The following is a 142,621-nucleotide window of genomic DNA, read 5'->3' as shown; positions in this document are numbered from 1 at the left end:
CGTGTCAGGTCCTCTGGGGCTCCCTGCAGCTAGAGCATCACAGGCTTCTGTCCAGAGGGTCAGCTGCCTATCTCTTCTCTTCTGACACGCCCTCCTCCCTGGTCTCCACACAGTGTTCCCTTGGAGCCCAACTCTCTGATCTCCCACCTCCAAAACCCCTCCCCCCATTGACCCTCCCCCGTGAATCTCTAGGTCACTGGACACGTCCTCCCGCCTTCCACCAATGGAGCTTGCATTTCTCTCTAGAACGTGAGGGTCCTGGTCATGCTTTGTCCTCAACTCTGGGGTTTCATCCAAATTCTGAGACAGTAGGGAAAAAGCATCTTTTGTCATTATAAATCACATCTCAATGATATCAGGAAAAAAAGAGATAGGAAATTTATTTTAATGACTGACAAATAATGATGGTATGTTCTGCTAAGCTAAAAACAATGGTCCGTGTTGTCACAGAGGCCCAGTGCCTGTGGTTCCTACAGACAGGAGGATGGGAGCATCCCCACAGGAGCGATGCTGTGAGTGGTCTCATAAGCAGAGGTGGCCCACGTTTGCCGTTTATAAGAACTATTTGGGTAACAATGGCCTAAAAGGTAGAATTGCACTGTGAGCATGCATGGGTGTGTACTTATCTATTTAATGTGCTAAAGAATTTTTCAGCACCAGTGGGCTGCATTGCAGTTAAAATGCCTAAACTCTAAAAATATTAGTAATTCAGAAAATGCCAGGTGCTGGGCCACAAAGAAGGGAGTCACAATCCTGCCTGAGCCGGGCAGGTAGGAAGGCGATGGGACTTCTAGAGTCAGCAAGAGTTCTTTGAGGGGAGACGGAAGAGCATGCAGGCCCCAAAGCAGCTTGAATCAAGGAAGAGAAAGATAGGAGCACCTGGTGGATGGGGGCATATTTCAAAGTCCCGGGAGATGGGAAAGAGACAGGAACAGCATGTTGTCTGAGCCCTCGCTCCATCGAGACCGGGGCTTCTGACATCTTTCCCCATCTGGTCCTTACCGCGGCCCCAGGAGGGTATTAACGTCTCTTTTTATTTTTATTTATTTATTTATTTTTTCAGATGAGGAATATGGTTCAGAGAGGCTGATTGACTTATAATGAAAGCCAAGCTGGGAACTGAATCCAGGTTTGGCGGACAGTAAGGCATGTGTGTTTCCTACAGGCAGGGAGGAAAGGCGGTGGAAACTCAGCCGGGCCTCAGGACGACCTGACCTTCCACACAGCGCCAACCTTGCTCGCCAGAGAACAAAACTGCCAACCCCCACTGCAGGGAAAGCACAACAGGTGTCAGAGTGGCCTCGCTGGAGAGTGGCCAAGGCTGGCCCTGCGTCCAGACGGGGAGAAACGTGGGTCCCCCAGCTCGGGAACAGGACGGGTGTGTGAGAGGCTCCTTCCTGATAGGATGTCGGGGATCTGAGCCCCACTCCAGGTGTTCCTGTCACCACGAATCACCATCAGATGCTTTGACCCCCAGAAAACTTCAGCAACTTCACAAAATCATCCCCGCGGCCCTGCATCTCCAACCCCGCAGTCATCCTCCCTCTGCTCTGAGAGTGGCCTGCAGCTGAGGGCTTTCTCTCAGGAAAAATCCCTGCTGATTATTGCTGGGACCTGCCTGCCCTTCCAGCCAGGTCAAAGTCAAGGTGAGAGCAGGGCTAGCAGGAAGGGGAGGGCGCCGGGCCCAGAAACTTCAGGTGTCTGCTAGGCCTCCATTCTGTGCCAACCCCACCCTGGGCAGTCACGGTGCAAGGAGAATGAGATCCACCTCCTACTCTGGAGAGCCCACTGTCAAGGAGGAGAGACGGACTTTCAAATAAGGAATGGGTCCCCTTGACTGCCCTGTAGGAGAAGGTTCACTCAGCCATTCAGTAATTCTAAGCAGCTCATGAAAAACAAACACACAGGGCTTCCCTGGTGGCGCAGTGGTTGAGAGTCCACCTGCCGATGCAAGGGACACGGGTTCGTGTCCCGGTCCGGGAAGATCCCACATGCCGCGGAGCGGCTGGGCCCGTGAGCCGTGGCCGCTGAGCCTGCGCGTCCGGAGCCTGTGCTCCGCAACGGGAGGGGCCACAGCAGTGAGAGGCCCGCGTACCGCAAACAAAACAAAACAAAACAAAACAAAAAAGCCAAACACACACACACTCTTTTCTACTCTCCCACCTCCCAGAATATGTCTAACAACCCACTGTGACTAATCTACCCAAAGGACTCATCAACTCTGGCTTCTCTAGCCTCAGAGAAGTGGGAAAAAGGACCTCCCTGGCGGTCCAGTGGTTAAGACTTCATGCTTCCACTGCAGGGGGCACAGGTTCGATCCCCGGTCAGGGAGCTAAGATCCCACATGCAACACGGTGTGGCCAAAAAAGTGGGAAAAATAAAAATAACAACAGTCAAGACAATGGCGACTCCCAAGTGAGATGTTACTCTCAGCCACACGTTGCCTCAAGACGCATGGTTTTAACACCATCGTTCCTTGATGACTCCCCAAGCTTCACTGAAGAGAATTCTGATCTCTATCCTGAACACAGACATCTCCACTGGACTGTCCGACAGGCCTCTCAGACTGGGCCCAAATTCCTGATTTCCAGCCCCTCTCCCAGCTGTTTCCTCCCACAGTTGCCCCCATATCAGTTAGTGGTCATTTGATTCTTTTGGGACCTCAGCCCAGAGTCCTGACATCACCCTCCACGTCAAATGGATCAGCCGATGTTGCCTCTATCTACTCCTCCAAATCTACCCCGAAGCTGGTCACTTCTCACCAACCTCCAACACTCACACACTGCCCACTGCATTATTTCAATAGCCACCAAGCTGGTCTCCCTGCTTCTGGCCTGTGCCCCTTCAGTACAGCAGCCAGAGAGACCCTTTTGAAATATAAATCAGATGGTGTTACACTTTAAAGCCTCCCCATAACTCCCTATTGGAGTTAAAGCCAAAGTCCTAACAGTCACTAACAGGAGCATCAATGATGTGCTCCTCCCAACGGTACCTGTCTGTCTTTAGCTTTCCTCCTCCCCCTGCACTCCATCTGGTCCCCACAGATGTCAAGACCATGTCTATTTTCCTCACCTGCAGAGAACCTAGCATCGTGCCTGACACCGCAGAGACCTTCAGTAAACACTGGCCAACTAAAGCGCTCTCTCTCGCTCTCTCTCTCTCTCTCTCTCTCTCTCATCTTTCTTTCCCACCAGACCGGGCACAACTCCAGAGCACAAGCTTTGCCTCGTTCCCCTTTGCAGCCTTGTTCACTACCCAGCAAGAGCACGTGGCACATCATAGGAGAGGCTGTAATTACAGGATTCTTCCTGCCTTGGCTTGAGTGATGTCCCTGGACCACACGGGGTACGGAACCAGACACCAACAGAAGGGTGGGAAAGGCCCACACACAGACACGCGGAACTTAAAAGAGGGATGGAGAAAAGCCTGTCCTACACTCTTTGAATTCCTCAGTTGGAAGGTCAAGGTCAGAAAGAAGATAAAAGATCGGTGAAGAAACTTCTTTGGCAAAAGAGCGATGTGAATCCATGAGAATCCATGTCCTTCTGACCTAGGCTGGATGCTACCTACCTCCCACCCACAGCTCCAGAGAGAGGGGCTTCCAGGGGATTGAGAGGACGTGCTCCATGCTACCTGCAGTGGGCGCAGGATGCAAGAGGTCTGATTTCTGCCTAAGCCATTAAAGAAGATGCCCAACTGCTCTGGCTGGAGGCCAGGAGTGTGCTGTTCCATTGGAATAGGTCTGCTCGTGTAGCGCTAGAGGGCACATTCATGCATCTTTGGCAGTGACTCTGCTAAAAATGAGCTGGAGTGGGCATCTTAGAACAGCTGTAATCCTTCTCAGTGGAGGGTGGGGAGGACTAGGTCAGTGGGGTACAGGAGAGGGCCAGGGAGAAAGAGTCAGTTTAAAGCGACAGTCGAACCAGAAGGAACAAAGCCACCTTATGACCACGACAGCTCTTGAGACTTCTATTTTCTATGACACACCAGAAACTGGCCATGGAAGTAGAAAGAAGAAAAGCCAGGCAGAGAAACGGAACAGAGGCCATCCACACTTCCATCTGCCGCTGCAGGCTTCACCCTGGAACCCACCCAAGGTATGAGAAGGGAGGAGATTTGACACTAAGGCAGTTGAGAGTTTTAATAATTAGGTGGGACTGAGACCACCTGGGGATTTCTAAATCAAGACGCAAAGTGAGGCAAATGTCTGCTTTTCTGTGAACAGAAAACTTATGAGCCCAGCAGAGCTTGTAACCTGGGTCAGAAGACAACAACTTCAACTGCTTAATGTTTGAAAGTTGCATCTTGACCATCATTCACACACTTTGCTTATTCCATGTGTAGAAACACACACACACACACACACACACACACACACACACACACACACACACACCCTGAACTCAGCTAGGGATACAGAAATAAATAAGACCTGAACTCTACTCACTTTTTGGAGGTATCAATCACATCCTTAAACTACCTTGTGCTAATTGCCAAGATAAACCTATGTGCAAGGTGCCGTGGGAGCCCAGGGCAGAGAGAGGCGGGGGTCAATACAGCTCCCACTGCAGAGAGTCTGTCTCATAAAATGTCCTGAAAAACTCTGAAGCCAAATATTTCTATCTCCATGTCATGAGTGCAGAAAGATCCTGCATCTTAGAGAACATGAGATCCTCATCCACAGGCTTCTCAAGCCTCAGCAGCTGCAAAGGAAGAGGAAACGCAGGATCCTGGACTAGCCGGCTTGCCTCCCACCGCCCCCAGGATACCCAGGAACAAACTCGGGAAACCTAGAAGCTTCAGTTTGGAATTTTTCCAAGCTCCTGAGGCTGCCTACCAGCTCTGGACGGTTCTGACGGTGGAATGTTCTCCCTGAGCTTAAGCTGAAGACGTGTCTCTCTGTGGTTTCCTGTCCTTTGTCCTGGTTTTCCCAGGTAGCCTCACAAAGTTTCACAAAGCAACTTTGCTCTTTTCCCACATGACGGCCACTAAGAAGCTTGACGACTCCAATTGCAATCCCGTCCCATCACCCCCAGCTGCCTGTGCCTGGATTAAACGGCCCTTGCCCTTCAACTGTTATTTTAAACCATCATTTTGAAGGTCCTGTCACCCTGTCCCCTCTTGTGAACACATTCAGCTGGCCTCTCTAGTGAAGTAAGCTTTCAAATGAGACCTGAAAGAACTGAGTGGCGAAGCGTCCAGGAGGACGGGGAGGCAGGTCCTGAGGCAGCAGAAGCTCATGAGTTCACAGGTCACTGCAGAAGCATGGACCAAGCAGAGTGTAGTAAGAAAGGTGGGACGGGTAGTCAGAGGCTACTCTAAGTAGGTCTTATTGGTAGATGAGGACTTGGGATAAAATTACAAGTAATGGGAGTGATGTCATTAGACTTCATTTTTAAAGCCATCACAATGGCTGCAGGATGAGAATGGATTATAGAAGGAGCGAGAGATGACACAGGAGACCCCGAGGAGGTGACCACTGAGGCCTGGGAGCTTTGATCAGCGTGCCCTGGTGGGTAGCTGTAGGTTACAGTCTTTACAGGAAGTTTAATCAGAAGTGAAATCACAGAGGTGGGAAAATCCTAACACCAAGGGCTAACACTTCTTTTCGTGCTTACTATGTGCCAGGCACCCTTCTGAGTGTTTTACAGGTTTTTAACTATTTAGTTCTCAGGACCAGCCTATGAGATAAGGTTGTTGTAGGGATTAATTTCCCATTTTACAGCTAAGGAAACTGAGCTACAGAGAAGTAATCATAAACTCCAGGGGAAAAAACTGGGGTGTTGCTGGGAGATGTTTGGTTTCCCATCTGCCAACCCCATACTCTTGTGAAGTCCTCCATCTCTGTGCACAAAGCTTCCAGGACGTCCATTTCCATCTGAGGTTAGTGCGGTAGGGTGGGAGGTCAGTGATACTTCCTGGACTGTGACAGTGTCCACCACATATGGCGCCTCAGTGGTCCCAGAACTAACCCCATCAGGTCCGAGTTGAACGTGGGAAAGCCCACTGGACAGAGTCACTTTGTGGAGGGCTTGGGCTGGACCTGCCAGACCACAGGGAGCCGCTGGCAATTCCACGGTCCCCTCTGGCCACTGGCAAGGCACTAATAATGCAGATGAAGAGATCTCCGGGACAGAGTTCATCACCGAGTTCCAAATGAGCACACAGCCCCTTGGAGAACTTGTGGGGCTAATTAGTATTAGGAATGGGTTTGGAGGACAAGCTTATGGGCACGTGTTCTTGAAAAATTCCCATTGGACACATCCTTGCTTCTGAGTGTTAATTCGAGCTTCTGCACCGCAGCTTGGAATTTAGTGGGAAATAAGTTGACATAGGTTAATTCGGTGGATAAAAGAAACTGTCCCTCCTTGAAGTCTCATCTGCTTCCAGGATTGGGCAGCTGGACAAGTTCCAGGGGCAGCACCTGGAGATCTCAGAGTGCATTCTCCAGACTGGGTAATATCCCCGAGGTGTCTTTCCAATTAGCGGTGTTAGAGTTTCCCTCCCAGGTTAATTGAAGGACAGAGTGGTGAGATGAAGTTTGAAGGTCAGTTCTGGAAGAGCTGTTCTGGCCTTGAGTCGCTCTGAGACCTCAGGGAAGTTACGCGGTCTCTCTGAGCCTCAGGGTCTCCATGTGGGAAATAGGGATGGGAGGAGCAAGATGCCTCGTAGAGTTGGTGCGAGGATCGAAGGGCCAAGGACCCAGGAGGAGATGGGCCCTCGGGAGGGTCTTGTCTCAATGCGCAAAGTGTGGCTCCGTCACTGCCTTCTGGACACACCTGCTTTGGAGATATGCTCCCTCCTGGTTCAAATCTATAGCAGAGTGAGCAGGTGTGTCTCCAGTGACCTGGGGCTGGGTCTCTGTGCTGCAGGGAAACGAGGTCTTCCATCTCTCTGCCAGGGGAGCCACTCCAAGAAGGAAGAACCAGACATCAAGGGGAGAGCCCGTAGGATGCTGGCTAGACTCTGCTCTTTGATTTGGTGCAGCAAAGGCACAGATGACAAATAAAGCCCACCGGTAAGCTGTGCCAGGATATTTTTACAGATCATCACATATTGGGATTCTGTAGCAGTCACTGTCAGGGCTCTGCCCACATCCCCCAGGAAAACGTAACCATCTCAAGGCCCCTGGCTCCTAGCATGTTTCCACTCCCAACAGCACCTGCGTCCCTCCATCACTCCCTTGGAGGGCTGCCCCGAGGCAGCTGGAGCCCACTTTGCTGGTCTGCGTAGAGAGCAAAGTGCCTGAGAAGAGTTTGAAGGTGATGGGTGCTGGAGTATCAATACTGCAGCTCCCTGGCCCCTGGGCTGGACAGCTCTAAAGGATGACCTGCACTGTCCCCAGAGTTCTCCTGCAGAGCTGAACCGAAGTCATGCTCTGTGGGACTTTGCTTGGCATCACAGCTTTGCCTGACCTCCTCCCTCCACAGATCCACTTCCCCACAACCATACCAATGTTTTTATGCAAACACTTCCTAATACACCACTTTCACGTGACTTATTCCAAGGTCCGCTTCTGGGGAACACAAACTAAGACAGCATCAAATTCAGATCCTGAGTATTTAGCACTTATTCTGTGCTAGGCACTGACTTAGGAAGGTTTGGGGTTTTGTTTTGTTTTGGGATACATTATCTCATTTAATTGTCACAATTAACTTTGGGGATATTAGAGGTAAAGAAACTGGGACTCAGAGATTTTAAGCCACTTACTCCCAGTTGCACACCTGGCAAATGATGAGCTTCTGCACCTGGGAGTCCAGTGCTCTTACATCTGCCTCTTTTACATGATGGTGGGGGCTGGGAACGGGGAGGTAGGAAGGATAAGAAGGTCACCAGGTCTACTGAAACCACATGGCAAAACTTTCATCCGTTCTAGATATTGAAGGGTCCATAGAATATTTTATTTTCAATGAAGATTCTGTCTAAAAAGAGCAACTTGAAAACCATTGCCTTATATCTTCTCTGTGGGATAATTATAAAGATTAAATGAAATAACGTATGTAAAGGGCTTAGCACAGAGCTTGGCACACGGCATATAGCCGACAAATGCCAGCAGACAGGATTACCTATTTATTACCTGCACTCCCAATTTATGTGTGCTTGTTCTATATAAATATGCCACCTATAATTTAAGAAAACAAATAACATACCTTTTCAGTGGCTGCAAATAGTACTCTCAATGTCTAGTTAGTAGCAATAAATTATAGAAACATACATATATGCATTATTTCTATGTACACATTTAGAGTGCACGGATACAAATGATTTAACGCCAAGCTGTAGGCGTATGGTTTCTGGGATACATCTCCTAAGAAAAGTATGAAAAAGAATGGCTATATGTATACGTATAAATGAATCACTTCTGCTGTACACCTGAAACTAACACAACATTGTAAATCAACTATACTCCAGTATAAAAAAAATTAAATGTAAAAAATTTAAAACAATTAAAATCTTAGCACAGCAAAAAAAAAAATTAGTTTGATACTCCCACCCCATCCTTACCTCAACCCTACCCCCAATTCCACCCCCATTGTCTGCTGTCTATGTATTTGTCAGGAAGTGAAGGGAATTCGGCTCTCCGTGATCAGCTCATCCCAGCCCTTTGCTGCTGGGCATCAGCAGAGAGGACCCACGGACAACTATCGCTTCCCACGCAGAAGCCAGGTGCAGGCGACCCATGCACCAATCCCATAGCTGCCCTTCCCATTCATTCACTGCAGAGCAAATACTTGGGAAGACCTGCTCTACGTGCCAGGTTCTGTGATAAGCTCTGGGACAGACACAGTGGAGAAACAAAAACAATGATTAAACAGGCCTGACCCCTGTCCCCATAGTGAGGTAGAGCCACACTAGTGTATAAGTATATACTTCTTTGTATATTTCTACACGATTATACAAGTAAGTGTATATGGCCAACTGTGACAACGCCACTAAGGCTGTATAGAAAACTGCATCAGGAATCTGAAAAGACAGAGAAGGTTTCTCTACCAAAGGGAGATGTGAGATGAAATCGACAGGTGTTAGTCAACTAAGTGAGAGAATAGTCAGGTGGGAAAAGTTCCCAAAGCTAAGACTCTAAGATGAACAGAGCACATAGACTTTTCTGGGCAGTGAAAATATTACAAGAGTGGATCCATGACATTATGCATGTTTCAAACTCATAGAATGTACAACACCAAGAGTGAACTCTGGGATAAACTATGGACTTTGGGTAATTCTGATGTGTCGATGTAAGTTCATCCTCGGTAAAAACCTCATCATTCTGAGTGAGTGATGTTGATCATGGTGGAGGCCATGCATGTGTTGGGCAGGGGGTATATGGGAAATCTCTGTACCCTCCTCTCAATTTTATTGTAAACCTAAAACAGCTTTAAAAAATAAGGTCTATATATTTAGAAAAGTCAGTTATCTCTTGTAACTGGATTACTTATTAAGAGAAACCATTCCCTTTGATTGCCAGGGCTGCTCTGCGTGGTCTTAAAGAACTTCATATTGAAGGGCCCAGAATTTGAGTGTCCTCGCCTGGCTAACAAGAGCTGGGGTGCTGAGATCATTAGCCAGACCTCTGCCCACAGGAGCCCATAGTCTAGTGATGGGGATGGATCGTGTTCAACCAGATATTTGCCCACTGGGTATGCTGGGCACTCTGGCGCCCCCACTGCCCTTGATGATTTCCGACACCATAGCTCTGGCCATACTGCACTCTAACTGTCCTTATTTATTGCTCTTGGAGTGAGAACAGTCGTTCTTGACTATATCTCTATCTCAGTGTCAAGCTCTTTTCAATAAATATTTGTCAGGGAGATTAGGGGCCGTTTGGAGATGGGTAGAGGTTCAAAGGTGAGAGAGAGGATAGACAGATGGAGATGAGCACAGTGCAAGTTGAATATATTCAGTGTGCCTGGAGAGGTCAGAAAACACATCCTAGAGAAGGGGATATTTGAAAGGGCTCTTACAGATTGAGTAAGAGTTTGCTGACCAGAGAAGGAGAGAAATGGTGATCCAAGCCGAGAGACCAGCGTGTGTAACTGCAGAAGCCTGAATAACAATGACTTCTCTGGGCAAGGGATGTGGGGAATGGCTAGAAATGAAGCTAGGTGGGATGCAGGCCACGGCCAGCTAGGGAAGACATCGGTAACATAAGTATGAAAGCTGGGACTCCAGCCTCCAGCAGCAGGGGCCAAGAAGGATTTACAGGAGGACGCTGATGGATGCCAGCAAGCTAATTAGGTTAGCAGGTCCAGGAGTTAATAGGGGTAAGTCAGGCCATAATCCCTGAGGCTGAGGACAAACCCAGGCCAGTGGACACTGCCTTTACAGTTGAACAGCTCACAGGTGCTCCCGGAGACGGGCTGGACCAGCCAGCTCCTCTTGCTGTAGGTTTAACAGTTCTCTCTCCCTGCTGCCAACAGACTAATCCCTAATGTTTATGTGAATCAATTACAATAGAGAGAAATCCCATGGGCGGAGAGGGGTCTTAGAAGTCACCTTCCAGGGCAGTGTTCTACCCGACCGGAGTCTAGAGGCTCATGATTTTGCCAAAAACACACAAAGCAGGTGGCAGAGCAGAGGTTGAAACCCTGTCTCCAGATCTCTACTGCAAGGGTCCTAGAGCTCTTGCACCATTCCCTGTCCCAGCCATCTGTGCTGGGGTTCTTAGAAACAGCTCTTTGGACTTCCTAGGTACAGGGCAGGTGAGGGTGAAGGGCTGGGGCTGCCCCCTCCCCACGAGACAAGGGACAGCTGAGGGTGTTTTCTGCCTCTTTCCCCCAGAGGAATCATTCTGCAAGGAGTAGAGGATGCCCTCACTCTGAGACCTGCTAAGTCTTGAATTAATTTCAAGTTCCTCTGGAGGCTGTTGCTATCCTTGTGCCCCTGCTGGACTAGGCTGGGAACGGGAATGCCCGGGACTGAAAATGAGGCCATGTGCCCATCGAGCCATGGGAAGATGGGAAGGATTCCAAGCCAGGAGCTGCCCATTGCTCTGTTGCTCAAAACAAGACAGCCTCCCCCATCACTTTCTCATTGATCTACGATTTAGGAGACTGAAGCAGCCCCTGAAGCATTAAACAATACCCACTCCCTGGCCTCCCCCTCCCGTCCAAATATAATTCACTGATGGACACTTAGGCCATGTGGACAAGTATTAATAAATTACTCCCCCACTCCCAATTCTCCTTTCATTATGCTTTGAAAAATCAAATCAAATCCAGAATGTGAAACAGCTTATTAAAAACAGAACTCACTCTTTGACTCTGTGTGTTTGAAATAAAAGGTATTTTTTAATCCAAAGGAATTTCTAATTCACTGCAGGGCTCCGTTCGCTGAACTTAACGTTTGAAATGCCACTTCTCTGAACAATGTGGGCTGGAGTCTGGTAGCGAATAAAGCAGCCGTCTCAGCCTGTTCCGCATCGGCTTTTCAAGAAGTCATACACACTTGAAAGACATCAGGCTTTGGAGAAGTCTGCTGAGGCCCCCCAAAAATATCTGAGTTACATATGTTTAAAAATAGAAGACTATCTAAAGGAAACTTACCCAGGGGAATGAAATGGGCTAATTTCATTCATTCAACTATTCATGCAACACATACTTATTGGGCACCAGCTATGTACCTAACTTTGTTTTAGGTATGGGATGTCTAAATGTGCCTGACTTTGTTTTAGCTATGGAATGTCTAAAAATGACTCATATGTGGCCCTACCCTCAAGGAATGCCCCAACCGGTGAGGATTGGACAGGCCGATAATACAGGGCAACACAGCGATCAGGGCCACCAAGGAGAAATATGCAACGTGCAGAGCAAGAGAGGAGAAAGAATGAACACCTCGTCTTCCAGAAGGATCCAGAGAGCATTTTAACTGAAACTAGTCACAACTCTTTCTGCTGCAAGGGGCTTAACTCAACTTGGCTTAAACAAAAGAGAGATTTCATTGGCCCGAGTGAACACGTAGAGATTCAGGTAGAGGTAAAGATTCAGGTATGGATGAATCCAGGAGAGTTAACAGAAAGAAGAGCTTCTGCAAAGGGCCTGAGGCAGGTTTCTCTCCATCTCTCATCTTTGCTTTGCTCACAAGCTTTCTCCTTGGGCCCGTTTCCCTAAGTAACAGGAAAATGGCCTCCTTTAGCTGGGAGCTCACATGTTGTCAGTTTAGCACCTCCACAGAAGAAAAGAGCCTCTTTCCCTGTAGCCCCTGGGCTGACTCTTACTGGCGTGACCAGGGCCTCGTGCCTCCCTGGGCTTATCCCTGCTTCCAGAGGATAGAAGATGCTGCCTGGGTACGCAGGCTTGGGTTACCTGCCCATCCCTGGAGTCAGAGGGCTGCATCAGGGGTTTCCAAACTACATTCATTCCAGAACATTCATTAAGGAACACTGTGAGCTAAGCACTGCTCTGACAGATGAGGATGCATCAGGACAAACAAAAAAAAAGAGAACTCCCTGCCCTCAGTGAGCTTTCAAATAAGAACACATCCGGGCAGATGCATAAGTGCAAATGCTGGAGAGCAAAATAAGCCAAGGAATGGGGGTGCGGTGCCTGCAGGAGGGGCAGCGGTTGCTACATTAAAAAGGTTGTCTGGGCTTCCCTGGTGGCGCAGTGGTTGAGAGTCCGCCTGCCGACGCAGGGGACACGGGTTCGTGTCCCGGTCCAGGAAGATCCCACACGCCGCGGAGCAGCTGGACCCGTGAGCCATGGCCGCTGAGCCTGCGCGTCTGGAGCCTGTGCTCCGCAACGGGAGAGACCGCAACAGTGAGAGGCCCGCATACCACACACACAAAAAAAAAAGGTTGTCTGGGGAGATCCCCCCAAGAAAGAGACAACGTTGTACAGAAGCCGAAGTTGCTGAGGACTCAGGTCAGAGGCATTGCAGAGGTGGGAAGAACCTCCCCGAGGCCCTGGGCAGGGATGGACTTGACAGCTCTGAGGGACAGCACACGTCCCCCGGCTTGACCCTGTTGAGTGATGGGAAGGAGAGCCCGTCAGAGGAGGGCGGGACGTGAGAGCTGGCGGGGCCTGAGAAACCTCGGTTAGGACCTTGGCTTCTGTGTCGAGGGCAGCAGGAGCGGCAGGGGTAGAGCACGCGCACCAGGTGGTGCCAAAAAGGAAGATCGGGACCCCATTGATCAGAGAGCGGAGGAGGGATCCCAGGCGAAGAGGACCAGAGACGCCCTACTCAGAGTCCAGGATGGGGTGTGCGTGAACCCGGGGGATGGACCAACCCTGAGAGGCAGAATGGCACGGAGCAAGGACAGACATAAAAGGCACCAGCCGCTGTGTAGGCTAGAATATTCAGAGAAAGAGACTACGTCTGGGTCAGAGCCACCATAAAGAAGGCCCAGGAGAGGGACCTAGGGTGGTCCAGGCTGTGCGCCAGGCCCCAAACTGAACGGTGTGGGTGTTCGAGAGTATCTCTATGGAGACAGTAGAAGCCTCACGGAATCAATCACTCCTCCTAATCTTCCTCCCGGGAAACCTGCAGATATTAAAATGACCACTCAAGGGGAACGGGATTTGATATCAGGTTTAATTGAAGGGCATTGTGCAAATGCGGAGACTGAGAGAGGGAAAAAAAAATGTTTCCTGGAGATGGTTTAATTTCCATTTCTTCTTAAAAATACAGCAGACTGCCTATTAAAAATGTTAGATAAAGGATATTGCAAACAACCATTTCTTTTTTTTTTTTTTTTGCGGTACGCGGGCCTCTCATTGTTGTGGCCTCTCCCGTTGCGGAGCACAGGCTCCGGACGCGCAGGCTCAGCGGCCATGGCTCACGGACAGGCCCAGCCCCTCCGCGGCATGTGGGATCCTCCCGGACCGGGACACGAACCCGTGTCCCCTGCGTCGGCAGGCGGACGCTCAACCACTGTGCCACCAGGGAAGCCCCAACCATTTCTTTTCCTTCCCGGGAAAGGAGAGATGACATTTGGGATGCCCTTAGCAGACGATAATATTAGCGAACACGGGTGAAGCTCGAAAATTGGCAAAGCACTGTCTACATGTGCACGTCATGAGCACAGCAGCTGCAGCGAAAACGTAATGGAGTTTCACTCCACATCGAGTGTGGAGGCCTAGAGTCCTAGGAAATTAGTCCCACCTGGAAGACACTTACGCAACTCAGCAAGCACACAGGGAACCCCACCAATGTGCCACATGCTGAACCAAGCTTGGGGGTGACCTGGCTTCTCTTGTATGCCAGGATGGTCTTAGAGGCCAGAAGACACGGACCCAGACAACCATGGCGATGAGTACAATCTCACGTAATAATCTTTCTTGCACTCACAGCACCGCTGTGCAGCAGGCATTAAGCCAGATCTATATGACTTGGGTGTTCTGGTGGCTAGGACTTAGTTCTTGTCTTAAAATTTTGGACCACCCCATAAAGTACCTCCTTCTACCGGCTTTCTCAGCTGCTTCTACTCTTGGGCTAAGAGCTGTGTTTTGCATACACTTAATTCTCAGCATAGCCTACGAAGTAAGTCCTGTTACTATCCCTATGTTCAGATTAGGACACTGAGACTTAGGTTAAGTGAAGTGCTTCAAGGTCACTGCCTAGAATGGACCCCAGGCAGCCTGGCTCAGGAAGCCACACTTAAGCACCCAGCTCTGTGCCAGGCACCTGAGGTCAAGGGTCGAGTGTGAATATGGTGTTACAGTAGAAGATTATCTTTAATCCTCAGTGCAATCCCTGAAAGCTTTTGTCATAGCCCTATTCTCAGATGTGGAGATGGAGACTTGGAGACGCCCAGCCAACCCTGATGTCTGGGCTTCCTCTTAGGAGGTGCCAGAAGTGGGATCTGAACCCAGCTCGGCCCCAGTCAATCCGCTGAACCTGGGTGCCTCCACAGGACTTGTCTCCTGCTAAAGGTTCATCACAGTACCTCCCGATTCAGCCTGACTTTTCTTCTCTTCCCCTCCGAGAAAACCCAACGGGTACATCCCTGAAGGTTCCAGTGGGGCGGTGCAGGGGGAATTCCGGCCCCCAACTTCCACTGCTGCTCCTTGACTCCCACCAGGACCCCCAGAACCTAAAAGATCCTGGGAGAAATGAGGTCATCAGGATTTCTGCACCTGTACACGCACAACCAGTCTGACCACAGTGCAGCTAAATGGGTCCAGTGGTTAACCAAGGAAATGACAGCTGAAGGGCTGTGTGAACAGCCAAGTTAGGGTAAAATCAACAATGGTTTGAACAACCAGTCCATTCTGTCAGGGCGGGGAACTTTACTGGGGTGAAAAGGGCACTGGACACAGAGCCGGGGCCTCTGGCTCCCACCCTGGCCATGATACTTGTTTGCCCAAGTAACTGGACCCCTGCTTCCCCAGCTGTAACATGGCCATCACCCACCCAGACGGAGGTCATGAGGCCTCAGTGAGGACAAATAGGGGAAAATGCCTAGCGTTCCATTTGCTCGTAGTGTAGGTTCACTAAACACTCGTTAAATATACTGGTTGTGTCTGGATGTAACGTTAGCTCATGAGGGAACATGTATCAAAGTGGCCGTTATCACTGGATAGATAAGAGAAGCAGTTAAATGTATTTTTTTCTGTCCTTGATCATCCACGTTTTCGGAGGGACCTCGTAAAACCAAACTTTGCAGTGGCCTCAGCAGCCTCTGGGGCAAGGGAACGTGTATGCCGTTGGCTTGTATGTCCTGCTTTGAAATCCACAAAGAAGCTCCGTGGCAGTAATCCCAGAAGCCACCAGAGGATTCTCCACTTCCCAGTGCACTGCTGCTAGGAAGGAGACCCAAAGGCGCCCCAGGCTGAGTGTTGGGAGCTCGGGACCAGGGGAGACAGAAAACTCCCTCTTTCAGTAAGTGGCTGTTTGGCTTTCAAAAGCCACTTTCTCTCCCCTTTGGGTTTCCTCAGTGAGTGGAAGACAGAGGTTAGAAATGTCTCCGCCACAGTAATTAATAAGAAGGGGAAATACTTGCTGGGCTCACGGGAGCCTATCGTGGTCTTAAACATGTAGCATTCACCATCTCCTCTGACCTTTACGACCACCCTACAGATTTCGGGAGCTGCCCCATTGTACAGACAAAGAAACCAGCAGGGAGATGAAATAGCAAGCCCACCATCACAGGGAATGAAGTGGCGGAGACCACCCAGGCGGGCTGATCCGACGGGGTCCAATGTCTGAACACTTAAACACCTTCTGGTTCTTTGATTAGGACCATCTCTGAGCGTCAACTCGGACGATATTAGCTGGTGTTTCTCAGGCAAGCTTGAATCAGTCTCTGCGACGCTGAACACAAATTTCTTCTACCTTCCAAGACAAGCATCAAGCTAACCTTCTGGGAGTATAATTTCAGTGTTTCCATCCAAGTCAAGAGGAGTCTGGGAGGTCAGGGAGGACACGTCGCCACGCCCCTGCTCCCACCTTCTCTCCCTCTCAGAGCACGGCCCCCCATCCTCCACCTACCCAATCAGAGACCCAAGGTCTGCCGCACACCTCCCTCATTCCCCCCAGATCCAATGAGCCCCCCAGTCTTTCCCACTGCCCCTGGGAGGACCCAGCTCCCCACCTCCACTCTCACGGGCTCTTACTGGTGTTCCCTCAGCAACTGCCCTGCCCCTGGTTTGCCCCTATAAACACATGCTCCCCCCTGCCCCGTCTCCAAGTCTCCAAGGTGTTCATTCAGAAACCCGCATTGGATATTACTGTGCCCCCGCGGAAGCCCTCCGCCTGCTCCCCAAAGCCGCAGACTAGGGGGCCAGTTCCCAGGATCCGCCATGATCCGCTGCCCCCTCCATCTCCAGCCTCATCCCACCACCCACCCCACACAGGGCGATGCTGGGCTGCCCCTCTCTGCAGGCCCTGGGGCTTCCTGCTGCCACCCCTTTTCCTCCTCTTCCCAGAACTCTCTCTCCACCCTGGTCACATGCTCACACTTCTTCATCTGTCAGCTCCTCCCTGACCTTCAGACTCAGCTTGGCATCACCCTCCCCAGGGAGCCTTCTCTGAGCCCTGGGTTGGGAGGCACCTCTGCTGTAGGTGGTGAGGACCTGAGGACCGCAGGTAACACACCTACCCCATGGTGATGCCCTGTATCTGCCTGGCTCGCCCACCCGCAGTGACTTTGAATTCAGCATTGCCACTAAGGCTTCTGGCGTGGAGCCCCGGAGTCTGTGCTTTTAGCGAGTGATCCTTGTGGCCTCTGGAAAGCATTGTTCTAAGCTTGCTTTGCCTTTCCTGGTTCAGACCAGGGTTTGGCTGCAAGTTGGCTCTCAGCGATGAGTTGTGAAAAGGACTGGATCAAAGTGTTAAATCAGAGTCTGTTGGGGCCCCTACTACTCGGCCCTTCTGCTGTACCAGTTCTTTGCCATTAAAAAAGAAGACTGTGTGTCATTCCTCAGGCCCAGTTTTTTCTTTCCAGTACACAGTTCCTGTTGAAGGGGCAGAGAGTGTGTTGGGACACTTTCTGCTGTTCGTTCCTGGTCTTTCTTGTTATTCTTGTTGTTCCAGGAGGTTCCAATGCCCACAAACCCTCCCCTCATAGAATCAAGGACAGCAGCCATAGGGCCTTTGGGTAGCTTTAAAAGGGTGACTCTTTTTAGCGCGTTGATGATTTGAGGAAGGAGAATGCTGCTCTGTGGCCATAGAGATGCCTGTGACTAATTGTCTTTTGACAAGTCTGAAACGGCAAGGTCAAGTGGAAAATATCTCTAGCCAAACTTTTGGTGCCATGAGGAAAAAGAAACAAGCATTTGTCAAGGACCCACTCTGTGCTGGCCGTGGGCTCTGTGCTTGACACACACTGTTTCATTGAATCCTCTCAAATGCTCCCATTTCAGGCATGAGGAAACTGAGTCTCAGAGAGGAAAACACGTTGCCCAAGATGGTATGGTTGTTACCTAACAGCAGCAGGGTTCAAGGTTGGTGGCTTAAGGCCTCACGCCTGTGAGCTTTCCACCGATCACATCTGAGCTGGGATGGGGGTCAGGGAACAAGGGTCTAGAGCAGGGTGCAGCCTCCTAACTGTGGAGCCCCCGGGCCACCTCTCTGGACCACAGTTTCTTCCCTTGCCAATTGTGAGGCTGGATTTCCCGGGTGCTTTCAGGAAAAGAGCCTTGTTCTGGGAACAGGAGCTTGGGGTTTTCTGCTCAGTTTATGGCAGGTCACTTGCCCTCCCTTTCCACCTTCCAGGTGAAGTTTTCTGACGATGTTCCTAGGAAGTCCTGAAGCACCATGGAGGCTGTACTAGGGCTCAAGGTAGTTGAGGGGGTGGGGTCCTGACCAAGAGGTGAGGTCCTGACGCCACTTTGATGGTTTACAGTTGGTGATTACGTGTAAGAGCTCTTATGAAGAAAGATCCACGGCTACATATGAATGAGCGTAGAAGTGAGTAAAGGAATTAATACACACAAAGCCCGACGATTACAAAGTCTCTGCGGCCCCACATCTCTCTCAAGTTCAACAGCGGGTGTTTTATTGACCAGTGGCAAGCTCTACACATGACTGTGGTGTCAAGAGTGGTAATGTCTCCACCCAAAGCCAACACCTCCCACGGATCTGTAGAGCCCAAATGTACCAACATGCAAATTACTATTACTCTGCTTAGTCATCTCATGGGTCATCCACAGGGTGCTTCCCAGTCTGTAAAGCACACTCATCTGCATGGTCGTATTGTGATGTGTTGTCAGTTTTACCAAGATTGTGGTTTCAGGGTTTGGGAAGCTCCATTTTACTGGGCCCACCTTCTCACTGACACCCTCACACCAGCCCCTCTGAGGCTCTGGAAACTTCCATTTGCCCTTAAAGTCCAGCTGGAGTGCCACCATCTCTGGGAAGCCTCACCCTGTCCCTTTGCTGTTTGGCCCTTCTTCCTCTGGGGCCCATCTGACTCTGGCCCTGGTGAAGTATGTTCCAAGTTTTGTTGCTATCTAGCTGTTACTCATCTCCCCTCCGATCACAAAAGCAAATGGTTCAGTTAACACCTAAAAGGATAAAGAATGAAGGATGCATGAATGCATGAACGAATGAATGGACCAATGACTAAATGCATGAGAACCCGGTTTCTTATATTAGTCAACTTCCTCTACCTCCCTGATTCCCTAAGTAAAGTCAGTCCCACCCTCATGCTCACCATACAGCAGGTTTATGAGGGCCTGCTATGTGCCTGGGACCACACCAGGTACAAGGGACACAGCGGTGAACAGGAAAGTCAAGGGTCTCTGCCCTCATGGAGTTTCTCCTTTTCAGGTACACAGTCAGAGCACTTCTCAGAGGGAATGGTCTGCCCCGTATTGATGTGTGTCTCTCCAAATCTCCGTGGAGATCAGGACTATGTCTTGTTAATCTTCATACCCCCGGCACCCAGCTCAACACCTAGTGAAGGTTAGGTGCTCAGTAAATGTTTGATGGATGAATGTTGAGACCCATCACAAGCCAGGTTCTTTGCTCGATCCTATTTCTGGGTCATATCCAGGACCTAGGACTAAACTGGAAACACATTTCCTAACATTCCAGGAATCTCAAGCAGCACCCTGAGCAATGAATATTTTCATTTTTCAATACTTACACTGTTTACCCTCAAGACAGGGGCATTAATAAATCCCATTCAGTGTTCCTGCACGAGTGTCTGTGTGTGTGTGAAGCTATAGTTTCTGTCACCTGGGACCATCGTGAAGCCCTTGTGTCATGACATGTGTGATGTGTCTGGTGTGTGGTAGGGGCTCAGAAAATGCCAGCATCCTCCCCTTGGCCATTCTCAGTTATAACAGCAGCAAAGAGCAACCCCTCAGTATCAGCCTCCTGGCTTAGGGCTTAGGGAGTAAGAGGTGATTTGGAGAAACTTAAAGCCAAGCTGGAACAACCTTATGGATTAAAATCACCACCCATGCGCTGGAACTGATATTGCTTCTACAAGGCAGAGCAGAAGATGAGAAAAAAAAAAAAAACACGAAAGAAGATAGTCAAGAATATTAGAACCTCAATGTTCACAGCAGCACTATTGACAATAGCCAAGACATGGAAGCAACCTAAGTGTCCGCTGACAGAGGAATGGATAAAGAAGATGTGGTACGTGTATACAGTGCAATATTACTCAGCCATGAAAAACAATGAAATAACATGACTTACAGCGACACGGATGGACCTAGAGATTATCGTCATACTAAGTGAAGTAAGTCAGACAGAGAAAGACAAATATCATGTGATATCACTTATATGTGTAATCCAAAAGAAAATGTTACAAGTAAACTTATTTACAAAACAGAAAGAGACTCACAGACACAGAAAACAAATTTAAGGTTATCAAAGAGGAAAGTGGGGGAGGGATAAATTAGGAGTTGATTAACAGATACACGCTACTATATATGAAATAGATAACCAACAAGGTCCTACTGTACAGCACAGGGAACTCTATTCAATATCTTATAATAGCCTACAATGGAAAAGATTCTGAAAAAGAATTTATATATATATATAAAATTCACATTTTATATATATTATATAATTTATATTTATATATAATATATATATATATATATCTGAGTCACTTTGCTGTACACCTGAAACTAACACATTATAAATCAACTATACCTCAATAAACTATAGTTTTTATTTTCTTCTTGCTTTGGCAGGATCGAGTCTGAATTTCCAGCCGCTGCATAACCAACTCCACTTCTTCAGTTTAAAGTGCTGATCTGATTCTGGAAAAGAGTCTCTGCCATTCATCCTTTCATCCCTATTCCTTTATTTAAGTGAGTGTTGGTTAAACATTTACTATGTACTTGGGTAGGGTTGGCAAACTATTTCCACCAAGGGCCGGACAGTAAATATTTTAGGTTTTGTGGTTTACAGGGTCACTGTCACAATTACTCAACTCTGCCACTGCAGCAGGGAAGGAGCTACACAATCTGTAAGTGAGGCTGCTGTGTGCAATGAAACTTTACATATAAAAACAGGTGGAGGGCCAGATTTGGCCCACGGGTCACCCCTGCACTGGGACCACTAGGTACTGGGGAAGCAGAGGTGATCAGTTCCCCTGGAGAAGTTCACAGAGAATGAAATAGGCAAATGCAGTGCCCTGTGCTCAGGCTTCTAACACAGAAGGTCCTTTGAATAAGACAAAGGAAGCGAGGTAGGCACAGAAGCAGAGAAGGATTGACAGAGGAGAGGACTTTGACTGGGTCTTGAGAGGTAAGTAGGAGTTCACCAGGCAAAGGGCAAAGAATATTACAGGTGGAAGGAACAGCATATGCAGAAGCGTGGCGTCTGGACAGAGTGCTGCGAACTTGGCTCGAGGCCACCATCTCAGCATCCTGTTCCTGCCCTGCCTGCCATCTGCTGTATTCTCTGTACTTTTGGTGTATTCGCTGATCATTTTATTTACCTCACTTGCTTATGGGTGGCCCTACCTCTGGAGTGTGAGTTCTATGAGGGCAAGAATGACCTGCACCATGGGGTGAAGTGTCACCTTTATGTTTTCCCAGCGCCCATGGCTGCTCCCACCACGGCAGTCATCATGTTGGGGACAGTCGTCTGTTCATGGGTCTGCCTCTTCCCTTGCCGTGAGCCACTCAGGGCAAGACCCAGGTCTTCTTAATCCATGTGTGTCTCCCCTGCACCTCGGTCCATGGCTGGGGCTCAGCACATACATGCTGTGGGGAGAATCAATGCAAGTGACTCAGCGTGGTGAAAATGAGGCAGGAGAGGACGCTGGAGGGGGTCAGGACTCAGGTCATGGTGGCCGTGTGTGTCACAGGCAGGGGCTGGGATGTTGACCCGGATGTGCCGAGACACAGGTTACTCCCTTTGCAGAAGGAGTACACGCTCATAAACTGACAGTGTTAATGCAGGTGGCGGAGGCGAGGGCAGGAGGAGCACCAAGGGCAGGGCTACTACACCACCAAGGAGGAAGCTGGGCTGTTTGGGAGCAGTGGGGCGGGGCAGGTAGCCAGAGCGTTGCTGCAACGCCTGAGGGCCTGGAAGAAACTCGTTACTGAAGAACGAGGCTTCAGGAAAACACAAAAGGGACACTTCGTCCCATGTTGTAGGTCATTCTTGTCCCCAGAGCACTCACCTCCGTGTCGCCCTAAACTATGGAGGCAGGCCTGCCCCTTGGGGACCGAGGACTTACAAGCTGTGACGTGCAGCAAGTCACACCACTACTCAGCCCCCGTTTCTCATCTGAAAAACAGAAATACCCATAACACCCCTGTCCTGGCTTGGGCTCCCTGGGAAGCAAACTCTGAGGAAGAGATTTAGGCGCCAGCGGGGCGTTAGGGAGTGGCCCCATCCATCCCGCGGGGAGGAAGAAAGTGGGAGGGGCCGCCAGAGGAGCCGGACTGTGATGCGGTCACGGTGAAGGCTTCCGGGCTCAGGGCTGCATGGTCCTGAGGGGATGAGGACCTCATGGGAGTGGGGCCATTTCTCAAATAGTGAAATGACTCTCTCTGGCTCCACCTTGGGAAAAAAAAAATTAAGATCTCCAAGAAAAACCAGGGAAGCTTGAAGATCTCAGTCTTCAATAACGAGTCTGTCACAGGCACTCGTGGCATTACAGCAACCGGAGGACCAATCTAGCCCTCCCATTGAACAGATGGGAAAACTGAGGCCCAGGGAGAAAAATGGCAGAGCTGGGTCAAGGGTACAAGTCTCTCGACTGTCAAATGGGTGTCTTTTCGTGTCAGCCTGCCATGTCAACATGCCTTCTTTTTCTGCCAAGTTTCACTCAAAGGTGGAAACAAGTCAAACTCAATCCAGCAAGGCATCTAAAAGTCCTCAGGATGTGGTCTAGGGACTGAGCTCTCTGGTGTGAATTGGAGTAAATCTGCACACAGATTCCAGCTCTATCACTCATGTTGTGTGATCTTGGAGAAGCCACTCACCTTCTGCACCTGTCCTTTCATCTGTAAAATGGGCATGGTGATATCAACCTACCTCAGAGAATTGTTGCAAGAATTTAATAAATACTGTGCAGATGAAGTGCTTGGCCTAGAACCCTGCTCACTGGAAGCACCCCAAAATAACAGCTGCTACCATTATTATATGTTTTTGGTGCTGGCCCGGCACTGAGAAGCTTGGGGCAGGTGAATGATCTCTCCCTTCGTGGGACTTATGATAAAGAGCTAAGATTTAGAGTTGGGGATGAATAGTTAAAGGCAAAGGTCAGGGAGGGTGTAATTAAGTGACTTTGTATGAGGCAGTGAGTAACACAGAGCTTATAAGAGAGGAGGAAATGCATAGGGTTGACTTCAGACTGACATGAAATGTACACTTGACATCATTTTATTTCTTATTAGAAATATCTCTTGTAATCATTTGATATTAGATGCATTTTCATCAAAATGTCAAAGCAGTTCAGCAAAGGCAGGCAATCATTCCCCTTTTACAGAATAGAGGACATGGGCCCCGAGAAACCAAGCGACTTGCCCAAAGTCACGCAGTTAGACATACTCAGGACTGTTTTTAATGAAAAAAGAACGTTTATTGGTATTCTTTAGTTCTTCTGATACTTTTTTTCCATTGAGGTGAAATTAACCACTTTATTTAAAGAGTACAATTCCGTGGCATTTGCTACATTCACTGTGTTGTACAAATTCCATGTCTAGGTAGTTCCAAAGCATCTTCATCACCTCAAAATAAAACCTCTTACCTATGAAGCATTTATTCCCTATTTCTTCCTCACCTAGTCCCTGGCAACCACCATTCTGTGTTCTATTGGTCTGATTTACCAATTCGAGATATCTTATATAAATGTAATCATACAATATTTGTCCTTCTGTGACTGGCTCGTTTCAGTTCGCTAACGTTGCCCAGTTTCATCCAACTTGTAGCATGTATCAGAACTTCATTCCTCCTTATGACTGAATAATAGATCTCATTGCATGTATAGACCACAATTGGTTGATCTACTCATCCACTGATGGACATTTGGGTTGTTTCCACCTTTTGACTATTGTGAATAATATTGCTATAAACATTTGTGTGCAAGAATTTGTTCGATTCTTTGGGGTATGTATCTAGGAGTAGAATTTCTGGGTGACATGCTAATTCCATGTTTAACTTTTTGAGGAACCCCCAAACTGTTTTCCACAGTGGCAGAACCACTTTACATTCTCATCAGCATATATATCAGCAGGTTCCAATTTTTCCATATTCACGACGACTCTTGCTATTTTCCTTTTTTACAATTTTTGCATTCATCCTGGCAGGTGTAAAGTGGTAGCTCGTTGTGGTTTTGATTTGCATTTCCCTAATGCCTAACGACATGGAGCATCTTCTCCTGTGCTTGCTTGCCATGTGTCTACCTTCTTTGGAGAAATATCTATTCCAATCCCTTGCCCATTTTCTAGTTGAGTTGTTTGTCTTTGTGTGTGTGTGTGTGTGTGTGTGTGTGTGTGTGTGTGTGTGTGTGTGTTACATCATAAAAGTCCTTTCTATATTTTGGATACTAGACCCTTATCAGATATATGCTTTGCAAATATTTCCCCCCATTCTGGAGGTTGTACTTTCTCTTGATAATGTCCTTCGATGCACAAAAGTTTTTCATTGTGATGAAGTCCACATTCTCTGTTTTCTTCCGTTGCTCATGCTTGTGGTGTCATCAGGGCTGATATTTAAACCTGGGTCCTCGTGCAGAAAATTGAGGTCCCTTCTGTACACCACAGCAGCCTTTGGAGGGGCGGTGAGAGGAACTTACATTGGACGTGAAATGAGCCTGGTCCTGAGGGAGTAGGGGGCTGCCAGTGGGAAAAGCTGTGTGAACAGAAAGACTGAGGGGAGGGGAGGGCTCCCTGAGCAGCTTCTGCCCTCTGTGTTGGGCTGGGGGGGGGCGGGTCCCAGTTCCAGATGCTGGAGGGAGCTGTGCAGCAGGAGGGCCTTGGAAGGGCCCTGCCCAGACAGGAGGGCAAATCTCTAAACAGAACCTTGGGGGCAGGGAACTAGGGGCAGCCATGAGACCACGCGGGGAGGCGGAGACAGCAGAGGAGAGGGGAGAAAGGACAGGAGAGACGGAGAAGAAGGGGAACATCTGGGCTGGGCAAGGGACAAGAACAAGTGTGGGAAAAGAAAGTGCTTTGCCAAACTCTCAAGCACCAGGTCCGCATTCCACCTGGGAAAATTAGCGAAACAGGGGGACCCCGGGCTCCAGCCTGTGGCCGCCAGGGGTGCCCCGAGGGGGCTTGGAGTGAGGGCTTGCCTTTGAGAATAATTTCAGACCCAGATACATGTACAAACGTGTCGTGTCTTTACACACGTTAGCTCATTGAATCTTCCCGCTAGCTCTATGGAGTAAGTATTTATTTTCTCTACTTTACAAGTAAGGAATCGAAGATGCTGAGAGCCAAAATAACTTGCCAAACGTCACATTACCGACAAGGGGCAGACCAAAATTTGGACTCTGATATCCTGATCCCTAGCCTCGGGCTGTTTCTGCTATAACGCAGCTACAGTCAAATCCACAGTGATGCTAAGTAAATCCTAGAGGCCTTTCCGATGCAGAGTGCTGTACACACAGGTGTGGGATGGAGATGCTCGCTACTCAAAGTGTGGTCCGCGGACCACCAGCGTCTGTATCCCCTGAGAGCTGGTTAGAAATGCAGAATCTCAGAACTGCTGAATCCGAATCTGCATTTTTTTAACGAGAGCCCTGAGGGGTTTGTATAACAGTTTGGGAAACATTTGTCAATGCCATATCATTTCAGATTTTCAAGAAGAATTTTTACCCTTAGAAATAAAGATAATAATAAAAGTAATCATCATACTTAAGCTTAGCCTCCTGAGTCAACCGCTGACCTCCCAAACTTGGAAATATCATTTAACCGGAAAAGATTACAATCTGGTTTGCTTATCAGCCAACAGCTGACCTCAAAGCCTTTGGCAAGACAAGATGTTCTGCTCTCCCAATGAGATCAGTAGTACGCTTCTGGTGGTGTATTTATCTAGCTAGCATTTCTGACATATGTTATGTAAAACTGCCCCTCTTCTTTCAGCTGTCTCTGCTTTATCTGAATTTCTGACTTAGCTTGACCCTAGAGCACACTGACGCTTACGCAACAGCACAGTGTTTCTCTTTGGAAGTCCCCTGTGTTCCCACAGCGGCCTTGCCTCCTGCCCTTGCCCTGCAGATAAGACAGCTGTGTCCCACCTGCAATTCTCTGGGCAAACTGGGATCCAACGTTGGCTGAGTCCTTACTGCCTTCAATTCTTTGAGAATTTTCTGGACTTGTCATCGAGGGACAGAGCTCACCAATGTCACGCATCTTCCAATTCTTAAAACACACACACATAGCGAGACATGTTTTCCTGCGCAAAATTCAATGAAGAATAACTGAAAAAATTAAAAGTGATATGACTTCTTCAGATATTTAATACCATAGTGGCCCACAGGCCAAATCCACCCATGGCATATATTTTTTGTGGTCCACAAACAAAAATAAATTTTATATTTTTAAAGAAAATTTCGCTGGTCCTTGATTAGAGAATAGTCCTAAGAACAGCCTCCTGTATCGAGTGCACACCACGTGCACAGTTACCTTCCCGGATAGCCCTGGTCAGTCTTCCCAAGAAACCAGCAAGACACCCATCGTTGTCTCATTTTGCCGATGAGAAAACCAAGGCTTAGAAAGCATAAATGATTTGACCAGAGCCACAAAGCTAATGAGTGGCCAAGCCTGGATGGAGTGTCACTGCTCTAAACAAATTACTTTATCGTGGACCTTCTGAATCGATTTGATAAAGCGTCTAAACCAAGAAAGGGAAATCCACGAATGCCCAGAGTCCACTCATCAGCCTGAAGGAGAGGACACGGCTAGTGGGGAGACTCACATCCAAGGCCCCATCCGGGAGTCTACGTCAGCTGAGTCAGGAGTGAAAAAGGTCTGGGTCCTCACAGGAGCAAAGAGCAGGGGAGATTCCTGGGAGGCTGTCTCACACCTGGGCTGGGCAGGGGGAGTTGGGAGGTTAGGAGAAGACAGTGGGGCATGTGGAGTGGGCTTTGGGGAGTATTTCCTCAACTTGATGTACCTCCACTCAATCATCAGCACCCCACCCAGGTGCTAGGCACATGCCAGGTGCCTTGAGAATGCAAACGTGAGGAAGGCCTGCTTCCTGCCTTGAAGTCACGCTAGTGGGTAGAGGAGAACAGACTGCAGACATGAGGTCTGTGTCAACGAGCTGCAGTTCAGGTGCGATGGAGGAAGCGTAGGTGAAGCCCTACTGGGTGAATCAGGAGGAGAGGGACCCACGGACCTGCTCATTGGCATCTGCTTCCCTTCTCTTCCCTTCCTTCCTCCCTCACTAATATTTTCTGAGCCCAGTGCAGTGATGGATGCCGAGGAAAACACAAAGAAGCAGCAGACCCGTTCTCTGCCCTCACAAGCTCCTGAAATCCTGAGGGGAAAACATGGAGCAGGACTCCAGAGCAGCGTGGTGGAGGCGTGTGCAGGCGCCGGGCAAGTGGGAGGAGCCTCCGGGTGGAGTGGTTTCTAAAAGCATGTCAGGCACAGTTGAAAAGACTTTACTAACAAGATGCCATTTAATCTGCATCTCCAAGTAACACAGTCAGAGCAAGGACTCCAAAAAAATGCAAATGCACCGAGGCAACAGCAGACTCTGCAGGGCCGCCGCGTACAGTTCCGCAGATCGTGCACTGCGTGAAGGGGATGAGTGAGAGCTGAAATCCAGCCCTCCTTCTTCTGGCCAATTTGTGTGCTCTGGTGCAAGCCTACCCCTGCCCAAAGCAACTGGGGCGTTTCTTCTCACGAAGGGGCCACCCAGCCCCCACGCTGTGGGGCTGCACCCACCTACCAGGGGCCTCTTTTTCAAATCACGTCGAGACTCCGTGTAAGTTAGCGATGTCCCAGCTCTGAGGATTTAGAATGAGCCAGGCCTGGGTGGGCTTGGAGACGGAGACATTTTCACCTTTAAAGCACAGAGAAAGACAAGACAAATATCGATCCTGAGGCTTTACAGATGGCGTGTCCCAGGCCCCAGGAGGAAGCCCGACTTGCCCAGGGGCCACACGATTTGTCAGCGGCACAGTTCAGAGTAAAACTGACCCCTGTGTTTGGCAGGCTTCCCTCTACGCCCCGCAGCCTCTGAGACTGTCTCTCAAAATGCAGGAAAGAGGACAAGGAAAGCAGGGGGTCGGGGGCCTTTCCCAGCTTCACAAACTGTGACTGGGCTGCAGGACGGCGCCATGGCTTTATGACTTCTTGGAAAAACTCAAAGTCCCTGTAGTCAGGAGTCGCTCAAAGTCTTCATAAATGGCATCATCTCATTGATAACTATATTGAGCACATGCCCAGTGATAATAATGATAGCAGCAAGAGCAGCAATAAATTGGGGTCGTTTTCTAGTCAACTTCTGTTTTTCGAATATAGTGCTGCATTTCAAAGGTCTTTTGTGTAGAAGCCAGGGGTAACGCACATTGGGTGAAGAGGCATCAGAAGAGAGGTATTTCCATCCAGGATCCCTAGAATGGAGTGCGCTGGGATGCTGGGAATGTCACATAGTCTGATGGAGGTGGCGTTTCTGTACACAGGTGCATACAGATGTAAAATGCATTGAGCTTTGCACTGAAGAGTCACAAGCTCTATATAAAGTGTATTTCCACCATAGGCAGTTGACATGTCTTGTCTGATTTCATCCTCCGTAGGCACAGCTGCATAGAATTGTCGACGGGTTTACAGGGGAGGAAGCTCAACTCTGCCGCTCACCAATGCAAGCTCAGACAGTCTCCCGGAAATGCTGCTTCTTTACCTGAAAGTGGTTCCTGCTAAATTAGATTATATGGGGTTGTCTGTAAACCCTTGGTCACCACTCCAGCCCTGCTTTGTCTGCACATCACCCTAATCGAGGTGGATGCCACTGTGCGCTGATGCACTGAACCACAGTAGGCTGTTGGGACATTAGGGTGGATCCCATCTGGACAGCACTCGTGTCCTGCAGTTAGCAAGTCAAAGCTCGTACTGCTTGCCCCACGAGAGACCAGGCATTAGGGCGAGGAATGGCGACTTTATTCGGAAGGCCAGCAGACAGAGAAGATGGTGTCCCAAAGAACCATCCTACCCGAGCTAGAATGCAGGCTTCTTTCACACTGAAAGAGGAGGGGTTGTGGTTGGTTGTTGCAAACTTCTTTGGGCCGGATCCTTTGTTCTTGGGGCTGTCCACCTAGGTCAGGTCACAATGTTCCTATAAACCTCCAACGGGACCAATGTTATTCTCTGTTCTGCAACTTTTTATCTCTATATGAATGGAAAAGTGGTATCCCTTTAAAGGTCAGAGCCTTGAGAATGGGTGATCCTGTATATTTCAGGCTGTAGGCAACATTCTTAACTTGTAGCCAAGGCAAGAGAATACAAAGGTTAAAGGAAAAGAAACAGATCCCATATGGAGTCGGATTTGTTCTTCCCTATTCCACTGTCTTCTCCCTGTGCAGCTGCCTTTTCTTGAAAGCAACTTGAGCACTTAGAAGGGTGCGCAGGGCATGTCCCTCCTGATTGTGTGAAGTGTTCCGTGGCAAACCTCGATTAAGCAGTCATAAAACTATTTAAAAACCCCAGCTGGAAGGATAGGGCAGACCCACTATTTCCATGCTACTTGAAATGAGATTGCTTCCTCTTAATCCTGGAAAATATAGCGTGTATGTAAGTGAGTGTGTGTGAGGGAGAGAGGACAAGAACATGGTAGGCAAGCACCCCAAATTCCCTTTTATCTTGGAGCCTGTGCGCTTCCTTTTTCTGCTGAGCTGTTAGTCTGGGCAAAGGACATGGACAAACGTGTACTCATTAAAAATGCTTCTCACGTGGCTAATCTGTGCCGGGGTTTGGAAGAGCTGGCATGATGAGCCCAGAAATTAGGACAAGGCTGTGCGTTCTCCAAGAGCATCGGGCTCTGCCTCTTCCCACTTCAGGCTCTCGGTGGATGTAAATGAAACGTTCGTTGAATTGAATTGAGCAGAGAGAAGCTGATAAATAATCCTTCTCGACTATGTTCCCCTGGAGATCAATCCAGTTATGCACAGGTACAACCAAGTCAAATCTCAAGCCACCGAGTCATTATTACTCTCCTATGATGAACCAGAAGCGGCTGTATTCAGTTATTCATTTGTTTATTCAACAGACCTTTATCTGTTGAGCTCCTGCATTTGTCAGAAACTGTGCTGGGCGCTGGGGTAGTTACAAAGAGGTAAACCCTTCACCCTCAAATAACTCAGGAAGAGGACACGTTCCCTGATAAATGTAACACAGTGTGCTCACTCCCAAGGCTCCTGAAACCTGCAGGAGGGGCATTTTAGCTGGGGGCACGTGGAAGGCATGCAGATAAGTTGCAAACTAATCTCTGTTAAGTTCAGAAGAGCAAAGGGAAGAAAATGGGCATTGGTTAAATTCCATCGTGTTCCTGGCTTTGAACTAGGGGTTTTTACATAGCTTGTCTGGTTGCACTTCATAAGACTCTTGCAAAGGAAAGGGTTTTCCCCTCATTTTGCAGCTACGGACACAGAGTTTTAGAGAGGTGAAGATGATGTGTTCAAGGTCAGAGAACTAGAATGTAGCCGATCAGGGTCTGAAGGGTAATTTTCCTGGCACCACTGAGGGGCATAGAATGGAAAGGGTTGGTGGGTTGGGAGGCTGGCTGGGTAGCCCATCCCGCAAAGAGTTTGCACTTCATCCTACAGACAGCTTTGCTGCTTGGCGGCTCAGGGGCTAGATCTGGGTTGTGGTAAGTGTCAAAAAGCAGCGAGTGGAAGTGTAGAGCATGAAGTCTAGAGCTAGGTGTCTGGCGGGTAATGTCAATTCCACCTCACACCAGCTGTGCCATGTGGGGCAGGTGACTCAGCTACTCTGAGCCTCATTTTCCTCATCTGCAAAATAGAGATGGTCACACCACTTCCTCTTTCCCAGGGCTGCTGAGAGGAGTGAATGAGTGGCACATTATCCTGTGAGAAGCAGTGCCCAGAGCAGAGAAGTGCATAATGTGTGTTAAAAATTCTGATGAATGCACAGCACCTAGCACAGTCTCTGGTACCTAAGTGGTATTTAATAGATGATCATTCTTCTTATCTTGTGTTTTACCAAAATTATCAAATATCTACAATGCTTAATTGATCTGTAGCACAATAAAGAAGGAAGTATTGGTCAGCTACTGATGCCATCTGGAGACAGGGGCACCGTTTATTCATTGAGAATAAACCTTTTCGGACAACTCAGAAGTTAGGGACCTAGGAGAACGCACTTTCTTGACTCGAGATGAGCTTCTGTGTCCCGCTGTGTGGCCCTGATGTGAGGGGCTGCACAGCCATTCACAGATCGCTCATGTATGTAACAGGGGGGGTCTTTTCCGCGGCTGGCTGGCTTGGAGCTGGTTAAAAGTTTCTTATTCTAGAGTGCTGCTTGAGAAGTACCCCAATTTTACTGCAAAATCTAGATACTTTTCCTTTGGCTCTACCACCAACCCACTGTGTCATCCTGGAGGTGTCCCTTTCCTGTTCATTTGCTTATTTGATCTTCATAATATCTCATTTAGCAAATGGGAAAGTGAGAGGAATGAAGAGACCTGCCTCAAATTACAGAGACAATTAGACTAAGGATGAAATAGGAATGAGAACCAGAAACTGGGCACTCCTGGCTAGATTTGGATGTCGGGAGAATCCAACAGCTCCTCGAGGCAGGGGTATCAGACGCCTTCCACCCCCAGGACGCAGACCAGCTCCCCATAGACCCCTCTGTGCACCCTGGGCCAATTTCCCACCCCAACTCTGCAGGGCTGCAGCCCCTCCCCTCATGACAAGCTTCTCCAGGGGTCTCTGCTGCTGCAGAGGTGAGAGATACCTGGAGCCTGGCCAAGACCGCAGCAGTAGCCCAGGAATGTAGGAGAGTGAATGCCCCAGGGAGCAAACCTTTAACCTATGTAAAGTGGGAGCCAATGGACGCGTTCTTCCCCCACCCTCTCCCCTCCCCAACTGTCTGTTTCCTGGTACTTCACAGGCCTCTTAGAGACAGTCCCTCATGAATAAACAATACCACATGGAGACCAGCTCAGTCATGCACCTTGGGATGCGTCCCCCTCCTTCCCTGCCCCCCACCTCCCCCTTTCTCTCTCTCCAGCTTCTTTGGAATTATCTATAGTCAAGGAGTAACACATAGGCTTTTGCTCAGCCTCCGCTCAGTGGGATTCTCAGAGAAAGTAATTTCACTCTCTTTATTATTAATTAGGATAGATAAAAGGCTGGAGGGAAGGAGGGGGAGAGAGGAGGGGGGAGAGATGGAGAGAAGAGGTGGCATTGACTGTAGATGAATACTGAAGAAGCATGATGAGTATTACAGGAGCTGAGACCAGTACAGTGGTTCAGGTTCAGTGCACAGACTCTACAGCCAGCTGCCTGGATTACATCCTTCTTTCGTTAATTACAAGCCTGTAATTGGGCGAGTTACTGACCCTTCCATTTCCTCATTTGTAAAGTGTAGATGATAATAATTTCTGCCTCATAGGGTTTCTGTAAATATTAAATGTTCTGATAGTTGTAAAACACCTAGAATAGTGTCCGATACAGTATAAGCATTATGTGTTCATTAAACACGCAAATCAACAAATGCCTCTCCCTTGAACTGGTATGCAGGACTCTAAGGAAGTTAGTGAGTTTCTCTGGGCCACAGTTTCTTTAGCAATAAAATAAAAGGCTTGAGTTACAGTCAAGTATCTGACCAGTTCTGATCCCGGATATTTTAAGGAGAGCCCAGGTACTAATGCAAATCCAGCAGGGACGGTCTTCATGATCTTGTATAAATGGTCTTAAGTTTTATGTAAATTTTGCCATAATTAATCCTCACAAGAGGTCTATGAGGTTGCAGTGAGTTCTCTGCATTTTACAGATGAGCAAGAGAAGGCTCAGAGAGGTTAAGTAACTTGTGTGTGGTTACACAGTGAACTGTGGGGGGAGAATGCACGCTTGGATCTGGTTGACCCAGAAGCCCTACCAAGTGATAATCCTGTTCGAGGGCTGACCAACTATGACCGTAGAGATCTAAGTTCTGGGGTTAAAGATGTGAAGAGTGGGCTGGTGGCATCCTGGCAATTTGTAGATTACTGACTGGGTGTCCTTCTGCATACTTGATGGCTTATGAGAAAAAGGGGGACAATTGCCCAAAGGTCTGGGGTTGGAGTGTGAGACGAGATGGATTGATCTGTGGGCTGGAGTATAAGGGTCCAGATAAGGAAGGAAGCACACATTTTGAAGGGAAAATACCATTTGGGTGAGAATTCACTTATTTCTCTGTCTGCCAGACACCATGTTGAATCTGGCCCATGGTGGATGCCCAGCACAAGTTTCTGTGGGACTACTTCAAGCTTTCCCAACAAATCTGGTTAGATGAATGCTTGGTTTGGGTTTCTTAAAGTTTTTTTTGTTTTTTTTTTTGGCAAGATGTCTCTATGTTACTATGAAACACTTCATATTTTATTAAAGGAACGATTGCATAAAATAAATAAGACGTGGTTTCTTTTGTCACATTCTTAGAAGAATGGCAGTGGCAGAAATTCAGAGCCCCAGACTTTCTCTGTAGATTTGAAGGGGGACAAGGCTGAGGGGTCATTGGAGGATGGAGGGGTCGGGGGAGTGAGGAAGAGAGACGTGCACCAGTAATAGCATCTCCCTGCTTTGGGTCTCATTTTTGCAGAAGCCCAAACACTTCCCTTCAGTCCAAGCTAATGGCATTTGCTGTGAGTTTATTTTGATATTGTCACAACTGTCCCCAGAGAGTGACATTGACAGGCTTTCTTTTCTTTTTGCCTTGGTAGCACAGCACCAGATTCATTGCTCACGGGTATCAGAATCATTTCATCTTGACACCAAACCCTGGCATCTACAGATTCCAAGAAACATGCCTCTGCTTCTCGAGGAAGCTCAGACAGGTCCTTGCGTTGGGGCGACCGGGACATGACAGACCATCTGTCTGGCAGAGATTACTTTATTTAAGTGCAGGGTGGGCTTGGACTCAGATATGCAGAATGAGCAGTGGATGGGTTTATTACTCTATCTAATGCATGATTATTTGAGTACCTTTTTAAGCACTGGAGACCCAGCAGGGGAAAAGGATGATAGTCTCTATTTTCAGAGAGCCTCGTTTAAAAGGAGATTCAGAAACTGAACCGACTGCTTCCCCCAACAACCGATTTCCAGCAGGGGTGATGCCCTAGCAGCCAAGCGCAAGGAAGGGAAGCGTATCAGAGAAGGACAGTGTGGTCTGGGGAAGACCCTGTTCAGTAAATATTCAGGACCACCAGCTCTGGGTCAGGGACTAGGCTGCAGTGGGTACAACATGATGGAGAGACACACACACCCTGCCACAAGGAGGTCACATCTGATGAGTGCCAAATGGGGTTACATGTAAGGTGCATAGAGCAGTAGGGACAGAGATTCAGCGGCATGCCTGGGGAAGTCAGGGGCTGTTTCAGGGAGGACAGAGTGTGATCTGAGGCTTGAAGATGAGTGGTCTGTGCCAGTGGGACAGGACAGCAAGGAAGGAAGGAAACACACACACGTGGAGGCATGAGAGAGCGGGGAGTAAATAAGATGTAGCGGGAGTCTGGTACTTATGAAACACAAAAGATGACTGGAAGAGAAGAGAAGAAGCAGAACTGGGAGTGGACAGGTAGCCAAAGGCCGCCCTGGGCCGTCTGCATGCCATGCTGCGGAGCTGTCACCTTTATCCCGTAGATGAGGGGGGCTCCAGGGGGGCTCACAGAAGAACACACCGAATGGTACGGTGGAACATCCAAGTAGTCCTGAGACAGTGGTGGTGGTTTTCTGCTTCCCCTTCTCCATCTCATTCTTATTTTCCTCCTCCTCTCCTTCTAAAGTTGACCCTTGTTGAATACATTGTACAATTACGAGTTTATTCCTCTGTCTTAACCAGACTCTTGTCATCATAGACCCTCCTTGGATATTCGTCCAGAAGTTGAGGTCACTATTCAGTACACGATCCTTATGGCCAGGGTGACAGGTGGGACTGGCGAAGGGAATCAGAGCACACAAACCAAGGAGGAGCCCTTAACACGACTGGGTCCAGTCGGTTTCAGTCAATGTCGCATGGACAGGGCCCCTGTACCTGCAACTGTAGCAGGTACAGGGGCCCAACGGGTCATCCAGGATATCTATTTTGACACTGGAGTTTTTCCAGCCAGAAAATATTTGCTTACAAGGAACATACATAGTCCATAGTTAAAAAGTAAGGAGGACAAAAGGAATCCAATGGAAAACTGTGGGTTCATTCATATAATTGAAAGGAAAGCTCCGCACCTAGGTAATAATAATAATAAACATACATTGAGCACCTACTATATGTCAGCTGCCATTCAAGAGCTGTACATGTATTAATTCACTTAATCTTTACAACAATACTAAATACTAAAGAGGACATTAGTATGGTGCTAATTTTATACATTAGGAGACTGAGACTCGGAGAGGTTAAGTAATGCACCCAAAGTCACACAGTGAGGCAGCATCAGAGCCATGATTTGAACACACAAAATCTGGTTTCTGAATCAGGGCTTTTCACGCCTGTGCTAAAAAAACAGGAAGTAGGAAGGTAAAATTGAGTGTTCTAGGTAAAAGGAAATAAAGAATGGTTGATGTCTTCGGAGAAGTGTCACATGTGACGGGCCTAGCGTGGGATGCCTGCCATCTTGTAACTGAGGAAGGAGAGGGTCCCTTATCCGAAAGGCTCCCCAGACTACTTGGAATAAGGGAGAGTCATTTCTCAAAACAAGCCCAACTCTGGATTCCACATAAGATTTAATTTGAAGCAACAAACAAAGAAACAAACACAAAAGAACTCCACTACTAAAAGAAAAAAGAAATTATCACCAGAGACCTCTTATTTGTATGTGAATAAATAAAAAGTTTTAAAAGTTGAAGCTGTCAGTGTTTATTATTATTATAATTATTATTATCATTATTAGGCAGCTTTTGCATATAGAAAAATATTTAAGGTTGATTTTTTAAATGTATTAATATGAAAAAAATTTAGAAATCCATTTTTTGCCTTAGGACTTTGAATTCAACTTATAATTCTCTTTTAACATAGACTATATTTTAACAGTACTATCAGGGAGTTGCTTATTCAATGTTTAAAGAAACCTAGATAACTTTAAACAATGGACCCAGATAAAACAACTCAATTCATTAAATCTCCTCCAATACTTATACCGATATGATAAGCAAAAGCCTTCCTTAAGTATTTAGGGACCTCCCTGGTGGCACAGTGGTTAAGAATCCACCTGCCAATGCAGGGGACACGGGTTCGAGCCCTGGTCCGGGAAGATCCCACATGTTGCAGAGCAACTAAGCCCGCGCACCACAACTACTGAGCCTGCGCTCTAGAGCCTGCGAACCACTACTACTGAGCCCATGTGCCACAACTACTGAAGCCCGCGTGCCTAGAGCCCGTGCTCCACAACAAGGGAAGCCACCGCAATGGGAAGCCCGCGCACCACAACGAAGAGTAGCCCCTGCTCGCCGCATCTAAAGAAAGCCCACGCACAGCAACGAAGACCCAACACAGCCAAAAATAATTAATTAATTAATTAATTAATTAATTTACAAAAAGCCTTCCTTAAGTATTCAAAACATCTTAGTGAAGCAATAAACTTAAAACCAAGTTTAAAGACTCTTAGATTCTTCTAAACAATCAAACATGGCAAATTTTCTTTCTTTAAATTTTCCAATAAAAATTGACAAGTCTAAATTAAACTGCTGCTTGGTTACATTTTAAAGTAGCGTCATCAATCTAATCTGTCTCTAATATGTCAAAAATATTTTTTATTACACCACATACTTCAAATACCAAACGTGCTGATTTTCCCACAAGTATTATTTCTGTGATTTACTTTCCCATCACTCGGTGTATTTCTATGCTTTCCCAGGGTGAAAGCACCAGGAGAATAAACAAGTTGCACCAGGAGAATAAACAAGTTAGCACCAGGAGAATAAACAAGTTGTTTTAACAACATAAGTAAGTACCATCCTAAACTTAGGAGCTTATCAGCCAGAATTTTCGGGCCAGAACCCAGGATCTGAGACGCAAGGACAATTTTTTTCTTCATAGCAACTGGCATGTTCAGTCTTTTCTGGTTACTATGGCAACAAGCAACTCCAAGTCCATGCTTTGCACATGGGATTAGGTTCTGCACTTGGGCCCTGGTCAAAATTAAGTGATCTAACCCCTTTTAACCCTGCAGCACAGACTGCTAATTGTCCCCACATAGCCACGTCTTTCAGCATACATTCCCAGGATAAAGACTACATTACCAGCATCCCTTGTAGCTAGGCAGCAGGGAGTGGCCTGGGGGATGAGATGCAAGCAGATATTGGTGTGGGCAATCTGTTGGAGATGGCCTGAAAGGTAAAGGACATGCTCTTATCTCTTTCTAAATGCCTGGAATAAAGATTTGATGGCTGGAGCTGCAGCAGCCAATTTGAAGTAGGAAGTAAGCTTATGGACGGATGGTAGGTGCTCTTGAGGAACAAGATAGATGAAGCCTGCGTCCCTGAAACAATAGAATGCCATATAAGCCTTCCTATCAGGACTTGTAAAAGAGAATTAACTTCTATCTGATTCAGCTACTGTTATTTCAGGTTTTCTGCAGCCCACCCTCATCCTAACTGCTACAGATACTATCATCTGATTTGCATAGATGAGATTCTGAATCTTTCCTCCATCAACAAGATTTTTCACCAGTCAGCTATTTTACCGCCTGATGGAATTCCACCCTCTCCCATGACTGGCTATGGACCACAGTCCTAAGGCACCCTAATGACTTAAATAATTTTACCAAATGGGCAGCCCAAATTAGTAGCAGATGTCATGTCTCTTAAAACTGATGCCACAGCTCCCAACACAATCTTAAGGTAGATATAGCTGCCTCCAGAATCATTAAATGCAGATTATTAAGTGCAAGAAGCTAATATTAATTTATATTTTATGAGTTTGCAGTTCAAAATATATGTCAACATCAAAATACTTAGTACATTGATACACATCAAAATAGCAATAGCTAAACTTACTATACACTTTCTATGTGCATGGTGTATTTAATAATTATCTTCTTTAACCTTCCCAACAATCCCAGAGGGTTGATCCTATCGTTATCCTTATTTTAGACACAAGCAAGGTGAAGCTAAATGTTTTGCCCAAGTTCATACATGCAGCTCCACCCCATAAACCACTGAGTTATAGAGGTACTCCAGCCCTTGTGCATTCTCTGATTTGTTTTAATTACCAGAAGAGGGAGGGGAAAAAAAGATGTTTGCAGATTTAGTCTCAAGGAAAGTTAACCTATTAAACTGTCAAAAATACAGAGAAATAATTTCAGGGCCTCTTTTTATATTTCTCAATAACATATATTGATGCCATCTTCATTCTTTGAAAACATGGAACACTTATATCCCAGATTTGAATATTTAGGCTTGGTTTCAACTGGGAAAAATAACTCACTCTCCTTTGGGGGAAAAAATAGGCAAACTCAAATTTTGAAGGCCACCGCTGTGGGCATGTATTTTAAAAAAGGAAGAAGTACAAGGCTTTCTTCCCTCAGAGAGATGCTGCTGGCTTGGCAGAGTCCGGATCCTGGGCAACTCTTAAACTGTGTGACTTTCTATTCTCATTTATAAAACATCTGCAGGAACATTGGCAAGTGTATGCATTAGAAAGATACTTAAATTAATGATGGTCATCATTTATTGAATACTTAGTAAGTATCTGGCAGTGAAACAGTAAATTTTTATATATAATATTTCTCCTTAAAAGGTCTCTGAGAGGCAAGTACACATGCCCATTCTGCAGATGGAAACTAGAAGGCTCAGAAAGTGTGAATCATCTGACAAGCAGCTTCAGCACACGTATCAGAGTCCAGAGCCCCGCCCTGCACCTCTATGCTCAGCTGCTTCCTTTAGCAAGCAGGGCTACATCTCACCCTTCTCGGTCTGTTCTTTCACTCAATTTCCCAGGGTAAGCACTGGTTTTTAAATGTCATAAAACCATGATATAGAACCTTTTTGATCCCTAAAGAGCCCCACAATTTCTTTTCAAGAATGACGTGTTAACCTTGGGGTCTTGGACAGCCTTCAAATCCAGGAATTGCCTTCTGCCTGTTTTGATTTTACTCCAAAGTAAAATCATTGAAAAGTATCCTAGAACAAAGGTTTATGGTTGCATGGACTCTTAGAGATCGCCTAAGCCAGTGGTTTCAATCCTGGGAAGGGTTTGCCCAAACGGCAACCCAATGGGAAGCACATGTACGACGGTTTAAACCACCTTTGTCGACTCCCTCTCTTACCCCTTCTTGGGTTTCTCTTTCGAAGTACCTTTCATAATGGTAATCGGTCACTGATTGGGTCATATCCCTAATATCCAGCCCAGGGCCCAGCCTACAGCAAACATTTGCGAAACGGATCAATGCAGACGGAAACTCAACGTGGAACCCCTTAGGTCCCCTACAGCACAGTTTCAGAACATTGCTTTAAATCAGCCTCCTAATTGTACACATGAGAAAACTGATATCAGAAGAAGGAAACTGATGGATCTAGAGACTAATACAAAGTGAAGTAAGTCAGAAAGAGAAAAACAAGTATCGTATATTAACGCATATATGTGGAACCTAGAAAAATGGTACAGATGAACCGGTTTGCAGGGCAGAAGTAGAGACACAGATGTAGAGAACAAACGTATGGACACCAAGGGGAGAAAGCGGCGGGGGGTGGTGGTGTGATGAACTGGGAGATTGGGATTGACGTGTATACACTGATATGTATAAAATAGATAACTAATAAGAACCTGCTGCATAAAAAAATAAATAAAGGGCTTCCCTGGTGGCACAGTGGTTGAGAGTCCGCCTGCCGATGCACGGGACACGGGTTCGCGCCCCGGTCCGGGAAGATTCCACATACCGCGGAGCGGCTGGGCCCGTGGGCCATGGCCGCTGAGCCTGCGCGTCCGGAGCCTGTGCTCCGCAGCGGGAGGGGCCGCAGTGGTGAGAGGCCCGCGTACCGCAAAAAAATTAAGTAAATAAAAAAAATAAATTCCCACTGATGCTAGCATGTATGGTATCCACAACCAGGTCGAGTTCCTAAAGCAGCCAACCTCCCCCTCCGCAAGGCCAGGTGGACACATTCTGTTTTCCACTCGTGCAATCAGTTGGCCTGGCCGCCATCTTTGTTCCCTCCACAGGTCTGGAAAACATTATCACACATAGGAAACCTCTTACTAAATTCACCCAAAAGCCATAAGTTATAGCCAACAAAGCCTACCCTTACCAAACATTAATAAAAAAAGCAGTCCTCCCAAATAAAATGGCCTTAAAGATTATTATTGCCTCACAAAGAGACACCTAGGCCATTATCCAAACAAAATAACATATGTTCATACCTGGTAAATCTACCAATATATCATCTTTATTAAATCACAGAGAAACACAAATAAACGCCCTCAATGATCCTATCCCCAGCCTAAAACAAATGGTTCGGATCATGGGGCACTTCATTAAAAATAAAAACAAAACTGTTACTTATTTTAAAAATCATTATCTTAACTGTGCTTTTCTTTACATGTACCTTTATTACTGCTGTGGTATCTGCTTCCAGTACAGCCAGGCAGCCACCAGACAGTCCAGTTTCATGCCAGCAAAACTCATTGCTGACCGCTCAGCGCATATTACAAAAAAAAAAAAAAAGAAAGGAAACATAAAATTGTAAAATCCGGTCACAGAAAAGAAAATGTTGGAGGAGGTCATCAAGAGGACATGACCTCGGGTTGACCCCTGAGCTGGACCCAGGCAATTGGAGGCTCCTCCCCCTCCCCTGTCCTTGGGATGAACTCTGCCTGTCATGCCCACCGTGGGGGCTGTTTTCAAGGACGCAGCCTTGAGAGAGCATGTGTGGTTGAGACCCTCTGGATGGTGTATGTCACTGAGCCCCTTTAAGGCCTCTCTGTAAACTCAAGATCCTGACTGGCAAGTGCAGAAATCTACTGGTTTTGTTGCCCAAAACAAACTTCGTAAGTTTCCATACTTAATTAAACCTGCCACCTACCAATCTGGTGTGTCTGCCTCTCTCTTTGGTCTCTTCTTGCCTCCACCTATGGGGCTGGTTTCATATTTCACCCCAAAAGCTCCTGAGGTTGCAAACCAACAACCTGTTTGTGATCTCCCTATATCCACTTGTTAGCTTATCACGGTGCTACCCAAACGTGGTGAAATAACCAGCCACCATCGGTCTCCTGCAAATTGTGGGCTCCTTGGGGGCTGGAACTATGTCGTGTCCACCTCCTTGTCCCCAGCACTTGGCACAGTATCTGACACTTAGTAGGTGCTCAATAAATTTGTGTTGGATGAATGAAGGATTGCACCTTTTCTCCAGGACTTTTCCATCTTACTGGAAATGTAGCTTAATACGCAAATAAACTACCAAGCTACAAGGAATAAAAGATTCTAAGAAAGACACAGGATTTCATAAAGGGAAGAGACAAAAGCTACACAGGGGATGACAGTAACGGTTTCATGTGGGGACAGTGAGACAGCAGGGGTCAAGCTAATGGAGAGCCTTCAAGGGCACCGACTGTCCATTTGCAGAGCCTGGTGGTGGGTTTTCTAGGACTGGTGATGTGTGAGACCACAGGTATGACAGGCACGGCAGGACACTCTATTTACCTATTAGTGGGTTTTGTCCCCTTTGTGTTCCTGTTTTCCCCATTTCAAACCAGGCCTTGGATGTTTCTTTGCCTCAAAGACTTTTGCCAAAGGGAAAATTAGAAGTAGGAATTCTTTGAAATCCTGTTTCAATCCATGTACAAAGGAAAAGTGGAGAGGAGCATACATCTGAGAACACCAGGAGGGAAAGTGACAAAAAGGATCTCTGAGGCTGGAGGTCAGCTGGAGGTCTGCAGAGAGGAGCCACCACTCAAGGGCAGCACCCTAAAGAGGGATGAGCAGGAAGGTCAAGTGTCCCTGGAATTGTGGGTTGAATACTGTCCTCTAAAATTCACGTTCCCCTGGGAACCTCAGAATGTGATCTTATTTGGAAATAGGGTCTTTGCCCATGTAATTAATTAAATAAATTAAGATGTGGTTATACTGGATTAGGGTGGGCCCCCTAAATCCTGGTGTCCCTACAAGAGGAGAAGATACATACAGACACACACACAGACACACAGAGACTCATACAGACACACAGACACACACACATAGCCATATGAAGATAGACGCAGACATCAAAGTGATGCTTCCGCAAGCCAAGGAAGGCCAAGGACTGCCAGAAGCCACCAGAAGCCGAGAGAGAGACAGGAGACAGATTCTCTCAGAGCTTCCAAAAGGAACCAATCCTGCTGACACCCTGGTTTCAAAGTTCTGGCCTCCTGAACTGTGAGAAAATAAAGTTCTGCTGGTTTGGGCCACCCGGTTTGTTGCAGTGTGTACTGGCAGCCCTAGGAAACGAACACATCCAGGAAGCCTGGACCGCATGACAGGCGTGTTCAGGAGCCATGGTCCTTTATGGGTTGGGCAGGAGGCTGTGCTGATATAGTGAATGCTGCTAAGAAGCAGAGTTCCCTCGTACCAGGCCCTGTGTTAGAACTCTGGACCTTTGCATACCTCGGGGCTTGAAGAGTCCTGTGACGGATATTAGGGAAATCTTTACCAGCCCAGCAACAGGGAGATCTATGTTGATTTCAAGGACACAGAAATGTGTTCATTTAACCAGAGCTTCTGGGCTGAGTCATGTTTGCTATATAGGGTTCACAAAGAGGAAGAGTGGAAGGAAACGAGTGAGAAACATACATTGGGACCATATCAAGGAAGACCTTAATTGTTAGGCTCAGAAGTTTGGATTTACTTCCCAAGGCAATGGGAGCCATTGAAGTTTTAAGGGTTGAAAGCTTGGAAGTGACTTGGGGGAATGACTTTCTTGAAGGGGGACTTCAGGAAAATCACTCTGGCTGGAGTGTTATATAGGTTATCAAGTGTCTGGCTACAAGTAACAGAACCATGACCTAAAGTGGCTTAAACAAAATAACTGTATTGACTCATACAAAAGAAAGACTAGAATGTAGGCTTCAGGTACAGTGTGATCTGGGCTCTGGATATACTTAGCTTCAATTTGGCTTCCGGCAGGGGCATAAGATATCTTCCAGAGAAACTGAAATAAAAATACTTCCTTGTTCATATCCAGCTGGAAATAAAGAGTAGCTTCCCAAAGCATACTTTTAAGAACTTCTTTCCTAGAAGACCCAAGTATATTTCTATCTTGTTGATCCAAACAGGGATTAAATCTACTTATTCCTGAGCCAATTTCTGGCAAAGAGATTAGGGGAGTCATGATTGGACAAGAGTAGTGAGCTGCCTTAGCTGTTGGATCTAATATATGTGAGCAGTGTAGTGTATGGCTCTGTTTACTACTGCTGACTCAAATGCCTAGAGATTTTCAAGGTTGGAAGGGGACTGAAGAATCATGGGTCCTACGTCCCCTGTAATGCAAAATCTCCTGTAAAGGTCTCCATCCACGTATTTATTATTGACGTGGGTACATGCTGCCTGAGCAGCCTGTTCACAGTTGGATTGTTGACCTATAACGGAATGAGATCTGTCAGTCAGATTCCTCTCCTGGAAAAACTAAAACTTGGAGCGGATGAACAGTTGCCACGATGTAGAGGGGCTGGGGCTACAAGCATACAGGAAACTTTTAGGGCGACCCCAGGACTTAACAGGGAATGCCTATAGGCGAGGAGAGAGCAGAGAGACAAGGAAGGGAAAGAAAGAGAAAGACAGAGAGGGCCACAGAGACAGGCTGTCATTCACCTTCTGGGTCCCCACTTTTAGTCAGTCTGTATATCCCTACATCACTTTTTTTTTAATCTTTTTTTAAGGAAAGTTGGGCCAGGTCCTCACAGCCTCAAGAACCCAAAGTAAAACACTGCCCAAAACCAAACACCAAGTACCCAGCAGCTCTGAACTCATCTTTGACAAGCAAGGCAGCTCTTTCCTTTTCTGCACCATCACCCAGATGGCATCAGAACCCATTAGGATTGTTCCACTCTGATGAACCAAGAAAGGGGATGGGGAAAGGATGAAATCAATTTCTTTAAATCAATTAAATCAATTAAATCAATTTCTTTAAATCAGTTAAATCAATTTCTTTAACCATCAAGAGCTTTGCTGTTGCTCTGAAGACATTGTGGGGCTGGGTGCGGTGATGGTGAGCATTAAATCAACGTCAGAGCTCCCAGGGAACTCACTGTGCAGACACTCCAGTCATGACTGTTACTGGCTGGCCATGTTGGGAGACACAGTGCGGGTGAGAAGCAGGAATGTTCACAGACACACAATCCTGACACATAGCCCCAGATCCGGGCTCCTGGAAACTGGCGAAGGTATCAGAAGTGCTTTCATAACATGTCATAACTCTAGGAAAGAGGCCTTCTGTGCTACCTGGTAAGAAGTACATTGTAAAAATAAAGGAAGTGGGGCTAGAAAAAGCCTCCCAGGTTAACCCACCAGAGACTGGGAAAAGATGTGTCTGATGTACATCTTTTTAGATGGATAAGCTGATGATTTATGCATGTTTCACCAGAGTTGCTTAATAAGAAATTTCCATCTCACTGTACAGTCATCTAGGGGAACTGCCAAGAACGCAGGGGGGAAACCGAGAGCCGACTCTGATTCTGGGCTGCAAAGCAAAAGAGCTGGATGGTCTGGGGCCGCTCACTTGCCCCATCTGACCTCCCTCCTGCTAGGATATAATAGGATAGTCTTAACGACGGAAGCATTTTCTATTTTGCAAAGCGCTTTTCTGTACATTATCCTATTTGATCCTTGCCATAAACAACATTTCTTTACTAATTCATCCAGGAAGTCTTTATTGAGCATCTAGCATGTAACTGGTATGAGATGGGCACTGCAGTCAGCCGGGAGCAAAACCCGACGCATTCCCTCCCCACAGCAAGCTGAATCAGATCAGATCAGAAGGCAAACGCCGCCGATTATACAATCAGGAAAATCCACAGGGCGCCGGAGGCAGTTGTCCCCGTGAAGACAGCAAGAGGACCACTTTTACATTTGGATACTTGGACCCGGTTGATGTTCCGAGCCAGGCCCCCAGGTGCTGAGTCTGAGAGGTCCATGTCAGAAGGTTCCCATGGCTGGAAGATGCTGCCGCTGCAGAGAACAGAAGTTGATGTTCCTGGGAACCCTCTCTGCTCCCCTCGTCCCAAACACTAAAGCATTTTGGGGAATGCCAAGTGCGGTGGACGCCCTGACTCACATCTCAGAAAGAGCAAAGCCCACACGATGCTTCCAGGCAGGCCAGAAGGTTCACCTCCACCCCCCTCTAGAACTGAAACAAAAACCAATACGTTCAGGCAAGAGGTCTCAGGTCACGAAATACCCAAAACTTTTCTCGCAAACTCCCAGAGGGCAGGAAACTTAGCCAGGCAGCAGGGCCCGGGTGCAGCTTGGCAGGGTTCCTGCTCCTTGAAGAACTCTTGCAGATCCGCATGCTTTTTGTTTCGGCTCCCCCCCCCCCCCTTGCCCTATTCTCTTTTCCTTCCCCTTCTAGTAGGGAATTTTCTCACTCTCTCCCCTGCCCCTTTTAATCGTTATCTCTTCTGCTCTGAATATCTCTTTTTCTCCTTCAACTCCCAGAAGTCTTCTGCATACCACCACCCCATTCTCTAGGGCAGGCCTCCCCCAGCTGTGGGCAGGGAACCTGGTGCCGGAGAAATCCACCATTCACACAACACACTTTTATTGAGCATTTACTATATGCTAAGTAGAGGTTTTAATGTTGGACATACATGAATTCACTTAATCATCACAGCAACCTTGTGAGATGGACAGTATTAAGCCCATTTACACAAATGAAGAAACTGAGGCACAGAGTTAGTAGGCTTAGGGATTCTGAAACTAGCCTAATTTTGTTGCAGGAAGGGGGACCCCTCGCAGGGCCCGAGAGTAGGCTCTTAGTCTAACACCCGGAAATGAACTGTCCGAGGAGACACACGTGCTGACGAAGCAAGAGACTTTATTGGGAAGGGGAACCCGGGTGGAGATCAGGAGGGTGAGGGAACCCAGGAGGACGGCTCTGCTACATGGCTCGCAGTCTCAGGTTTTATGGTGATCGGGTTAGCTTCCGGATTGCCTCTGGCCAATCATTCTGATTCAGGGTCCTTTCTGGTGGCGTGGGCATCGCTCAGCCAAGATGGATTCCAGCGAGGAGGATTCTGGGAGGTTGGTAGGCCATGTGGACTGGCATCTCCTTTAGACCCTTCCCGGATACCGGTTGTTGGTGGCTTGTTAGTTCTGTGATCCTTACCAGGACCTCCTGTGATAGAATAACTCATGCAAACTGTTACTGTCTTTGCCTGGCCAGGGCTGGTGCTTTCAGTCAGTGTTTCCCCCAACGATTTCACACATCCAGGGAGTGGCAGGTTTGAACCAAGAAGTCGGGTCCAGCTGGTCCTGGTCTGAAGCACACACTACACGTTCCTCTGATGAAGAGCTAACGAGCTCTCTGACTCCACTGCAGAAGGCTGACCTCTCCGACTGGGGCAAGGGAAGCTGAAAGAATTAACTGACCCCGAGGCCAAGCTATGCCTTTTTCCTCTTAGCATTCCTCAGGAAAACTGTGAAAGAGGACAAACCCCAATAAGGGGATAAGAACTGTAAAACCAGATTTTTTGGTAACGCCTCTTAAATCCTGTGTCCTGCACGTACGTAGCCTTAGGACTGGCATTCTGCCATTGAGCAAGACGCCTCCAGCGCGCACACTTCCCTGTAAAGAAGGAAGGGCAAAAACCGCGCAAACCTGACCCTGAAAGGGGGCCCGGTCCTCGAAGCCCCAGCCCCAGGAACCCTTTGGGGTTGGCTCCTGCCTGGGGTCCGGCTGCCCAGAGCTTGACCTGCTCTGGATCACGCTGCAGCCTCCGCATCTGGGAGGAAAAATACAGCGGCGGGCAGGAGGGCCAGGGCGGGGGCCGGGCCGCGGTGGCGCCTCCGCGGCTCTTATCTGGGCCCCCGCCCGAGCCTCACCGGCTCCCTAGCCCCACTCCTCCCTTCCCTCTCCCTAGATCCCACCGCGAGTCCCGCGCCCTTAGAGGAAGGGGGTGGCTTTGCCCAGCCGCCAGCAGGGGGGATCGGCCCCTTCTCGCTACCATGCACCCGACTCGGGCTCTTCAGAGCCCGTCCTCTCGCAGGGCGCCGTCACCTCCTCCGCGGGGCTGATCCCCCGGCCCCCCTGGCCTCTCTTCCCCAGCCTTCCCACCCTGAAGGCGGCGGCCCCGGCGCGAAGTGTCGCCGAGACGTCCCCGCAGAGCCCCTCTCGGGGCGGCGATCCGGTCCCCGCGCCCGAGCCGACAGCAGTCCACGTGGCTCGGAGCTCTATATTCGGCTCGCAGGCAGCCCAGAGCGTGTGGAAACCCGACCGCGTCCGGGTGGAGGGAGTGACGCGAGGAGAGCGCCGGGCGGCGAGGGGCGGGCGCTGGGCGGAGGAAGGGGAGGGCCGCGCGCAGGAGAGGCGCCCGCCCGGCTCCGGCGCGCGCCCCGGCTCCTGGCCGCGGCCGGCCCCTCCCCGGCCCTCCCGCCTCCCCCTTCCGTTACACCCGGGGGAAGGTGTTCCCGAGACCGCTCCCATCCTCACCCCGCCTCCCCGCTTCCCCGGCTCCAGCCTCCGCCGGCGGAGCTCCACTATGCCAGACAGTTTCGACACTTTGCAAAGACAAAGACCAGAGGAAGGAGAACGAAGAGGAAGAGGAGAGAGAGGAGAAAGGGGCGATGTGAGCTGGGAACGGGGCGAGTGTTCGGGACACCCCCTTTTGATTCTCCTCCGAATCCCCTCATCCCCCGAAGCCCAGGAAACTTTCGCGTGTCTCCGGCCGCGGTGAGTGAGCGCGCGGAGCCGGGGGTGCGCGGGGGGCTGCATCCACCGGAGTTGGGGTCCGGCAGTTTCGCTTGTGTTCTCCGAGTGGAGGGGCGATTGTCCGCACCCGGGGACAGAAGTGGTGAGGAAGGATCCAGGAGGGTGTGACAGGAGGGTGGAAGTGGGTTGAAGACCTCAGGTGCCGGGAGGGAGGAAGGCAAATGTAGGAAGACCCCTTCCTTAGCAGCGGTGTCGCCGGGGTCTTTGGGAGAGGAAGGAGGTCGCAGAAGAGGGTCGGGCTCAGGGGTTTACAGCCGTTTCAAAAGCAGCTGTTGGGTGCTCAACGGGGAGCCTACACCGGGTCTGGGGCAGCGGTCCCCGGGGTGGCCCCAGTGACATTGCACTCGGCGCCGGGCTGGCATCTCCCCGGTGGGGGCCGCCGAAAGGTGGAGTGGCCAACGGGGTCGCCCTCCGGCGCTTTAGAGCGGAACCAGGGGTGCTGGGGCGCGCGGAGGCCGCCCAGTGATCCGGTCGGGCGGCCGAGGGATGGTATCCGGATGGTGCTTCCAAATCCGCTGCGAGCAGGCGCAGATCGAGGAGGTGGCCATCGCCCCCGGGGACACCGCAGGCCCGCATTGCTCCGGATACGGTGGAGAGGTTGGCACCCGGGACAGGACGGCTGGACGTGGCGTGGTGGACAGGGTGGGCGAAGGGGAGCGTGGCGGGGGTGGTGCCCGTGGCGACTTGAAACTCTGGGTCCGCCCCAGTCCCGGTAGGCGCCGCAGCTGCCGCGAAATAATCTGACAAAAGTTAGCAACTTGTCTGCGTCTCGGGTGTGTGACCCGCGCGGCGTAGGGGCCGCTCCTTGGGGGAGCGCAGGAGCGGTGAGCGGTGCCACCGGGGCATAGCGCCCTGATGGGGGTACAACCTGATTCGGAATCGGGACAGGGACGCAATTTCTAGCTCCTCCTTTCACTAAGCGAGAGTGTGTTTGAACTTGACCTTGCGGGAGGAAGCGCGGCTGAACTTGACGTGGGGATTGAGGCTGCTCCCCAGCTGGGCGCCTTCGCTGTATCCCGAGGCCTGGTCTCCTGGGAAGGGTGTTGGGATTATCTGGGCTCTGCTCTTCCGCCGGAGACCTGAGTCTCTCCTCCCTCCTACGCGAGGGTCCCAAACTGCATCTTCACGCTCGGGGCTTGGTGGGGTCGCTGGGCGAGCGGACACGTGCCCGCTCAGAAGTCTGCGAGTGGTTGGGGGCTGGGCGGGTTCTGCGTGTCCCACAGAGGGAGACAGCCTTGACCCTGAGGGCAGTGACCTCCTCACTGCGTCGTCGCCGCATCAGGCATCCGCCGGGCTTTCACGTGCCCACGTCCGGGGACCTCTCGCCTCTTCCGGCTCATCCCCCTCCCAGGTCCCACGCCACGCGGATTTGTGCAGAGATGGTTCCCCAGGGAGACAGCGAGCACCCGCTCCCGCTCTGCGGCTGTGTGCTTGTGAGCGCGTGTGTGCGTGTGCGTGTGTGTGTGTGTGTGTGTGTGTGTGTGTGTTGAGGTGGCGGGGGGCGGTACTCGCCAGCGGGGAAAATGAGGTCGGCGGGGAACGAGGTTGTACAGCCGTCGCGCCTGGCACACAGTAGGTACGTATGAAGGCTGTCTGAAAAGGCCTCTTCGAGGGAAGGCGCTGGCAGAGGCCGGGACGTCCCTTCCCTCTTTCTCCCCACGTTTACTATTCATTTCGCATCTATCTACCCAGCCCAGCGCTTTTGGCTTCTAGACGTACCTTGCGCACCCACTACGTGCTGGGCTCAGAGATGCGCTCTTCTTAGACGCTGGGGCGAAGCCGCCAGGTTTTCTTTCCCGGGAGCTGCGGGAGAGCGTTCCCGACGTTCGGAAAAGGCAAGGTGCACTGCCCCCTGCCGACTACTCTAGAGATTGCATCTTGGTTCCGAGGCTGGAAGGGGCGCGGAGGCAAGGGTGCCTTGGGTCGCGCCCTGCACCTCCGGTTCCTACCCCCAAACACCATGGCCCGGCCTTTTTCTGAAATCCTGCGGTTAGCTGAAAAGACCGACCCGAGAGTTCACCATAACATGCCCCGATCTGGGTGCGGAGTGGGGGTAAATCGGGGTCATTGCTCTTACCTTACAAATACGTTATGCAAGATAAACATTACGTGTAATTGAGTGTGTGTGTATAAGTAGATATACATACGTATGTTCACATACTACATATGTGTATATTCACATGCCTCGATTTCAAGTTTGGGGGAAAGGAATTTCATCATAAGAAAAATTTATTTTGCTGAATACGTGACCGAATAAGTAGGGGGTCCTTTCCCGACCTTTGAACTATCCCACAGGCGTGGGAATATGCTGCCCCTGTGTTGTGCTAGGCCTGCATTTGCTGTCCAGGTCTGCGCTGGGGCAAGGCCAGGGCCTGGGCCCCAGCAGAGTCTTACCTTCACTTCCCTCCGCTGGCGGGGGTGGTTAGCAGCCCCCTGGAGCACTGGGTTTAGAGAAAAAAAAAAAACAGGAAGTGTTGCCAGAAGTGATGGCGGAGGAATTTCTCTAAGGGCTGAAGATTACGCTCCTGCAAGCTCTATCAGCAGCCGGAAGCTGGCTCTTAAGCAGCCCCCTGCTGACCTTAGGACTGTTTCCACTTTGGCGGTACAGGCCGGGCACGCCCCGGCTGGGCTCACCAGCACCTGAAGTCCTGAAGTCGGGGACCTGCCTAGTACTGGTCGTCAGAGCCTTCTGGTGCCCCAGCTTTGGTGGGCTGGATCCACCGGTGGGCCGAGTGGCGAGCGTTCCTCGGAGGTCCTGGGGCCTCGCGGGTGCGTGGGACTCTGCGCCAGGTGGGTGTCCCTCTCCTCTCTCCACCACCAGCCCCGGGAACCTCACCTGGAGACAAGCTGTCTGCAGCCCCGTAGGAAGGGGCCCCTTAATCTTCTGGTCAGTTAACTCTGTCTGAATCCGTTGTTGACTCAAAGGCATTATATTTGGACAGGGCTTTGGCCTTGCAGAATCGAAACCTTAACCCTCTCCTAGGTCCCCTCCCATACCACAAAAAGCAGCCAAGAAAGCAAAAAATAAAATCAACCAGTTATCTTGTCCATACACGGCTTCCCAGTGAGTTCTCCGTATGCATCTGAACACACACACCGCGGGCTGGAGGAAGAGCTGGCCTGGTCACAAAGAATTACTCTAGAATAAGGCTTCCATACACTTTGGTCAGTTATGGAACCCTGTGGAACCTCCAGCACTGCCAACCCCCTTGCAGAGCGGAGGATCTGGGCGCTCTCTTCTGCTCAGTTTGGTCCCAGGAACCCAGCCTTGGGCCCCAGCAAGACCCTGCGTTCTAGCCCCAGGGCCAGCACTCAATTATGTGACCACTTAAAACCCAGACTGTTTCAGGCTCTGGGTCTGTGTCACTCTGGGCAGTGAGCGGTGTGGAGCTCTGCTGACATTACCTCGGGGGCATTAGGGCCTTTCTTTGCGAAAACAGTGCCCCCCTCCCATGTGCTTTTGCCTCCAGCTCCATCCTCAGAATGCTCCAGGCATCCCTGGCATCACAGACAACCTAGCCCACCCCATGCCAACTGCGTACCCCCTTTCACTCCTGGAGCCTTGAGAAGCCCACCCTCACTTGGCAAAGTTATTCTCCAGCGATTCGCAGCATTGGGTATGGAGACAAGGCCCAGAAGCTTCCGGCTCTGGGGTGACATCTGTAAGGACTCTCCAATGATGCATGTTGCAAATAGGGACCACAGGGACCTCTCCAGGACCTAGGTGGTTCCCACGGTAAGAGCTGAGATGTTCTTAGAAATCATTTTGTTCAACTAACTCTTTCATTTTATGCAAAAATACTGAGGCCCCGTGGAGAGGTCACGGGGACCTGCAGTGACAGAGCTGATCTAGACTGCTGGCTGGTCTCAAACTTTAAATGGATTAGCTGTCTGGGCTCCCCCTTCCCCAAGCCCACTCATTTCCATACACTTATGTCTCTTTTTCATTGTTGGAGACAAATAAATCCTTGGAGATGAAGCTAAATCCGGCCTCTGTACCCTGACACTGAATTAACTCTCGGAGACAGAGTTTTGGGTGAAGTAGAAAAGAATAGCTTTATTGCTTTGCCAGGCAAAGGGGGCCACAGCGGGCTAATGCCCTCAGAACTATGTGTCCCAACCTGGAGGGGGTAGTGAGAAGTTTTATGGTAATGGTTCAGAGAGGGCGTGATCAGCTGGTGGCCATTCTTCTGACTGGTTGATGGGGAGGTACGTGGGAGTCGGCATCATGTACCTTCTGGTTCCACCTGGTTGGATTGTTTCGGTTGAACCAACATTTATTAGGAACTTATTGTCTCCCAGGCACCATGCAAGGTGCTAGAACTATAGAGATGGAGGGACATGTGGTCAGTCCTTGTCCCCTCCATCCCTACCCCGCCAGAGGTCACGGTGTCGTGGGGAGGTGCATGGGGACATGAAGAGTTACTCTATAGTGGGGGTTTGCACTAGAGCAGAAATACGCACTGGCCGAGGCAGGGTTTCGACAGAGAAGAAAAGGGATTCCTCTCCCTGGGGGACCCATGGAAAGATTCATTGAGGAGACAACCCACGGGTACCTTGGGGAATTCTTCCAGGCACAAGTCAGACTGCAGGAGAGCAAGAGTGTTTTCTTGAATGCATAGAACTGGTATCGAGTCAAAGTGGCATGTGCCCTGTGTGCGCAAGAAAAATAGAGTAAAATGACAATAACAAGAGGTCTTTTATGCATGGTTCAGCAGAGGGGAGGGAACTGGGGATTTTAGGGGTTCGGTGCTTTGGCCCCCGGTTCCCGTGCTGATCTCCGCTTTGCTTCTGTGGGATTCATCCTTGCTACTCAGCCAGGGTGCAGGTCCCTGGACCCTGCAGTCCTCCAAGGGCTCTGGGCTTCAGAGGGATGGTGTGTAAGAATGCCAGTGGCTGCTTTGGGTTTAAAAAATACAATTCCATGCTTTCTGTCTAATGCTCGGTTGGAGGAGCTGATTTGGGAGAGTGCAGTGAAATGGCACAGCGGCAGCGTGGGGGCGGAAAGCGCCCAGGTTTTCAGGATCACACCGCCCAGGTCGAGCTGGGTGAGCTCCGGCAAGCCCTGCACCTCCGTTGGCCAAATCTGAGTTGCAGGTGGGCGATTATCCCCCCAGGAAGTGGGCCACTATGAGGATGAAGCAAGGTCATGCGTGAGAGGATATTGCCTGTGGGGCTGGGCTCCCAGAGCCCCCCGGGACCCAGTTAATAACAGTCTGGTTCCAGAGGGTTCTAAGAGGAAGTGCTGCTGGCTGGAGATACTGCCTCGGGACAGAGCGCGTGGGAATAGAAGAGGTGACTGGAGGTGGAACGTTTTGGGAAGCTCATGGAAGAACACTTGAAACCCGAGGCTGGCTTTAATGTTCAGTGGTGGGTAAAAAACCCACCCTGGAGGCAGCAAGGCAAAATAGCTGGGTTGGGGTAGTAGCATTCTCTTCTCATTCCTGCAGGTTGCCTAAGCGTTTAAAGTTTTCTTTTTCCCTTGGGCATGACCTGGAGGGTTCCCGGGAGCGGTGGCACCTGGGTTGGGGGAGAGGGATGCTCTGCGCCCGGAGCCTGTCCTGGCTCAGGTGGCCTGGCTGGTCAGCAGGCCGTGTGGCATGTGTCAAAGTTGAAGGCACCTGGAGTGGACTCTGTAGTGTCAACCCAGGGACAAGCGTTAGAGGGACGGCCCTGGTGTCAGGATATTTCCTCCCGTTAGGGGCACCGCTGGCCCAGGGTTCAGAAGTGCCCCACCCGAGTCCTGACCCTATTCTACTTGCTGCCGCCCATGACCTTGGGGACATCATTTGTCGATGGAAAAAAAGGCACAACCTAGAAGTCGAGGTTGATAATTCTGGGTTTTTTTGGTGGACTTTCTGAGGAATTCAAGCCGGGGAGACAGCTTCTCAGATCGCTCTGAGGGACTGCCCCAAGTAGGTCAGGGAGGAACCAGGATGTAGCGGGGTTTTTGCCACAAAGACCAGGTAGTTCGAACATCAAAAGATTACCACTAATGAGAGAAAACCAGACATCTCAAGTGAATGAATTTGGCACTTTTCTGTGTATGGGAAGATGCATGTCTGGGCTCATTGAAATCATTCCTTTGATGTGCATCTCAGCTCTCTAGGGCAAGTATCCTGTCCTTTCCCCTCCTGAGTCCCCTCAGGATGTACCTTTAGGGGTGGCTGCAGGGTCTGAGGGTTTGTTGCCATCCTGAGCTCCCTCAGGGGTGACTGGAGTGTCTTGACGGCTGCAGCATCCTTTATTTGCTGATACGGCAGCAGCATTTTTCATCCACACACTTAAGCTCTGAATCTCCATTTCCTCAAGTAGTAGAGGGTGATATAAATCCCCCAAGACAGGATGAGGCTGATGAACAGGCCTTCTTGATTATAAAAGGAGTAACATCTACTTCTCATTAAATGTTCAGTGTGTGCCCAGTGCAGCAGCAAGTATTCTAAACTTCAGATCATTTTGTGTTCCGGTAGAAAGGAACACTCCACATTGAGTGGAGAGTTTTAGTAAAGAGTGTTTCACAGAGCTGGGAGCAGTATTTAGGGAAATCAGTAAGGGATGTAGCAGTACCTGGGCCCAGTGACCACGCGCCACCATTCCCTTCCCCCCCAGAGGAGGCAGAGGGAGGGATGGGGGAGAGGAACCAGGAGAGCACGGCAGTAGGAGCTGATCGAAGCTTGTGGAAGAGCCTCCCCCTTCCCCCTGGCGGGGAGGGGACAGGAGGATGCACTCTGCCACCTGGCTCTGTCCTGCCTGCCCCCACAATCCCTGTGTCACCAAGAGACGAGCCCTCCCAGCAGCCAGAGGCCACGGGCCTCCATGTTGGAGCTTCTCAAGGACATGACGGGATGAAGACAGGTCACCTCCGCACTCACAGCCGTTGGCATCTGACCCTGTTTGGACCTCCGTTCGTCTCTTCTGTGTGCTCCACTGGGATCAGGGCCCTCCCCATTTTGCAGACGTACCCAAGGTCACGTGGTCTTGCCCACACCCGGATCTTCCGTGTGCCTGGAATTACCCTCATGGGAAGTAGGTGACTCCGGGGGAAGGAATAAGCCCACATTTCCAGCTGCCTTGAAGCCCCATCACACACCTTCCTCCGCTCACCCTTCGGAGCTCCCACCACCCACCCTTCCCACCTTGAACTGTACAGGTGAGGAAGTTGAAGGTCAGTCAGGTGAGCAGGTCCACATGGGCTTAAGATATGGCCTCTGGCCGTGGTGGGGCTGCCTCCCTGCATCCCGGCCCCTCGGGGCCTTGCTGTCTCTACCTCGCCCCCTTCTCCCTCCATCCACTTGGCTAAGTCTGAGAACAGGGGCAAAAAATCCCATAAACTAAGTCTCAGCATCTCCATTAGATCCTAGAGTCAACTTAGGGAACCAAAACTTTATCATCATAACAACGCAATACAACACAGCACAACATAACACAACACAGCAGCACATAACAACCACAGCTGCCAGTTACAGTTCATGCAAAGTAAGTGTGGATGAACCTGACCGGAAACAGACTTGGCCGAGAACTAGCTTTTAGCATTATTAGGAAGCCAGAGAGTGCCGCCCCAGGGGAGGCTTAGAGCATCAAGGTGGGGTTCTGCTGGTGAGACTCAGGTAGGCACATAACAGTGGAACCTCCAGAAAGGAGCTGTCAGCCAATAACTCAGACACTTTGCTAGATAATCTCCCTGCTATTTAATTATTTTGCCTGTCAATGATTTTCTTCCAGGGGAGGGAGTCAGCTAGTACATGGAGTTAAAAGTCATAGAACAACTGCATGAATAGAGTTTAGGAGAAAGCTGCAGGCAGTCTTGGAACAGGGAAGCTTGCCTGTACATTTTTGGGGGTAAAGTGATGAACTGTCAGCAAAGAGGTTACTGTGTGTGTTCTGTCCTTGAGAAGGATTTCAAAGACTACAGTTTCACTTGTTGGATTTTCTAGAAAACCCCGAGAGTTCAACCTTGGAGCCTAGCGATAGGTGGTCTCTGGGTTCCCCTGTGCTCAGGGCCTGCCATCAGCACTTCTACTTCCACTGAGCTAAGATGTACACATTCCCTCCTCAGTTAGAGCTGATCATTTCTTGAATACTAGATCCCTAGTCTTTATAACAGCCCTGTAAATCACTGTTTTGTACTTTTTTCCTAACCCATTTTACTGATGTGGAAACAGGCTCACAGAAGTGAAGCCACTTGCCCAAGGTCACATAGCTAGAAAGTGGCAGAGCCAGAATTCATGATGGTTCCGTATCTGCCCGAAGCCCAAGATCTCAGGCAGCATATGCTGTGCGATTGCCAGGATCGTCCTGTGTCTCTAGATCAGGGGAACCAGGAAGGGGGGCAGCTGCCCTGGGAGGTGCAGCTATGAAGCACATCATACCAGGTATCTGTTCCCAACCGTAGCCCAAGACGTGCGCCATCCCACCCGACAGGCATGACAGATGGACCCAGGTTCTGTGACATCCTTTTTGGAAGGAGGTTCTAATTTTTCTCCACGTGCTCTTTGCCGAGGCCTGGGGCTCCAGGCCTTTTCCCTGATTCACCCATTTGGGGCTGGTTGGATGGGTTTGTTTAGCCCTCGATAGTCCGGCTGGATTCTCAGATCTCCACAGGATCCCTGCGTTGCTGATTGCAAGCACTCATCCTTTGACTTGTCCACATAAATTGAATTCAGAGAGCCCCACGGTGCCTGGGAATTGAGGAAGGACCGAGCAGGAAGGCTTGGTATAAAGTTTGTCATCCGGGGTGGAAACCTACCCAGGTCCCTAGACAGGTGTCTCTTGGCATCTGCTTCAAGCAAAATGAACAGTAAACGTTGCTGTTGCAACACTGAAAACTTGCCTTTTAATAACATCTTCACAGTGGAGAGAAGTGTTTGTTGTTCCGGTTACTGTTAATCCTACCACCTGGTGGAGAGTCTGATGAATAAAAACTGTTGCTTGGGAAACATGTTAGTGGCCACCAACAAGAATGTTTTAGTGGGGGGTATTCCTGGGTGTTTCTGAAGCGTATCCTTAAATTTTAAACTTCAGTCTTTTGGCCAAAAGGAAATTAAAATGAAAAGGAGAGATTAGAAGGTAGCGTGGCTGTGTACCATACTTGAGGGAAATTTCAAATGAAAAACACACCTTTCAGAATGGTCTGAAGAATTGGTTCCAACATAAGAGCCGCTTCTGTTTTTCTGTCTGTAACCTATGGAAGGGAAGAGACTGAGGTAAGTGAAAATCATTTGTGAACTGCAGGATTATAGAAATGAAACTGATGTCTCTACAATGCCAAACATCCAAACAAGGAGAAAAAAACGTACTGGCCCTGGGGACAGTTTGGAATATCAGAATACCCCTGCATTGTTGGGAACCTGCCCCTGGGATGGAGTAAACGGGTTTTCTCTTTTTCTCTGAACATAAGCTGTAACCGTTATAGGAGAGGTTGGAAGGAAGTTGTGTGTGAGTCAGTTAAATGACAGCAAGTTACAAAGGTTGCACATTTAAAGAGCGTGAAATCAGAAGGAATTGTAAAATCCAAGCATTTGCAAAGATCCTTAGCAGCGCCCTTGTTCAGCCTTCCTCTTCCAGACTTCAGTTATTTATCGACCGAGTCATTCACTGATTCACTCAATAGAAGTACTGGCTCTGCCACTTCCTTTCTGTGTGACCTTCAGTGTGTTTCATAACCTCTCTGTGCCTCCATTGCCTCATCTATAAAATATGGATAATAATAGTACCTACATCTTGGTGGGTACTAAATACTTGGAAAGTGTTTAGAACAGGGCCCTGCAGCGTGCCTACTTTAAAGTGCCTGCTGAGTACATGCTATGATCATCATCTTTCGAGTTAGGAAATCCCTTGCTCAGCTTCCCACTGAAGTTTCCTCACTTCAACTCCACTATGTGGTTATCCCTCCTCTGCTTGAATGCTGCCAGTGATAGCCAGATCACTGCCCCACACAGTGGCCCTCTGACCTCTGGACACCTCTGTGGATTAGAAAGCTCTTCCTCATACAGAGCTTCCAACCATGGAGGACTTCCTGGAGGAGGTGGTAGGGTGGGGGTCTCCGGAGCTGTCTAAATTTAAGGCTGGGAAAGTTGGCTGGGCTTAAGAAGCTATGGTGTGGCCCCTGGACACTAATGGTAGACGAGGTCCACCTGAGACTTTGGACATGACATTTTAGCCATTCCCTGCCTTGTATTTCACTGCTAAGACAGCTCAGACGGAGGCCTGACCCGTGTGATTCCTCAGCCCGTTAGCAGGTAGAGCCAGGGTGAGAAGCCAGCCCTTCGTTCAAGGCTGCCACGGCCGACTTTCACCGCTGGCTTTTCCGCCCGACTTGGGCAGCTCAGGTTGTCCTAGAGCTTCTGGTGCCCATGTGCACGCCAGAGCAGGGGACACGGCAGCAGGCATGGACCCGGGTGCCGGGACTCCTAGATGACCCCACTGGGCGGGCCCCCTCCTCTAGGGACCCCCATCGTGTCTACACCTCAGCCTCCCAGGCCACCCCCTGACCCCCAGTCTCCCTGACCTCCCTCTCAGCAAGTCAGGGTTGGCTTTTGTGAATTCTGCCATCTCTCTGCCCTTGTATCCTTCCTGAGTTTCTGCCCAGGAAATGCTGGACATTCTGGACGCGTTTAACCTTCTAAACAGGGCTTTTCGGTCCTTCTTGTTAACAGTATTTCGACAGTTGAGGACACTGAGGCTCATGGAAGTGGCCCCCCGGGTGGGGACCGGCCCCCTCCAGCCACCCCCGCCCTGCCAGTGTCTGACCTCACGCCACCCACGTTCCTCCCACCCTCCCTTCGCATTGTTCTGAGAATCAGATAAGAGGCTCCTTCACTAAACCCTATGTCGGGGGCTATAAATAGGACACTTAATGGTGGCACTCGGGTCACATCCACCAGGGACAGAATCTGTGTGATGCCAGCATGTCCTCCAGCCCAGGGTTTTCACGGTCAGCACAGGATTCTTCCCTCCCTCCCTGCCTTCCTTCCTTTCCTCCCTCTCACTCTCCCTTCTTTCTTTTTCTTCCTTCCTTCTTTCCCCTCATCCACAAAATCTTGTCCCAAAGTACATAGTTAAGCCTCCTTAATTAGGCCGTGGTTGCCTAGAAGACAAACACATGCGTATTTCACGATTCTTCTCAGTTCTGGCAGACACAGAACAGTGCCCATCAGGAGGCCCCGGGGGAGGCTGCCCAGCCTGTCAGCATCTCCTTCCTCTGAAGGCAAAGTCAGTGTAGCCCACAGGAAGGCCACGAGGGCACCGCTCACCCGGAGGCCAAGGGGGCAGAGGGATCAGCAAGGACCAGGGGGAGGTCAGGGCCACTGTTTGTTAGGTCTGGGGCAAGTGCCTTCTGTGTCCAAGCCATGTCAGTTTCCCCACTAGTGCTCTGGGGACACCACCACCCATCTTTCCGGCTGAGAGCTGAGATAACTCAAGCAGGAGAGGGTTGGGGAAAAAACCCCAGAGAACAGATGGTCTTCAAGCTGGAAGATGGGTGGGAGCTGCTGACAGTAGCAGTGAGGGTGGGAGAGCCATTGGACGGGGGACCCTGGGGAGCAACCCACAGATGGAGTCGGGGCACCTCCCCAGTTGTGTGGTTGATGGAAGGAGGAAGAGAGGAAAACAAGGTGCCCGCCTGGGGGGTCCTAACCGTCCTGCCTTCCTCCAGTCTTGAGGAGCGATCAAGGTGTCTCTTCCTGCATGCAGAAGGAGATTTCGCCAGACGAGGCACACAGTGATGCTAGAACGTTCTTGAAATTCATATCTGTCTAAGTGACGATGAAGAGTCACCCTGACCCGCTGTCAGTTCCACCGCCCACCGCATTTATTTAACCGTGGATCGGGTCCTGTTCCAGACCCTTTCCTTGCCGTTACTGCTCACAAAATCCCACTGGCGGGCTTCCCTGGTGGCGCAGTGGTTGAGAATCTGCCTGCTAATGCAGGGGACACAGGTTCGAGCCCTGGTCTGGGAGGATCCCACATGCCGCGGAGCAGCTAGGCCCGTGAGCCACAACTACTGAGCCTGCGCGTCTGGAGCCTGTGCTCCGCAACAAGAGAGGCCGCGATAGTGAGAGGCCTGCGCACCGCGATGAAGAGTGGGCCCCACTTGCCACAACTAGAGAAAGCCCTCGCACAGAAACGAAAACCCAACACAGCAAAAATAAATAAATTAATTAAAAACAAAAGTACCAATGCCACCGTGGATGTGAGGATTAAATTAGTCAATGCTTTAAAAAAAAAAAAATCCCACTGGCCCAGGTTCAGAGGAGGAAGCAAGATTCTGAAAACCTCATTAACTGGTACAGAGTGTTGCAGCTAGTGAACAGGGCAAGCTTGCAGAGAGTGCCTGTCTGCGGGGTGACATTTGATCAGATGGCCGTGGGAGACAGTCCTGTCCCAGAACAAAAAAAACAGCAAAAGGTAGGGGAGCGTTTGTCCCCACAGACCTGGACCTGGGGTCTCTGGCCCTCCAGCAGCAAGAAAGGCAAAATACGTGTGTGGACGGCTACCTCCTTCACACCCAGGGAGCTGTGCTTACGGTCTGCATCACTGATGGAATCACGTAACGTACAACAGGGTGTGCAGAGATGCGTGTGGTGGAAATGTGCATCTGTGTGCGATGGCTGGTGTGTGTGTGTGTTTCTGTAGGGGGTGGCATGTGACCGCTGTCCAATGCTTGCAGAGACCTTGATCAGGTTGAGGGTGTGATTACGGAACTGGGGAGAGGGCATTTCCTCTCTTGCAGTGGGGTTTTCCCCGGGCGAGGGACTTACGCACAGAGACGTTAACGTGAACATGTTTGTACCCCCAGCACCCAGCAGAGTGTATGCAGAATGTGTGGCGGGTAAATGCTAGTGTCATTTGTGCGTCAACAAATATCTCTGAGATCTCTTATGTGCCAGGCACTGTTCTAGGCAGACAAAGACCCAGGGAGTTCACATCCTAGCAAACAGCGGGGAAGGGAAGGGATTGGCCGTGAGCAGGAAAAAATAGCAGGATGGGGGGGCCAGCAGGGGGAGATCACAGTGTAGGTGTGGTAGTCCAGGAAGGTCACTCTGAGGAGATGTTTATGGAACCACGTCCCACTGCTGATAGGAGAGAACAGACGGCGAGGGTGGGGAGAGCAGGGGCTGCCGATCACAGCACAGGCAGAGCACTCACTTACTCTCCTCCAGGGGCTGTGGCCTGGCCCCTGCAGAGCCAGGCCTGTCTTCTCCAGGGCATCCTTTCCGGCCTGAAGAGTCACATGCGTGGGCTCTCTCCCTCAGAACTCAAGCATTTCCTCCCCCCAAATAAATGTTATCAGCTGGACCACAGACAGACCGCAGGCCAAGGCATTCTGTGTAGATAAGAGCACAGCCTGGCAGTCTTTGGATATGAAAATGGACAGCAGTGGAAAGCCTGGTGGAATTTCTGTTGCTGATAACCTTTAAGAAAAGAGCACTAGTTACAGGAGGGTTGTTTTCCTGAAAGAGAGGAGCCATCTTTGAATATCTGAGAGGCTGTCAGGTGAAAAAGGATTAACCCGTTCTGGGCGATTCTGAGGAGGGAATCCAAGTGGAATGAGTGAAATTAACAGATTTCAGTTCACGGAATCCAAGTGGAATGAGTGAAATTAACAGATTTCAGTTCACCGGGTGTTTTCCTTCTCATCCCCTCATTCATTCATTCATTCAGCAAACACACCTAGGTGCCCGGCACTGTGCCGACACTGGAGGTGTGACAGAATAAGGTAAGGGCTATGTCTTCAAGATGTTAATAATTTAATGGGAGAAACAGACGGATTAACAAATCAGTGGTACGTCGAGATGCAGTTCCGAGTTCTGTGACTCCTGAAGCTAATACAATTTGGGAGTTCTCTTTAAGAAGAAGAATACAAGTTTAGGAATTTAAAATGCAAGCCCTAGATTAATGGGGAGCCACTGAGGGCCCCTGGTGCTTACCTTCCTTGGCCTGGCCCAGGCCTCCTCTGGGAGAGGTGAGAGGGCGCGAGGGTTTGTTTCCTGCGAGGCTGGATGAACCCTTGGCAGAAAGGCTGGCAGTGGGAATTCTGGAATTCTGGTGGTAAGGCAGCCTCACCTTCTGGGTCCCCCGAACCCTTGTTCTTGGGCTAAAGACACTTTTTCTCTTAGCGCTGCTGCGATTTTCAAAGGTGTTTTCCTTGAAGTTCTGCAGGCTGACCTTGTGATCCCACTTCCGGGACAGTGTTCTGTGGAATCGCCTGGCCTTCAGGAGCGTAAGTGCTGGTGGAGTGGCTGTGAGCACTTTACACAGGGCTCACCGGGGCTCATACACTCTCCTGACAGCCCCCAATATTGACACCTTTAACCCTACAGCCACTCTGCATGCCAGCTGCTGACATTCTCCCTGTTTTACTGATGATGGAACCAAGGCACAGAGTGGTCAGGTACCTCACTCACAGATGCACAGCTAATAAGTGGAGGAGCCAGGCTTTCAAGCTACCTAGCCTGCCTCCAGGGCTCCGTGCCCTTGCTGCATTGCCTCTCCAGGGTCTTCGCTGTTTAACTCTTTTCTAGCAACATTCTGGAAACATCCGGAGGGGCCAGCATGGGAGAGTGGCTATAGTACATCCGTAGAATGGGCTGATAAGTGTTTGATCCGTACAAAGAGTTCTTACCAGCATGCTGAAATGCTTTGATTAGGTGTGAAGGTGGGATACATAAGAAATAACACTGTCAACAGTGTTAGCAGTGCTTGAACGCCCTCTCAGCCTTTGTACCCTCGCCTGGACGGCGGTTATAATGGCTCATTTCGTTCACGCATCCATTCAATAGGTTTTAACTGAGACCCTGTCATGCTCCTGGTACTGGGAATATGGTGGTGACAAACTCAAGCATGGCTTCTGCTCTCCTGTTGATTACTTTTGGTCCAGCTTCTGATTGCACAGTCTGTCTGTGCTTTCTCCCTCTTTGTTGCCCTGCGCGTACCTTCCCGAGGCCCTGATTGGCCTCCGGCCCCAGATCCAGCCCCGTCCAACACCTGTCGCCTCATTTGTAAAGTGAACCAGGGACCCACAGACCTCCTGGACTTCAGAGTGGCTCTTCACAGCTGTCAGCAGGCATCCCTCACATCATTACCATCTTCTAGAAAAGGTCAGGCTCCTGACAGCTGCAGGGAGTGCCCTCCTCCCTGGATGTTCAAAGATCCAGCCCCGGTGGACAGCCGGGCTGGAAGGGAAGAAGCCAGGGCCCTAGAGTCCAAAGAAGAAGCTTCGGGACAGCTCTGCGATTGCCAACTGTGCGTCCTTAACCTGCTGAACTTTGTTCTCTTGATAAACGGGGCCAGTCCCACCCACCAGGGGAGATGGACCCCACGGGGACATGCAAGCTGTAGCAAGTTCAAGGCCCTGGAGTGGGATCCCCCTGGCAGGCACCGGCGTCTGTCCCTCTCCAGCTCTTGGGCAGGCATTTTGCTACTCTGTGGCTCAGATTCCTGGTCTGTAAGAAAGGAGACAATCACAGTACCCCACCTACGAGGGGTTGTGAGAATTAAATGAGACGATGATTCTAAGAGCTGGGCACGGTGCCTGGCCCATAGCCAATGCTGGATAAGTTACAGCCGTGTTATTATTATTATTACATTAGAGCTGAGCCGCACTGGTGGGACGTGGGTGAGCTGTGGGGGTAGGAGGGAAAGCTGTCCAGCTACAGCAAAGACATCTCTTCTGTGAAAGGATGGACATCCCAGGGGTAGCTGCTGCGAACAGGCCTGGAGGCCTTGACAACACTAGGGTCACAGGAAGAGGGCATCCACCCAATGCATGGAAGTTTACTGCGTCCTTTTAGGAGCCAAACCCATAGACTGAGTCATCCTCAAAAGATTAATTTCTGTTCTAATCAGGCCCAGCTGATAAGCATTTGGGCATTTACAATAGCCTTTGTTCCTGAAGGGTATCCAGTTGTGCCCTTCCAGCCTGCAGTGACCATTTCCCTTATGGCCTCGGGACCTAGTCCAAATTCCATAGCAGGACGGACAAGGCCACTACCACTGGAGACACCGCCCACGTCCCTGGCCTTCTCACTGCTTTCTGGTTCTCGTGGTTCTTATGATTGCAAGATGCACCTCGGCAAAGACCATCAGGGAACTTCGAAAGAAACCCAAGGTTTATTGGCCCGGGCCACGCAGGGAGGTGGAGGTGTGCACAGACCTGGGGTTCTGCCTTTACTGGGGCAAAGGTTGGGGGCCTGGTGTTTTGCAGGGTCACTCTTTACTGGCAGATTTAAAACAGAAGAGCGAGAATTAAAGTGTGGGAAGGGAGAAGCAAGGCCACTCAAAAGGTCAGTTAGCTAGGCTACCCAGGGCTTTCTAGAAAGAGGAACTTCACGGGTAGGGCCACCTGGCCATTTAATTAGTTGTGTAGCTGTGGCAGTATGTTTATTCGAGATGGGTGCCTTTCAAATATTAGATGCCTCGGCAATTAAAAGTTTAATGTCAGGCACTTACATTACAATCAAAAAAGCTAACTGCCAGGCATTTACACTACAGATGCATAGGTGTGGCTGTAGATACAGACTTAGATACAGACGCATCCTATGTTCTCATCACCCTAAGTAACGTTCGCGCTTAATGAAGTAACTTTCTTGTCTCCAGGACTTGGACTAGGCGGTCTGCATCTGCTCTGCTCCTCCACTAAGAACACCCTTCTTTTACTTTCCTGCTTCAATCTTCTCTCCTTCAAAACTCAATTCCAGCATTGTCTCTTCCAGGAGTCCTTTCCCGCTCTGCCCTCTATGTGCCCCAAAACACCGTGTGTGTGTGTGTGTGTGTGTGTGTGTGTGTGTGTGTGTGTGTGTGTGTGTGTGTGTGTGTGTGTGTGTGTGTGTGTGTGTGTGTGAGAGAGTGTGTGGCTGGCTTTCATCCCACTGACCCCACTGCTTGTGGTGCATGGCCTGTGTGCGTGTCTGTTTTCCCTGTTGGCCGGGGAGCTCCATGGGGAACAGGAATGTGTGATTCATCCTTCGTGGGGACTTACTGAGAAGCCACCTGGGCCGGGTGCATCTCTGCATCTTGAGGGCCAAGAATGGGCATTTGAAAGTGGGCATGGTTTGTCCACTTGTCTCAGCCACAGAGAGCCAGCCCCGGCTGTTGGTTTGGTCAACATGATGTCCAGCGAGCTGACCTCTCTGCTGAGCTGGACACAGGCCTGCGCCTCCTTGGGGATCATTTCTCTCTCCTTGGGCCCCCCTCGGGCCTCACTCAGCCTGCCACACTTCCTCTGCCTCCAGCTTTTGGAGAACTGGAGATGGGGGATCCCATGTCTGGAGGCTCATGGCTCTTTAACGTTGGGACTGGCCAGCATCTCTGTGTTGCTCACAGCTCGGCCTGCCTGCTTGCAGAACACCTGCTATTTATAGATCTGCCTGCCTCTGCCTAAGTTAAGCAAGCATGTCCTGCCAGGATAGCCCATTGCCCTTTTGGACCTGGACCAGGAGAAAGAGGAAGAAGGAATGGGAGGGACCCAAAGCCAGCCAGTCTGAAATCCATTTGGCCAGCATGTCCTGTACCCTGTGCAGGGAAGAGACACGTCACCATGTGGTTCAATGGCCTTCATGTAAACACTTTGTCACAGGCGCTAAAAATATCCTCATTGCTGGGGGATTGGCCATCAGAAAAAGAGAAGGACGGATGGGAAGGCCTTTGGGGGCAGGGGAGATGGATTTCTTCCTTCTAGTCGTTGGATGTATGGAATTGGCTCCCTATACCAACCACAGGGAGCCACAGCATGTGGACAGTCGCTTAACTGGGATCTCCTTGAGGGCAGGGGCCATCTCCTTCCCCACTGAGTCTCCGGTACCCCAGCCCAGGAGGTGGCACTCAGCGAGTGTTTCTGGAGTTGTCCTGAACAACTGTCATACTGTGTGGCTGTGTAGTGACCCATCAAGTAGCAGTACCACATGACTTACCTGGTTCTGTGATGGCATATTTCTGTGTGATGTGTCAGCGTAGATCATCATCATCATCATTATTGTAAACAACGCTGAATTGAACATCTTCCTGCTTTTAGCATTTTCCTTCATTTGGACTATGTCCTTGGGATGAATTCCCAGGAAAGAGGTCCTTGCCACCTATTACCTATTGTGACTTTGTCATGGAACAAAGAGGGGAAGTCAGACGGGGGACAGGAACTTGAAGAGACTTTCTGCTGGGACTGGGAGAAGAACCAGTGCAAAGGCCAGAGGCAGCAGCAGTGGGATCTTGTGAGGGCAAGCGCATGTGCTGTCAGCTGGGTCCAGTGTCCACCCACCTCCCCAATACACACACACACAGACACTCACATGCACTCACACACATAGGGAGAGGCATGTTGGCTGTCATACCACCTGTGGAGTCTTCTGGCGTTAGGTAGGTAGCAGTCAGGGATGCTATACATCTTGCAACATGGCCAGTCCTTCCCTGGGCAGGAAGAATAGTCTTCTCCAAATTGCCAAGATGCCCTCTTCAAAAACCCCGAGGGAGGACTTCCCTGGCGGTCCAGTGGTTAGGGCTCTGCACTTCCACTACAGGGGCGCAGGTTCAATCCCTGATTGGGGAACTAGGATCATGCCTGCGTGGCACAGCCAAAGACAAAAAAAACCCCCTAAAAACCCAAGGGAGATTTGGTATCGAGTAGCGTAGCAGCAGTTCTTAAACTTTTTTATTTTCAAGGCCTCTTCACACTCTTAAACATTACTGATGGTCCCAAATAGCTTTTGTGTCTTACATCTTTTAACGTGTATTGTGTTATTAAAATTGAGAAATTCTTTACATATTTATTACTTTAAAAATAACGATAGGGACTTCCCTGCTGGTGTGGTGGTTAATAATCTGCCTGCCAGTGCAGGGGACACGAGTTCGAGCCCTGGTCCGGGAAGATCCCACATGCCGCGGACCAACTAAGCCTGTGCACCACAACTACTGAGCCTGCGCTCTAGAGCCCGCGAGCCACAACTACTGAGCCTGCGTGCCACAACTACTGAAGTCCGCGCGCCTAGAGCCTGTGCTCTGCAACAAGAGAATCCACCGCAATGAGAAACCCGCGGACCGCAATGGAAAGTAGCCCCTGCTCGCCGCAACTAGAGAATGCCTGCACACAGCAACAAAGACCCAATGCAGCTCCCCCCCCAAAAAACACAATAGAGAGTGTCGATGAAAAAGGTGCAAATTATCCAGAAGTTGTAATAAATCTAAATACATATAAAAAAACAACAAAAAAAAGATAATAAGTCCATCACATGGTAACGTAAGTGTGATGAAAACCAGCTACTTTCCCAAACAAGAAAGAAAATTAGTGAGAAAAGTAGTGTTGTCTTACAGATCTCCTCCATGTCTGTCTTAAAGGAAGTCAGTTGGGTCCTCAGTCAGCTGTTGCCTCGGCCTGCGGTGAAATCCCACGCCACTTGCCTCTGGGAAACCCCTGAGACTGAAAAAGCAAATGACGTCTTATTATCACTATGAAAATCGATTTGATATCATGGACTCCCTGGAAGGGCTTATTGACCCCCTGGGGTCCCTGGAACATAATTTACAATGCACAAGTACAAGAATATGGCTTTGCAAGCAGGCTGCTGTGGAGGAGGGGAGGTCATGTCTCAGGCAGAGCCGTATCCCTATCCTAGGGATAGAGTCACGTGTATTCACCCACATCCTGCTAAATAAGCTTGGCGGTTCTCATACAGTGAGTTAATGCAAAATTCCACAAACAATGTGAATATTCATTTATTGGACAGTGGTACCAACATCATTTTAAGATGTCAGTATTGTCCAGTACTGTTACCAAGGCAACAGCTCTAAGCCTTCTAATTTCTCAGTATTTTGGGGAAAAACCCACAAAAAGAAGGCAGGTAAACTCAATAATTAACTAGTTTCTAAACAAAATGTTTGCCATTCCAGTGTCAGCAATCTTGTGCTCTGTTCCAATTTAATCATTAATCTCTACCACAGTTTTTCACCCTTTTATTGGTTCGGTGCCCTTGAGCAAAAGCCCAAGAGAGTGAGACTGAAAAAGCTAATGATGTCTTATTATCACTATGAAAATGGTTTTGCTGCCATGGACTCCCTGGAAGGGCTTATTGACCCCCTGGGGTCCCTGGTACATAATTTACAAAGCACAAGTACAAGGTTAAAAGTATGGCTTTGCAAGCAGGCTGCTGTGGGGTGAGGAGAGGTCACATCTCAGGCTCATCTGCATCCAGTTGGGTGACCTTAGGCAAGATATGTAGCTTTTCTGTGCTTCACCTCCATCCCCTATAAAATGGGATAATAGTACCTATTTCTCAGGGTTATTATGAGAATTAAATGAGCTGATAGGTATGACGCTCTTAGAGAACAGTACCTGGTACTTATTAAATGCTATGTATCCATACCTACATACGCACATACATGCTATATGTGTACGCATATGTGTGTACATATGTTCTATACGTACGCTATACGTATGTATACACGTCATACTATATATACACTATATATGCGCATATGTGTATGTATACATATCATACTCTATACATATACTATATATATACTGAAGCCAATAAGAAACAATTTTAAGTCACTACAGCAGAAGTTACCCATTTCACTTCATTGCTAAGAATCTGAATCTTAAACAGAGCCACATCTTTTTTTTTTTTTTTTTGCGGTACGCGGGCCGCTCACTGTTGCGGCCTCTCCCGTTGCGGAGCACAGGCTCCGGACGTGCAGGCTCAGCGGCCACGGCTCACGGGACCAGCCGCTCCACGGCATGTGGGATCTTCCCGGACCAGGGCACGAACCCGCGTCCCCTGCATCGGCAGGCGGACTCCCAACCACTGCGCCACCAGGGAAGCCCGAGCCACATCTTAAGGCGGCATTTCTGTCCCCTCACGCCGGTGGGCTCACTGAGGGACAGTCACATGGTGCCTCGTAGAGCATGACCATCACGGCGGGACCCCAACGAGAGCTCAGCTGTGGGGTGCAGGGGCCGCGTGTCTGTCCCAGCTCGTGTTCCCTGGAGCCCCGATGAAGGGCTTGGTGACAGCTCCCAACTGCCCTCCTCATTTTCCCTCCCTTTGCTGGTGAAGTGACTGTCTTCATTTAGCCCCTGATTGAGGACATCTTGCCGCTGGGGCAGGAATCAAAGCAGGAGCCCCCGGTGCCTGGCCCCAGGGATTCCCCGGAAACCCCAGGCTGCTCCTGACGGCTCACGGGATGCTCTGTCGGTGGCGTGGTGGCTCACACTGGGAGTGTTTTCCTGAAATGCTTTTTGTCTGGAAGCTCTCAGTGTGAGCTTTACAGAGGCATATGCATTCCCTTAGGCTTTGAAAATACACATCGGTTCAAAAAGAAAAAAACGATAACAGGTCGGTGTGGATTATCCAGCCGCAGCTTTTGAGCGTGTGAAGAAGGAATTGGCAGGGCGGGGGGAGGGGGGTCTCTTAATAAAGCGCTGGGTCCTTCTCTTGCGCCCGCTTTATTCATTGATTCTACTAACAAATATCGATTGGATGCCCCCGTTGTTCCAGGCAGGGTGCAGAAAGCTGAGGCTGCCTCAGTTAACTGACTGAAATGTACGTCTCGGTGGGGATGACTTCTGATAAATGACCAAGTGAGCAGGTGGATCCAGGGATCTGTAGGAAGATGGGAAGTGCTGTGAGAGAGAGCGAGAAGCTAGGACAGGACTTGGGAGTGCTGCCGGTGGAGGTGATGGGCTGGCCACACTGAGAGCAGAAAGGTGAGCAGAGACCTAGAGGCAGTGAGGACCTGATCCAGGTGGGCAGCTGGGGGGACAGCCATGGCCAAGCCCTAGACTGGGAGGAGTGCGCCTGGCGAATCTGTCCAGCCCTGCAGAGTGAGTGAGGTGCCGGTAGGTGGTCAGGGGGGAAAGGGGAGGGCCGATTGTAGGGGCCGCCTTGACCTTTGGGTGATACTTGTCTCCAAGGGTGACCCTGTGTGTCCTGATGGACTTCAGTGATTTCCTGTGGCTAATTCCCTATGCTCCTCCAATTATTCAGCCTCCCCCCCTCCTCTGGGAAACCAGCCCCGAACGCCTGCCTGGGCCTGGAGCCCCTCCTCCGGACTCCCGTGACAGCCCACGTTGGCCCCTAGCCTCGCGTCCTCAACCTCAGATGGAAATTAATCCGCCTGCCAGATTAAGACCCATTAGCTGGGTCTTTCAATATTCTATCTGCCAGGTAGGCTGCAGCTGGGCCTGGGTTTCATGACCTCTAACTCTTGTTTAGGAACACCACCCCCAGCCTGTAAGAGACCCTAGGGCCTTTCTCAAATTCCAGCTCTCCTGTAGGACCCTTTTCATCTTGTCCCCAAACGGACTGACCTCTGTCCTTCATCAGAACCTGCTCAAATTCTCTCGTGCCCCTCCCAGGCACTCAGCACATTCTGCGTGGCATTTGCCGGTCACATTCCCCCACTAGATGCTAAATTCCACAAGGCAAGGAATGGCATGTGTGTCATCTTTGCTGTGGCTGGAGAGAGTTGGGGATGAGTACCCACCGCTACAAGGTTTACCCCCGAAGCCTTCAACGCCAGGCTGTGCTGTGCTTCTGCGCACCCTCACCCTGCATGCGCCCATCTACTCGCTCAGTACCTACAGTGACCATGTGTCCTTGCAAGGCTATCCCTCTGCCAGGAGCGTGCTTGCCCTATTTCTCCACCCAGCAGGTCACCTGCCGGCCATTACTAACTCAATGAAGGGGCCACCTCCTCAGGAAACTGTCCCTGTTGACCCCTCCCCTTTAGCGCCGGCCCTTCCCCATCTTGGTGGCTGTTTTCATCTCCCCACAATGGACGAAGAGGCTCTGATGTGCCAAAAGGATTCACGTGGCCCTGCCGTCGGAGCCCTTGCGGTCTAGAACAGGGGTAGTGAACTCTTTCTGCAAACGGCCGGAGATAGTAAATATTTGCGTTTTTGTGGGCCAGATCGTCTGTGTTGTGTCTGCGCTGATCTCCCATGGCAGCGCAAAAGCAGCCACAGGCAATACATAAATGAACAGGCGTCATTGTGTCCCAAGAAAACTGCATTTGCCGGAACAGGCGGCCGGCCAGATTGGGCCCACGGGTGGTCATTCGCTGAATCCTGGTCTTAGCATTGGCTGTAGAGGAAAACAGCTTGACTAGCACATGTATGCATTGTTTGCTAATGCCTTGCGTCCCCCTCGCTGGACAGGGGCTCTCCCTGAGCAGAGAGTGTTTGCACTCAGCACCGCACCCTCAGGGACCGGCACGTGCCTGACACAGGGCTGGTCGCTGGCACGTGGGACCAGTCAGTGAGTGACGGAATGACGTTCCTGCAGGTCCTGAGCCTAGCAATCTGGGCTGGACCCTGCCTCTTCCCTGCCAGCACCAATGCTGAGGAGGGGCTGGGCGTGGGCTCTGGGGCCCCTGGGCAGGAAAGCAAATCCCCTCCTCCAGGTGCACCGTTTCTGCACTGATTTTAATGCGGTGAGGATGGGTGCTATCTGCTCGAGGTGGCCCTGGGAGGATTCCACTCAGCCCTCCAGACTCCTGACATCCTAGGAATGCCTCCTTCCTGGCCATAGCCCACAGACTTCTAAGCCACCCAGCCTTAACCACAGAGCTGAGAGCGGGCTGGGGGTACCTGGAACCTCCTGTCTGCTGTTAGTCCCTGAAAAGGAGGCATTGAGGTGTGAGACCCATCTGGAGGCAAGCTGTCCCCTTCCTGCACGGGGACGGTCCCGGGCTCTGCGTGGCCTTGGCTTGAGTCCCGACATGCACTTAGGCAGCGCCTTGTGTGCTCCAAGTACGATTCACTCACGTTATTTAATTGTCATAACTGCCTATGCTGGGGATGTTATGATCCTGATGTGTCACAGGGGTTACACCACATGGGGGCGAAGCTGGGATTTGAACCCAGCAATCTGCCACAGAACCGTAGCTCATAACCTCCATGCCAAGCTGACAGGCAGTAGGAAGGACAGAGAGCTTGAGGGAGCCAGAGTGGATCAGACTCACCCACCACCCCAACCCCCTTTCTCCAGCTGGGACACCGTTGCACAGAGAACTGAAGTAGTCTTCCCCAAGATCACACAGCATTGGTAGTGGAGGCAAGATTTGAAGCAGGGTTTCGGTTTCCAGTCCAATGTGTTTTATCCACAAGCCCAAACCCCACCTTTGGCCTGGGACCTGCAGAAAAACAGAGGCGAGCTCTCTCCTCCCACCCAGAGTAATCTAGCCTCTCACCTTGCCCTTTGTTAAAAAGCAGCCCCTTCTCCAGGAGGTGGCAATACAGATGCACACCTTCGTTAACATGGATGGGTTTCTGGGCCCGGAATCAGCCAGATCTGGGCTCGGAATCAGCCAGATCTGGGCTCAAGAATCAGTACTCTGATGGGCTGGGGCAAATCTCTGACCCTCTGGTTTCTCAGCTGGCAACTGGGGCTACAGGCCCCACTTGGCTGAGTTGTTCCGAGAACCAAGTACACTGATGTATCTGGGTGTCCAGCCATCACAGAGCCCACAGCCTTCAGCAAGCATGGCCTCCGGTCCCCCCTTCCTCATTCACTCCCTGCAGTTCCCCCACCCCCTCTGCACCAGGGAACTGCGGGCACCCCTCCCACTGCGCTCAGCTGCAGAATTTCGTGCCATGATTCCTCTTGGACGCTCTGACCTCATCTTGGGCAGTATTGCAAATCAGGAAACCACGCTGGGCTATTTCTACCCCAGGGGCCGGGGCAGCTCACTTTTTTGTTTTTGCCCTGTAATTGCAAGGTTTTACAGTGGTTTCTGTGTTGCCCGAAAGTCCCAGTATTCGCTGTTTCTCTCTGACACGTAATTGTATCTCAGGAACCCACAGCAATTAGGCCCCTGGCCCCTCGGTGGATGCCTTTTTTCTGTGGAGACAGATGTCTGGATGAAAAGAAAGATATTAGCTGGTTGAAGCAAACGGTGATTAGACAACCCTTTACTGAAGCCTCTGCATGGATTTGCTGGCTCTGAATGTTTGGGGAGCCTTGAAGTCTTCATCAGCTCTTTCTAGCTTCCTTCCTCTTGATCTAGAACAATCTGTAGGAACCCAGACCCTGGATACTGGCTGGGGAATGAGTGATGGAAGAGGGAACGGCAGAAGGTGAGGGTCTCTGACGCCCAGGGCTGGGGAGTTGTCAGGTCTGCAAAGGTGGGAGAATCTTCAGCTTAGGAGCTTATCAAAATGTAGGCTGCCTAGGGTCCAGGCCTGCCTTCCAGTGCAAGGCTACCTTTGGGAGAACTAAAGGAAGTGCCAGGGTCCACTTACCTGCAAAACGGTGATGTCAGCTGGAGGTGGCAGTGTTGCCTGGTGGTTAAAGCTCTGTCCTGGGAACACTGCCTGGGTTTGTGTCCTGGTTCTACCACTTACAGGCTGGGTGACCTTGGACAAGTTCTTAACCTCTCTGCGTTTCAGATTTTCATTTGAAAATTTAGGGTGATAATAACTTGCTCAACCTTCCTTAAAAACATATATATATATTCTACCAGTCATAAATATTACCCTGGAAGAGCACTGACCCCAGTGCAGACCTTAGGGAATTCCTGGGAATCCCATGAGAGTTGACTGTGCATTTGACACAGAGCGGGAAACATGGCTGGTCTCCGTCGATGGCATGACTCTTCTCAGTCTTTACATAAACTCCCGATCCATCCTTGCAGGGCCCCGTTGAGGTAGGTGCTAGTTTTAACATCACAATCTCTGCTTTACAGAGAAAGGAGAAGAAGGCACAGAGAGGTTAAGAGACTTGCCCAGGGGTGCCCAGCAAAGATTTGGCAGAGCCAGATTCAGACTCAGGCCACTTGGCCCCAGAGTCTATGTGCTTAACCACTAGGCTTTCCTGCCTCTCAGCGTGGAGGGAGCAACAGCTGCGCACAGGCATGGTTGTTGCCGTGTGACATGTGCTGTGACAGGGGTGCGCCCAGGGGCAGGGCGGGCCAGTCTATCCTTTGGCTTATGTGGGCCTGGACCTCTCAGTCTCCGCCTCTGTGGTGTTCGGAGGACTGAGCAACACCCTCAGGAAGGGCTGTGCCCCACCCTCCCCAGGAGGCCGGGCAGCACCCCTCTGGTCTGGTCCGAAGGCGGGAGGCCCGTGGAGGAGGTGGGGAGAGACTGAGCAGGGTGAGGGCGGGGCACAGACCCATCTGTTTGGAATTAGACACGAATTGAGCACAGTTGGCCAGAAAGCAGCCACGTGAAGCCAAAAAGCAGAGTTTGGAAATGCTGCGCAAATGTCTCAGCAGAGCTGACCCTCCTCTCGTGATTCTGTCCCGGTCTCGGTCTCTTTACTCCATTGCTCGTTTGCCCAGCACGTTCTCCACACTGGTCTGGGGATGGAGCTGGGAAGGCCCTTTCCTCGGCCTGGGAGGGTGGAAGGAGGGGGGCAGTGCGCTGGGGCACACCAGGAGGCCAGAGAGGGACCTAACTCCAGGGAGGACAAAAGTGACAAACAACAACAATAATAGTATTGATGATGTGCTTACAGGGTACCAGCGGCTTAGCATTTGACCCCTAGGGTCAGTATTAGGTTTGTTTCCCGTTCATGGATGGAACCTGGGCTCCTAGGGGTTAGCTAGCAAGACAGACTCCCACAGAGGCTGAGCGACTCTGCTGGGATTTGAACTCAGGCTTCCAGATGCCATTGCTGGGCTCCTGGGCCAGCTGTGGTGCGGGGTAAAGTCCTCTGGGGGTCAGAGCAGAAGCCTGAGTCCCATGCCTTGCTTTGTCTCTTACCAGCTGTGTGGCCTCGGGCAAGTCGGTTGACCTCTCTGAGCCTCAGACCTTCTGCTGTGGCGTATAATACATGACGCTGTAATACATTCCCACAAGGATAGTGCAAGGAGCTTCGCCCATATTGATCCAGGGACGGTGCTTTGAAAGGCGAGGAAGGACCTCTCTGCGCTCCAGGGTGAAAGTGAGGCAGTCCCTACAGGCTTTTAGCTGGGGTTGGAGAGGGGAATGGGGGCTGGGCGGGGCCCTAGGGAGCCTCAGAATCCAGGGACAGTGCTCCCAAGCCCTCTTTCCTGGGAGCCAGGTCCACCCTGGCTGGGTCTGCATTCTGACACACCCTTGCTGACATCCTATATTGCTTTCTATTTTTCCTTCTCTTCTTTGCGTCTGAGCTTCTGGAAATGAAATCCCCAATCCTAGGAGGCTTTCTCATTAAACACAGCCTTGGGAGATTGCTAGGTAAAGGTCCTGGTGCTGTGCGTCGGGTGGCTAGAGAATGTTTTGAAGGTACCACCATTTTTTAGGGTTGGGGAGTGTTGGTAGTTTTATTTCACGATCATAAAAGTAGCCATGATCACTGAAGAAAATGCTGAAAAGAGAGAAGAGTGTGAAGATAAAAAATCCTACAGAACCACTTCTCCCAGAAAGTGCCTATCTTAGTATTTTAGAGAATTTCCTTTCACTGTATGTTTTTCGGTTCCTCTATTGTTAAAACTGTCATTCTGATTCTGATATTGTTTCCTTTGTCGCTTAACAATTTAACGGTATAGCAGATGTTTTCTCCTGTTCAAATTCTGCATGAGCATTATTAAAGATGCAGACTTTTCCACGGTATAACAGATACTCGCTCGTACCATGATGCACTTAGTAATTTCCTTACGGTGGAGCGTGTTGGAGCTCTGTGGCATTTTACTATTAAAGATAACATGATGGGGCTTCCCTGGTGGCACAGTGGTTGGGAGTCCGCCTGCCGATGCAGGGGACACGGGTTCGTGCCCCGGTCCGGGAAGATCCCACATGCTGCGGAGAGGCTGGGCCTGTGAGCCATGGCCTCTGGGCCTGCGTGTCCGGAGCCTGTGCTCCACAACGGGAGAGGCCACAGCAGTGAGAGGCCTGCATACCGCAAAAAAAAAAATAAATAAATACCATGATAAAGATAAAGATGTGGTGTGTATATATATATATATATATATATATATATATATATATAAATAACGTGATATTTTATTTATTTATATAAATAAATAAATAAATATAAATTAATAAATATATAAATAAATAAATAACATGATAAAGATAAAGAAGATGTGGTGTATATATATATATATATATATAAAAATATATATATACACACACAAGGGGATATTACTCGGCCATAAAAAAAGAATGAAATCTTGCCATTTACAATAATACTTAGAGGGTATTATTTAAATGAAATGAGTCAGACAGAGAAAGACAAATACTGTATGGTTTCACATATATGTGGAATCTAGAAAACAAAACAAACGAACAAATATAGCAAAACAGAAATGGAGTTATAGATACAGAGAACTAACAGGTGGCTGCCACAGGAGAAGGAGGGGAAGAGAGGAAAGAAATAGGTGAGGGAGAGTAAGAGGTAGAAACTTCCAGCTGCAAAATAAATGAGTCACAGGTATGAAATATTCAGTGTGGGGAATACAGTCAGTAACGATAAAATATCTTTGCATGGTGACATATCATAACTAGACTTACTGTGGTGATCATTTGAAATACATGGAAAAAAATCACTAGGTTGTGCACCAGGAACTAACATAGTGCCGTAGGTCAGTCACACTTCAAAAATAATCAAACGTACAAACGAACCCATAAAAAAGAGATGAGATTTGTGGTTACCAGAGGGGAAGGTGAGGGAGGGAGAATTGGATGTAGGTGGTGAAAAGGTATAAACTTCCGGTTATAAGATAAATAAGTACTAGGGATGGAACGTACAACATGGTTAATATAATTAACACTGCTGTGTGTTATATATAAAAATTGTTAAGAGACTAAATCCTGAGTTCTCATCACAAAATGTTTTCTGTTTCGTTAATTTTGTATCTGCGTGAGAGGATGGATGTTCACGAAACTTATAATCATTTCATGATGTGTGCAAGTCAAACCATGATGCTGTACACCTTAAACTTATACAGTGCTGTATGTCAATTCCATCTCAATAAGACTGGAAGAAAAAAAAAATAACACGATGATAAACCTCTTTGGGCACAAAACTCTGTCCACACATTGAGCCATTTCCGGGAATAGATCCCTAGAAGGGGACTCCAGGGTGGAAGCTGAGTACTTGTTTAGGCTTTTGATGCCGAACATGAATGTCCTCTTGTTGGAGACTGTGGTGAGCAGAGCTGTCAGGGACGGTGCCTCTGCTGCAGGGGGCTCATGCTTCTGCTGAAAAAGGATCTGAAACCATGTGTTCCTGACTCAGAGGAAAGGTACCAGATGGACCAGACTCAGTGTCTCTTCTCGATGACTTCGAAGCAGCTCAAGTCCTCAGGAGCTAAATGAAGTTTCACCTGAAGCTGGTACGACTAGGAGCCCTAGGAGAGCAGACGTGGCAGGACACAGAAGCTTTGGTGCTGCTGGCATAGGGGGCTGCCTCTAGCGAGACGGGGTTCCCTGCAGAGTACACAGAACCGTCCAGCTGCGTGTGCACACTCCCACTCTCTGCACTCTCTGCCCACGCCCCGTCCTCTATTCTCCATCACTGGTCTCTGGACATCTGACGTGTTACGCATTTACTTCTTTGTTGATTCTCTCTTGCGCCTAAAACTTAAGCTCCCTTCATCCATTTTGTTCCCTCTTGACACATTACCTGACATTTAACAGGTGTTTAGTAAATAAATATTGAACGAATGAATGGATGAATGAATGAATGGGGGAAAATGTAAAGATCAGATCAAAGCTCCCCAGAACATGACTGTCAGAGGTAACAGGACCTGAGCACATTGATTTATTGAATTAAATATGCCTGGCATGTAATCCCGGACACTTCCTGGGTTACCCTACAAGGTGGCTCTGTTCTCAGCTCATGTATTTCCCGCCTCCTGCCTCCTTGGCCTTACAACAGAAACATTTCCCCATGTCTTTAAATATTCTTTGTGAACCAGAATTTATCTTCCTTTAACATACATAAGAACGTTCCAAAATTTGCTTGATAGATTCCTTAACACTTCGGATAGGTGGGAGTGGAATTGCTGGGGCATAGAGGATGCCTATGTGTAACTTGCCGCGGTACTGCCAGGTGGTGTCCTAGGACGGCTGCCGAGTCCACCTTCCTATCAGCAGGGCGTGAGTTCTCACGTCTGCAGCCACCCGCCGACAGTTGGCATCGCAGTGCCTGATGATTTTTGCCAAGCTAATAGGTGTCAAGTGATGTCTCATCCTGTTTTTATTGGCATTTCTCTGATTACTAATGAGGCCCCAGACCTCTGCACTGGCCCAGCCCTCAGCCTGGCCCTTCGTCCACCTCGGGCTTACTCTGTCTTCTGCGTGTCCTTCAGGATTCAGGACAGACTTTTGTCCCCTCAGCAGGCGCTGCTCCCCAGTCTCTCCTCTCTGCTCCCCAGGCTGCCCTTCAGAATAGCAGACTGAGGTTGTGTTTACAAACCCAGTTCTGGAGTCTCAGATCGCTGGGATCAAAGCCTGCTCCAACACCTATAGGCTGTGCAACCTTGACCAAGGGCCTTAACCTCTCTGAGCCTCAGAGTCCTCACCTGCAAACGAGAGGTTAAGGATAGCACCTCCTGAATAAATACTTGAAATTCATCACCTTGTTATTGCTTTAGTACATATGAGTAATATCTATGCTACTGGGTTACTTAGGTCTGTTTTACTGTCTGTGTAAGCGCTATATAACGTTGTCTACTGTATATCTCTTCCCAATTCCCTGTAGCTTGAAATCGGCGGTAATGGGAATATTTTCATATGGAAACTGACAAACCTACGCGAATCATAGTTTGATTTTTGTTTTGTTGATTGTCTAGGCTTAAGAACGTGATGGAGAAAATGTCAATGTGTGGTGCGTGTTGTAGTTATATTGTGAGTAAAACAAAAAGTTGAGGAAATAAAAAAAGAATAGCACCTCCTGGGAGAGTTTTCTTGAGAAGTAGCTGAGATTATCTATGCAGAGTGTTTGACAAATAGTATGGCCGAGTTCCCGGTAGCTGCTGGGTGTGAAAGCCCGTGCCATCCTGCGTCCTCATTGTCCGTTTGCCAGACTGGCCTCCACAGCCTGGGAGGACTCACAGTTGAGGCTGCATTTGCTGCTTTTTTTATATTTTCAGCTCCTGACGGTGCTGGGCAAATAGTAAGACCTGGAATGAATCTTGTCAGCCTCTCTGGAGGAGATTTAAGCATCAGATGGTGGGTCTAGATGCTTTTTCAAAGTCGCTTGCAACCCTGAAATTCTGTGATCAGGAACTTATCCAGGAAACAGTTCTCCTGGTGGGGTCCTTTCTCAGGTTCCTAAATGGGGCTTTATTACACACTGCAGGTAATTATAGGAGGCTGCAGTGGCCGCAGGGAGCTCCACATGGCCTGATTGACGGCTGGTAGGTGCGTTCCAGAGGCTATCATCTTTCCGCTGACCCGGGCGTCGGAATCCTAGCAGAGGCAGGGCCTCTCCCTTCAGCCAGGCAGTGGGAGGAAGCCCTGGAGATCTCAGCCTCAAGCTGGGCGGCCCTCCACTCTCTACCCCAGGGTGTGGCAGGGTAGCAGGAGCAGCAGAGACCTTTAGGACCTCCAGTCCAGGAGTCACAGTCCCCTAGGTTCATAGGGACCAGGTGGGTGATATGAACAGATAAAGAGACCTAGGAAGACAATAGGGAATAGTGGGGCCTGCAACAAACTAGAAAACCGACCAGGTTCTGACCAAAGGGGATGGCTGCTGCTCCGCCGTGGGGATTGGGGAACGGGAGCCCAGGGTTCCTGGCTTTCCCCCTTCTTTAGCAAAAGAAGCTTGAGGTCCAGATTTTTATGTAAAGCTTTCTGATTTTTGACAATTATAGCTAATTCACAGTTTTGTGAATGGCTGTATGGCACAGACAGAATCGGTTTGTAAAACAGCTGTTGCCGTATCTTCTGATTTAGTACAACGTTTGACTGATTGGGAAACTGAGGTTCAGAGTTTGGGAACTTGCCAAATGTTCCTGGGGAGGTAGTGACCCCGAGGGACGTAAAGCGTAGTCCAACATCCCAGTGGTCTCCTAACCCCACCTTTTGCCAAGGCAGGAACCGAAGCCCAGGGAAGGAAAGGGACCAGCTCCAAGTCACACAGCTGGTAATGGCAGAGTCTGGGGTAGGGCCGGGCTTCTGGGCCCTCCTCCATGGGATTGTCCAGCGACTGTGTTGCCAGAAACAACCCTGGAATGGTTTCGGTGAAAGCCTGACCAAGAGTGTGGCACAGGGCAAATTCTGACTTGTCATTCGGCAGGAAACGGTTGGCACGCAGTGGGGCACGAATGCCAGGGCGCCCCCTGCTGGCAGGAGAGCTGTTTGTGCATTTGCTGAACTAACGCTTTCAGCTGTGAGGGTGCAGAGATCAGCTCTGGCCTCTTTGTAAAGGGTCTCTTCGACTGAATGCCTGGAGTCTGACTGCCCTTGAACTGGCATCCTTAGAGTCTGCCTGTGAAGTCTCAGGCAGAGTGGGGGTGTCTTCTCTCGTTTGTGGTCAGACACATGGCTTAGGGAAATGAACCCGAGCTTGGAGTTGAGAGTGAATAGCAGTCCAGTTCACGATGACCCAGCTCTGACACTGGGCTGCCCGTGTTCATCACTGTGGCCCTGCCGCTGTCACAGAGCTATTATGAGAGTGTAATCAAGTGGATGGATCTAAATTGCCAGCGAAAAGGCTAGAGAAACGTGAACTACTTTTCCCCTTCTATTCCTTCTCCCCAAAGGGTGGCATTTGAGCTGGGAAAGGAAGGAGGAGAAGGAGTCAGTACAGACAGCAAGTGCAAAGGCCCGGAGGCAGAATGAACTTGGAGAGTTCAAGCACAGATATTGGGTTAGCAGGATGGGAACAGAGAGGGCAGGGGTGAACACGTGAGGGTGAAGCAGAGAGAGGTGGCCGAGGGCTCCAGGAGTGGGTGTGGGTCTCTGGAGGGAGGGCGAGCTGCCTGCCCTTTCATGATGGGTGTTCTCCCCCAAGGTGGTGGCAAGGAGCTCACTCTCTGAGACAGGCCCTGCTAGTGAGGCCAGGACTGTGGGTGGGGGAACGAGAGGTCCAGAAAATGAAGAGGACTGTGGGGAGGAGGAGGCTGGATCACCCCGAAAAACGTTAAGGAAGGGAGGGTAGGTCATCTGGGCTGTGAGGCGTGAGTAGGGTTGGCTGCATAGTGAGAGGGAGATGGATTTTGCCAGTAGGGCTTTGGATTGGCGGAGGGGCCCGTGTGGAAATGAGCAGCGTGGCCTCCCTCTCTCTATGAAACTGTGGGCGAGCCACAGGATTGAAGAGAAGGCCCTGAGCCCTGGACTAGAAAGGCAGGGTCTTAGCAGGCAAACGCACGTGAGGTCTGGACCCCATGTCTCCACCTAGTGCCCCAGGAATTCAGAACCTTGCCCCCGCATTCCTTCCAGTCTCGCTCATGTGCTCAGAGGTCAGGGCCCCAGGAGCGAATCTCACTGCCCGAGAATGCAGAAGCCTGAGGAGTCTCCAGGGACCCCTGTACTCATGTCGTGGTGTTGACCATCCCATGGAGGGCTCGCGGAGGAGAGGGACTCACCAGAAGGAGACTGGGCAGCAGCCGGAAGGGAGGAAAGCGACCAGGTGGCTCTTACACCTCCTGATGCTGCCCCTTCATTCCTCTCCCGCAGCTCGGAGGGCACATCTACTCTGTGCATCGTGCTCCCAGGGTGATGCTGAGCTAGTGCAGGCAGCGCTGGTCCACTCTGAGCGTGTGTGTGAGCCCGAAACCACAGTGAGTCAACTGTGGGTTGCCTGGGAGTGTGCTGTGCAGGGCAGGAGGGGTCATGCAAAGAGGGAACTAGGGGTCAGGGGTCGGCATCCTTGAGATTCTGATATGTAAGAAATGGCGCCCCTTTGCTGTTTGAATGACTTCGGTTAGTAGTGAAGTTGAAATGTTCTTGATAGTTGATGGGTCACCTGCCTTCCTTTTGTGCTGATTTGCCTTTTATGTCCTTTCCCCTTTAAAAAAAAAAAAATTAGTTCAAGGCATTTGGTCCCATAGGTCAGGGATCAAAAAAAAAAAGCCATCTTTTTATATAAAGGGACAGGTAGTAAACATTTTAGGCTTTGAGAGCCATACAGTCTCTGTTACAACTACTCAACTCTCTGCCCTTGGAGCACAAAAGCAGCCATCGACAATACAGAAATGAATGTGCACAATGGTGTTCCAATAAAACTTTATTTATAAAAGCAGGTGGCCAGCCTGCAGGCTGTAGTTTACCAACCCTTGCCTTAGAGAAGTTTACATTTCTTGTGTGTTCAGCCTTTTCCTTGATGTAAATATGGAGTTTTACACTAAGCATGGACCTTCTCCATTCCAAGATAAAATGCAAAAACAAACAAAAAAAAGAAGAAAAAAGTACTCAAAAGTGGTATAAACGGGTGGTTCTGGATGAGGCATCCTGGACGTGCTGGCATCGACCTGCATCTTGGTCAGTCTTAGGTCCCCAGCAGGAGAGGTGGGCGGGGCACTGATGCAGGCAGAGGCAAAGCCAGAGCCTGGGGCCTGGTGGGATCTCCGAGCAGGGGTGGCTGACGTGGGGACAGCGCTGTCCTCATTCTGTGCTTCTCCCTGACCTTGAAAACTGTGTTCTCAGGGGTTACTGGGCCCGTCATGTCTTGAGAGACCTGTCCAGTCCACCAGCCAGTCCTTGGCAATAGGAACCCAAGTGAGGACCCCCTACTTCCGCAGAAGCCACCAGTCCCTTCCCCACAGTCTGGACCCTTCCATGGACTGGGTTGTCAGCCTGATCTTAAAGAATCACGTGTGACTTTTATACTCAGCGAAAGGAGACTCCTCCACCCTTTTCTTCTGGTCCTATTTAAGATGTCCTCATACCCAGTGCTGTGCCTAAGATACAGATTTCCTGTTAAGAATCTTAATTATTCACTTGAAAACCCAAACTGGTTTGGCAAAGGGCAAATAGGGAGATGCATTTGGTTCTCTGAATTTGAAGACGCCAAATGGCTTTGTCTTCCTTTCCTCCCAGCTCACTTCCCACCCACCCGTGACTTGGTTAGCCTCGGGACACACTGCAGGAGTAAGGCTTGGGACCTGGACTGTCCCTGAGTTGACTCATATCTGGCCTGTGACCTGGGAAAAGCCCTTCTCCTTCTGCAACTTGATGGACTTCCCTTAAGAATGGAAATGATGATATGTCACTGTCAAGGTCTGTAGCTAAGAGGAGGGGAGATACCTTAGGACAGTTTGTCACTGTTGGCGTCAGCTCCGGAGCCCGGCAATCTGGATTCTGGTACCGACTCTACCATCTACTCGCTGTGTGACCTTTGCATGAGTGACTTCACCTCTCTGTGCTAGCCTAAACATGGGGTGACAATAAGGTACCTAATACTAGACTGTTTGGAAGATTGAATGGCTTTATCCACATAAATTGTTTGAAACAGTGCACATCCAAGTAGTTAGTGAATGTTCTGTTGTCTGTAAAGTGCCGGGCAGATAGTAGGTGCTCATTAAAGACAGTCACGCTTCTGTGTTATTAGACGCTCCAGAACAATTCCATATGTTAATCTTGCACAGGGACTGCAGATTTCATGCGTATCTACGTCTCTGTACACTCTTAACGAACGTTCTAAGCCCAGATAACCTTGCTTTTCCATCCTTAGCAAGCTTCGGCCTGATGAGAATTTTCACAATGTGTTTGTCGATCTTTTAAAACCCCTGAGATGAGTATTTACTGCCAAAATGTACAAGTATATCAGAGGGATTTAATTCAGGCGTTGGATAATAAGGCTGGAGACTTAAAGAGGGAAATGACAAGGATTTCCTTTCTTTGCCCTCTATCTGCTGTGGCAACAAGCACTTCCGTTTATCCCTTAAAGTCTTGTTTGAAAAGGTCAGCGGTTATTTGCGTGAATCACGCAGTGTGAGGACTCAGGAAGGATGCACTGGAGACAGGCGTCCTCAGATTTCTACTCCATGCCCTGGCCTTTCCCCATGATGGACATTTCCCCGTGTCCCCGTGCTGCTCCCAGCTGGGGTGGCCGCCCTGGGCAGAGGAGGACCTGAGTGCAGTCACGTGACTGTCCCCTGTCCTCAGCGTGTGCCCAGCGTGTGAGCCGCCTTCAGTCCACTCTGTCACGGTTCCTAGCACTCTTATTTTCCAGAGGAGGACAAGGAGGCGCCGGATGCTTTCAGCACTGGCTGCAGGTTGCCCAGCGAGCGAGCAGCAGGAAGGACATGCAGCTGCCCCCACTCCAAAAGCCCATCCGTGCTCTGCCCTGACTCATCTCTCCAGCAGGTCCTCCCCACGCCTTCCGCCGCCCCTTCATTTGATGTGAGAGGAAATGAAGGACGATGAAATATTTATCAGTCTCGTGTCTGCTGGACGCCTTCACATGAAAGCCCAGAGAAACACTTTGGAAAGTGGAGGTGATGTTCCAAAGGCCGCTAATTGGTTTACTCACGAGTCTTAATCTCTGGTTTTGAAATATTCGACGTGAAAGATGGGCTCGGCCTGGGGAACCCCAGTGGGACTGGTGTGCCGCTGGTTTCCAAGGACAGAGCTCACCCAGAGGGGGTGACTAGGAAGGGGGTCGTGAAGAGTCTCTTGCCTTTGCTAATTTGCTGGGTGACAAGCCACTGCCCTCCCGGGGCCACATGATCAGGCCCTGCTTCCCTCTCTGACCCCATCCTGTAAAATTATCCCTTAGCCAGTGTGCTTGCACCGCGCTGGCCTTTGGGCTGAACATGCATAGCTCGTTTCTGCTGTACCACCTTGCACGGACTCTCCCCTCCGCCTGAACTCTGGTCTCCTCGCCCCTGCCTTTGCACGGCCGACTCGTTCAGGAGCTCAGCTTGGAGTTTACCCCAGTGGCACCTTCCTTGTCATCCACTGTCATGCCACCCCCTCGACTTTGCTGCTGAAGTGTTTCCCGTGATCTGCTCTGTTTGATTTGATGCCTAACCTTCCAGAGGAGAAGGCTGTTTCCTTGTTCACCGTGGTGTCACCAGCACCCAGAACAGAGCCCAGCACATTCTGGGCCCCAGTCAGTCTTTGCTAAGTGACCGATGGCTTCTGCTGCTTGGTATAAAGCCAAGAGTCTGGACCAGACGGTGGTCGGGGAGCCTCTGTACTCTGGAAAAAGCTCTCTGAACTTGAGAGCGAGTGCTTCACTTTGAGGCTTTCTCTTCCTGACGGTCACTGCTCAGACCAGCCTCATGCAGGGGGCCCAGTTCCCTCCCAGCAGAGCCCGAGGCAGGGGTTTGGTGCCTGTGGCTTCCAGAAGGTGGTGAGAGAGGCTGGACAGGGCAGGGGGAGGAGAGAGGCTGGGTAAGGAGGTATCTCAGCTGGAGTCAACCCTCAGCCTGACCCCACGGGACCCCGGAGCCTACAGGGCACCCACCACAGGGCTGGTTCCATGTGGAGGCAAAGGGGGTCAGCTTCGTGCAGCCCCGATTCCCTCCGTCATAGTCTGGGGGCAGCCCAGGGTGGCAGGGGCCAGAGGTGGTCACCTGTTGGGCGAGGCAGCTCCTGTCTGGCCAGGGCAGTCCTCTGGAGGAAGGGGCAGCTGCTAGTAGCCAAGAGACACAACAGCTGAGGGGTGATAGCGGCTCAGAAAAGCCTCTCTGGACTGGGCGCCAAGAGCGGCCCCTCTCCAGGGACCTGGCGGCCCCTTCCACGTAGCCTGACCCCAGCTGAGGGAATTCAAACCTGCGACCTGCCTTTCCAGGTGAGGTGTCTCTGAGGGTCACTGCGAGCAATCTGCTACCCGAGGAAAGGCCAGCAGCTCCTGGTTACCACCCCCTGCCCCTCCAGGCCACTCAGGTTTCCTGCCTGTCCTCTCGGCCAGCCCGGAGAAGAAAGTAATGGATTTTCCTTTCTTAGTGTGCCTGCTATGCGCCAGGATCTGTTCTAGAAGGTTTAAGTGTGTTATCTCATTTACCTCTCCCACCAACTCCACGAGGTGGGGCTTACAATGCCAGTGTCTGCAAGGTGAAAGCCACGGCTCTTGAGATAAAATACCTGCCCAGGGCCTCCCAGCTCGAGAGGGACAGTGTCAGAATCCCAGCCATGTCTTCTAGACCACAGCCTGTGACCTTTCCCCTCCCACACTGCCTCCATGAGCTTGGGTGGGCAGAGACGAGGCCTCCCTCTGCCTATAATCTTCTGAGGCTCCCACTTGCCCTCAGGCTAAACCTTTGGGCTTGACTTCCTAGTCCTGTCTGTGTTTGTCACCTTGCTTCCTGTTCATTCGCACCACTCAGTGTTGCCTGCCACTGTAGTGTGAAGGGGAAGTGGCATTTGCTCAATATCTAAATTATTAGTTCCTGTTTAGGGACCCCCTCAGCAGGCTGGACTGCACCCTTTGTATGTGTTGTCTTGCGGAATCCTCATAAGAACCCTTAGGTCAGCCCTGTTTTTCTTGCCTTACAGACAAGGAAAGGGAACTCAGCTGAAATAACTTGCTGAAAGTCTCAGAGCCAGAAATTGTAGTAGCAAGGATTGAACCCAAGCTGGTCCGGCCCCATACCCTGTGCCCTTATGTCTTAGATCAGTGCTCTTCATAGAGCTTTCCCAGTGATGGGAATGGCCCCCATCTGTCCTGTCCAGTCACTGCTAACCATACGAGACTATTAAGTGCTTGAAATATGGTTGTTGCAACTGAAGAACTGTATTTTACATTTTATTTCATTTTAATTAAAAATAGCCACGTGTGGCCAGTGGCTGTGAAGAACTGAAAATCTTGAGATGTTATTCTAGTTGTAAGCTAACAAATCAGCCTGTTGGGAGATGCTGGCAGAAGACGTGAGCTTCCTGGATCAGACACGAAGGACTGTATTACTCATAGCACACACAGAAGGCAGTCTGAGCTTTGGTTTGTATCATTTACTTGCTTCCCAAGTCCCATGGCTTTGCTTTGTGGATGAAGATCCATGATCTTTTATAATGGTCTGCAAGCAAACCTACCCAACTTTATTACTAATAAAAAATAGTCTTTATTATGATACTGGATGGTAAGCAGACCTGGGCTCTGCTCCAGAGGGACACACTACCTCTATCTTCCATTCCCTCTGCATCCTTGAAAAGATAGTCCAGAACAGAAGCTGTCGTTGCTTCTGCCCCAAAGACACATAGACGTGCAGAAGACCCATGAAGAATTGCCTTTCAACAGTGACTGCTGTGCTGGGCAGTGTAACTCTAGACCACTTGCAGGGCCTCCTCTGGGATGTCCCACATGGGTTTCATCCTTCTCTACCCTCCAGAAGCCTATACAGTTGGCTGCAGTTTCCCCATTTTGCAGATGGATAAACTGAGGCACACTCCAGTGATGCTCCCTGAATGTTCAGATCATGGATTCTACCTATTGCTCATTATCAGCTCTGCCCCCGGCCCCGTGAAGAAAAACAAAAACACAAAAGTGGGATGTTTGTCCTCCTTGCTCTCTTTCAAAACTTTACCCCACAAGACTGTGGAATTCTTTTTCTCCTCTACCTTGTCTTATTCTCCCCGTCTTTCTAGAACCAGTGCCAGGCTCACCTCTTCCCTGAAGCCCTCCCTGTCTAGCACAGCCTGTGCTCACCTTTCCTGTCTCTTCTCTAACGTACAGCATCCTGTCTCACGTACTCTGGACCAGCAGCTCTGAAGAGCGGATTCTGTACCTTCCCGCACCCACTCTCCCCCTACTGCCAATCGCAAGGCTTGGGGGAAAGCAGACCAACAAACAAAGACCCCAAACCAGATCCAGTGCCCACCAACTCCTCCTTTATGCCCTGCGTTGAGTTCACAGTTGACCACCCCACTTCCCATTCCAGGATCCATGGAGCATGTGAATGAGATCGACTCTCCCTGAAAGACAAGGGAGATGTTTTGAAGTGACTCAGAGAAAAGCTTGTTGAGTTATGTTGAGTTTTGGTAAATCCACCCACAGAGATAGAGAAACTTGACATTTGCCTTCTGAGCCAGCGGAAGGAATGAGCCACGTTTCCTCGTAGAAGAGCAGGAGGCGGAGGAGTGACGCTCATCTCAGGAGACCAAGGTTCTATTCCAAGTTCCGAAGCTAAGTGGCTGTGTGACCCTGGGGAAGACACTCCCCCTTCCCGGGTTCAGTTTCTCATCTGTGAAGTGGGACTGGAGGGGGGAGAAGAGGAGCCAGACCCTCAAAGTGCTTTCCCAGCCTTCCTTCCTGTCCAGGCTTTCTTGACTCTGGGCTGGGGAGAGCCCAGCTTTGCCTTTGCGAGAACCAAGTGCCTCCCCGTTCCTCGCGCAGCCTGCTTCCTGCTGCCTTCTTCAGTGGGACCGGCCCCGCCGCCTCCTGTAGAATGCAGACTTCCACCCGATCGACATGGAGGGAGGCCTTGCTGTAAGGATGTGCTGAAAAGAGGACCACTTGATTCGAATCCAGTCCTGTCCACCTTCCGACTTAATACATCACACCACCATCCCGCTTACCAACCGTACGAGCACCTACTATGTCAGACGCTGTGCTGAGAACTTTCTATCATCTCTCACTGAGTCCCTGCAACAACCCCAGGATCGGGGTCGGGCTGGGGGGGGGTGCTGTTATTATGCCCATTTTGCAGATGAGAAAACAGAGGCTCGGAGAAGTGAAGTGGCTTATCCAAAGCCACAAAGCTGGTGAATGGCAGAGCCTGGGTTGGAAGTCTCCAGACCACCTACTCAGTCCTTCCGAATGGAATGTTTTTTGGAAGGAGTCTGGATAATTGCAAAAGGAACCGTGTATGGTGCTGCCTAACAAAGAGTCCCCGAATCTCAGTGCCGTACAACACATGCTTATTTCCTGTTCACATCACAACGGCAGGGTGACTGCGGCTCAGCCGTGTTCCTTGAGTTCTCTCGGTCAGAGGCCCGGGCTGAAGGTGGTCACCGTCTAGGACACGCTGTGCTCACGCCAGAACGGAGCGAGCCACACAATCAAATTTAAACCTTCTGCTTAGAGGTGGCACACAGAGCACGTCTGCTCACACTCTATTGGCCAAAGCAAGGGACATGGCCAAACCCAGCGTCGGTGGAGCAGGGAGTTAGAGTCCCCCACGGTGAGGGATAGGGGCAAAGAGAGGGGAATGATGTTTGCATAATACAATTGGCCGTAAACCACTGGGCTCTGCAGCCAGATGTGTGGGTCTGACTCTACCTCTTAGTAGTTGTGTGGCCTTCAGTATGGTCCGTCACCTCCTTGTGCCTCAACTTCCTCATCTGCAAAATGGGGATGACAGTTATAGCCCTGGATTAGCCTCCAAGGGCTGCCGTGACAGAGTGTCACAAACCGGGTGGCTTAGAGGAAAGAAATGTATTTTTTTTGCACAGTTTTGGAGGCTCAGAGTCCAAGATCAAGGTGCTGCCAGGGTTGGTTTCTGGCGAGGCCTCTCTTTCTGGCCACCTTCTCATGGTGTTCTCACACAGCCTTCCTTCTGTGTGTGCACGTCTTATAAGGACACCAGTCCTGTCAGCTTAGGGTCCCACCTTTATGACCTCACTTAACCTTAATTCCCTCTCTAAAGGCCCTGTCTCCAAATTCAGTCACATTGGAGGTTAGGGCTTTAGCATATGTATTTGGTGGGGAGAGACCACTCAGTGCCTTATTCTGTAGGGCTGTTGTGAATGTGATGGGCCAGGCACTTAGGGCGTCTGGCTTGGGAGCACTGAATAGGTGCAAGGCTGCTGGGAGTACTTGGTGGTAGTTTGTCCCACGTTTGGGGTATTCCCCTATGTAGATATCTCTCATTCCATTTATCTTTAAATCCTTGGCCTCTGTTCCAATTCCTGGCACACACCAGGTGCTCAGAAAATATATTTTGGGGATCCTACCGTGAAGCCTGAGGCAGCTGACAGGAGCCACCCAGGGTTAGGAGGCCCTGGGCTGTGCTCCTGGCTGTACTGTGAGCCTGCCGTGTGGACAAGTGATGGTCTCAGGCCAACCAGGATCCCTCACATTAGACAGAGTGGGTTTGTCAGCAAAATCTCAGCAGATTTCTCGTGGCCTTTGTGCTTATACCAAGGTAGTTAGGCAATGTTCAGAGCCAGGGTAGACTCAGAGAGATCCTTTTTTACGACGATGTTGTTATAAACTCCAAGGTGGCCATAATTCTCTAAACTCCCTCCCACAGATACTGCCCCCCACCAGCAAAGCACCATAATGTGACAGGGCTGGGCATGGACGGGCATCAGGAGAACTTATTCTCACTGCTTTGGGTCCGGGGAAGTTTCTGACACAGAACCACGAGCTTGGAATGACTTCTTGGGGTTCCATGGCGACACTCAAAAACCCTGTGTTCATTTCTCTTCCCTCATTCATGTTACCTTTCCCACTTCTGGCCTTGCTTAGGAAGGACCGTGTCCGAGGATGTTTATTTAGCAGATGGCGCTATTGCCTGGGGATGAAAAGGTTAAAGGACATGGGGACAGCCGGCCTTTCCAAGCTCTCTGCCTGATGTGCTCAGGCCAGCAGTGTCATGGAGAAGAGAGTACCATGTGAAAGTTCTGGGCCTCCTCCCAGCTCATTGCTAATTAATTATTGGCATGATGAATAATTCAGTGTGTGCTATCTTATCTCAGGCTCAGTTTCCTCATCTGGGAAATGGGAGCAGTGACACTTCTCATGTGATGTGCAGTATCTGGCCAAGAGCAGACGATGATGATGATGAGATGATGATGATGATGAGATGATGATGATGATGATGGTGATGATGATGGTGATGATGACATGATGATGATGAGATGATGATAATGATGATATGTGATGATGATGATGATGATGGTGATGATGATGATATGGGATGATGATGATGGTGATGATGATGATGAGATGATGATGATGATAATGGTGATGATGATGATGATGATGATGGTGATGATGATGGTGATGATGATGATGGTGATGATGATGATGAGATGATGATGATGATGATATGGGATGATGATGATGGTGATGATGATGATGATGATATGGGATGATGATGATGGTGATGATGATGATGATGATGGTGATGATGACATGATGATGGTGATGATGATAATGATGATGATGATGATGGTGATGATGATGATGATGATGATGATGGTGATGATGATGATGATGATGATGATATGTGATGATGGTGATGATGATGGTGATGATGATGGTGATGATGACAGTAATGATGATGATATAACTATGATGATGATATGGTGATGATGACATCATGGTGATGATGATGGTAGTTTGGCCCTTAGAGAGCACTTTCTCCTTGTCACTGTATATACATTGACCTTCTTAATCTTCTCAGCAACCCTAGGAGGTAGACAGTCTCAATGTTCCTAGTTTACAGATGAGGAAACTGAGGGTAAGTGACTCACTGAAGGAGGCACAGCCAGCAGTGACAGAGCTGGCAGTGTGGCTTCACAGCCCGTGCCCCTTGCCACTGCATGTATGGCCTCGAGGCTCACCTGACGTTAATTATGGACCGTGTCTCCTGTAGCTCCCTGCATGTGGTGGGAGAAGGGGTACAAGCAATACGTGCTGCTTGTTCTGGAAAGTAATTACTTTTAATTAAACTATTTGATGATTTTTAAAAATTCCTCCTTTCTGGATGTATATCCAGAGAAAATTGTAATATTTGAAAAGATACATGCACCCCCAAGTTCATAGCAGCTCTATTGACAATACAAGACACGGAAGCAACCTAAATGTCCATCGACAGGTGAATGGATAAAGAAGATGTTATTTTTACATGTTATTTTTATACACACACACACACACACACACACACACACACACACACACACACAGTGGAGTATTACTCAGCCATGAAAAAGAATAAAATAATGCCATTTGCAGCAACATGGATGGACTTAGAGATTATCATCACACTAAGTGAAGTAAGTCAGAAAGGGAAAGACAAATATCGTATGATATCGCTTACATGTGGAATCTAGAAAAAAAAAGATACAAATGAACTTATTTGCAAAACAGAAATAGACCCACAGACCTAGAAAGCAAACTTATGGTTACCAAAAGGGAAGGGGGGAGGGATAAATTAGGAGTTTGGGATTAACATATATGCACTAATATATATAAAATAGATATCCAACAAGGACCTACTGTATAGCACAGGGGACTATACTCAGTATTTTGTAATAATCTATAAGGGAAAAGAAGCTGAAAAAGAATATGTATATATCACTGAATCACTGTGCTGTACACCTGAAACTAACACAACACTGTAAATCAGATATACTTCAATAAAAAACTTAAAAAAATCCTCCTTTCCTGTTGTTTCCATGGAGAGTCAGAGGCAGGTTGGGCACATCCTGGGCAGCGGCTCCCTCCTGCTGGCCGGGGCGGGTGCTATGTGATACTAATGTCCACAGGTCATCCATTATTGACGGGCAGAGGTCAGCCAGCTCAGGTCCACGGTCGCGGGTGTGCTCAGATGAGGGGGAGAGAAAGAGGACCCGGAGGTCTTGACCATTCAGAAAGTCGTTTTCATCGCCACCCCCAGGGGCAGGAGCATTTTGCACGCCTCTCAGGGGACAAGAGCTAAGACAGCATGTGGCTGAAGCAGCTGCAAGCCCGCAGGCTTATTAATAATAATAATACCATAGCATGTCGTCCTTGTTGTTTACGGAGGGCCCTTCCCCTACTCCACGTTTAGGGAAAAGTGCTAAAATAGCAATGACACCTCCTAATTCTCAGATTCAAGTTCTCTCTCCCTTCGCAAATGCAAAACGCGCAGCTGTTGGCTGCCAGTTAGAATATTTCCGAGTCAGACCCCCTCCCACCCCACATGTGATCTGGGACTTGCCACGAGTTCACTTGCAGGTGCCACCTGCTCCTGTCTGCCCTCTGTCCTCTGGGTAGAGAAGGACTTCGACCCGACAGACAGGTTTCCAGCCCGTCTCTGACCCCACTGGGCTCCACCTGATGGGCCCCAGTTTCCTCCTCTGTCCTATCGGAGGCTGGGAGGTTAAACCACACGTGAAGAATCTTAGCTCAGTGTGGGGCACACAGTGGTCTCAGGATCGGAATACGCCCTCCTCTGTCTTCTGTCTAGAGCAGGAAGCGGTCATGGTGATCAGGCGGCACGGAGATTTCATTTACAGTTTGGAGCAGAAAGCCTGCACATTCAGGTCCCCTGACTCCCTGCAGGGCTCTGTAGGTGACCGCTGTTTCCTCCGCACACCGCGGCATGCCTCTTCTCATCAGCAGTCAGTATTTACTCTGTGTGTGAGCTGAGTAGAAGGCAGGCACTCTCGTTAGATCTTCACTCCCTCTCCTTAAGACTGAGTATTTTCTTCTATTTTTCAGATGCAAAAACTGAGGCTCAGAGAGGTTAAGGAACTCCCCAGAGGTCACACAGCCGGTAAGTTGCAGAGCTGGGATTTGAACCCAGTTCTCTTTGACGCCAGAATCTGTACTCTTAATCGCCTTGTTTTCTGTGCCTTAAACCATGCTGAAATGACCGTCCTCCTCCACCCAAGCGTGGGAGGCCTGTGACTTGGTTATTGTCATATTTCTTCTGATGCCTTCTACAGCATCGAGAGCACAGTAGGCTCTCCGTACCTACAGGGTGATTAGAAGGCAGTCCTTTCTAATCTCACGCGGTCGTGCAATGTTCAGGGATAGGGATGTGTGTCTAATCATAGAAAAGTCTTGGTTAACTAAGCGTTTCCCCTTTTTGCCACATTCAAATGCATCAGCAAGTAGCCAACACGTGCAAATAAGAAATGCGTTATAACCCCGTTATAAAGAGCAGATACTCTATGCACAAACTGTATCTATAGACTATTTTGGAGATGAATGGGTCTTTCTTTGTGATTCCAAAAGCGGGACCCTTGACTTGGTGGTGGGAAGGAAGGCAGGGCAGGCGTGGAGGTGGGTCCAGCCTGGAGGCCCCCAGCACCTCCACCCCACATGCAGATAGGCACCCACCAGCCTCTCTCCTGCATCCTCACTGTGGCTCCGACCATATCCACTTTCTCCTCGTCCTGCTGCTTCTCACATCCCCTTTCTTCCATCTCCTCTTTCTCATCCTTGAAACCTTCTCTCTTCCTTTTCAGAAGATTTCCTAGAACTCAGTTTTGAAAAACCTTTGAGAATGAACAAGCCCCATTTAGTAACATGACCACAAATAAACTACCTGATTTGGTCTCCAAAGTCCTCAAAGAAAACCCTGGAGTCGGGGTGGAAGTGAGTGTGTCATTCACAGGCTACTAGAGTGGACAGTGGGTGTGGTCTGTGAAGGGCTTTGGTTTTAAAACCCCCTTAGGGGTGGTGAGGCGGCCCAGCAGCTGGGCCAGGAGTCCCCACCCTTGGATCAACTGGAAAAACTGAGTTTCAGTAGCTACTTGTTGCCTGGGTGAGATTCAGTTTAAAGAAGATATGAAAACCACAATCTAACGGCCATTGTCCTTGTCCAGGAGTCCGGAAAGCTGGTTCTAGGTCTGGTTCTGCCACATCACACTGTGTGGACTTTGCCAAGGCCCTCCTCTTCACGGGGCCTCAGTTTGCCCATCTGTACAGTGGGTTATGGACCAAGGGCAGCCAAGGCTGACCCTTGGCCGTGGTTTCCCAGCTGGGGCATCGGTGAGCCTTTGATGATGCTCATGCAGATTCCTTGTTGACGGGAAGAGCCATGGGGGCAGAGGACTGAGAAGGGGGTGGCATTTGATAAAAACCACCCTATCCTCCATGCATACCCTGGTCAGGACAAACCCAGAGCCAGATGCACATGTGGGTTCAGGAATGAGCCTCCCGTGGCCGACAGAGGCCATCCTACTGTTCCAGGGAGGTCAGACGGAGGCTCCAGGATCTTGGGAACCAGACCCGTGGACCCCACAGCGGGGCTAGGCGCCTGCTCATGAGCTGTGTGCTCTGCGTTCTGTTCCTGCCACAGAGGAGCCCAGCAGGCAGGACTCACACGTGCTGGCCACGGCTCTGAGCTCTGTGCAGATACACAGTGTGGTTTTGTAGTATTTTTGGTTTTGCTGTTTTTGCAGAAGCCAAAGGAAATCTGTAGGCTGGGCCCTGACTTCCTCTCCCTGAGGATGGCTGATCTGCTCGGGCGGGGACAAGCAGAGCTCAGCTAGGAGAGGAAACCTCAAGACACAAGGTCCAGAGTTCAGAGGGCACCTGCTCTGAGCAGGGTACTGTGGCCGGCCGTTCATGGGCCAGGCTGGTTGAGGTTGTCATTGGAATCATCCTATTCACCATATGAGAACACTGAGGCCCGGAAATGACCAAGTTCCCTCATTTTCACTGTGCCCACACCAGAATGAACCTCTGCTCCCTGAGCTTGGAGCACTTTTCACTCTGCTGTCAGTCCACACATATTTGTTGAGACCCTAACGCTGTTCTCAGCAGGGGGGAACACAGCAGTGAGGGACACAGGTGAAGTTCCTGCCCTCCTGGTGGGGAGGAGACAGACAAAGAAGGAATTCAGTATACAATGGAGTGTCATTTTTCTGATTAAGCCTATGAAGGAAAATGCAGCTAAGCAAAGGGATAGTGACAGCGAGACTGTCTTGGGGTGATCAGGGAAGGCCTCTCCTAGGAGGGCAGCTGGGCAGAAGAATGAATGCAGTGAAGGAGCAAGCCCTGTGGGTTCCACCTTGAGAACATGTTCTAGGTAGAGGGAGGGGCACGTGCAAAGGCCCTGGGGCAGGGCATGTGCTTATTGTACCTTTGCACCCTTGGATTCTGATTCTCTATGTGCTTGCCTCCCCACCTTCCAGCAACACAGTTCCTAATCATCTCCATTGTTCCCTCCATCTGTCACCTCCAAGTGTCTAGGGGTGTGGCAGGGAGTAGCAGTTGTGTAGCAAGAAAAATCAAACAGAATTGAATGGGACAGAGAGAAGGTATATCTCTAACAGGAAACTGCTTGTCTCATTTCTTCATCCTCTTTGCACAGTTCACTCTTGGGTGACATTTGAAATGGTTTCACATTCTTGCTTTGCATTTATTCTCAAAATGTGTGTTTAAACCAAGACTGTGGGTTTTCCGTGCACTGTAATGTACCATTTCAGGCCCATGCTTCCAAGCAGGGCAGCAATCTGTGGCAGGAATCTGTATTCCAAAATCACAGAAACAGAGCAAGAAAGTAGGTTGGAGCTGCACTGCTGACCTCAAGCTGAGCGCAGGAGAGGGGGCTCCAGCCCACAGAGCCTGGGGTGGGGACGGGGGCGTGGCCGTTAGCAGGCTGTGATCTCGGGCGGGCCTGTCCCATCCTGGGCTCCGTCTGCTCTGTATCTGTGTTGGTGCTGATGTTGTCTAGCTCTTGCTGGAGCAGCTCATGGGCCAGGTGGGCCAGAAGGGACATACTTTGGGGGTGAGGGACCCCAGCTTCGAATCTTGCTGCCACCACGTTCTCATTTACAACTTTGGACAAGTCACATCCTCTCCCCCCCACCCCGGAGCCTTAGTTTCTGCACCTGGAAAAAAAAAAAAAAAAGCAGAAATGTGTGATGCCTCCCGTGACCCTCTGCGATCCTGAAATGCCACGAGCCTTTGCCTCAAAGCAGGCAGTAGTCAGGCCCAGGGATGGAGAGTTTCGGCAGCTTCCCTTCAATTCTGTTGACATGGGGCTCTTGGCAGGGAGGGGCCCAATGAAGGGGGCACGGCCTTGGCCGTCCTGCCTCAGGCATTCGTGTAAAGGGCTTCAAATAGTCCTCACCTCTCCCTGATCTGAGACCTGGGTCTGCAGAGCCAGAAACTCATTTCCGGGAGCAAAGGAATATGTATCTTTCCTCAGGGCCCAGAAGGACTTATTAAGTCTTCTGTGAACTTAATCTCATTCAACTGGAAAAATAATAATCAGAAAGCAGTTCTGCCTGGTTACCATGAGTTCCTTGAAAGTTTCCCATGAGAAAGGGGCAAAAAGCTCATGTACCGTGAGGCTCAACCCTCCCTGCTTCCTCCCCAAGGAGCAGGGAGCCTGGTGGTCGACCAGCAAGCCCATCAGCATCATTGGGCTATCCACCTGTCCATCTGCCCATTAACAGGCCCCCATAAGGGGCCAGGGCCAAGGGCCCAGCACCAGAGACAGAACTAAATAAGACACAGTCTGTGCTCTCAAGGGCAGTTCAGGCTCAACCTGACCGTTTTCTACATTTGGTCAAACTCTAGAGGCTCCATGACTGAGCTCGCTCTCAAGGTCACAAAAATATAAATGTTCAGAAACTTTCACTTCTCTACGTTTTCTGTTTTCCACAACGTCTGCCCCAAATTCATTGGCGAAACGTTCTATGTTTACTAACTAAAGCTAATGTCTCTCTTTGCTTTAATCAAATCAAATTTTCTTCTGGTCTGTTCCATCCAATACATCCCAGTCTCATATGAATTCTGGGGAAAAGGGGAAGAGAGGGAACCAGGGAAATTCGGGGGAAGATGATGCTGGAGACATGAAATTCACCTGCTGGGAGGCGACAGGAGACAGAAGGCCACTCACTCCATCACCAAGGACGTTTGGTTGATAACAGAATGCTTTAAGATATGGAAAGTAGAAAAGCATGGGTGTACGGTCTGGGGTTTGATTTTATTCCACTAACAAGCTAATAAGCTAGCTTGTTAGTGTTTCAGGGATGCTGGCAGAAGACCGGCGAGTCCTGGGTCAGAGAAGAGAGACTGGTATGAGGTGGGAGAGACCCCACTCCTTTCATGCCTGGAGCCTGAGCTCAGGGTGAATTCTTCTAAATTTTAGGGATGATTTTAGCTCAGTCTAGTGCTTTCAGAGGCAGAGCTCAGGAAACAAAAGGGAGTGAACGTTCTTGGGACCAATTGCAGGTCATGACTTGTCAGAAGGCACTTATCTCTAAGCCTGCTTATCTACTGATAAAATAGGAAGGAAATTGGCATCTGGGCATATTGTGGAGGCCTCGTGAATGTAAGTTGAATCTGAAGACCATGTACTTATTATTTGCATTAATATGAGGATGCAAACTCATTCTAATAATTCAGTCTTCTAGGTTTTAGATGATTCCTTTTTTTAACTGAGATTGAAACTATTTGATGTGCAGCTCTAGTTCACAGCACACACGCAGACACCCATGTAGAATTCACCTGCCAGTATCTTCCTTGATAAAGATGTTGGTCATTCACTGGGAGAGGGAAGGATGTGAAGGTGAAAAGGGTCAGGTTCCCAGAGGGCAAAAGAATAGAGCCAGAGAAAAGAGCTGGGGCAGCCCCTCTTCAGATCATGTTCTTATGGATGAAAAAAACGAATCAATAGTCCATCTAAGAAAGAAATGGAAAATCTTATTCGAGCTAACCTGACGATTATAACCCAGGAGACAGTCTTTTAGAAAGCTCTGAGGACTGTTCCTCCCGTTAAAGATCAGAGCACAGGTATACAAGTTTTTGAGACAAAGGGTTGGACATCAAATGACGTATTATGGGCAGTTTACACAATCCAGGTCTACACGTCCAGAGCAAGTAACGGGTCATGGGTCATCGTGACCCCTTACCAGATTAAGAGGAAAGGTTATCTCCTAAGGAATTGTGGCCCTTTATGAGATTAAGGAGGAATGTTATCTTCCAAGGAGGTCTGGATGCGCATGCACAGCACACACTAAAGGGAAGGAGGAGGTCCAAATGGGCAGAGAAAACTTTTGTGTTTAAATTTTTCTTGAGTTGCCATAAAATATGAATTTGATTTCATCGTCCCTCACTCCCACCCCGTGCTGTACATCTGGAGAGAGCTGTAGTTACCCCCATGTCCCTCCCTCAAACTCCAGCGGTCCCTGTGTCAACCCGGGATGCCGCCCCGTGGCTGGGCGAGGTCACCTAGCTGGCAAGATAGAAGCTCTGGGACTCTCAGGTGGAGACCCTGACTGGTGTCAGGTGCTCCGCTAGACCCTGAGACATGCCTGGACTTGCCATCCTGGCCAGCCTCTGAGACCCCAGGAGAGCAGCCAGCCTCTTCAAAGCCCGCCTCTCACCACAGGCATTTTAGGAGAAGATGAAAGGACGCCTGTGTGTTTTAAAGCAAATTAGGCAGAACGAGAGATTTTGAAAGTGCTGTGTTCCCCAAGTTGGAGGCCCTTTGATGGGCAGCAGGGGACAAACCCTGAAGTCTCCTGCCCGCAGCCCTCGGGAGCTGGGGCAGAACAGCTCCGTCCCTGGGGCACACCTGACCACAAGGGGGGCATTCGCCATCTGGGGGTCAGCGTAGCTCGCTCTTTCCCTCTCTCCTGCTTGACTTGCCTCTTCCATTGCATAGAGGTTAAGTAGTGGCTGTGAGTACTTTGCGGGGAGTGGCGGGGGTGGGAATAGTCCTGAGTGGGGTCTAGTTGGCAGGGATGCGCCCGCAGGGGAGGTGATGGGCTCCAGCCAGGACTCCAGCTGTGGAAGCAGGTCAGGCTGCAAGGCACTTTGGTGCAGAGCTCAGGCACTTGGGTCCAGATGGCTTGGATCACCTTTTAGTGTCATTCTACAAAATGTACAGCCCTGGGCCAAATGGCTTAACCTCCCTGAGCCTCCATTTTTTCATCTGTAAAATGGGTGTATTAATAGATTCAACAAGTTCGCAGGAATAAAGCTCTTAGACCAGCTCTAAGAGCTGCACTCAGCCCAAAGTCAGGGCACAGGATACGTCTGCTCTTAATCGGATTAATACAGAGGACGGATCAGATCGGCTACTGGCCTGTATGGAGGCCAAAGCTTGTCCTTGTCTCATTCCTTTCCTTTAGGACTCCTAAGGCATGGGTCTTTACTGTTTCAGTTTTGCACACAAGGGCTGGGTATGGCTCAGTGCGGTCAGGTGGCTCGTCCAAGGTCACACAGCTAATCAGGCTTTGGAACTGCAGCCCCCGTCCTCTTTCCACTCCCCCCACAGGAAACGGACGCTGTCCTGAGTCGTGTCTCCATCCACTGCTTGCCCCGATGGGTGACCGTGAGCAGGTCCTTTAACCTGCCTGAGCCCCTTTGGTCAAATAAATGCTTAGATGATGAGCACTTATGAGCACTTACTAGATAATATTCGTTAGTTACAGATGTGAGAAGGGAGACCGAGGGCCCGGAGCTCCAGCAGCGGGAGAGGGTCATCTGGGTGTTGCCCAGAGTCCCTAACATCCAGAGTCCCTAACAGGTCAGGGCCTCCCAGTAGGCACAGTGGCTGCAGTGCAGCTTTGACTCTGGGTTGAATCTCACGCCCATCCCTGGCCATGTGCCCTTGCACAAGTGCCCTCAGCGTTGGCTGTGACAGAGGCAGCATCACCCCCTTATGCCCTGGGAGAAGCGCCCAGCTCTGTGCCGGGCGCACAGTTGTCGATGTTAGGGACAGGTCCCCGACACACAGTAGCACAGATTTCTTCAAGACTCTCCAGCTGTGGGTGCAGACGGAGAGATAGCAAGCCGGGCATCTCCCTCTCTTCTGTGGCTCCGAGACCTCCTGCCCCCCTTAGCTACGCTGGGCTCTGGGGACATCTGCCACATCCTCCCGCCGTGTGCCAGGTCATCCCTGGCCTCTGCTCTTGCCCTGCTCGCTGGGATCCTGCTGCCCCAGCCTGGCCCGTGTTCTCTCAAACTTCCTGCCCTAGGCTTTCCCGGGCTTCCTGGTCTCAGCTGCCCTGGAAACTCCCTGGCCCCCATGACACCATCCTCGCGCACCTGCCCCAGGCACCCTTACTCTCGGTCCTCCCACTGGACTGCCGCATCATCCCTTGTCAAGGGGGCAAGGTCTCCCTCCTTTCCCAAGTCCCGGGCTCGGGAGGGAGCCCCATGCAGGTGGCTTGGGCCCCGAGTGCTGTGGTGTTGAATGGGCTGAGCTGCCCTTCCTTTCCTCCCGAGTGGGGCTCGGCTGGGGGATGGGGAGGGAAGCTGGGCCCGGGCAGTTTTTGGGTTTTTTTAAGTTTTTTTTTTTTGATGTGGACCATTTTTAAAGTCTTTATTGAATTTGTTACAATATTGTTTCTGTTTTATGTGGTTTTGCCCACGGGGCATGTGGGATCTTAGCTCCCCGACCAGGGATCGAACCCGCACCCCCTGCATTGGAGGCAAAGTCGTAACCACCGGACCGCCAGGGAGGTCCGCTGGGCTAGGGTAGTTTTATCCCAGCGGCCCCACTGGATACTATGATACCCCTCTCACCCTTGTTTTCCGGGGATGGTTTGTGTCAGACACGTGCTTGTCTGGGGTCCCCGCCCATCCCAGAACACGGGGGGCGGGAGGTGCCGGGCTCCTCGCCACTTTGGCTGCTGGGTTTATCAGGCACTCCGAATCCCCGTTCTGGGCATCACCAGAGATCGACCCCCAGCCCCTTCAGGAGCCTTCTGGAAGCCCCTTGTTAATCATTAGAGTGCAAATCTCCCCATGAAGTTAGGGGGCCTGGGAGGAAGTTATCTCTTTAAGACCAGTCAGGACTCCAGCCATTCACTTCTGCAAAGCTCTTTGGAGTCAGGGGCCAACCCCGGAGGCGGGGCCTGGGGTGGGGATTCAGAGTTCCCAATCGGCTTTCCTTTGTCATGACTTTTGTGCCACCCAAATCAGGGAAACCCCTCTTTCTTCTGGGGACCAATGTCTTCCTGATGTGCTGCCTATACAGGGCAACTCCTTAAATTCCTGACCACGTTACACGCTTTGGATGTTGTGCGGATGTCTTTGGACTCCGAATTGAGCACCCTTCAGTCTACACACATAAGAAGATTTGTGGATTTAAATTCCTTTTGTGCAGCTCACAATAGGAAAATTTATCCAGCTCCTTCTCATATGACCCTAATCCTGGTTAATCATGTTTCTCGGGAGCGCTTCTCCAAAGCACCTTCTCTGAAGCACTGCTTGTGCTTCCGGGAACCTCTGCTTTTTCCTCCAGCGCTCCCCAGCAAAGCAGCAGGCAAGAGGTACTAGGGTGAGGGGAGGAGGATTTGCAAGCCCTGGGGAGGGTTCTCCCAGCCTGCCGCACTTCTTGGGTGTGGGGGAAATGGGCAAATGGTCAAGTTAGTGCAGGAGTGGGGAGACAGCCCTCCCAAACAGGCTTCCCAAGGTGCCGAGACGGAGGCAGGGCTGCTCTCCAGACTCTAGGGGGCGCTGTGTGCACCCTCTCCAGTCCAGACTCCATATGCTAATTGTGTCACTGCTGTCTGCTGCTCACAAAGCATCATTGGCTCCCCATTTCCTTCATCCCAAAGTCCATGTTTCTTAAGGCTTCCATGACCAGGCCCCTGCCCTCCAAAGTCACCCCTAAGAGCACCCTGTTTTCCATAACTGTGCCAATTGCCCCCATCACCGCTGCCTCCACCGTGCACTTTTTGGGAGCTGCCTGGTTTACCCCACCCTCTCCGTTCTCCTCCATCAGTGCCAGAGGCCCCCTGTGTTCAAAGCCAGGCTCCATGGCCACCTCCTCCACAGAGGTTGTCTCCCTTCTCCCTTCGGTTATCACCAACACACCACTCCCACATCCCTGGGGCCCTTGGCATTCCCTCCTTGGAAACGCTGGTCCCTCACGAGCAGAGAGTTTTATGTACGAGCTGCCGTGCGCATGATCCTGGAGCAGCCCAGGCTGGCTTCACCATCTAGCGGTGAGGAGAGGCGTGGCCGGTGTGCTCAGTGAGGTGTTACGGGGTCCTCGCGTGCCCAGGTGAGAAGCCAGGCAGGCTGGCACTGAAGAGCAGGCCTGGGAATCCACCCCAGCCCTCGGTAGTCGTGTGACCCCAGCTCCCTCTCTGTAAGATAACACTACCTTCCCCACACGACCTGCAACTGTCTCGTTCCCATCCTGGCTGGTCCCTAGGAAGCTACATAGCCTTGAAGGGTACCTTCCCTGGAGATCCTCTGGGTGCCTTGCCAGATGTCCGGCACATAAAGAGTCAGATGCTGAGACTGCCAGATGGGCGGATTGCATGGATAAATGGGGAGACGGGGGCAGCTGCCTAATCAATAAGGAGACACTACCAGTGGCCACCAGACCTGGTTAGAGATGTTCTAGGGGCCTTAGTCTGCAGGAAAAACAATGAGGATTCTCTCTGATATCTGGATATTTAAGTCCAGCAGAAGTCAGAGAGTTGGCAAGTGGGAGAGAGCAGGTGAAATGCTCACAGAGCGGGGCTCAGGAGTGGGTGGGGTTCAAGCTCCAGTCACTGCCCAGAGCGGCCAAGAGCTAAAGGGGCCTTGCCCTGTGATTCCCCTGCGATCCAGTGGGAGGCAGTGTTGGGAGGTGGCTGGTGGGTGTCCCCAGGGAGCCTGGAGGCGGGGCTTGTTAGCACGCCCCCTAGTGGGAACTGGAATGTGGTGAGCCTGGAACTTGAGTGGTGCCCACAGGGAGCCTCCCTGCCCCCAGTTCTCTCCCTGCCCCAGACTCCATGGCATGAGGAGGACAAGCAGGCCTCCCGATGGGTGAGTCCCAGGCAGCGTTGGGAGCAGCATGGTTGGGAGGATTCCAGAAAGCGCAGGAGGAGGGAGGGGAGCCGGGGCACAGGGGGATCCAGCTGGCCTGCACCAGCTCTTCCTGCACATCCTCTGAGCTGCCAGGGCTGTTCTCAGAGCAGCTTGTTTCTCTGGGGAGAGGAGTGGTGGGGAGGCAGGGCTCCCTGTGGGCCAAACCTCCAGGTGGTACTGCTTGCAGGATGCAGATGGGGAACTCAGAGTGGGCCACCGAGGGCAGGTTAATGCCAGGGTGGTTCTCAAGGGCGTGGTCTGGGATAGGGAAACACCAGGACAGTGTGGTCCCTGGGAGTGAAAACATTGGGGTGTTTCTAACCTCGGGGCTGAAGAGGCAAGAGGACAAGGACAGAGACCCCCAAACAGAGCCATTGCGTGGAGAGGGCCGCTTGACAGGAGCCAGAGGCCACCAGGTCCTGGCTGCCCCCCAGGGAGGGGGCCAGGGCCCTAAGCACCTGCCCTCAGCCCCCTTTCTCCCTCCAGTCTCCTTTCTGCGTCCCCATGGCCCGAAGCCCCCAGGGAGCCCGCCAGCATGGGAACCCGTGCGTGCAGCCCTTGGGCACAGAGCAGGGTGCGAGAGGTGGAGGGACCATCTGGAAGGGAAGTCAGGGTGCCCGGCTCACCTCCCGAGACCCCGGAAGGCCTGGCTGCACACATTCGGCCCTCCCTGGCAGGCAGGGCAGGGACAAGGGGTGGCACTGCAGGAGGTGCTGAGCTGTCACTCCTGGTTTTCCTCCAACTGGTGTGACTTAGGCAAGTCTTGACCTCCCTGAGCCTGATCAGGAGACCCCACGGCTTCAAACTCTGCAGGGGCTTCCCATGGTGCCTGGGATGTGGCTTCAGCCCTTAGGGGCCGCCAGACTTCGCCTGCCCGCCCCCAGCCCCAGCCTGCATCTTCCTCTCTGGGTTTCCGCTTGACTTGACCTCTCTTTCAGTTCCTTCGGCCTCACCTGCTCTCCTGACAGGCCTTTGCACCTGCAGGTTCCTTTGCCTGGGGACCCTTGCTCTCTGCCTAGTTACCGGCCCATCCTGCAGTCCTCCGGCCACTACCGCTTTCTCGGGATGCCCGCCGGCTCATCCCACGCTCTATCCCCCATCGCCCTGAAGGAGGCCGTGTCATTTGGTTCTCCATGGGAGACATGTAGGACATGTAGTACAATAGCTGTATGTGTATATGCAGAGATGAATTTTTAGGAATCGGCTCATGCTTTGTGGGTGGGGCTCGCAAAGTCAAAATCTGGATGGCAGACCTGCAGGCCGGAGACTAGGCAAGAGCTGATGTCTTGGCCTTAAGTGTGTGAAATCTGTAGGGCAAGCCGGGGGGCTGGAAAGTCAGGCAGGACTTCTGTGTTACTTTGTGTCACGGCCTGTTTGCCTCTCTCTGGCTGGGGCCATCTCCCAGGCCTCACCACACCAGGCCGGGCTTCTGTTGGATGACGTTTTCTGGAGGGACCTGGGTCTGACTGCAGCCAAGGCTGGTCCTTCCTGAGCGGGGCCAGGAGACGGCACAGGAGCTGGCCCAGGACGGGCTGGGGGTGGGGGGGGCCTGGCTGCCAATTTCGTGTGTGACTCAGAGGGTGGGGATGGGCTGGAGGAGCTGACCAGGGAGAAAACAAAACCGGGAAGGGAGGGTTCACATCCGCTGCCTGCCAGGCCCTGAACTGGCCGCACGCAAACCCTGGTCAGTGCTCGGGCTGCCACCATGGAGTGCAGATGGTCACTGGCCCTCTCTCTCAGCTCAGATGTCGCAGGGCTCAGGGCTGGGCCACCACCCGCTGGGCTTTCCCTTGCCCAGAATCCCGGCTCCTTGGGCAAGTCGATTGACAGCTGTGGGCCTCTGTTCCCACCTCTGAAAGAATGGAGCTGGTACCAGTGCCGTGTGACTGTCCAGTACCGTGGTTGAAACAGGGTCTGCAAGGAGAGACGCTCCATGAATGGAAGGTGGCCCCTGATAATAGATTAATTCGTGCCCCGTGCGGCCCCCTCAGAGGCAGGGATGGTTCTTAACCCCATTTTCTACATTAGGCACTCGAAGCTCAGGCAGCGCCTGTAATGCCCCTGGGTTACACCGCAAAGGGCTCGGTGCTTTTAGGATTTCCCGGCAGCGTCCCACCCCTGGCTGCAGCAGCTAGACTAACTCCTGACCTCTGACCTCTCCACCTCAACCCCTGATGGCTCCATCTGGGCCCATGACGCCCTCTGAGCTCCTGCCCTGGGAGGTGTAGAAACAGCCACGCTAGGGCAGCTGCGTGAATACAGCCGGTTCCTTATAAGGGGCCACGCCCATCTTGGAGTTGGGAGCCTGGTTCCCCTCTGAGCTCTGGACTTTGCTGTGTGTCATTGGATGAGTCACTTGCCCTTTCTGAGCTCAGCCTCCACAGCTGTTAAATGAAGTGGGGCAGAAATGAGAGGGGGCAGGTGGGAGTGTCAGCTGGCGTTCCCCGCAGGAAACCGCAGGAGGAACGCCAGTAATCAAACCTAATGTTCGGGGAGCAGTCGCTGTGTGCCATGCACAGACCTATGAGCTTTACCTGCACTGACTCGAGTCTTTCTCGGCCCCACCCTGTGAGCTGGACACTACCTTATCCCCATGTGATGGATGACGCTTCACTGAGGCAGAGGCTTCATGCAAAAGGATTTGGTTCAGGGGATCTGGCGCTTATAAAGTTGTTGGAAAGGTGATGGGGGGCATATTGGTCCTGATGCTGCAGGCTGGAGCCCAGAGGCCAGGAAGCCAGCACAGAATCGGAGGCTGCCCTGCAGACTAGGGGGTAGAGGGAGGCAGAGGGCCTGGGTCCAATGCTCAGGCCACACAGCAGCCTCCGCCCCTGCGGGAGGGAGGACAACCTGCAGTATTTATCCTTCTCTTATTGGCCGATTCTCAACTGCATCCAGAGCCCTCTGGTCAGCGGAAGCTGGGAAATAGAGTTTTTAGACATCCAGCCCCTGCGGCACAGGGCCGAGAGCACAGAGGGAGGAAAGAATCCCCAGTCCCATAGACACTAACCAGCAGGGGGACCCTGCAAACAGAAGGAATCAGGATGCCCCAGAAGCCCTCACAGGCACACGGGTTGATGCGCTGAGAATTAACCCTTTGAAGAGAGAATCTGGGCCAGGTGAATTACAGATACCCCTTATGGCTCTAGCCCATTGACTGCTTTGGGACCCCCTTCACTGCAGGTTCTCAGAGGTAGAGCAGAGAGCAATGAAGTACTGGTTGTCCCGTCCCTTGAGGAATGGAAGCAACTAATGAAGCGAGTCAGAATCATAATTTTCATAATTCCCCCGGTTGGTTCTTTCATGCCTGATTTTGTTTGGTCTTTTATGTAACCCTGTCTGTAGGGCAAGCCAGGGACTCTGTTGGACTTTTTACAAATGAGGAGCCTGAAACTTAGGGAGGGAAGAGAACTGACATTTATAATGTATCCTCTCTGTGTCCCGAAACAAGGCTGGTCACTTTTGTGCAAATAATTTTTATCCTACAGCAACCCTCCATTTGGGCATCATTAGTCCCACCTTGTGGATTCAGAAACCGAGTATTAGAGAGAGGCAGTGCTTTGCCCATGAGAACAAAACTGGGAATGGGAAGAGTTGGGATTTGAACCCAGGTATGTCTGGGCCATCTTTTATTCCAACAACCATTGGCCATGACCCACTGGCACAGAACCAGAACAGATGGATTCCTAGTGTCCAGTGACCAGGGGCTGCAGAACAGTGCAGGAAAGATGGTTCTTCTTTTTTTAGTTTATGTTTTATTGGTCATTTGGAGCTCTTTGGAGATTTTTTCTTCCAGTTTTATTGAGATATAATTGACATACAGCACTGTTTAAGGTGTACAGCATAATGATTAGACTTAACATACATCATGAAATGATGAGCACAGTAGGTTTAGTGAACATCCAACATCTTGTATAGGTACAAAATAAAAGAAGTAGGAAAAAATGTTTCTTGTGGTGAAAACGCTTAGGGTTTGCTCTCTTCACAACTTTCCTATGTAACACACAACAGTGTTCATTGTCTTTATTGTGTAGTACATCACATCCCTAGCACGTCTTTATCTTATAACCGGAAGTTTGTACCTTTTGACCGCCTACATCCTGTTCACGCTCCTCCTACCAGAGAGAGTGGGAGGAGTGGGAACTGGTAACCACAACTCTGATCTCTTTTTTTTTTTTGCGGTACGCGGGCCTCTCACCGTTGTGGCCTCTCCCGTTGTGGAGCACAGGCTCCGGACGCGCAGGCTCAGCGGCCATGGCTCACGGGCCCAGCCGCTCCGTGGCATGTGGAATCTTCCCGGACCGGGGCACGAACCCGTGTCCCCTGCATCGGCAGGCGGACTCTCAACCACTGCGCCACCAGGGAAGCCCACAAATCTGATCTCTTTTTCTGTGAGTTTGTTTGTTCGTTTTGAACTATAATTGACCTACAACACTAAGTTAGTTCCTGGTACACAACATGGTGATTCCATATTTCTATACATTTCAAAGGGATCGCCATAATAATTCTAGTTGTGATATGTCACCGTACAAAGATATTACAAAGTTACTGACTGTATTCCCCACACTGTATATTCCCCACACTGTATATTCCCCACACTGTATGTTTTCTCTCCCCTGACTCATTTATTTTGCAACTGGAAGTTTATACCTCTTAATCTGCTTTCCCTATTTCTTTCCCTTCTTCTTTCTTTTCTTCCCTCACTCCCCTACCCTCTGGCAACCACCTGTTTGCTCTCTGTGTCTGTGACTATTTCTGTTTTATGTTTGTTCATTTGTTGTTTTTTAGATTCCCCATGTAATCGATACCATACAGTGTTTGTCTTTCTCTTTCTAGCTTCACGAAGCATGATACCCTCCATGTCCATCCATGCTATTGCAAATCTGCTTTATGGCAGAGTTATTTATGCACATCTTCCTTATCCACTCATCTGTTGATGGGCACTCAGATCGCTTCTGTATCTTGGCTGTTGTAAATTATGCTGCAGTGAACATAGGGCTGCGTATATATTTTGTAATTAATGTTTTTGTTTTCTTTGGATAAATACCCAGAAGTGGAATTGCTGGATCGTACGGTAGTTCTATTTTAAATTTTTTTAGGAATCTCCATATTATTTTCGATAGTGACTGCACCAATTTACATTCTCACTGACAGTGCACAGTGGTTCCCTTTTCTCCACATCCTCACCCACACTTGTTATTTGTGATACTTTTTCTAAAAATGTATTTACTTTAGTTATTTATTTTTGGATGCGTTGGGTCTTCGTTCCTGCGTGGGCTTTCTCTAGTTGCGGTGAGCGGGGCTACTCACTTGTTGCAGTGCGTGGGCTTCTTACTGCAGTGGCTTGTCTTGTTGCGGAGCACGGGCTCTAGGTGCGCAGGCTTCAGTAGTTGTGGCGTGTGGGCTCAGTAGTTGTGGCACACGGGCTCTAGAGCACAGGCTCATTAGTTGTGGTGCATGGGCTTGGTTGCTCCGCGGCATGTGGGGTCCTCCTGGACCAGGGCTCGAACCCGTGTCCCCTGCATTGGCAACTGGATTCCCAACCACTGTGCCCCAAGGAAGCCCTGTGGTACTTTTTTGATAATAGCTTTTCTGACAAGCATGAGGTGATATCATTGTGGTTTTGATGTGCATTTGCCTGATGACTAGTGATGTTAGGCATCTTTTCATGTGCCTGTCAGCCATCTGTATGTCGTTGTTGGAAGAACATATATTCAGGTCTTCTGCCCATTTTTTAATTGGGTTATATGTTTTTGATGTTGAGTTGTATGAGTTCTTTGTATGTTTTGGATATTAATCCCTTATCAGCTATATCATTTGTAAATATCTTCTCTCATTCAGTAGGCAGCCTTTTTGTTTCGTTGATAATTTCAATTATAGGTCTTTTACCTCCTTAGTTAGATTTATACGTAGGTATTTTATTCTTTTTGAAGTAATTGTAAGTGAGATTGTTTTCTTAATTTCTATTTCTGATAGTTTGCTGTTAGTGTATGGATGTGGAACAGATTTCTGTATATTAATTTTGTATCCTGCAACTTTACTGAGTTCATTATGAATTGATTTAGGTTTCTGGAGGTGTCTTTAGAATTTTCTATGTATAGTATCATGTCCTCTGCAAACAGTGAGTTTTACTTCTTCCTTCCTAATAAAGGAATGTTTATTCCTTTTATTATTTTTTTTTTCTTTTTCTTGTCTGAGTGCTGTGGCTAAGAACTCCAGTACTATGTTGAATAAAGCTGGTGAGAGTGGGCATCCTTGTATTTTTCCTGATCTTAGAGGAAATGCTTTTATCTTTTCACCACTGAGTATGGTGTTAGCTGTGGGTTTGTCATATATGGTGTTTATTATGTTGAGATATGTTCTCTCTGTACCCACATTGTGGAGAGTCTTTGTCATAAATGGATGTTGAATTTTGTCAAAAGCTTTTTCTGCATCTATTGAGACGATCATGTGATTTGTACTCTTCAGTTTGCTAACGTCATATATTATATTGATTGATTTGTGGATATTGAACTATCCTTCCATTTTTGGGAGAAATCCCGCTTGATCATGGTATATGTTCTTTTAATGTATTGTTGAATTGTTTACTAATATTTTGTTGAGGATTTTAAAATTAATTTGTTTATTTATTTTCGGCTGTGTTGGGTCTTTGTTGCTGTGTGCAGGCTTTCTCTAGTTGCAGTGAGCGGGGGCTACTCTTTGTTGCGGTGCGCAGGCTCCTCATTGCAGTGGCTTCTCTTGTTGCAGAGCTTGGGCTCTAGGCACGTGGGCTTCAGTAGTTGTGGCGCGTGGGCTTCAGTAGTTGTGGCTCACGGGCTCTAGAGCGCAGGCTCGGTAGTCGTGGCACACGGGCTTAGTTGCTTCGCAGCATGTGGGATCTTCCCAGACCAATGCTTGAACCCGTGTCCCCTGCATTGGCAGGCGGATTCTTAACCACTGGCCCACCAGGGAAGTCCCAAGGATTTTTACATCTATGTTCATCAGTGATATTTGGCCTGTAATATTTTTGTGTGTGATATCTTTGTCTGGTTTTGGTATCATGCTGGCCTCATAGAATGGGCTCAGAAGTGTTCCTTCCTCTGCAATATTTTGGTATAGTTTGAGAAGGAAGGGTGTTAACTCTTTTCAGAATGTTTGGTAGAGTTTATCTGTGAAGCAATCTGATCCTGGATTTTTGATTGTTGGGAGGTTTTTGTTTGTTTGTTTGTTTTCTTACTGATTCAATTTCATTACTGGCCATTGGTCTCTTCATATTTTATATTTATTCCTGATTTAGTCTTGGGAGATGGAACATTTCTAAGAATTTATCCATTTCTTCTAGGTTGTCTATTTTATTGGTGTATAATTATTCATAGTAATCTCTTACGATCCTTTGTATTTTTGTTGTGTTGGTTGTAACTTCTCCTTTTTCATTTCTGATTTTATTGATTAGATTTCTATTACAATTACAATTTCTTCCTTTATTTTTGTTAAGATTTGTTTTGTGTATTTAGGTGTGCCTATGTGGGTGCATATATATTTACAATTGATATATTTTCTTCTTGGATTGATTCATTGATCATTATGTAATGTCCTTCTTTGTCTCTTGTTACATTCTTTATTTTAAAGATTAGTTTGTCTGATATAAGTATTGCAAACCTGGCTTTCTTTTCATTTCCACTTGCATGGAGTACCTTCTTTCATCCCCTCACTTTCAGTGTGTGTGCCTTTAGATCTGAAGTGAGTCTCTTGTAGGCAGCATATATATTTGTTATTATTCCTGTTCAGCTTCAGTGATTTCCACAACTCCATCTTCCAGCGCGCTGATCCTTTCCTCTGTATAATCTAATCTGCAGTTAATTCCTTCTAGTATTTTTCTTTTAATCAGTTATTGTATCTTCATCTCTGTTTGGTTCTTCTTTATATTTTCTATCTCTTTGTTAAAAAACTTCTAAAGGCTTACTTTGTATATCCAATCTTCTCTCAAGTTCTTTGACCATCTTTATGATCATTACCCAGAACTTTTTCTCAGGTAGATTGTTTATCTCTGCTTCACTTAGTTCTTCTTCTGGGGTTTTGTCTTGTTCCTTTGTTTGGAATATATTCCTCTGCTGCCTCATTTTGCCTAATGTGCTAATTTTATTTCTATCTATTTGGTAGGTTGGTTGTTTTTTCCTGACCTTGGCAAAGGGGCCATATGTAGGAGACATCCTATGGGTCCTAGCAGCACACTCCTCTCTCATCACCGGAGCTGTATGTTCTAGGAGTGCCCCCTATGTGGGCTGTGTGGGACTCTCTGTTGTGGCAGGCTGACTACTATGGGTGGCCTGGTAGGTGTGGCTGGCCCCCAGTCTGGGGGTTGCCAGGCCCTGCACCGTATGGAGTATACCAGCCACTGGTGGGAGTGGTTGGGTAATGAGGCCCCTGGCCGTGGGTCCCTAGGGGGCCCCAGGGCTAGTGCTGGCCCACTGGTAGATGGAGCTGGGTTCCAGGGTGAGTGGTTGCAGGTCCGAGGTTCCTGGATCTAGTGTTATCCTGCTGTGGCCAGGGTCAGATCCTGACATGGCTAGCTGCAGGGTCCAGGGTGTCCCAAAGCTGGTGTCAGCCAGCTGGTAAGTGGGGCTGGATCCCAGGGCAGCTAGCTGAGGTGTCCTAAGTGTCTTGGAGCTGGTGTTGGCCTGCCTACTGGTGAGTAGGGCTGGGGCTCGGTAGTGGGTGGGAGGAAGGTTCCTGGGTCTGGTGTTGGCCTGCTGGTGGGCTGGGCTGGGGCCAAGGCCCCCTGGGGCTAGTGTCAGTCTGCTGATGTGCAGAGCTGAGTTTCAGGGTCTCCGGCTGCAGGGCCCTGGGGGTCTCAGAGTTAGTGTGTTGGCCTGCTGGTGGGTGGGGCTGTGACCTTGCCCCGTTAGTTGTTTGGCCGGAGGCATCCCAGTGCTGGTGCCCAAAGACTGTTGAGCAGGGCTGGGTCCTGGTGCTGATAAGCTATAGAGAGGATTCCAAATGGTGCTGCCGGCACCAGCATCCTCGTGGTAGGACGAGCTTCCCCAAAAGGCTGTCTCTAGTGTCTGTGTCCCCAGGGTGAGCTCCAGTTGCCTCCTGCCTCTCTGGGAGCCTCTCCGAGATCAGCATCAGGGTCTGACCCAGGCTCCTTTCAAGTCACTGCTTCCGCCCTGGGTCCCGGAGGGTATGAGGTTTTGTATGTGCCCTTCGAGAGCGGAGGCTCTGTTTTCTACAGTCCTCTGGCTCTCCCCAAAGCAAGCCCTGCTGGCCTTCGAAGCCAGACGTTTTGAGGGCTCGTCTTCCTGTTTCAGGACCCCCCAGGCTGGGGAGACCAGTGTGGTCTCAGACCTCTCACTCCTTGGGGAGGATCTCTGCAGCTGTAATAACCCTCCCGTTTGTGGGTTGCCTACCTGAGGTCCTGAATATAACGTAAGTCTGCCCCACCTATCCATCTCATTGCGGTTCCTTCTTTATGTCTTTAGTTGTAGAAGATCTTTTCTGCTAGATTCTGGTCTTTCTCATCAATAGTTATTCTGTTGTAATTTTATGCGGCCCATGGGAGGAGGTGGACTTAAGGGCTTCCTACTCCACCATCTTGGCCACTCCCCCAGAGCTGTTCTTCTCTGATGGAAGGTTTGGGGGCCCTTCACCAGTCAGTTCTGATTTCATGCCACCCTGTGCCTTCACGTAAAGCCAGCCAGGACCCCAAAGGCCGGGACGTGGTGGGATCCAGTTTTCCGTGATCAGCAGGTTCACAGATGCTAATTCCCCACCACTGCTCCTCACGTTCTCAGGATGGTTGAGGCAGCCAGTCACCTCGCTGTGTGTCCCAAAGCTGCTGTGTGAGGAAGCAGAGTGAAAGCAGATGGGGCTGGGCCTCTTCTGGGACAGGGAAGTGGTGGCAGATGAGAGGCTGCACCTGCAGCCCTCTGCTTGTTGGTTTGTTTCCTTCCCTCCCACGGTCCGCTCACTCAGCTGGTGCAAGGAGCTTTGCCCTGGCACCTCTGGGGACTCTCTGCCCCTTCCCCCTTCTCCGGATTCACCAAGCCCTCATCATGTGCAGGGCGCCACGCCAGGCACGCAGAGTGGCAGAGAAAAGATTCCATGCCTTCCACGTCGGGCTGTGGCTGAAGCTTGTGTCAGACCACTTATCCAACCAAGGACTGTGAGAGCTGAGTAAGATAGAAATTCAGCTCTTCGAAGGTTTTAGAGAACAACCAGGCAGCCAGGACTTGAGGGACGAAGACCCCTGGAAGGAGAGAAATGGGCGGGGGTGAGCCTGATGCTTCCTGCCGCCTGCCTGCCCAAGGGATGCACTGGCTCGTGGGAGAGGACAGACGGAGAGAAGCAGCTCAGTGTCGAGCAGTCCCACGAGGCTGGACATAAAAAATAACAGTAAAGAAATGAAATGAAAGTGTAGTGCGGGACTACCAAGTCAGCTAAAATTAAGGGGCCAAGAACCTAGGGCAACAGAAACCACAGGCAGAGAGTCACTATTCCTCACCTCTTTTTCCTTTCAAGGCATTTGCCGGAATTTCAGTGGCATGGGACCAGAGCCTAAGGAAACAAGCTGGAAGCTGAGAGGTTGAGAAGCTAGACTGAGCCTTTGACAATCTCACAGTGTAGGGGAGGCAGGAATTGGAAGTGAGAATGTGCAAGGAAGAGGTCTCTTGGTAGGCCTCCTAGCTTTCCTTTAAGAAGGGCTATGCCCTGTAAGTAAGGGCAAGCCAGAAATAACTAGTCATCACGAAGACAAAGTGCGGCCCCAATCATCCTGGTCACCAATTGGAACAAGGTAATGTGCCCGTGCTCTACCTAGCTCCAGGAGCAAACAAATTCCTCCCTGAATAAGGACAGCCTTATCCTCAACTGCTACACTTCCAGCACATGCGGTATCTACCGTCGCCAGGAGACAGCCAAATGACCAAAGAGAGATAAGGAGAGAAAATCGACAACAGAAATAGACCCACATCTCCTCCAAACGTCATGAGGGTGAGACGGTCTTTAAATAACTGAATAACTCTGATGGATCATTGGAGGAAGATAGATGACAAGGTGCAGATTTTCACCTGAAAACTAGAACTTATTTTTAAAAATTACTCAGATGGAAATTCTAGAACTGAAAAATACAACTGAAATGAATATAGTATATAATTTAAACAGATTAGACACAGCAGAAGAGAGGATGGACAAGGTAGTATCCATCTCAGGAAGCTGAAAAGATGACAGGTTACAAACCCAAAGAAATGACAAGAAAGGAAATGAAAATGAGAGCAAGTCCTGATGAAGTAGAACACTTAGCTGTGTCTACAGAGGACAGCCCAGGAGGAGGCAGGAGCCTGGAGCAAAGTGCTGGCTTTGCCACCATCTCGCTGTGTGACCTTGGACAAGTCTCTTGCCTTCTCTGAACCTCAGTTTCTCCTCTCAGGGAAATAAGCATGATGGCTCACTTCACCCAGATGACGTGAGGACCCCGTGGAGGACGGTCATGGCAGCTCTATATTAGAAGTGCTGATATTACCGTTCACTCGGTCATTTCACCAACAGTCATAGGGCAGGAGGCTATGCAGAGAGCTAGGAGGGCATCCCAGCCTTGTTAGAACTACTGTGCAGTTCAGCAGGCATTAAAGAAACATTCACAAACCCATACTGTCCGTTCATTTGGTTTTCCGAGTATTGGAAACAACTCTTCTCTCAGTGGCTGGTAATTGCTGCTCTCTCCTTGTTGACGGGGTAGGGGGGGTATATCTTCGTTAGGGACCCTCCTTCGGGGAATCCTTGCTTTCTGAGTTCTTAAAAGGGCACCAACTTGCGTCAGCTTTTTGCAGTGACCCCGCTAGCCCGTCACATCCACGTCCGCTGTGCCTCTCCCAGAACTCCCGTGTGTGGCCGTGAGCTGACTGTCTCTCTGCAGACAGGACAGGGAGCTGTGTCCTCCTCCCCCTCCCTCTCCTCGTCCTCTTTGTTTTGGGAGGCTTGGCCAGCCTCCGTCCCTGGCCGCACTCTTGGCCTGCGGAGATCTGTGGCCCATGGTGTATTGGCCTCAGTTCCATCTCCGGGTGCCAGGGCTGGCGCTCCCCGTATGTAGCAGGCTGCCTCACATCACAGAGTGCAGAAAGTCACGCATTCCTCCTTTCTTCCCTGGGGCTGGGGGGAAGGGGAAGGTGGAGGGCTGTTCTTGCTTTTCCACTGCAGTTTTCCAGGGCTTTCAAAAGCGCTCATTGATACCAGCCTGGAAGTGTCTGCTGGTAGGTGGGTTCAGAACAAGCACCCTGGCCTCAGAGATGCAGCTATCAAGATGTCCCAGCTGGATGGGAGGAGGATGTCACAATCTGTACCTCGACAGCTCAGCCTTGCCCTCTGTCCCAACTCTCACCGCACCTTCCCCCGGCCTCCGCCAGCGCTAGTGTAGAACATTAATATCTCTCGTGGAGCTGGGACGTTGCAGGGAACCTAACCTCTCATTCAGAATTTTATTCGATCAACATGGTTCAGTAATCATCTATTTCAGTGAACTTGTCTCTGCCCTTGGCATCAGGATACAGAGTCAATAAGAGCATCATGGGCCCTGCTCATGACAAAGACAGATGTAATGAGACCATGTGAGTCCTCTGCTTAGACCCTCCAGTGGGTCTCCATGTCCCTCAGAGATATCATGGCTTCTGAGTCCCGCACACCCTCGAACCCACCCACATACATGCCACATACATGCTCCTCTCTGATCCAAGGACACCAGCCTCCTTTCTCCCAAAGGCACTGGAGCCTTGCAGATGCCTGGGAAGCTCCCACCTTAGAATCTTTCATGATGGGTCCCCCACCACCCAGCCCAGAGCCTGGCACAGCTCAGGGCCCCAGCAGATATGCAGCGAGTGAATCACGTGAATGGACAGATCTTGCTTGGTTAATAGCCTCGAGAAGTGGGCAGAATCTGTGTTGTCAGCCCCATGTTCCTGTTGAAGGGATGGTTCAGAGAGGTTAGGTAACTTGTTCACAGTCACACAGCAAATGGGTCGTGCAACCTGATGAGAATCAGAATCTTCCGACTCTTAGTCTGTGCTTTCTTGCTCAGGTCTCCACTCTGAGTTGGTGGCTGTTTCCCTTCATTCACCTCTGCATTCCTTCATGCCATGTGTGTTCCCGGTTTCCAGGCCACAACAGTGAGTGGGACTGAGTTTCTATCCTCCTGGAGCTCCCAGCTCAGGGAGGAGACAGATTAAGTACACAGCACAGGCAGAGTGGAGCCAGGATGCTGTGGAGGCCAGGAGAGGCCCCTATTCAGGCCGGCAGTGGGCAGGCCTCCCTCCTGGATCAGTGCTAGCTGAGCCCTGAAGAATGAATCAGAGCCAGGTGGGGTGGGGTGGAGTTTCCGGACGGTGGGGACAGTCTGGGTAGGCGCCCAGAGGCAGGAGCAACTGTGACCTGTGGGTTAGTTAGGGGATTCATTCTCTCAGGCCCCTGAAAAGTCAAGGCACAGGGTGGGCTGCAGGGCTGGATCGACTAGGGATTCAACACTGTTCGCCTCTTCCAGTGAGCTAGCAAAATGTCCAGTACGACCCTGACCTCGCATCCAAACAGCAAACTGGCCAGAGCAAAAGAATGTTTCTTTGCCCCCCACTGCAAAGAGTCAGGAGTTTCACTCCAGATGAATTAGGCTACACATCCATCCCTGGAGCAATGACTGCGGTAGGAGGGGTGGGAACACTCTGCCTGCCAAGTTAGATCAGAGCCCGCCCTTGAGGACAAGCAGGTTAATCTAACTCAGATGACAGAGCTGGTGCTTGATGGAGAAGCAGGGGACAGCTGGAAGGGACAGCTCTGGACACCATTAGGTTCTACATACAAGTCACATGGTCATGACAAGTAGAAAGTGGAGCAGTAGGCAAAAGGAGAGACGTTGCCACCCGGGCTGAGGTGCTGAGGAAGCAGTGGAGGCAACACATCTTGAGCCCTGGCTGCCTCCAGGAAGGCACTGTGGATTTAATCTGATTTTTGAGCTGCCCCTCTTTCTACCAAAAAGGTAAATCAGTCTCCCTTCCACTGTTGCTTTCCTGGAAAAAATATATCCTGCTTGTTGATAGTCTACACGTGGAGGATGGGGAAGGAATTGATCAGACAGATAGAGATAGGGGCACGTTCCAGGCAAGTACCAAAGGGAATCATGTTCAAGTGCAGAGGTATGACCACAGCTGCACTCTGCAGAAGCCCGGAAAGTCAGTGAGGTGTGGGAACTTGTGTTACAAGCGTGTGAGGAGTCCTGGTTTGCTTTCTTTGATTAAATAACTCCCAGCTTTCTCTGTATCCCTCCAACTATGGTCATCTGGAGCCCAGTTAACAGACAGGGTGTCCCGTCCAGGGCAGACCTCCTGCTCGTGTTTCTGGTACCCTGGCCCCTCCAGGTGCATGGAGTCAGAGGGGTGTGGGTCTGGATTCAGATCCTGCTTCTTACTTTCCCCATGACCTTGGGAAAGTCATTTAATCTCTTTGAATCTCCGTTTCTTCTTAGGACAACCTGGGAAAGCCCTATCTAGCTGATGGTATACTTTGTCAATCATCTGAGGAAATAGATACGTGTGACTGTACCATCCTGTTTGGCTGTTAGTGGCTCATCCAAGAACATTCATTCGTACATTGAAAATGGAAAATGAAAGTTTAGCAGTTACTTAATGAACACCAGAAACTCAGCATATAGCATTTTTAAAAATTATTTATTTATTGTTGGCCGCATTGGGTCTTTGTTGCTGCACGCGGGCTTTCTCTAGTTGCGGCGAGTAGGGGCTACTCTTCATTGTGGTGCACGTGCTTCTCGTTGCGGTGGCTTCTCTTGCTGTGGAGCACGGGCTCTAGGCGTGTGAGCTTCAGTAGTTGTAGCACGTGGGCTCAGTAGTTGTGGCACATGGGCTCTAGAGCACAGGCTCAGTAGTTGTGGCACACAGGCTTAGTTGCTCCGTGGCACGTGGGATCTTCCTGGACCAGGGCTTGAACCTGTGTCCCCTGCATTGGCAGGCAGATTCTCATCCACTGCGCCGCCAGGGAAGTCCCAGCATATAGCATTTTGTCTTATCTTCATAACCATTCTATAAGTGGAGCTGTTACTATCCCATTTTACAGAAGGGAAAATTGAGGGTCAGGAAGGCTGAATAACTTTCCCAAAGCCATACAACTGGTAAACCAGTACTTGAACCTGGGCCAGGTGGAAGCCTGGGCCACCCCCTAAGCATACCATTTTGGTTGTGGTTGAACTTTAGAATCTGAGAGACAGAGAGTGAAGGAGAGAGAAAGTAGCATGAACTTGGCAATCTCTGTGTACCTGGCACTGTACGTGCATTATTAACTCATTTCGCAAACTTAGGTCTGATTCTTAAAGGTACTAGGTTCTGGTTGCAGGAAAGATGGGTGGGCCACCTTCCGTGTCTCTTAGCAGCCTTGAAGGATAGGCGTTAACATCCCACTGCACACATGCACACACTGAGGCTCAAAAGGGTAAAATATCGTCTGCAGCCACTTGCCACATGGGCTTGACAACAGAACGGAAGACGATGGGAGGAAGTGGAGAGAGAGAAATGGTTTTTATAAAAAAGTAATGAAGTTCATCCTGTTTTCTTCCTCCTTTTCTGTGCAGATGACAGACAACCCTCAGTGCCTTTGTCAAGTCGGCTGCTTCACCGCCACATCTCTGGTGACAGCGTGGGCAAGACCAAGTTCTAATTAAGGATTGTCACACACCGTCGTCTCTGGAGGGCGGTAACAAAGACAGCTTGACCCTGTCCTGTACCGCGACCCTTCCTTCGAGGCCCTCACCTCCGAGGGACCCTGGCCTGTCACAAGGATTAATTACCCCTCAACCCCCTTGGATGGGAAAGGAAATCACTGTTATCAAGTTTCGATTAAAGCTTCATCAGGAGACATTATTGGCTGTTTAAGGATTGCTGAGGAAGCAGGCCGCTTTATTTCCTGAAAAGACAAATTATACGCCAGCAGAGGCACCCCGCCACAAGTGGTCCGCTTAGCATTTGAGTGTCGCGGGTGATGTCGGGCACAGCCGGGTGGCCGTTGCCCAGCAGCAGTGGCCATAGGAGGCTTTGAGGCTCCCTGGGGCTCCCCGCCTTGCCTTGCAGTCGATCCTCTGTCTCTGGGATCTTTCGTGGAAGTTCCTCCTCAATTAGGCACGATTTCCTGCAGCCCATCCCTGGGAGGCCCCGCGTCAGGAGAGCAGAAATGGCGACCGCGAGGAAAAGAACTCTCAAAGTGCTCACTTTCCTCACCCTCTTCATCTTCCTCACCTCCTTCTTCCTGAACTACTCCCACACCATGGTGGCCACCGCGTGGTTCCCCAGGCAGATGGTCCTCGAGCTCTCGGACAACTTCAGGAGGCTCATGAATTACCCCCACAGGCCCTGCACCTGCGCCCGCTGCATCGGAGAGCGCAAGGTGTCCTCCTGGTTCGACGAGAGATTCAACCGGTCCCTGCAGCCGCTGCTGACGGCCAAGAACGCGCTCCTGGAGGAAGACACCTACAGCTGGTGGCTGGTGAGAGCCGGGGCTGAGTGTGGGTCTGGGGGTGAGATGTGGGCGGCCCCTGCCTGCCAGACGCTCAGACCCAAGTGTGCACCAGGGGCCCCGCCAGGCGCTTGGCGGGATTCGGAATGCTGGTCATCCGTACGTTCGTTGGTTCATGCATTCAGCCTCTGTTATTGAGGATCTCCTGTATATATTATAAATCAGAGCAGAGGGCTCTGTAGCAGTTCCGTGTCTGCCGTAACAGGTGACCGCACGGGTGGTGGCTTACGGCAACATAAACGCATTCTCTCGCGATTCCGGAGGCAGAAGCCTGAGCTCAAGGTGCAGGTTCCAGGGATTAGGACTTGGGCATATCTGTTTAGAGGCCACTACTTAACCCACTCTGGGTATGGAGAAGCCAAAAAAAAAAAAAAAAAAAACCAGATCGTTATTCTCATGGAATTATATTCTGAAGGAGAGAGACAGATAAGAAACAAATAAACAAGATAGACTCAGATAGAAGTGCTCGGAGGAGGATAAAAGGGGTTTGGCAGAAACTTGGGGCAGGGGCCTCTGTAAATGGGCTCGTCGGGAAGGTCTCTGAGCAGCTGGGAATTGAGCTGAGACCCAAAGGCGGAGAGGGCACCAGCTGCGGGAGGATCTGGGGAAAGTGCCGCTGGTCACGGGGACAGCGAGTGCGAGAGCACTGGGGCAGCATCCGCTTGGTGTGTTGGAGGAGCTGGAGCTGTGTGTGGCCGTGAGCGCGGGCGTCTGGGAGTGGTCAGGACCCACAGCCAGGAGCCTGGGGTTTGTTCTAAGTGCAGCAGGAAACCACTGTAGAATTTTAACTAGGGGAGGTCCATGATCTGATCTAGTTGTTGAGCGCAAAGTGGATTGAAGGGGAGTGAGAAATATCCATTCATTGAGGACTTATTGAGCATCTATTAGATGCCAAGATACGGAGATGGAAAGAAACAGCCTTGCCTTTTTAGCTTGCAGGGATGGTTGGAGGAGAAGGGAAAGCAGACCAGCCCAAGGCAGGGTGATAGGTGAAAGGCACCCAGGGTCCCTGGGTTTTGCTCTAGACTTTCTATATTTTATCAAGGGTGATGTTGAGGAAGCTCTTCATCTCAGATTCTCAGATTGAGGTAGTAAGAGTCGCCTCACCAGGTTTCTCTATAGCACCGCAAACATTAGGTTTTAACATTTTTATTTATTTTTGCTGTTTTAACGGGCAAGGGAAAATGAATTTGCATTCTTTCAGCACTTATGAAGGCTGAATGTTTTCCCATGTGGCTCTTACTGTTTCATCAAATTGTCCTCCCACGTCCCCACCCCAGCCCTTATGTGCAGTCCTTCTTTGCTGGAGTTTAGCCTCTTGGAAGGGATTTTGCAGGGTAGGAAGGAAGGGGAGAAGGTTCCTCATGAATAGAAATCAACAGAAAGGAGCAGGGCTTTAGAGCTTCTGGGTTCCTTGACAACACACAGACCACATGTTTTGAGTAAAGAATCAGGACACCACATCTGACAAGCGCTCCCGTCCCTCCAGACGGAGACACAGAATATTGAAATAAAAACCACCCTGGGGGCTTCCCTGGTGGCGCAGTGGTTGGGGGTCCGCCTGCCGATGCAGGGGACGCGGGTTCGTGCCCCGGTCCGGGAAGATCCCACATGCCGCGGAGCGCCTGGGCCTGTGAGCCATGGCCGCTGGGCCTGTGCGTCCGGAGCCTGTGCTCCGCAACGGGAGAGGCCACAACAGTGAGCGGCCACATACCGCAAAAAAAACAAAAACAAACAAACAAAACACCCTAGGAGTTCCAGCAGGCACCGTAGCTCTGCATAAAGGCCCCCAGACAGCCAGGACAATGTCTGACAGATCCAGATTTAGGACCCCAAACACAGAGCCCTGCTTTTAAAGTATGACGTGCCTGGTGGGAAATGCCCTGAAGGATGCTTGGCTGGCCGGGAGCCCGCAGAAGGTGATCGATGCCAGGTGTCAGAGGGGCTGGCCCTAGACATGCTGTTCCCCAGACCTATTCGGGGCCCTGGTTTGGAGCAGACCCCTCGTGTCTGCTTCCTCTTCTACATTGTCTCCGGGATGAGGGGAAGGACTTGACTGAGGTCACTCAGCCATCCATACAGAGCCAGGCCTGGGACCCGGCCGCCCGCGCCAAGGCACCCTTGCTTTCCCGTCCTCTTGCCCACCGCTGCTCCTCCAGACCCGCATGGGAGGGAGGGCAGGCGAGGGGGAATCAGGAAGAAGCCTTCAGGAGCTGGGGGCTGACAGCTCAGGTGCCTTGGGTATCACGAAGTCCCCCATGTCCTGCGGCAGTGGGGTGATGCTGGCTGTCTCAGCCTCTGCCTCCAGGCTCTGCCTTAAGACTTGATGCTTCCAGGGAGCCTCTGACAACAGCAGCAGCCGCTGCCTGAGCGTTGATTGTAGACCAAGAAATACACTGCTTGGAAACTAGGCAGGAAGAGTGAGAGGGGAGAAGGGCGTCTTGGAACTTCTGCCCTTTCTCTCCTGCGTGCATGTCAGCAGCCCTCTGGGACTTCCGTTGTCATTTACAAAAGACAGAGAAGTCAGAGAGTTCCTTCCCAAGGAAGACGGGGACATAGCAGTACTGACCTGCCTCATCTACCCCAGCTGGTGAGTGGATGCTTTAGGGCTCTAATCCCCAGAAACACAGCTCGATTCCAGCCCGCTGTCCCCGAGTTCTACTCAGCTCTGTACTCACCCCGTGGCCTAGATCTTTCCCTCTCTGGGCCTCAATCTCCGTTCCTGTCAATGAGTGTCTGAAACAGAGCCAGGGTTCCTGAAGTGTGAGCCGGTGGGGCAGCGTGATTCCTGGTGATACAGGGGCAGGGCCTTTAAGAGCATCGCATCACGCTCAGGGCGAGGATGTCATTCGGCTTTAATTCTCTTTCCATCTTTGAAGTTGCAAGGATTAAATGTCGCTCCTTGTTTCATGATGTGCCTCTAACACCTGCCCATCTTGGTTCTAGCAAAGGAGGGCGGCTTGCCTGGGCAAGCAACGGGATGGAGCTGGAATCAAATAAAGTGGTTTTGTTTTCATTGTACTGGACACTTTCCTTTTTTTTTCTGGACAGATTTTTTTACTTCTGCCAAGTAATTCTTGCTTTCCGCTTGTGGCAGAGATATGAGATTTCCTTTAAAAATAAACTTACTTTTTAAAGTGAATCATTAAAGAGGGGTAAGTCAGTAGTAGGTGGACGGGACAACGTGATGCTGCACTCCCAGCATGGGTACCCTGCCGGCTGTGAGCCTTCAAACCCCGGGGCCCCCGAGGCAAAGCAGGCACATGTGTCACATAGTAGGTGCTCAGTAAATATTGCTGAGCGCTGGATTAAAGAACGCCGTGTTGCTCCCTTAACCCAGCATACAGTGTCATGCTCCCCGAGGCAATGACATGGATGGAGGACACTCTCTGGTTCTGAGCACATCTTCACGTTGTCAGGGCTCTTCCTGGGTGGGGGTCCCCGTGGAGGTCCCTGCCGGGCAGCTTGGCTGTGGTCCTCGATCCCAGGGGTCCTCAGAGTGTGGTCCCTGCACCAGTAGCAGCATCACCTGGGAGCCTGTGAGAAATGGCTCTGTTGCCCAGATGTCACACATCAGCCCAGGTGATTCAGGAGCCTGGAGCTGCCCCAGGAGATCCTATCGGAGCAGGTGTTTAATCTGGATATAATTTTTGTCCTATTGTCGTAAAATATACATAACATAATATTTATCGCTGTTTTCTAAGTGTGCAATTCCACGGCATTAAATGCATTCACGATGCTGGGTTACCATCACCACTACCCGCACCTGGCGCTTCCGTCACCTCCAACAAAAGCCCCTTGTATCCATTAATAACCACCCCCCTCGGCACCCCTCTCATCCCTCAGGCAGCCATCATTCTACATGCTAGAATTTGGCGATTCTAGTATCTCCTGTAAGTGGAATCGTACAATATGTGTCCTTCTGTGTCCGGCAAATAAGCCGGTGAAATAACACTTAGCATAAGTGTTTTCAAGATTCATCCATTGGGAGCATATATCAGAATGACCCTTTTTTTATAACTGAATGATATTCCAGTGTCTGCACGTTCCACGTTTTGTTTATTCATTCATCCATCGATGGACACTTGGGTTGTTTCCACCTTTTGGCTGTTGTGAGTAATGCTGCAATGAACACGAGTGAACAAGTTTGTGCTCATGACCCTGGTTTCAGTTCTTTTGTTTGTTTGTTTTTGTTTTTGTTTTGGCCTCATCTTGCGGTTTGTGGGACCTTAGTTCCCCGACCAGGGATTAAACCTGGGCCCTCAGCGCAGAGTCCAAACCGCTGAACTGCCAGGGAATTCCCTGATTTCCGTTCCTTTTAATACTTAGGAATGGAATTGCCGAGAAGCCACCCAACAGTTTTCCACAGTGGCCGCGCTAGTTCACATTCCCACCAGCGAGGCACGAGTGTTCCAGTGTCCTCACCTACGCTTGCTATTTCCCCTTTTTCTTTTATTGTAACCAGTGATGTTTCTAAGTAGAAGTGTGTCTGCGGTCCTGATGTCGTTGCCTGCGGCTCCCGCAGCATGTGAGTGTCTTAGGCTGGAGGAGATACTGGGTGGTTTTATCTATTGGACCATCTAGGCCTCCTGGTGTGCCTCTCCTTGGGGATGCTAGTTCCTCCAATGCCAGGTGGGGACCAGATGCCTGGGGATCTCCCTACGCGATCCCCCCATCACTGACCTCCTAGACAGTGGCCAAAGCAGCTGCTAGCCTCCCCTTTCTCTCCCAGCCCCTCTCCTGTCCCTGGGGCTGCGAGTAACTGATGGGACTCACCTCACAGCCACCTACCCTCCCCAAGCTCAGGGACTGGGCTTTCCAAAGGTCAAGGTTCCAGGGCTCTGAGGCAGGGTGATGTTGTGGGAGAGACTTCAAGGTGGGTTTATAAAAGCCTGGCTTCAAATCCTGCTTTGGATTTGGGACACGTGCTCAACCGACCTGGGGCCCCAGAGCATCCTTTCTCGTCTGCCTTTGAAGTGACACAGCCCTGCGGCTTGGTGACACAGGCAGATGCAATGCTTCTTAGGAAATCTCTCCAGGTTTCACTCTGAGGGGGGGAGTAATGTGCATCAGCGAGTGGTCACTATGCAGCGTGGCCCTGAGGCAGTGGACGGACGTGGGTGCACAGAGAGAGGGCTCAATAGGGAGACCCACTCATCCCACTTTTAGCACTGAGAGTCCTGCTTCTAGGGAAACCCCTGGGCCAACCAGGGGGCTGGTCACCCTCAGGATAAACCCAGTGTTGTCTCCGCCTGTGGGTCAGAGAGGTCCCAGGGCAGCTGACCTTGGGTGTGGGTGTGAAAACAATTTGTTAAGCAGACGTTGGACTCCTTGATGCATCCGGCAAAGGGCTGATTCTTGAGTCTGGCTGGAGCCCGGTGGTCCTGGGGCTGCAGGAGCTGAGAGGCGGGAGGGTGAGGGGAACAGAGGGGAGGGGAGGCGAGCGTGAAGGGTCACCTGACCCTTCTCCCATGTGCTTTATTCATACCAGCCAGTCTCATTGCGTTGAGGCCAGAGCTGTACCTCGCACATAGTAGGTGCTCAATGAACCTTTGTAGAATGAGTGAATGATCTCTTGCCTTCCCGTCTCCCTGAGTGGCCCTTGGGCTCCTGGCAGGGGAGGTGGCTGTCTGAGCTGCCTGCATCTCCAGGTGCCCAGCGGAGAGAAGGGTACTCAGGAGGGGCTGGGTCACCAACCACAGGGGGCTCGGGGCCCAGCAGCGGGGGCCAGAGGTAACACATCCAGACTGACTGTGTCCTGCGTCCTCCGCCCACAGAGGCTCCAGCGGGAGAAACAGCCCAGTAACTTGAACGACACCATCAAGGAGCTGTTCCAGGTGGTGCCCGGGAACGTGGACCCCCTGCTGGAGAAGAGTTTGGTGGGCTGCCGGCGCTGTGCCGTCGTGGGCAACTCTGGCAACCTGAGAGAGTCCTGGTACGGGCCTCAGATAGACAGTCACGACTTCGTGCTCAGGTGGGTGCCAGCCCCTCGCCCCCCAGGCCACCCCGCTGCCCCCCAGGCCACCCCGCTGCCCCCCAGGCCACCCCGCTGCCCCCCAGGCCCCTGGAGCTGCAGGGGCTTCATGGCTCAGCGTCAGGAGGTCAAGACCCCAGTCCGGGTGTGCCCAGCCTTACCTGGGGACCCCGGGCCCCTCACTGCCCCCTCTGGGCCTCAGTTTCCCCATCTGCATTGCAGATGGACCAACAGGACCTCTCTGGATGGAGAGAGGAAACCATACACAGAGGTACCCAGGGGGCTGGGAGCTTGGCCTTGAGAGGCCTGGCCAGAGGGCAAGACTAACTTGAGGACTCTTGCTTAATCTTCAAAATCCATCCCTGTCTGGGAGTTCCCTGGCGGTCCAGTGGTTAGGACTCAGCCTTCTCACTGCCAGGGGCCGGGATTCCATCCCTGGTCTGGGAACTAGGATCCTACAAGCTGCACAGCCAAAAAAATAAATAAAATAAAAGCCGTCTCTGTTTTGCCATCTAGGCCATAACGTAACTATATACTTTTAATGTAAAATATGTTTCCCTGACACCAAGTAAAATGGGTATTCCAGGAAGATGCCCCACGTCTCTCCCACGTTTCTTGTCATCCCCACACCAGTCACCCGACCCAGGGGCACCAGTGACTCAGATGAGAAGCGCAGGCACCTTCTAGAACCATCCCCTGTTTCTGTGGTCTCTGACTTTGTCTTTAGACCACTCACCTGGCCTCAGGGAGCCTCAGTGTACCTGGTGTCCGGTGGGCATGTCCATGGTGAGGGGGAAAGAGTCAGGTTCAGGGTCAGACAGGCCCTGAGTTCAAGGCTGCCTCTGGGTTACTCTGTGTCCTGGGATCAATTCTTTGCATTCAGATTTCTTTGGCCATAAAAATAGGACCATAAAGTACGTACTGGACACTGTCATCATTAAGGGTCAGTGATGTGCGTCACTGGACCAGGACAGAGTAGGCCATCGATGGTGGCGATGGTCAGGCTCACTCGAGATCATAAATGAGAAAAAAGTAGCAAAAGCCTCTGAGCTGTGCCGCCGTCGCCCCCATTTTACAGATGCGTTAGTTGGGGCCCAGCACAGCCTCGCGGAGCTGAAGCTGACCCTCAGAATCGGTGCCCCAGTGTGATGCCGGTCCTCTCTCCCTCCCCCTCCCAGGATGAACAAGGCCCCCACGGCAGGGTTTGAGGCCGACGTGGGCAGCAAGACCACCCACCACCTCGTGTACCCCGAGAGCTTCCGGGAGCTGGCGGAGAACGTCAGCATGGTCCTGGTGCCCTTCAAGACCACCGACCTGCAGTGGGTAATCAGCGCCACCACCACAGGCACCATCTCCCAGTAAGTCCCCTCGGGGCGCCTGGAGGAGGGGCACTGCTTGTCCCGCTGCTGCTCCTTGCTGTGTGAGGGCCTCTGAGCCCCCCGCCATGCTGTTCCTCCCCCGGAACACCCCCCTCCCCAGGCCTCCTCCTGGAGGGCAGAGCCCCAGTCCCCCGGCCGCCTCCAGACCCTCCGGCTCTTCTTGGTACCCCTCCTCCCATCACCCCGATGCACCCGGAGCTCCGGCCTTCCTCTTCCTCGTGACTTCCCGCCCCTCCGAATAGACCTCCCAGCTTTGCTTCCCCAGACACCCTGGAAACCCCTCGGGAGAGGGAGCCCCGCTGGAAAGGACACAGCACGTGTTAGTTCTGACCCCGTGCTCGTCTCTGGGGTGCTCCCCGTTGATGACAGCCTCCGCCCGCCCCCGCTTCTCAAACCGTCAGAATGGCCCCGGCCGGGCTGGGGGGCGGGCGGGGAGACCGGGCGTGGAGCACGTCGGCTCCGGCTGCCTTGAGCACCAAGGAGCTCACGTCTTCTGATTTGTTCCGGGCGCTTGGCACGGGTCTCAGTGAATTCCCACTAGTCCTTCTCATGACCTCCAGCCTCCAGGGAGACCCGGAGGCTTGGCCCCTTCGCAGAGCCAGGCTCGCACCTGCCTGAAGAGAAGTGGCTTAGTGCCCAGATGGCCAAAAGCCTCCTTGTCTGAGGCCTGGTTAGGAAGCCCGAGGGATTTGGGTGCGGGAAGCCGGGGGGGGGGGGGGGGGGGCGCTGTGCTCGGGGAGGAGGGCAGTGAGGGAAGCGGGCGCAGCCAGGGGAGGAGCTGGACCAGCCAGGGCTCCGCTGCCGGCCCCTCCCTCCTGGTCCCACAAGCTGGAACGTGACTTGTCCCCGAGGTAGATGCAATGTGAGGCCAGGTGGCCAGGCACGTATACCGTCATCCTGGGGGCACGGGAAATCTTGCAGATGAAAAGGGGCCATTGTGGGCCTATCAGCCAGCGTCCCAGCAGCGGGGGATGGGTGTTGTGGGCCCCTCTCCGTGCTGCTTGTGCTGTGTGCACGGCTTGGAGCAATCCCGCTTCTTAAACTTTCTGAGAGAAGGCGGCATAATACAGCAGCAGGTCCTCGAATGGGCCACGATCGCCCTCTGGTGTCCATAATGGGCCACTGCGGGGAGGTGGGGTCCCTTGGGGAATGAGTGTGCTTTCCCGCTTGCCCCACCTGCGTCTCCAGCTGCCCCTACCAGCTGATGCCCAGGCCGCCAGCCCCCTCCCACATTAACCACCTGCCTTGTCCTCCTGCAGCACCTACGTTCCTGTCCCCACGAAGATCAAGGTGAAAAAGAATAAGGTGAGTGAAGGCTCAGGTGCCTTGTCCTCTGAGCTCAGCCTCGCTTTCAAGGCTCTGCGTGAGGACGGAGATCACCGTCTCCCTGCTCTGCCAGCATCGGGCGGCGGAGAGCCCCTGGGCCCCCGGGCTGCTGGGGCTGGTGGCCCCCCGCTTAGAGAGTGAAGAGACGAACCCTGGAGAGGTTCCCTAAGCCTGGACCCTGGACCTGCAGCACCACCCAGGAGCTTGTCACCAATGCGGATCCTCAGGCCACCCCAGATCTGCTGAACCAGAAACGCTGGAGTTTTACAAGCCCCCCAAGGATGCTGGTGCTGTTCGAGAACCACTGCCCTACAGCATGAGCATCTCCAAAGCCAGACCTCGTCACCTGTCTCCATATCTGCATCTTCCCCAGTGGGCCCTGGAATGGGGTTGGCTAAGACGTGGGCAAAGGGCAGAGGGATGAAGGAAATGAAGTGCCCGCCACACCAGACGTTTGCTTACACTGTCATGTGTAGATGGAGAGATCAGGTTCAGAGAGGTCAGGTAACTTGCCCAGAGACACACAGCTAGTCACTGTATGGCTGGAGCTGATGTCTTCCCGATGGTGGCTGCATGACATTGAGCATGTCACTTAGCCTCTCTGAGCCTCGGTTTCCTCATCTGTAACATGAGGAGAGGGAGAGCTGGCATGCGAGGTCATTTTAGGGACTGGAGATCATTCAGGCCCACGTGAGGCAGAACGGGTGGCTCGGTGCCTTCCTGCAGTGTGACAGGAGTGTCCCTGCCCCCAGCTCATGCTCTTCCCTGGAACCTTCTCCTGCAGCCTCATGTCCCACTCCTTGGCCGCACCTGATTGTAATTCAGATGTCACCTTGTCTGCAAACCTTCCCACCCCAGTGCCTTATCTCCTTTCCCTGCTTTGTCTCTGTAGTCTCATCATTCTTTTCTAGCATCCTCTGTGTCTCAGTGATTTAGGTCACGATCCATCTTCTCCACTAGAACGTTAACCCCCCCACCCCGAGTGCAGGGTTATGAGTTCCAGTCCCAACAGGGTCCGCCGAGGTTACAGTAGTGTGTGGCACCTAACACAGGCCTGGTATCCTTCTCCAGACCCCTCACCGTGTCCTCCCTCCCGCAGATCCTGATTTACCACCCAGCCTTCATCAAGTACGTCTTCGACAGCTGGCTGCAGGGCCACGGGCGGTACCCATCCACCGGCATCCTCTCGGTCATCTTCTCACTGCACATCTGTGATGAGGTAGGACCCCCTCCCCCATGCCTGCCTGCCCCCCCCCAGGGGGTCGGGGACCGAGGGCTCCTCATTCTGTGTTCTCAAGAGGGGCGGCGAGAGCGCCTGCAGTCAGGCAGAGCTCCATCCCCCCTCCCGGCCCCGGCATAGCCTGTCTTTTCTAGAAGCTCCGATCCTGTCTCTACAGTGAGGCTTGCGCTGTCTCCCGCACGGGAAGTTTTGGGGAGTAGCCATGTTCTCTTGGTGTGTGAGGTCCCGAGGCAGAGCCTGGCCCAGCAGGTGGAAGCTCAGATCTGATCTGGGGGCAATATAAGCGTATCTTGCTCCCAGGAGTATATTATAATCGGGGGAGCTGTATGGGGTTGTGGTTTCGATCTCAGTTGCTCATCAGAATCATCTGTGGAGCTAAATTCCGGCCCCCAGGCCACAGCCCAGCCCACTTCCACCACAATTCCTGAGGTTGGGAACCCGGCCCCCAGGGGTTCCACCGTTCACTGAGGTTGAGAATCAGTGATTTTGCCAACCGGGTGTTTCCGACCTTGGATTCGCCTCGCCGTATGCCAGCCTGGGCCTGGGTTTCCATCAGTGATCTGGGGTGCTGGCTGCCCGTGGACAGTGAAGCAGGATGGGGACCACAGTGCCCCCTGCTTCTTCCCTGGCCTTGGGTTCAGGCAGGGCACTCCGCTGTCCCTTCTTGTCACGTACAGCCCATCCCCGCCGTCGCCCCATCAGGCTCATCAGTGGACATCGCAGGGAGGAGGGGTCGAGGGGGTAGCAAGGCCCACCCACCGTCTCTGCCTCAGTTGTTCTGCCACCATCTTCGCCTGCCCTTCACCCCAGAAACCATACCTGCCTCTCATCTCCCCACCAAGCCCCTACCTCCAGCTGGCTGGTCAAAGAGCCCGTGGGCTTCTGCCTCAGAAATGCCCCTCCCGTCCCTTAGCGCGTGCTCTGGGACGGGCCCGTGTCCCTGCTGGCATTTTCAGAAAAGGCTGCACTTGCCACAGAGCTGTCTCCTGCCCCTGGTGGGTCCCCACCCCTGAAAGCTGTCTGCCATGCTGCGGCCCACATAGCTTTCCCTCTCCCTGGAAACCCCTCCTCCCGTCCCTTCCTGGTCACCTTCTGCTCATTTTCCAAGACCCAGTTCAAGTGTCACTTGCTCGAAAGAGCTCTCTCTGCTCTCGTCGGCCTCCTGCCCCTCCGTCCTTGGTGCGGAGGGAGCCCCGGCGTTAGCCCCTGTCCCGCACGGGGGCCCGGTTGGTGCTTGTTATAATTTAGGAGCGCCAGGGGCTGAGACCTGACTCCTGCATCCCTGATCGCGCCAGCATCCGCCTGAACTCTGACGGATTTAATGCAGCACCTGGCACAGAATAAGTGCTCAGTAAAAGTTTGTCATGCATGAGAAGCACGCCCCCTGCCCCGCCCACCGGACAGTGAGGACCCCCGGACCAGATGGGTATTCGCCAAGGGAAGGCAGGGATCAGAGCTACCGCCCACCTCACTGTGGTCATCGCTCTTGGCCCCATTTTCCATAGGAGGAAAGTGAGGCTCAGAGAAGTGATTTGGGACTTGCAGGATGTATCATCAAGAGGTAGAGCTGGGATCTGGGGCAGGCTGCTGGGCCTCGAAGCCCTGCTCCTCGAGCCTTGGAGAAGAGGTTGTGCCTCCCCAGAGGTGGACCCAGCACCCGCAGGGCCACCCACAAGCAGTAGCCTCCCACTGTGCGCTCTGGCATTGGACTTGACTTCTTACTCAACTTGCCTTTGCTTCCCCAAGCCTCTGGGAGTTCCAGGCTCCTGGAGAGGGGTTTCTGTGAATCCTTGGAAGTGGTATGTACAGATGCTGGGGGTGCCTGCAGGCTCTCTTTGTCAGAGGGTCCACCTGCAGCCCTGCTGTCCGGCTCTCACCTGTGCTTTGCCCCGGCAGGTGGACTTGTACGGCTTCGGGGCGGACAGCAAAGGGAACTGGCACCACTATTGGGAGAACAACCCGTCGGCGGGGGCTTTTCGAAAGACTGGGGTGCACGATGGGGACTTTGAGTCCAATGTGACGGCCACCTTGGCATCCATCAACAAAATCCGGATCTTCAAGGGAAGATGACGCTGTGAAGGGCTAAGGACAGGTGCACCAGAGCGCACCTCTCCACATCCAGCCCCAGCTTCTCGCCGGAGCCACTGCGCTCTGGGAACTTGGAGGGCCGGCCTCAGGGGTGCGCCCAGGTGCCCCTCGCAGCCTCTTGCACCCCAACATTTGGTAGAATCTACTCAGCAAGGTTGCCGAGCCCTGCCAGGGCTGCAGGGCAAGTCTCAGAACCATTCTGGGGTGGGGAGACCCCTCTCGCTGCTGTTCCGGGCTGGGGAAGGTGGGGAGACTGTGGGGGAGGTCCAATCCGAAGATTCCCACATTCTAAAGAAGAGGATGGTCTCCTGGGGAGGATGCACAGAGACTCTGCTCTGCTGAGGGGTCCGGGGCCAGCGCTCTGATTCTCGCTGTGAAGTTCCTGGGTGAGGATGACCCCCAGGACAGCCATGTGGGGCCTCCCGCACATGGTAGGCCCACCACGCCTCCCCTTTCTGCCCAAAGCTCATTTATGGTGGCCAGGAGGGCTCCTCACCCACAGGTCTTCAGAGACTCTAAGTATCCAGATGTCTCCTTCCCAAGCTGCCGTTCCCTTGAGTAATCAATCTTTGTGTTTATCATGATGACTGAGAGCAGATCTGACGCCTTCTGTGTGCCTTTGTATTGGGGAGAGAGATGCATGCATTTGGCTGAAATGAGGCAAAAGCCCCGACTTGGGAAAGGGGACCGCAGCAGTGCACTCCCCTTACTCTGTAGCCGGGGACAGTTTTCTAGTTCCCTGAGCCAGCGTCTGAGTTGGAACAAAGCTCGGATGATACGCGGCTCCATCCAGAGGCCCGTCAGCCATGGGGACTTATTTTCACAGACTACTCGATTTGGTGCCCGTAACCTTCCAGAGCTGTGCAGGAGGCCGCCACCAGCCAGCAGTTTCCCCCAGGGGTCTACGCTCTGGGCCAGATCCCTCCTGGTCACCTGTGTGGTGTCCTGGGGGTTGCAGGGTCATCCTAGGAACGTGACCATCAGAGGGGAGAAGTCATACCTCATCCTTCACGTCCCAGCTGCTCGCTCTTCCTTGTCAGCCTTCCTGATTATTTATTGTTTTGTTTTTAAAATTCAGCTGACGTCATCTGCACTTTGCGACTCAATTGCTCTCGCTTCGGCTGGTAGCTGGGGCGCGGACGCTCAAAGCCAGTTTTGTAGGAATCCTGAGACTTGGGGTACCGTGGTGTCTAGGGTTGAGGGCTTGCTGGTGGGCAGATCGTGGGGTGTCAGGTCGGTGGGTTTGTGGGATGCTCTGCACCTCCTTCTCTCCCAGTCCTGCCTTTCTTCTTTCTCATTACGGGCTTTAGACTGAGTCTCAGGCTAGGAATCGCCAAACCCAGCGGCACTGTCTTGGGGAGTGGGGAGTAGAGTCGCAGGCGTGAAAGGACAGTGATTTTTGGCTCCAGTTGCTGACATTTAATCAAAACAAAACAAACAAACAAAAAAAAAAACAGCCCATTTTTTTCTGTCAAGAGCATTTCCTAAAAGGCCACTGATACTTTGAGGAATTGTGACCGTGTCCTGGTCTGGGAAGCCAGGAGGCCGCCTCCGCTGCTCCCTGCAGCCCTCTGGGTAAGCCCTGCCCTCCCCAGCCTCACTTTCTCCCTCTGCAAGTGGGGAGAGAGGAATTACAAAGGTCACGGACCACAGATGGCAACGGGCATTCACAAGCATCCCTAGAAGTCACACACCACGTTTGTTTTTCCCCCGAGTCCCTGTATATGAGTATTTTCCTGGGGAGAGGTTCCAGTTTTTATTCGATTCTCAAAGATTCAGGATCCAGAAAGTGTTTTTTAAAAGCTAACAAACAAAAACCTGTTCCAGCTTTAAAATTCTGCAAAATTGAAGACCCTCTTGACTGATAAAAGGCTTGTAAATTGCTGTGAGGTCATTATTCCGAGCATAAATCCTCAGAGGCTAGAGCTCATGGGAGTCCTTGACGTGAAGAATTCAGCAAACGTGCTGGTCGGCTGATTAATCCCAGGGACAAACCTTGCAGAAATGGACACTGGCGCAGGGAGCGGTGTGGGCTGACCCCTGAGCTCGCTCTCCCCTTCTCCTGAAAGCCAAGTCTGTTCAGGATGATGGGGTCAGAGAGAGCACTCAGCTTTCCTGGATGTGCTGAGTCAGGTCCCCAGAGCAGACAGGGGTCCACAGCTGAGCTGCGCGCCCCCTGGGTCGGCCGCCTGGTCCCCACTCCACCTCTCCTTCCCACCAGGCTGTTCACTGTGAGATGCCTTTCAGCCCTTGGATCCCATTTTACAGATGAGAAAAGCAACGCCAGAGAAGGCAAGTGATTGCAAAAGTGAACGAGTTGTGAAACAGATTTTGAGCCAAAATAGGGTGTTCTTGGCTCCAGAGGTGGGCTTTCCCAGCCAGGCTCACCCAGCCCCTCAAAGAACTGTAGTCGGTGTAGGTTTCGGACTACAAGCCTCTCACCGCCGGGCTTCGTTCTCAGGCTGCCCACGGTGGCCCGAGGCAAGCTGTGACCTCGGCCTTCTCACACCGTCCTTCCAGTGGAGGAGATAGCATCATGCTTTCCCAGAGCTGGGGCAGACATCATCTGTGGCTTAACAACGGCCGCCTACCCGAATCCAGCCAGCCACGGTGGCCGGGATTAACGCACCATTGCCTTAAACCAGCGGGGCCCACACCGGGGTAAAGGGGGCTGAGAACTGGACAAGAGTGTTTCCCACGGGGATTTGGCCATCGGCTGGAGGACGAGAAGCACCCACACGAGGAAGTTCTTGCATGAACAGTATACGCAGTTGGGCTCCCCGGGGCTCCGGGATCCCAGCCCAGGGCTCTGTCCACTCCGCGGGCAGAGAGCTCCTTGGAGACCAGCCCCGGGCACGAAGCCTGCAGTAACCAGTGCTGAGCCTGAAGCCGAAAGGCGGAACTGATGAGGGAGAAGGATGTTACCAACATCCCAGACATCTGCCTCCCCCAGGGAGTGAAGAGGCTGCTTTCTCAGCTGAGCAAAGCAATGTCTGCCGCCACACGACCCCTGGAGCCCCTGCTCGCACCCACCTGTAGGGGAAGAAAGGAGGGTCGGTTTGTAGTAATCTGGGGAAGAGAAGCAAGTTCTTGAATTGATGCCTTTTGAAACCCTGGCTTGACCAGGCATCGTCCAGCAAACCACGAGGGCTGGGCTTAGTGGGAGAAGGCAGACCCAAGGAAATAGGACCTGAAAGAGAGAAGCCAGGTTAGAACGGGGGCAGGCGATTTTTGTCGCGGGGATTGGGGGTGGGTTCGGGGACGTGATGGCATCCCAGGCTCTGCCGTGGCCAGAAGGGCCAGCGAGAGGCCAGTCCTACCTCGACGCAATCTGGGCCTCTGGATCAAAGGTGGGATAGAATCACAGAGAATATTGAGAACTGTGATGTTTGCTTTAACTGTTCTCTTCAAGGCAGCTTGAACCCAAAGGAAAAATGGAAAACTGAAAAGAGCTCACTCTCCCTCTCACGGTTGTGGTTGGAAATGCTTTCTCCAGGGAAGCCAAAGATGGCTGGACTCCAGCCACGTGCCATCAGGGACTGGCAACTGTCCTCGCTCCCCCAGAGTTCGGGGATGTCACTGTGTCCATCGTGGACATCTGGTTTGCAGCAGACATGGCCTCAGGCCACTGGCTGGTCATCCTCTCCTGGGGTCTGGGCTAACAAGTTTTGAGCCCTCCTGGGGGGCAGTCCACGACACCTCTGCAAAAAAAAAGAAGAGGGTGTAGGAGGAACAGCGGGCCAGGCAAAGCAGCATCACATAGTCTGTCCTTACCCAAAGCACTGCATTTCCTACAAGCAGCCAGCCTCTGGCCTCCTGTCTCCCTCCCAGACCATCAGAGGTCCGTACTCGTGTTGAACTTGACCCCGTTGCTCAGCTTCTGAACTGCCATTGTCGCCCTCCTGCCCAGCGTCCTGGTCCAGACATCAGCTTTAACCTGGGAGCCCTCACTGGGCCCCGGTAGGATGGACATGGGTGCACCATCACGTTAGCACTTAACTGAATTCATGTCAAAGCCAAAGTTTCCTGAGCACTTTTTCCTCTTTGCAATCTTGTTGGGTTGGTTGGTGGTGTTTTAAAATCTGCGTTCTTTGCCCCCCCACCCCCCGCCTTGCCTCACTCCCAGGTTTTGCAGCTAAGTGTTTGTTCATCTGAATGAACTTGGCAAGAGTCTGCCTTCCTCAGCCTCTGCTCTGTTTTTTATTTTTAATTTATTGTTGAACATTTCCAATGATCCGAATCAAAGTGAATAAAAAAAGAGCTATTTTATTGTTTGGGTGCGTCTATCGTTTTTCTGTGAGGGCTGTACCTTGGTGCTATCTCTTGAGGTTTCCGCTCAGGAGATGTTTTCAGTCCTAAAAAGACGCCTCCTGTGTTAGTGTCTGCCCTGAACCAAGTGCCCAGATGTTCAGGACATGGAGAGAGAGCCTCTCCTCAGATGCAACCGTGCCTTCTCCCTGCTGTGTGACTGTGGTAAAGTCGCCCAACCTCTCTGAACCTCAGCTGCCTCATCTGTCCAACGGGGACCACTCTACGGGCCAGCAGAGGGAGTGTGAAATCAAGAATAGATGCATCGTAGGAGGCTGGTGGAGACACAAGCCCGCCGCTCCAAGCGTTTGCTGAGTGAAATAGGCCAATGTGGGCAGATTAGTGTCCATCCTTCCCAAAGAAGACTCGTCCACGAACGGATGCAAGTCTGGCCCAGAGCTGGCACAAACTGCCCAATTTTTAAAATAGATCCAACAGTCCACTACCAGGACTCTGTAAAGCTGCTGTAAATAATACTACTTCCCGATTTGCGTGGCACTTTACAGTTTGCACAACGCCTCCCTAGGCACGATCTTGAACTCTCTCAGGAGCCCTGCAGAGCTGGTGAATGGGGGCAGGCAGTTGAGGGCAGAGGTGAGGTTCAAGCCAAGCCTTCCCTCTCCAGATCTGGGGCTCCCTGTTCTCTGTGGTGACACCTCCCGAGTCACTTGAGAAGTTTGTCTGCGGTGACTTTCTGAAGGCAGCCCCCCCGGAGATAGGACGGTGCAGAGATTAACACAGGTGCCCAGGAGTCAGGCTGCCTGGGCTCCTACTTACTAGCTGTGTGAGTGTGAGCGAGTTATTTAACCTCTCTGTGCATATTTCCTTATGGATAAAGTTGGGGTGATGAAGTACCTCCCATATAAGCAGGCATTGAGGGTTAAATGAGTTATACCATACCTGGGACCTTCTCTCATCAATGGTTAACAGGCTTCCTGACCCTCCACTCCATCAGAGACCCATCTTACCCCAAATTTATTTCTAGTTGGTATCACATTAGAGCTGCAATGTGGACAAGTGGCCACGAGGTGCCGACACGTGGACCCCGGCCCCACTGGATGAGCTCGGCCAGGCGGGAACTCTTCACTCCACGGAGACCCCAGCAGGGAAAGGAATCAGCCAGGGTCCTCCACAGGGAGCCCCGAGCATCTAAAGGCATTTCTTTGCGACCCTTCAGGCACCCGCCAGAGACAAGCCAAAGCCAGCCTGCTCTGCACCACCCAACCCTTCCCACAAATGCAGGTCCCCCAGGATTTGGTTTTGGGAACCCTGGGGAAATCCACCCAGCAACACCCCTCAGGCTGCTCCAAACACGCACTTGATTGTTCAACAAAGAGCTAATGGGGTTAAAAAAAAAAGAACGAAATTTTGTCATTTACCATAACATGGATGGATTTGGAGGGCCTGCGTCTAAGTGAAGTAAGTCAGGAAAACAAATACTGCATGGTATCACTTATATGTGGAATCTAAAAGATACAAAAACTAGTAATAACAAAAAAGAAACAGACTCACAGATATAGAGAACAAACCAGTGGTTACGGGCTGGGATGGGGGGCAGCATGGTGGAGGGCACGGGGTGGGAGGAAGGAGGTACAAACTACTGGGTATAAGATAGACTCAAGGGTGTATTGTATCACACGGGGAATATAGACAATATTTTGTAATAACTGTAAATGGAAAGTAACCTTTAAAACTTGTACAAAAATTGTTTTAAAATTAAAAAAATAATAAGTTAGTTAAATTTTTAAAAATAGATAAAAAACCAACCAAAAAATATTTCTAATTTCTTTTTACTTTCTACCATAAGGATCTTTACACATACACCAAGATTGAAAGGAGAGAGTATATGATCCCAGGTGTTAGATTCAACGATCCTCAGTGTTTTCCACATACGCCCCCTCATTTTTTCTTCTCCTTTCTTTCTCATCATCATTTTTCATGTCCAGCTGTGTTTAGGGATCTGCCTCAGATGTCACTTGGCCCCTGTGCGTGAGTGAGTAGGTCTCTCAGAGCGTGCCTGTCCCATCCGCCTGAGTGTCACCCACCACGTGGAGGTGTCCCCAGGCCCTCTGGTGCCCCGTCCTCCAAATGCCTTTGGAAGGTGGTTTAGTTACACCAGGATTCACAAAAGTCATGTCACCAAAGGTCTGTCCCTTCCTAAGCAAGGAGGTCATGTGAGGTCCAGGATGCTGTGCTTCTAAGGGTCTGAGAAGAAACACCGCCACTGATTCGTGGGTCCCTCTGTACCCCCTGGGGAAGGGCCAGCTTCTCCTTCGCTTCTGCTTCGTTCACTGAGTCAGCACCCACCAAACACCTCCGGGGCTCAGGTACTAACCAGCCCTACTTCGTCAATATCCATCTGTGGGACGATGACGATGATGAATTTTTCCCCTCTCCCCCCGACCCTGCACCCAAAGCCCACCACTGGGTCTGTCCAAACTCTGGAGCCCTGAAGAGCAAGACGATGCCCCTTCCACATGTCAGAGTCACAGCTCTTTGGTCATCTTCAGCTGAAGCATCAGATCTTCATGGAATCAGCAAATTCCAGGTAACCTGCTTCTCAGAGATGCTAGGCACCTCGCCACACCTTTTATCTGTGGTCATGTGGAAGGATTCAGAGACTGGTTGCACTCAACTCCAGTCCCACTGCTACGGACTGAATTGTGTCCCCAAAATCCATATGTTGAAGCCTTCACCCCCAGTGTGATGGTATTTAGAAATGAGGCCTTTGGGAGATGATTAGGTTTAGATGAGGCCCCATAATGGGATTAGTGCCCTTATAAGAAGATACATAGTGAAAAAAAAAGAAGATACATAGTGAGAAGGCAGCTCAGCAAAACCAGATCCCAGCTGGGCTCTGGGAAGCACGTCCCTCCCCCAATCTCTCCCCCATCTCCGGATCTCCACGTGGCTCACTGCTCAGGCTGTCCTGGCTGCTGCAATCAGTGATAGAAAAGTCCGTTCAATTGGATGAGATAAGCAAAAGGGAATTGAATATTTTGCTCCAGTTCTAATTCAATTCAAAATTAAATTAGCATTTAATTTTGACTGGTTCCTGAAGCAATCTCGCCATGACCCCAGAGCTCAGGACAGTAAGGTGGGCTTGAGGCCCTAAGGCCCCAGCCATTTGGGATCAGAGACCTGGGCCTTGTCAGGCTATGGACCTTGGAGGCCGTGGATCTGGCTGGAAGCCTGCAGGCCAAGGGCACAAGCTGGTAGAAACCCACAGCCCCAATTTGCAGTCTGCCGCAAATGAGGGAAAGCAGGCAGCAAGATGGTGGGTGCCAGTGATAGGGAAAGGCGAGTGTTGCACCCAGATGGTACACGCTGCAAAGGAAGGTTTGGGGAGTGGGCGTGTGTGATGTCCAGAAATGTCAGTGTGGCCAAGGGAGACACGGTCCTCACCTGGACACTGCTGCTGAGAGCTGGACGTGAGTGGCCAGGAGCTGGGGTGGCAGTTGTGTCCGCAGGACCCTCCAGGCACGTCTCACAAGACAGGGCAATGAGCTACCACCCTCTTTTCAGAGCCAGGGATCCCCTGGGTGCCACATGCCCAGCACACTTCCTGGCTTGTGGAAGGCCTCAGCAAAGGGTCCTGAGTGCTATCGATTCAGAACATCCTTTCTCCAGCCCTGGGGAAGCGGTGCTTACCCATAACCTATTACTGTGGTAAATTGCATGCCCTGAGGGCACCTTCAGATCCACGTATGTCCAAGCTCAGCTTCCTATGGGGACCGACCAGTTCTGAGAACTCCTTCCCATTCATATTTTAAAACATTTGGACTGGCTTTCCTGAAACTTTATCCAAAACAGGGAGCTAGAGGTGGTGTGGATTTGTGGATCGCTGGAAGATTCCTTTCCTTTGTAAGTCCCCCGAGAAGGAGGCTTGGCTGGATCACAGGCACACACAGGTCCGGGGAGTCAAAGACCTGGATTCAGACATGGGCCTTTTCTGTAAAGTAGGAACGATGATTCCTGATCTGCCCGTCTCATGGGAGTGTATGAGAAACTAACGTACGCTATGTACACATACGCTTCATTTGCTAAATATGTACCGAGAGCCACTGGGGGCTGGGCAAGACAGGCTCTGCCATCAGAAGGTCACAGCCTTATGGGGGGACAACCGTCACACCAGGAAAAGTGGGAGATTATTAATAATGATGATAGTTCCCTTTCACACGCTGAGTACTTTGCCTACGTTAATCTCATTTAATCCTGCAGCAATCCTACCAAGAGGCACTGTTCCTTCTAGAGGAGGATTGAACAAGGAAACTGAGATTCCAGGAGACGAAGTAACTTGCCAGGGTGGGAGGGGTAGAGCCAGGGCTTCAACCGCAAGATGCTGAGTTCCCCACAAGAGTGTGAGGACAGGGGACTGTCTGCTTTGCTCCAAACTGAAGCACTTTGGAGATGAGCCCTCACAGAGTGGTTGCCCTGCCCTGGGAGCTACCAAACTTTCACTGTGATCTTGGCCAAGAGCCTGACCGGAACACCTAGAGACAGTGGCCACCAGAGGGTGCAATGGAATCACCTTCAGCCAGATTTTCAACACAGAAAGGGTTTGAAAACCACATGAAAACACACACACACCCAGGTCAGAACTTAAAAAGACTTGGCTATTATCAAGTCCACCACTTCCAGATAAGGAGATTGAGATCTTTGTCTCTCAGCCAAGAGAACTGTGTCAAGAGGAAAAGTCTGGACGCAGTTGGAAAAGGTCAAAACCGCAAGCAAACGAGGACTGGCTAAAAAGCGTTACGTGGTGTCGCGTTGTCACACAGCGTAGCTGGGCCCAGGCCCCTGCTGTACCTCCAGACCTCAGAATTTCACTGGCTTCAGACTCCCGCCCTTTCTCTGTGACTCATAGCTTTCTAATCTGTGGGGTAAACCTGATTTCTTGGACTTGGTTTCTTAATCTGTAGAATGAGTAGTAAATGAAAAAGTATATGGAAAGCAAAGATGGCAGCATCACATTCTCTGAGTTCTTTCTCTGTACCAGGCATTCATCATGCATTTTCTCATTCAGTTCTCACAAGAGCCCCTTGGATGCGATAGTGCTACCACCTTCACGGAAGATCTGAGGCTCAGAGACTGTTAGCTACTTGCCTGTGGCCACACACTCCATGAGGCATCAGAGGATTCAAGGTCAGACCTGCCTCCATCAGTCAGGATACAACAGCCTAGCGCCGCAGCAACAAATAAGCCCGAGAATCCCAGTGACTTCGAACAGACGACAGATGTGTATTTCCTGCTGTGTGAGAGTCTGATGGGTTTGGCAATTTCCCTACATGGGCCGTCCATGTGGTGACTTGCGCTCCCCTGTTATTTTCATCTTGTGACAGTACCAGGTTCAACTTCAATTGGCCTTCAAGGCCAATGGCAAGGGGACAAGGGGATGGAAATGACTCACTAAATCTTAACTTGGAGTCCACACCCACCACTTCCACGCAAGGTCTAGTGGCCAGAGCTACTACCCACGTGGTCCAAACAAAGCTGCAAGGGAGGCTGGGAATGCGGGGGAGTGTCTGGGATAGTAGAGGAGGAGTATCTCCTCCCATGTCTTTCCTTGACATCACAGACATCAGAGAGCTGCTGGTGAGAGGCCCCCTGGCTCTGCCCTGTGAGTCCTGAGTGTACCTGGGCAGAGCACCCCGTTCTGCAGGCTCAGCAAAATGCAGACAGGCCAACCCACACCCTAGGGAAGGACCCCAGAGACAGGGGTAGTGGAATCAAGGCTGTTCAGCCTCGTCTTCATCAATGCCTTCTATTACCCGAAGGGCTGTTGTGCAGGTGAGAAGCTTGGTGTGTCCAGGCGGCTGTTAGCGTTACCTTTGTCCGCTGCTTCTGCGCAAGATGGTTCTTCGCAATGTAGACCCCCCAGTGATGGCATGAGCTGCTGTCTCAGGAAGGCAGTGAGCTCTCTTTGGGTAGCTGTCTGAGCAAAGGCCAGAGAACCACTTTTGGTAGATGCTAAGAGCAATTTGGACGTCAGGAAAGACACACTGGGAAGAGAGGGTGGAGTTTGCCAGTGACTCCAAGCCATTCCCATTCTTGCAGACAGCATGGCAGCTGGACCACACACTGGCTCTGGGGTCTCCGTTTCCAGATCTGTACGTCAGAGGATCTGGACAAAATCTATGTGTTTCAAGCCTTTATACCGAAGGACATCTAATCTCCTACTTGCCCAAAGTCACAAATAGAAGTTCCCTGAGGCCAGGAACAGTGTCAGTTTCTTCCCTTCTGAATTCCCTGCTCCTAGCACAGTAGCAGACATGTAGTAGGCACTCGAAAATTGTGTTGCTTGACTAAGTGAGCCTTTGGGAATTTATTCAATTTAAATTGAATGCTAACATTTATTAAATATCTCCCATGTTCCAGTCTGTTTGTAGTGTTTGCAGGATGTAACTTACCTGCTGCACAATTCCAGGGGCAAGTATTCTTCCTGGCTGCACATTTTACAGATAAAAAAGAAAGGGCAACACAAACACAGCACTGAAGATGGTCATCAAACCACAAGAGAGAAAGGGAAGAAAAAAGACCTGCAAAAACAAACCCCAAACAGCCTCTGTGGAGAACAGTATGGAGGTTCCTTAAAAAACTAAAAATAAAGCTACCATGTGATCC

At 50.7% G+C, this 142,621-nt stretch overlaps 1 protein-coding gene and 1 long non-coding RNA gene across 5 annotated transcripts; one reads left to right on the top strand and one right to left on the bottom strand.

Moving 5' to 3' along the window:
- Positions 1-46,001: 46,001 nt before the first annotated feature.
- Positions 46,002-47,435, bottom strand: LOC132507834 (uncharacterized). The gene is made up of 2 exons (XR_009536328.1): positions 47,258-47,435; positions 46,002-46,619 (listed from the first exon to the last, which is right to left on the bottom strand). It is a non-coding gene; the product is annotated as an uncharacterized LOC132507834 (long non-coding RNA).
- Positions 47,436-47,636: 201 nt separating this feature from the next.
- On the top strand, positions 47,637-135,963 carry ST3GAL1 (ST3 beta-galactoside alpha-2,3-sialyltransferase 1). 4 transcript variants are annotated; one of them, XR_009536571.1, is made up of 8 exons: positions 47,637-47,872; positions 93,088-93,142; positions 118,745-119,652; positions 125,460-125,656; positions 126,835-127,014; positions 128,295-128,340; positions 129,461-129,805; positions 129,836-131,634. XR_009536571.1 is itself a non-coding variant. In XM_060128577.1 (8 exons), the coding sequence occupies exons 3-8, from the start codon at positions 119,341-119,343 to the stop codon at positions 131,669-131,671; spliced, it is 1,029 nt and encodes a 342-aa protein (XP_059984560.1). In that variant the 5' UTR covers positions 47,639-47,872; positions 93,088-93,142; positions 118,745-119,340; the 3' UTR covers positions 131,672-135,963. The 4 variants fall into 4 exon arrangements, 3 of the variants coding, with proteins under 3 accessions (XP_059984560.1, XP_059984562.1, XP_059984561.1); XM_060128577.1 differs by having other exon boundaries at positions 47,639-47,872; positions 129,461-129,580; positions 131,498-135,963; XM_060128579.1 differs by lacking the exon at positions 47,637-47,872 and adding an exon at positions 48,451-48,508 and having other exon boundaries at positions 129,461-129,580; positions 131,498-135,963.
- Positions 135,964-142,621: the final 6,658 nt, after the last annotated feature.

This window comes from Lagenorhynchus albirostris, chromosome 17 (assembly GCF_949774975.1).
Source record: "Lagenorhynchus albirostris chromosome 17, mLagAlb1.1, whole genome shotgun sequence".
In the NCBI taxonomy this organism is placed as follows: Eukaryota; Metazoa; Chordata; class Mammalia; order Artiodactyla; family Delphinidae; genus Lagenorhynchus; species Lagenorhynchus albirostris.
The sequence above is the reverse complement of the archived record's forward strand: the minus strand, read 5'-3'. Positions and strand labels throughout refer to the sequence as shown.

Coding starts and splice junctions, on each gene's coding strand:
- ST3GAL1 (XM_060128577.1), top strand. CDS start 119,341: ATGGCGACCGCGAGGAAAAGAACTCTCAAAGTGCTCACTTTCCTCACC. Junction 128,341..129,460: donor TCAAGGTGAAAAAGAATAAG/GTGAGTGAAGGC, acceptor TCCCTCCCGCAG/ATCCTGATTTACCACCCAGC. Junction 129,581..131,497: donor CACTGCACATCTGTGATGAG/GTAGGACCCCCT, acceptor TTGCCCCGGCAG/GTGGACTTGTACGGCTTCGG.